Below are 109,678 nucleotides of genomic sequence, written 5' to 3' on the forward strand. Positions count from 1 at the left end.
ACGAACATGATTCATTTTATTGTAAATATATTAATAACAATGTTATTTCCTTTGTCTATTAATATAAATACTGTGAATAAGGAAAAGCTTATTTTTTGGTTTATATTGTAATGGATAGACTCTAAAACAACTAGATTGCTTTTAAGAAATTCATTTACCAGAATGCTACGTAATCACTCCAGTGACATTGGCTATATTTAACAGAATAAAAGGGAACAGCCAAAATCGTTTAACCCAAGCGGGTCAAACCACGGGTTTCTACCATAGAAATTCGTCTACTAGGTGGACATTTGCTAAAAATTGTAAAGGTTAAGTACTAACGATGTGTTAACCTGTAACTGCAAATAAGAGTATAATGGTAGGCGGTAGCCTAACGGTAGGCGGTTACCATAGCCTATAGACGCCTGCAACAGCTGAAGCATTGCTAGCGCATTGCCGACCCTGACCTCAACCCTCCCCACGAGCTCTCTTCCTTAATCCCACAGGAACACAACACTACTTGAAAGCAGTGATATTTGGCTGTGACCTTCTGTACGGTTTAGGTATGCTTTGTCCCACGTCATAATAAATACGTCTAATTTACTGTATTTGCGAATTTGTATGGAATTTTTATCGTATGTCATTGATCTCCCAAGCTGTCTTTTTATAACCATATTTTTTAATGCAAACTAAAATTTATAATCTGAGAACGTAAAACTAACGGTGGACCAGAACTTCAGAATTAGACAAGAAATTTCAACTCGAGATTTGAATCAATAACAGTATTTCATTTTTTAAGATCAATAAATCGCATCTTCTGTAAATTCTTTTTGCTGGCAAATGAAAAAATACGCATTAGTTGAGCTAACACAAAAAGTACTTTTGAGATCACGATTTAATTGGACCACATGACAAGCGCCAACTTTCGATTAAAAAAAAAGGAATCACCAAAATCGGTCCATCCAGTCAAAAGTTCTGAGTTAACACGCGTATAAAAATACAGTCGAATTGAGAACCTCTTCCTTTCTTGAAGGCACTTAAAATCACAATACAGGACCTAAAACCAACGAACTATGATGTTATTTATTTTGATATATTGAGTCACACAAAGATGACGTAAAACTATGACGCACCAAATTCGATATCGTATGACAAAATAAAAACGCATTTTCTTTATAATCTACAAGCTATACCCGTGCGAATAATTAGCACTAAATCTAATATATAAAATTCTCGTGTCGCGGTGTTTGTAGTTAAACTCCTCCGAAACGGCTTGACCGATTCTCATGAAATTTTGTGTGCATATTGGGTAGATCTGAGAATCGAACAAAATGTATTTTTCACCGCCCTAAATGTTAAGGGTAGTCCACCCCTATTTTTTTTTAATTTTTAGATAAAGCATTTTTTTTATGATACAACATTAAATAATACATACAACCCTAAATTTTCAAACCTCTACGATCCACCCCTATATTTTATTTGTTAACTATAAACTTTAATTTTTTGGCAAGATTTTTATTTTTATTTTGTCACGATTTAGGATTAAAAAAAATATATTACTCTTAATTTTCCACGTCTCTACGATCAACCCCTATTTTTCCATCGCAATTTTTATTTTTTATTATTTTTAATAATTTCCTTTAATTATGAATCCTTAATTATGATTCCTTAAATTATGCCGGAGCTGGTCGATTACTGGTCAACTATCAATCGATCAGTTATCCCCGCTAGATGTCTACCGTTGTCACCTGTCATCCAGCAAACATCACGGAGTAGAGATGAGAATGATACTTTCATTGTCTACAACGCTTTCGATTATAAGTAAATCCCCGCACACTTATAGTAAATAGTTTATTGGCAAAACAACGTTTGCCGGGTCAGCTAGTTAATACAATAATTATCACTTTACAATCTTACAAAAAGCTATGCAAAAAAATTACCGACCGTCAATCATGTTGACGTTGTTTCATAATTAAAATCGTCATATATATAATTTTAATAATTAATTAATTTACAAAAACAAAAGCAATAACCGGTAGAGCAAGCAATTATCTATAGAATGATATATAATTTATGTGGATTAATTGTGAGGTTTTTTCTAAAAAGGGAGGCAAACATCTTAACCTTAGCGTATTAATATATATGATGATAGTTATTATAAAACTATAACAGGCTTGATTTTGTGTATTTCCTCAATAAGTTTCGTACATATTTATTAAATCTGGGCTTTATGAGGATTGCGGAAAACCGAGACGTCTGGCGCGAACTTGGGGAGGCCTATATCCAGCAGTGGACTGCAATAGGCTGAACTGACTGACTGACTATGAAATCTCATTGGTACTAACAGAACACACTTAAATCCATATATTCTTCTTTTTTTTTAAACAACATATGTAGCATGATGTCGTCCAAGACGTATCCGTCTACGGCGACCCTCTGTTAGCGCCTGGCGTGCGCTCTGAGATGACTAGCGAAGCCAAACTTTGTTTTAAACGTTCGGCAGCAAGAGAAACAGTACAATTGCCCGTCTTTATTGTATGTGTAGTCGTAGGAGGGCTTAGGACGAGATTTCCGTTGTTCGCGCTTAGCATCTAGGCTTGCCAAGCGACTGGATTCAAAGATTGATATACTTATGTAGCAAACAAGCATACGATCCGCTGATGGTAAGCAGTTATCGTATTCTGTAGACACTGCAATACCAGAATCATTGCAAGCGCATTGCCAACCCTACTTCCGACCCCTCGAGAGACACAGCACTCGAGAAACACATCAGAGCAGTTTTGTTTAGCTGTGATCTTCTGTAAGATCGAGGTACTTCCCCAGTCGGGCTGCACCAGATTTCGAGAAGGATATACCCTACCTCCATAAAATTAATTTTGTAAACTAAAAAATAAAACATCTATAATTATTTATTATTATATTAGTATTTAACTGAAGTAGGGCACAGCAGAAAATGTCCTGCTCAAAATCTGGAGCAGCCCGACTCGGGCCCGGCAGTAATTCGACCTTACAGAAGATCACAGCTAAATAATACTATTTTCAAGCAGTGTTGTGTTCCTGTTGGGGAAATTGGGGATAGAGTCGGCAACGCGCTTGCGATGCTTTTGGTGTTGTAGACGGTAATTGCTTACCATCAGGTGAGCCGTAAGCTTGTTTGCCGACCTAATTGTATGAAAAAAAGTATCTAATAAACTTTTTAACTTTACCAAATCAATATTACTTGGCTTATATAATTTAACAATCTTCAAAGTACTAAAAATCTACAATGACATGCAAGCAAGAGCCGGCTATCAAGAAAACAATGCTGTCGAAACCTTGGGAAGCGAAATGCAGCTCTGTCAACTTTCTGATAACGTATCTCACGGCACAATTAAACCTACTATAATTACAATTAATTGTAGATAAGCCTTGTTACTCGTAGCACTTTCGTTTCGAATCATATTATTCTTAGTTTATTTTAACCGACGTGTATAAATTGTATTAAAGATGTGTTTGACTGTTTAGAAATATCCTGCTCAAAATATGAAGCAGCCCGACCGGGGAAGTACCTCGACCTTACAGAGGATCACAGCTAAATGACACTACTCTCAAGAAGCCTTGTGCTTCTGTGTAAATGTGCTTGCGATGTGATGCGACGGTGTTTCAGCGTGTATAGGCTATGGTAAGCGCTTATCATCTGATGAGCTTACCATACGCTTTTTTGACTCTCGAGTCGTACACAGGAAATCAAAACTAAATAATACTGCTTTCAAGCAGTGTTGTGTTACTGTGTGGTAAGGTGACCAGAGGTCCTTGGGGAGGAGGACAGGATCACAACGCGCTTGGGATGCTTTTGGTGTTGCAGGCATCTAGAAGCTACGGTAACCGCTTACCATCAGATGAGCCGTAGGCTCATTTGCCGACATAGTTGGATAAAAAAATTAAGAGGCCATGAAATCAATTGACAATTGTCCAATATAATGCTATCATAATTCGATTAATCTGTAAGTATTAGAGGGTAGGTTTCCAGCGTCGGCCACTGCGTCATTCCATTACGCAATACAGCCATGCAGTGGCGACAATTCATAGCATACGTGGAATCCACTTAAAACTGGACATTCGCCAAGAGATGCTACATAATATGACAGAATTGGGTTAAGCTATGGTGAATTATTTGCGGAATATGTAACTAAGTATTTGTACCTGCAACCCTGATAAATTGGACAACGCTTTCCAGATTCTTTTGTAGACTGGCCAAAATATATCTATACTAATATTAGAGAGGAAACGGAGGAAATTCTTAAGCACACATAGAACTACTTCGTAACTTGTCTTTGTACTGCAGGGTGGACCGAATTCGATTATTCCTTTTTTGTTATCGAAAACTGGTGCTTGTCACGTTGTCCCATTTAAATTTGATCAGATCTGACGAGCACTTGTCAAGTTATCTCTCATAATGCGTATTTACTTGACTATTTTTTCGTCTACCTACGTTCTATTACTGGTCGATATAATTTAAGTCGGTTTTTTTTATGTATGTGACTTCAGAACTTTTGACTGGGTGGACCGATTTTGACAAAGATTTTTTTTTAATCGAAAGGAGATGTGTGTCATTTGATCCCACTTAAATTTATTTAAGATCTAACAACCATTTTTTGAGTTATATCTAATAATGCGTTTTTACCTTTTCGTCGGCCTACGTTGTATTATACCGCATAACTTTTTACTGGGTGTACCGACTTTGATGATTTTCGACTTCGATCGACGACTTCAAAAAAGGAGAAGGTTACTCAATTCGACCGTATCGACCGTAGTAAATACGCGTTATCAAAGATTACTCAAAAAGTTGTAATCAGATCTCGATGAAATATAAATGTGACCACATGATAAACATAAGCTTTCGATTAAATGAAAAATCATCAAAATCGGTACACCCTTGCGTATACCCAAAATGCGGTATAATACAACGTAGGTCGACAAAAAATGTTCAAGTAAATACGCAATATTAGATATAACTCGAAAAGTACTTGTCTCAAATCAATAATCGACCGATATATAAAAAAATACAATAATCGATCGATACATAAAAAAATACAATCGAATTGAAAACCTCCTCTCTTGAGAACTCTCCTCCTCTTTGAGAACTCTCCTCCTTTTTTGGAAGTCGGTTAAAAAGAACTGCGTTCGAGGCAGCGTTGCTAGGAACCTGACAAGCCATCACACGCGTGATATTTTGCCGGTAAAACTACTTTTTTTACACCGGCCTTGTATACAGTTTATATTAATACTTGACTGGATCGACTTTTATAAACCAAATATGGTGACCGAAAATAGCTTTTATGCCTACTATTCATTGGCCTTAGTCCGTCTATTGCAGACGATTTAGACAGTGTCAGACAGACACTGTGTCGCCTAGGACACCCTTCAGAAAAACGCAGAGTTGCCTAAGCTCTGCGCCACCCTCTCGACCTTACTGGCTAGGCCCACAGGAACGACGAGTCGATACGTGTGGAGCCAGTTCGGCTGCAGGAGTCTTTCGCATTTTAGAGCTATGCCACTAATGCTTGACGGAGACCCCATTCCGGGTTTCGAATGAAGTTTTCCTTCTTCAGGACCCTGATGATTTTGAGCCAGGTTTATCCCTCGGTCGCCTTTTACGACACTGAAGTTTCCTCCTTCAGATCGACTGTCTAATACCTCTCTCTGATCTGTATTAATACTATATCAAATGGTAAATAAACAAATCAAGTCTGTCCGCCTGTTTGTTCCGGCTAATCTTCGAAACGGCTAGACCGATTTTAACGGGACTTTCACTGGCAGATAGCTGATGTACGCTTCAGCCTGTAATATCCCACTACTGGGCATAGGCCTCTTTCCCCATGTAGAAGGATCAGAGCTTAATCCACCACGTTGCTCCAATGCGTGTTGGCGGATAGCTGATGTAGTAAGAAGTAACTTAGACTGTTTTTATTTTAGAAATTTATTTATTATATAACTCTGCAAACTGAACAATAACTTTTTTGTTCCACGTTTCCACGCGGACGAAGTCGCGGGAACAGCTAGTACATGACTTACTACGCACTTACTTCTTGACATACAGTACCTACAAGGGTACTCAACAAGTACTCACACAGTTCATATCTTTGTAGATAATATTTAACGCAGAAAGAATTTATAAAAAATATCACGTAGACATCGACAATATTCAAACTACGTGTACATGAGTTCGACAAAATACTATAAACTTTATATAGGAGGTAATTCTTAAAAGTAATCTTCAAATTTGAAAGTTTTGATAAGAATTTCCATATGTAGCAAACAAGCGTATGACCCGCCTGATGGTTACAGATTCCCGTAGGTTATAGAGGCTTGCAATACCAGGAGCATCGCAAGCGCTTTGCTAACCATAAACCCGATCCTATCCAAGAGCTCTAACTACCTTACTCACCAACAGGAACACAACACTGCTTGAAAACAGTGCTATTTAGCTGTGATCTTCTGTAAATTCGGAGTACTACCCCAGTCGGGCTGCTCTATATATATATATATATATATATATATATATATATATATATATATATATACACATATATATTTATTTATTTCTTATTTATTAAAGCCATACAGCCTTAAAGACTAAGTCGGCTCATAAGTCTTAAATATTCGATCTGTCTACAATTATTTAATGTAATTTCTTGCTTTGTAAAACTTTATATAGCCTTTCTCGGTAAATAGACTATCCAACACAAAAATATTATTTCAATTCGAACCCTACTCCTTGATATAACCGCGTTCAAACAAACTATTTAGCTATATAATATTAGTATAGATTGCGTGAAAATACGACTAAAACATACCTGTTTACAAATTTTCCCAGGCACGAGAACTAGCTGGATTGATTTTAGACACGCCCCCGTCAACCACTATAATCTATAATATATATAAAAGCGAAAGGTCACTCATTCATCACGAAATCTCCGAAACTATAACACCTACAAACTTGAAATTTGGCAGGTAGGCTCCTTATAAGACGTAGGCATCCGCTAAGAACGGATTTTACGAAACTCGACCCCTAAGGGGGTGAAACGGGGGTTGGAAGTTTGTATGAAAGTTCTATGTTTTTGAAGTAAGAGACTTAAAATTTAAAATGTAAGCTCTATAGATGGTGAAAAGGTGACCAAATAATAAATATTTAGAAATCAACCCCTTTTTGGGGTTAAAACGGGGGATCGTAGGTTGACTCACTGATCACGAAATCTCCGAAACTATAACACCTACAAACTTAAAATTTAGCAGAGAGGTTCCTTATACAGCGTAAACTACCGCTAAGAATGAATTTTACGAAACTCGATCCCTCAGGGGGTAAAACGGGGGTTGGAAGTTTGTATGAAAGTCCTATGTTTTAGAAGTAAGAGACTTGAAATTTAAAAGGTATGCTCTATAGATGACAAAAAGATATCCAAATAATCTATCTTTAGAAACCAACTCCCTTTCTGGGTTAAAACGGGTGATGGTAGGCTGACTAACTCATCACGAAATCTCAGAAACTATAACACCTAAAAACTTGAAATTTGGCAAGTAGGCTCCTTATAGGTCGTAGACATTTGTTAAGAACGGATTTAACGAAACTCAACCCCTAACGGGGGGTGAAACGGAGGTTGGAAGTTTGTATGAAAGTCCTACGTTTTTGAAGTAAGAGACTTGAAATTTAAAATGTATGCTCTATAGATAGTGAAAAGGTGTCCAAATAATGCATCTTAAGAAATCAACACCCTTTTGGGGTTAAAATGGAGGATGGTAGGTTGACTCACTTATTTCGAAATCTCCGAAACTATAACAGATACAAACTTGAAATTTGACAGGTAGGTTTCTTATAGGACGTAGACATTTGCTAAGAACCGATTTTACGAAACTCGACCCCTAAGGGGGTGAAACGGGGGTTGGTAGTTTGAATGAAAGTCCTATGTTTTTGAAGTAAGAGACTTGAAATTTAAAATGTAAACTCTATAGATGGTGAAAAGGTGTTCAAATAATGTATTTTTAGAAATCAACTCTCTTTTGGAGTTAAAACGGGGGATGGTAGGTAGACTCACTCATCACGAAACCTCCGAAACTATAACATCTACAAACTTGAAATTTGGCAAGTAGGCTCCTTATAGGACGTAGACATCCGCTAAGAACGAATTTTATGAAACTCGACCCCTAAGGGGGTAAAACGGGGGTTGGAAGTTTGTGTGAAAGTCCCATGTTTTTGAAGTAAGACACTTGAAATTTAAAATGTATGCCTTATAGATGATGAGAAGGTGTCCAAACAATGTATTTTTAGAAATCAACCACCTTCTGGGGTTAAAACGGCGGATGGTAGGTTTACTCACTCATCACGAAATCTCCGAAACTATAACAGCTACAAACTTGAAATTTGGCAGGTAGGTTCCTTATAGGGCGTAAACACCCGCTAAGAACGGATTTTACGAAATTCGACCCCTAAGGGGATAAAACGGGGGGTGGAAATTTGTATGCAAGTCCTATGTTTTTGAAGGAAGAGACTTGAAATTTAAAATGTACGTTCTTTAGATGGTGAGAAGGTGTCGAAATAATGCATTTTTAGAAATCAACTCCTTTTTGGGGTTAAAACGGGGAATGGTAGGTTGACTACCTCATCACAAAATCTCCGAAACTATAACAGCTATAAACTTGAAATTTGGCAAGTAGGTTTCTTATAGGGCGTAAACATCCGCTAAGAACGGATTTTACGAAACTCGACCCTTAAGGGGATAAAACGGGGGTTGAAAGTTTGTATGAAAGTCCTATGTTTTTGAAGAACGAGACTTGAAATTTAAAATGTATGCTCTATAGATGGTAGAAAGGTGACCAAATAATGTATTTTTAGAAATCAACTCTCTTTTGGGGTTAAAACGTGGGATGGTTGGTTGACTCACTCATCACGAAATCTCCGAAACTATAACAGCCACAAACTTGAAGTTTGGCTGGTAGGTTCCTTATAGGGCGTAGACATCTGCTAAGAATGGATTTTACGAAACTCGACCCCGAAGGGGATTAAACGGGGGTTGGAAGTTTGAATGAAAATCCTATATTTTTGAAGTAAGAGGCTTGAAATTTAAAATGTATGCTCTATAGATGGTGAGGAGTTGTCTAAATAATGCATAGCAATGTATATATATAAAAAAGAAACGTCACTGACTCACTCATCGCGAGAACTCAAAAATAGCTGGATGGTCCCATCCATCCAGGATGGACAAAGATGAAATTTGGCAGGGAGGTAGATTATAGTTAGTAGACGTCCGCTAAGACTGGATTTTGCGATATTCCACCGCTTAGGGGGTGTAATTGGGGTTGATAGTTTGTATGAAACATTTACAACAGCTATAAGTTTGCCCGATATGTTTTTTATACTGCAGCCTGAAAATAAAACTAAAAATGTGGTGTATAGAGAGGTTTTATAAATATAACTATTAAATTTTACTAAATTGAGGCTTTTGAAAAGTTTCCCAGTGTAATGAGCATTTCAAGTGACTGAAATAAAAAAATAATTGCGTTAAACATCTTAATAGTAATGCATATCTTCATAACCATGCGAGCGTAGTCGCGGGTAACAGTTAGTATATTATAAAACAGAGTCCCTAAAAGTGTATGTGATCGATTCTCTTAAAATCTATTGAACGGATTTTCATGCGGTTTCACCAATGGAGAGAGGGCTTCAAGAGAAAGGTTTACGGAACGGCTAAGCCGATTTTGATAATAGTTTCACTGAAAGTTTGCTGGGAAAACTTTGTGACACACTGATATCAACGCGGGCGAAGCCGCGGGCACAGCTAGTATCATATAAACCACCTTACTTCACACAGGTTCATAACGCTACTTGAAATCTTATTTAGCTTTGATCTTCTGTAAGGTCGAGGTACTACCCCAGTCGGGCTGCTCCAATTTTGATCAGGCATATTTCGTGCCGTGTAACTATTGTTCATATATATGTAAAGAAAATGAGTCTGTCTCTACGTCCACGCTTCAACGGTTCAACTAATGAACGTGAAAAATAGCACGCGCATTAACAAACGGAGATAAATTCTTTAATAATTATATGAATGCCCCACAAATATTGCGAAATCTAAGCGAGCGAAACCGCGTGAAAAACTATACTCTTTCATTATATTGTATTTTTCATGTGGCACCTGATAAATTTTTGCTGGGTGTACCGATTTTGATAATTCCTCTTTAATCGAAAGCTGGTGCTTGCCATGTGGTCCCATTCAAATTCCATTGTGATATAGCGAGTAGTTTTTAAGTTATCTATAATAGGGGGTATTTACTTGACTATTATTTCGTCTATCTACGTTGTATTACTTGTCGATGTAATTGAAGTCGTTTGCGAGCAAACACAATTAATAAATGTATAGTTGAGTAAACAAAAAACATAATTAATATCAAACATTTGTATTTATATCTATATTATGTTGCGATGTACCCAACATGTAATATTTTTGTTAAATTTTAGTGTTTGTAATTTCTCATGTAAGTGAATTGTATTCTTTTGAAAAATAAACGATTTTTAACCTTATATTATTCTTATATATAAAATTCTCGTGTCACAATGTTAGATACAATGCTCCTCCGAAACGGCTGGACCGATTTTTATGAAATTTGTGTGCATATCGGGTAGGTCTGAGAATCGGCCAACATCTATTTTTATACCACATAATAAAAGGGGGGGATTAAGGGGGGTTAATAACATATATGGCAAAACAACCTTTGCGGGGTCAGCTAGTATATATTAATATTTGTAATAATTCACACAGCAGAGATATTTTGATCTTGAAAACAACCAGTATTTAATTTAATTTAAATAATGTAAAAAACACGCAAGAAAACGAATTTCAATACGTAATTGATATATAAAACGAATTTTATTACTAAAACGAAGTACCTAGTGACGAGATAAAGCACGCACTGCCTTTAAAATCTACAGAAAATTTATTATTATAACATTGCACGCTATGTTGTAAACTTTTTATACAAATTTATTAACACTGTATATCTAAATACTTGAAAAATTTCTCCTATTATAATAATTAAATAAATAAATATTTATATCATACACACACGCACGGTCATCTGTTCCTAAAGTAAGCAACAGCCGTCCGGTATAGCTACATTTTTTTTCGATAAACATACATATAAATAAGACATATATAAATAGACATACATATTATGACTCGGGGTGGGATAAAAAAATAAATCTATATAAATAAAAATGACTCGCCGATAAATAGGTATGTACGCGCATGACTATCGAAAAACGGTACCGAATTTCGAAGGATAGGATATTTCGAACATTGTATATGTATATATAAAAAATATTTTACGAGATTTTCTACAGTAACCATAAAGTTAAAATCATGCTTTTCTTGTGAAAGTAAACACTAATAAACTAACATTCGGATATTTTTTCGAAATATTAAAGGAAAATCATCATAAACAGTAAAATTATGCAAACTTCTTAGTGTTAATTCGTCAATTATATATGCAAACGTAATTATATAGATAATTATATCTTAATTATTCACTTGAAACTGTAGTTAAATGTCAGTGGAACGTGTAATACGAAAAAGTAATAAAACACATTATTAGCAGTGAAAATATTAAAAAATCGCGTGAAATTAGACTATATTTTATATCTATGGAATTATGTATTATAAAGAAAATAACAAATACCTACCACATTATAGAGACAATAAGAAAAAAAAATTAAATTAATTGTTAATGCCCAATCCGATTCAGTACCATAGTAAATAATATCAAGTAAATAGTCATTTCATCATTTTTAAAAGTCACGCACTTATATTTGGTCCTTTTAAACTTTAAAAAAAAAAAAAAATAGAAATAAAATTATGAACTCTTAAAAAAATTATGAAGAAAATCTTTTTTTTTAATTTTTGTCAACGATTTTATTATAAAAATCTTTACGTATTTTGTTTTTAAAAAAAGCCGAAATGCATTTGTTTATATAATAAATATTCATAAGACTGAATTTATCATTTTTTTTTACATACATTTTAATACAATAATATACGAAAATAAATTACTATAACTATCGAAAATGTAAAGAATTAAATTATGTTTCCTTCGAGAAACGAGACCAAACACGTATGTTGAGACAGTGTATGTTTATCAGTTTTCTTTTTATTGTTTCAAGTACTTAATGTCAAGGAGGATAAAATATACCCACTTAATTTTTATTTCCGATAAATTGAAACAATTTTATTACATATTTACCACTTCTTTCTTCATCAAATATATATTTATAATAAACGATTTTATAGTCAAAATTACTAGCGCTATGTTTGTAAATTTTCATGAATCAGTTTTCTTTGTCAGCGACAACATACAGAATCGTAGTGAAATAATATAAATGCGAAGCATGGTGCACTAAATTAAAAAACAAAAGCTTTAGCAAACCTGTTTGCAAAAATCTCACGATTTCGCGGGGTCGGCTCCGGCGAAACAACTTTTTTTGTAATTTTATTTTTCACACAACACTTAAAACGACACAAGTATTGTAACAAAAGACCTAAAATTTTATTACATTAACATAATTTAATCGTGCACTCACCTGGTTGGTATTCAATGGCACAATTTATCCGTAATTTAATTCACAGAGGTTTAAAATGCAATTCTATAGAGCACTCGTGACCCAGCGGGCATTAACACTCGCAATGCAACCAACGTGACGTAATGACGTGACCAATTACGTTTATTGTATTGGTAAAACGATATCAGTGTTGCTAAAAGCAAAATACTAATTTTGAATAATTTTCTAATTATATAAATAAAAGTATTACAAAATACCTCTTAATAAATCTTAATATTCATATTTATATAACGATATCTTTTTCAAGTTTTGTTCTGTAACATTAATTAAGCATTCGGTTCTTGTATTATGAACGCGTCCATTTAGCTATCAATAAAACAAATAAAATCTCTTTGGCATTTACAAACAAATGTTTTGAATTTAAACAGTTTTCAACCGTCAACCGTTCTAATGGGAAAAATAAAGGCGAGCGTCTTGAACGATTGATTTTGTTTAAAAAAATAACATTTAGTGACTTAGTTATTACAATAATTAGTGTTTGTTCTTACATTACTTGATTTATGTGAGTATTTATTAAGTAGATATACTTATATTTCTTATTATAAATGTTATTACATCTAATAAGATTGTTACTTTGTATGTAACTTAGGTTTTAGGAGTATCATTATAATGAAAGTCAATCAATTTCTTTAAATTATCGTTATACTTAAAATACTCTTTCTAGTTATATACTTGTTCAAAATACATAAATATAGATTTTATATTTATTTCATCATTTTTAGTAATATCCCCTTATTAATTAGTTTACAATAAATAAACATTCTTTAATTAATCAAACAGTAACTTATTGTAGAAAATATACATACATAGGTGTATTAACATATATACGTGAATTTTTTACCAGTATGTTTGCAAATGCAATTTTTTTTTATCTCTAATATATTTGACCTCAAACTTAATCTAAATTTATTAATGACTGTTACATATTAAGGTAAATAATTGAATTATATGTGTGACTCTTTTTAGTAAATTCTGAGTTTAGTAGTTTTATTCCTAAATAACTTTATGACGAATGTGCGTAAAAGAGGGTTTAATTAAAAAATAGACAATACAAATATAATAATAGACAATCTATGTACAATTTTCTTAAATAATTACATTGTAATTATATTCTTATCTTTTGCCTTTTAATATCCAAACTCTTAATACAAGCTAATTAAAGTTGTTACTTTCAGATTTCTGTAAATTTAAGTACATTTGACGGTACAGACATGGCATCTGTAGAGGAACGGCTCAATAAGCTCAGGGAGGAACGTATAGCTAGAGAGAAAGCTAGGATTGAAAAGGTATACATCATAAATTCTTAGTTTTTCATCAATTTAGTGTACAATTTTTATTTTAATATTTTAAAGCTGAAAACTTTGTTTGTTTGAAGATTCTATTCTCAGGAACTACTGTTTTGTTTTTACATTTGAGATCCAGTTTACGGCATAAGTTAATTTTTTCTCAAATTATCACAGTATAGATATAAGTAACATAAGTTACTAAGCTTGAGAGTGGATGGACCAGATTGACAAAATTTTTGTTTTTAATACTTAGTCTTTGTAGTACTTGGTTCCATTCTAGAGAAAGACATAATATGGGAACTTTATTTTAAAATAAATTGTGTGTTGTAGTATTTCTTCAAACAATTAACCTTTCAGCTTTTGACAAGCCGGAAGTTGTGGGTTTGATTTCCGGTGTGATATTTGTATTTATTTAACAAAAAAAAAAAGGTTTAACAGTCGGATGTTAACTATAACAAAAGTATTAAGTTGCTTACCGTTGGAACAGACGATTATGTGAATGTTATAAAATATTTAATCATTTTTTACCTCTTGTGTAATAGCATTGCATGGTAGGGCTTTACCCTTGTTATTGGTCACTCTTTTAATTTACTAATTTATCTGTTTTACAGTTACGGGAGTTAAATTTAAAAAAATATGGAAAAACCGATATCCATCAACCGAAATCAGCTTCAACTGTATCTCTACCAGCTAAATCTAAATCTGACCCAAGTGGTATTGTTAAAGGTACTGCTAATCCTGCCAAAAATAACTTACAAGGAACACTCAACACTACAAAAAGGCAGAGTATACCAGTATTAAAGAAGACAACGTCTAAAGTTAGTAACAATGCTAAGAATGTTACCGGTCACATTCATAAAGTAAGTAATGTCAATAATATAAAGAAAGACAAGCCAGCTGTGTCTAAGTTTGATAGCAAACTTCCTAAAGCTAAAAATGAACCAAATAATGCTGGAAATAATAAGCCGTTGAAAGAGATCACTTCAGAAGTTAACATTAAAAGTATCAACAGAGATATTATTAATAATCCTCAGATAACAATCACGGAACCAGCTAAAGATGCTAAGAAAGCTATAAACAATAAATTCAATAATAAACCTGATTTAAAATCACGTAGAAGTATAGCTGTTATGTCGAAAACTGAGAATAGGCCAAAGAGTTTCAATAGCAGGAAAAGTATACAGCCTCAGAAGTCAGCTGACAAGGAATCTGTTTTTGATCGACTCTACAAACCAAAAGTTGTTCAAAAAGAGAGTATCGACAACGTCCTGAAGCTCAAAACTGATCCCAGTTATTTGAAGAAGGTTATAAATGAGTCTCGGTTGATCATGAACAAGAGAAACACAGTGTTCGAGAGTAGACCAAATATACCGGTACGTCGATCTATCTCAGCGGTACATTTTAAAAGAATAAGTAAAAAGGAACTCGGTAATTGCTTTCACAAATGGGCTTCTATCGGTGAGAAGATTGACAAGGTACATCTGAAAGATGTCAATGAAGATGACTGTGTTAGAGAAGAAAAAGTGGTTTCTGCTGTGAAGAGTGAACGGAAAAAGGTTAAGTTTCAAACGCCGGTTCCTTTCAACTTTAATACGCCCAAACCAGAGGAATTACAGGCTAGATTACTCAGTTGGTTGAAGAAACGGGGAAAGTCGGTAGATTCATACCACCATTTACAGTGTTTCGGGTTACACAACTTCTCTAGAGATATCAGACCATTGAACATAGACACACAAGAGTTTGACGATGAAAATAAAGAAAATATAGCCTTAGAACACGACAGTGACAATGATTCCTACTTGGAAAACATGAATAATAAAGTCGGTGATTTAAACGATGTGAATAAATTAGAATTTCCAAAAGATAAATGGCGTCGAGTTAGCTCTATAAGTGATAGTGTTGATTACAATGACAGCTATGAGACTACGTTGACGTCTGGAGAAGGGGTGCATCATGTCGATGATCTGTTGCTTGGAGCTTTGAACGATTTGACTGAGTTATTGCGAGAGGTAGGTTAATGTATACACAAAGTATTTATTATAGTACAATAAAAGGAGTCTACTAGACCTCACGACTGAAGTAAAACTTTCTATCTTCACTAACTTATCTCTCCCTCTCAACTTCTGTTCGTCTTGTCCGATCTCTTTTCGACACTCTCGTCAGGGATTCACCACCTTAATCCTCTAGTCAAGCGTGCGTGAAGAAGTTTGGGCTTCAATAAAGTCAAAGCATGTAAAGGCAATCTCATTCCTGATGACCAAAAAATTGAACTTAACTGAAATTTAGACCAAATTCTCATAGATCTCATAGCCTCTTTAAATACAGTATGAGAATTTTGGCTTCATCACTATCCCTCTAGACCTTATTCACCACAGGAACATTAATAAATTTTTTCAAAGGGACATTTTAAGCAATCTCTTACAGACAACCGCAGGGGAAAAATTATTATTGATAAACTTTAGGATATTGTAAAAGTAGGCATCTAGTTTTAAATGTAATTTAATTTTTTACGTTTTAGTATTTATATTATACATAAACCTAATAGTCAGAGCAACGGGCTGATGTCTTATGTACAGGTTTGAGTGATTGTAAAATTTGATTTGATTGTTTTGGGCATAAAAATGTCTGTCGTTGTCTGGATGTTTGTGATTATGTTGTGATATGGACATCTACAGGATTTAAATTTCATGGGATTCAAGAATCAAAAAATCGCGCTTTCGCTTGTGCCTGTAATATCCCACTACTGGGCATAGGCCTCTTTCCCCATGTAGGAGAAACATCAGAGCTTAATATATTCCCTACTACTAGCAACAATCACTATCAGGTATACATGATAACAACCGGGACCGACGGCTTAACGTGCTCTCCGAGGCACGGTGGGGAGACCCACAAGGACTGCACAAACACCCAGACCACGGCAAATATCTGTATGGCCAATACAAATGTTTGTCATGTGCAGGGATCGAAATCAAAATAGCTTTATTCAAATAGGCTTCAAACGCTGCTTTTAATGGTCATCTTACAAATTAAAATTTTAATTTATTTAAGTAAGCGAAACTAATGACCAAAAATAACAAAATATTGTCTTTTTTCCAGGGTTTCGATTGGGAGCAATGTGCTCGTTGGCTACGAGCTATCCGAGACCGTTTTCCCTCGGCCCCGGACAGCGCCCCCTACTGGGAGTGTCGAGCTGCCTTAGAGGAGCGCCGCGGCGATCTGCCTGCCTCTGTCCAGTGTTGGGAGCAGGCCATCGCTAAGGGGACCGAGGTTAGTTGGGATAACCACCTGTAGCCAACTACATTATCCGGCGTAAGACCATGTAACAAGACCAAGAGAAGATGCCTTAAATTAAATTAATAAAAAGAAAAAAATAATTGTGTTTACTCGCAAACGAAAAAAAAACCGACTTCAATTACATCGACAAGTAATACAACGTAGATCGACGACGAAAAAATAGTCAAGCAACTACGCGTTATCAAAGATTACTCAAAAAGTAGTTATCAGATCTCGATAAAATTTATATGTGACCACATGATAAACATCAGCTTTCGATTAAATTAAAAATTATCAAAATCGGTACACCCAGTAAAAAGTTATTACGGATTTTCAAGAGTTTCCCTCGATTTCGCTGGGATCTCATCATCAGATCCTGGTTTCCTTATCACGGTACCAAACTAGGGATATCTCCTTTCCAACAAAAAAAGAATTATCAAAATCGGTACATCCAGTAGAAAGTTATGCGGTATAATACAACGTAAGTCGACAAAAAAAGCGTCAAGTAAAAACGCATTATTAGATATAACTCGAAAAGTAGTTGTTAGATTTCAAATAAATTTAAATGGGACCAATTGGCACACACTACCTTTCGATTAAAACAAAATTTGTCGAAATCGGTCTACCCGGTCAAAAGTTCTGATGTAACATACATAAAAAAAAAAAAAATACAGTCGAATTGAGAACCTCCTCCTTTTTTGGAAGTTGGTTAAAAATACGCAATCTGTTTTTGGCAGCTCAAAGGCGAGATATTGGATCCAAGTTTACGAAATAAAACTATTATTGTATGTATGGATGACTGATTTAGTTACGTAGTAACATAATCCTGTCTCTGTAGAAATCTTTTGGATTTTATATACAAAAATTGTAATTTTTCCCAGTGCTCTTTTGGTATTAACCTAACATTTTCCAAAATGTTTTGGAAATGTGGATAAATAAATTGTGAGGGTGCAGGACTACAACCCAAAGAAAAAAAAAATCTAAAAACATGGACCAATGCAGATCAAATTCTCATACCGATGTATGACAGTTGTATGAGATCTCACGAATGCTGAATGCACTTGCACATGAATCAACACTCTCAATTGCTTGGGTGGGCAGAAAATGTGTGTTATCTGGCGTTATCGTAATCAAAAACCAATTCTTTTCTGATGATCTATTTAAAATTTTTGAAGTAGAACTTCTTTACGTACGCTCGACTTTGAGAGTAAGTTGAGAGCGATATATAAGTTAGTGAAGATAGAAAGAGAGGGAGTTACGTTTCGTAAGTTTTACTTTAGTCGTGTGGTCTAAAGCACACTCGTTTTTTTGTAAAGTACAATTGTTAAACTATATCTTTTCTCTTTACAGAAATCAGTAGTGGAAGCAAACTTAGACCAACTTTTGGATAAATTCATGCAGCTCAAAATCAGTCCGAGCTCTGGTAAACATCAAGTCGACCCCAAGTTGGTGGACGTTAAGAATGTCTTCAAGAGCACCATTATACGCTTCGCCGTCCAGCAAGCTAAGTTGTAAGTGTCATATTATATTGTATGTTACAGATCCAAGGCACGTATTATACTAAGCAATATATAGGATTCTGCCCATTGTCGCTACTCTGGGCGAGCAGGATGGTGACTTCAGGGCTTGCTTTGTGGGTTGGTTATTCTCGGCTTCCTCAGTATCCTTATCCCTTATCTACCACTTAATAATCTCACATCATCTTTCCTGCACAGCAACATATACTACATACAGTGACGTAACGAGCTTAACTCGCGCCCGGGGCACAGTACTTTTAAGTGCTTAGGAGTGGGGGGGGATCATTCGAAAATCATATATGTCCAGCAATTTTTTGTTTTGCGGACCATTTGGCACACCTTTGTGAGTAGCGCCCAGGGCATGATGCCCTCCCTTGCCCACCCTTCGCAAAGCTACTGACTACATACCATTTCTAAGCTTAAGACTAACTGCTAAGCTTAAGCTAACTTGTGCCAAAAGTCGTATTAACCAAGTTTATGTCAGATCATAATCACTACAACATAGTATATGTATAGTGTCCCTATGTCCCTATGTATGCTTAAATCTTTAAAACTACGCAACGAATTTTGATGCAGGTTTTTTTAATAGATAGAGTGATTGAAGAGGAAGGTTTATATGTCTAATAACATCCATTAAATAGTGGAGAAATACTGTTATTTTTGAGGTTTCTAATGTGATGTCGTAAATAATTACATTTTTTCCGCTTAAATTGCAAACGTAGCCTGAATCCTACGAGATTTATCAAAATAATGTACTAAGTATTGTACACATTGAAAAGGTCTACAGGAAACTCCGCTATGGTATATGTCTATCTCTTATGGATATCCCACAATAACATTTTTTGCCATTTACTTTTTACGACAAATAATGGTTAATTTCTTAGTTTTTCAAAGCGATTTTAACCAATACAGCATTAATCCTTATCTAATTAAATACCTTAAATACATTATTGATTTAATATAGATCTATATGGCCCTCTACAGCATATGATTTAAATGAATATTTTCGAAGATATTACAGATTTAAAAATTGCGATACGTAGCGTTTGCGGCGGTTCCGGCCGGCTTTTACTCTAAGTTAACGCGTGCGGGCCACGGTCAGTAATGAATAAATCAAAACTACTGGATCGATTTTAATCAATTTTTCAGTGAATGACATAGGCTATAATTATATTTTATACCCGTGCGAAGCCGGAGCGGGTCGCTAGTATATTATTAAAAAGTAAAAATAATTTCGGAAAATAAAAATTTTTCATCCTTATAACACTAGTTAATTATTTCAGCTTCTCCGAGAGAGTTTCAAGCTAATTAAAACAAACGTAAGAACAGTGTTACAGTATTTACGTAGAGGATATTAATAGAAACCTACATTTTAATCATGCCATTTAATTATTGATTTCATCTTTAAGGGGGCACGACGTGAAAATTGTGGGAGCTTGTTTGTAGGCTATTTAAAAGCAATAATGGATGATTCTATATGCCAACTGTGCCCCGCGGTTCCACGCGTTATTTCGAGGAAAAAATAGGCAATAGAATTCTGTGGCAATTGGGCTATCCAAGAAAAAAAAATCAATTAAATCCAATTTAGACAGTAACTCCTAAAATTAGTGCCTTTAAACATTCTAACAAACGTTTTAGCTTCCGCCTGTAATATCCCACTATTGGGCATAGACCTCTTTCCCCATGTAGGAGAAGGATCAGAGCTTAATCCACCACGCTGCTCCAATGCGGGTTGACGGATATATTCCCTACTACGAGAAACGATCGCTATCAATCGTTACCGACGACTTAACGTGCTCTCCGAAGCACGGTGGTAAGACCCACAAGGACTGCACAAACTCCCAGACCACGGGAAACACCTGTATGGCCAATAGAAATGTTTGTTATGTGCGGGGATCGAACCCGCAACCGTCAACGCAACAGGCACAATCCATGGCTGTAACCGCTGCGCCAACGCGGCGGGGTTTTCAGCTTAAATAGTTTCTATAGAAATAACTAAATATTAAATATACACAGGGCGATTTCAAAGTTAAATTCCCACGTCATGCCATCCCTTTGTTAGTTTAGTTTTTAACATGGTTTATTTTCATTCATTAAGTAAGATTAATTTATTACAGCTCTGACTCTTCTTCTCGTTTATGAACTAACGTTCTGTAGAAAAAAATCATTCTTAAATATTAAAATATTGCTTAGAATTCAATTGAACGGGGCTGATTTGGGACATGACAAATCTTTATACTGGTCTGGGCATAAATGCTTGATTTTTGTGTTGTTTCTAAGCCCCAGACACAGTATTTACAGCCCACTACGGGACTAATATCCCTTCAGCCTATCGCAGTCCACTGCTCGACATAGGCCTCCACAAGTTCACGCTACAAACGGCGTGAACTCATGTGTTTTGCCCATAGTCAACACGCTGGGCAGGTGGGTTGGTGACCGCAGGGCTGACTTTGTTGACTAGACGCTGCTGCCACAGCACCAGTTGGATGGTTATCCCTCCATCTGTCAGCTTTATAAGTTCTAAGGCGGTAGTGGAACTGTGTTATCCCTTAGTCGCCTCTTACCTCTTACCTCTGACCCACGGGAAGAGAGAGGGTGGCTATATTCTTACTGCCGTAACCACACAGCAGGGGACTAATATAGGCTTTATTTATCACATGTATAAGTAAAGAAACTTGTATCTTTCACAGACGTCAAGCAACCGATGCACCAAAATACACAGTAACTCCAGTGAGACGTTCTTCAAGATTAAGTTCCCACTTCCGTACTCAGACACCGTTGAAATTATGTTCAAGTATACAGCAAGCGTCCGAGCTAGGAGCTGAGTTTAAACCTAATAAAGCCTTGGTAAATAGCCCTTAGTAATTACTAACTTAGGGCCTGCTTCACCGTTTGGTGAAGCAATCATCGATAAAGTATCCTGCACATAAGTTGGCCATCCATAAATTAAGTCACACGAATTTCACGATTTTTTGACCCGTCCCCCATCCTTTTCACAGCTATTTTTATTATCAATTATTATCATGTTTGAATACTAACACTTAGATATATTATGGGTATTTGAAATGTGATGTCACAAAATTTTGGACTCCTCTAGCCCATGTCACACTATGTCACACTACGTCGATAACGTGTTTGTGACCTAATTTATGGATGTCTCTTAACTAATCGACTTTTATATCATTAAAATATGCCATAAAGGCCTGTTTCTACTCAATAAATTACAGATTAACAATTGCGAATACATATATCCAATAAATATAGTAGAATTCAATGATGAACTAGAAAAATATATCATAATCATATACGTTGGATACCGTTATATGTCACCTTTAATGGTTACCAGTGAAGCAGGCCCTTAGTGTAAAGCTGTAAATATTTGTTTTATTGTTAGTGTAATGTGTGTCCCAGTGCAATTTCTAAAACTGCCCCAGGGGCTTTTAGTGTTAATGTTCTTTTATGATTTTTTTATTTGGACCGCGTTTGATATAAGCAAACGAATATATAATTAATTAATTGGTTAAATTTGTAAGTAAAATTTGTTGCAAAAATTTTAAAATTCCTTTTGTTTCAAAATAGATAAGAATTCCTTGACTATCTTAACTGTATCTAAGTTATAAAGTTTAAAATATTTAGATCACTATCGGCCATCTCTGGTTTTGTGAACTAGCGTTAGATTTTTGCCACAATATGTACAGAGCTACGTCAAAATTCTATCTCTAGTAAGCAAATTCAGCAATTCAGAGATATATATAGAATATTAGAACTGGCCGTAAATGGTTTATATGCAAAATAGGTCAAATACTATATTATTGTTGATCATTTTGTGTTTCCGTTATTTTGGTATTGCGAACACCCGTCTCACGTTGTTTTTTTGTGGGTGAAATGTCCTGTTTTACATAAAAATCATACTTTTTAGGCTTTCTCAGTCCTCAAGTCTCAGTGCTCAGCTAGTGTCTATGTTTCTTTTCAATATATTTTTTTTATAAATTTTATTACTGTTCAAAAGCTCGTATAACTTTATTCATACTAAAATTATTTTGTCACATAATTATTATTTTCTTTAAAGGTATTTATTCAATTAAATCATGTTTTCCAGTCTATAAAATCACGTTTTTATACCAAAAATTTAAACGGCTTTAAAGTTCGTTTTTACCTTTTTCAATATGCTAAAAGTATCATAATGTCTAATATATTCTTGTATAATATGCCTTACTCTTAATTTCTATATACTATGTAAGTTGTACATCACGTTCAATTAACGTAAAATGTGTGTGTTGCATTTACACACGGCAGAAGCGAAACTTCTGAAAAGTAGCCTACGATAGATTGTTTTCACCGAGAATATAAAATACTGTGTAATGTATTCTATCTCATTCTATCCTAAACATTTATGTGTCTGTTTCTTTATCGTGACGAATTTTCGTTTCAACGAGTGTCAACAACTCTAAAAACGTTTCCCTTCAAATAATTACTGCTACCTAAACTTGTATATCTAGCTGTTAAAGAGTTTGTATACTGTATAGGCTATATTCTGTAATATATTGTAATTTTAACACATACTCCAGTCATTTATTAAAAAAGTAGTGCTAAAAAATTACCAATGTACATTTCGCCATTCAACCTGTAATATTAAAGCTGGGCTTAGGCCTCTTTTTTTCATGTAGGAGACTAAACTTAATCCACCACCCTGCTCCACTGCGGGTTGGTGGATAGTTTCCCTACTACAAATAAGTATCCCTATCTAGGTGTATAATACACATTTTATCAAAACGATTATGCCAATTTAAGTGTTAAAAGTTATATTAATCTCAAAGTATAGTAAAAAGATTCTTGACAAAGTTATCAGCACGGACATTGAGCGCTGACCTTCAACTCGCAGTAACGAACGATGGATCTCATTGTTGATAGAAATGTAACTTTGTACAATGACTATGAATACGATTCAGCCTGTAACATTCCACTGCGGGGATATGACTCTATCTATTTATCTTCTCCACTTTGGGTTAGATTTTCTCTACTATGAATAATGACCGCACTCAGGTGTATTATCGCTATAGGCTATATGATTGGTCAGTCACATTTCGCTCCAAAACTGTCACTAGTGCTACTTTCGTGATTGGTTCCTTTCCCTCGCTCCAGAGGTGCTAAACCTTTGGCACTGATTAGTAATTCTATTAAAAATCCATTTTTTTTACTAACTTTTTACTGAATCCCTGAATCATCCGCGTTAATTTGAATAATAAACGTAAATATTATAAAACCTTAGCTTTACTCGGTTAATGGACAATCCAACAAAATATTTCGATTCGAATCAGGAGTTAAGAGATTAGTGCGTTCAAACAAATAAACAAACACCGGGTTTGTAAGTATAGATGTGACTACTCAACTAAATGGCAACCAATACTAACGCTAAATTAGTGATCTTTCAGTCATACTGTGCTAAAACTAACATTCGGTTAGTTTCTTTCTCTGCTCTAGGGGTGCTAAACCCTCGGTACTAATTAATAGCTTATTAAAAAACCGTTATTTTGTTGACTTTATTTCTTTACTTATCACGATGGCTACTTGTAATGCTGACGTTTTAGTAATGTTATGGATATAGCTATTTAATTAGTTCAAAATACTTCATTTTGCTTAATTTTGTACAGAACAATACATTTTTCTGTTTGCAACCTGCACGGTGTGCTAAGCTACCGCTCTGTCGTCGAGCGCTCAATATCCGTCCCGATATGTATTCTAAACAGAATGCTCACAGATGCAAATCATTCAAATCAACAATATTTCTTTAAACATGATTCCATTTAGGTATAACATGGAATGACAAATTCAAATGCCATGTTGTTCTTTTTGACGACTATTCAAAAACTATTAATCCTACTATTTATTTACCTGTTAAACTATTGTGATTTGAGCATTTTGTAAATTATATTGATACTTTGTATGATTTATGATGTATTTGAATCGCAATTAATGTACTTTTTTAATTATTTCAATGCTGAAATGCTTGTGTATAAATTAATATATGAAAATAAATTTGCGGGACTTACCGCAGGCGGACTTAGTCACGGGTGACTGAACGAAATAAGTGTTATGAAAAAAATCGCGATGAATAATCGTTTACTAGACTACCCCGCACATCTATTCTTAAACAGGGGTAAAAAAAATAATTATTACTTTTCCCACTTAGAAAGGGGCAAGAAATGGCGCCATATGGCAATTACAAAACCGAATGGACTTTGTTATACTTAATCATATTTTTGTCTATGTAACTAAAATTATGACTAAGGGACGTACTGTTAATTTTTTATGGAATAAAATATTCTTGTATATGTATATTTCTGTGTTTTATTGTACCTTGATGAATTAATAATTTAACATCACCTTCTAGTGATATAATGAAAAGATTTAAATGTTAATCAATTACTACTTCGTCAACAGAAAACTTATTTTAAATTTTATTAATCTATACATTAAATACGCGAAGCAAAAACTTTGTACCCCTTTTACGGTGGACGGAGGAGGAGTACGAAATTTCGCACTCTTATAGTTTATGCAGAGAAGGAGTGCAGAATGCTATTATTTTTTTTTAAATTATGCGTAAAAATATATTAAATAAGAAAAAAAAAAACATTACACACTACCATTATTTCACAGTATTTCACACACACGTATATTATACTTTAAAGAAACAAAAGAAAAAAATACTACTAATTTTCGCGGTATTTTGTCTTCGTAACACTGTAATGTAATAAAGTTCTTGTGCTCAGTTCCTTTTTTTTGATCATATAAAATTTAAAAAAAAGTCATTCAAATTAAGTCTAAGTTTGTATAATTTTATTTTTGTACTTCTGTTTTTTCTTTCCTTTTTTTACTATATAAAAGTGTTTAACTATATTTATGCAAGAAAGTAATAAACAAATAAATAAGTAAAGCATTAGCTTTACTTATTTTTTTTTATTTACTTATTTTTATTTTTAAAAGGAGCTTAGTGATACGTCCTTGTAAATTACTATATTAGTAGTACTTGTTCTTTCTTGGCAACACTGACACCAATTCATGGACAACCATTCATTAGAAGTGACGGCTATCAATTGGCGATTCAGTTGGAAAAATTGTCAGTTGACGTATGTGGTGTCAGTAATAAAATTAATAGAGATTTTTTTACGAATATTTCGTAGAAAAATAACAAAAGGATTCTCTGTTACTTTTATAAAATAAAGCTTGTGGTCGAGTGCTAGTTTTTGTACCGTTTTTATATTTATCATCAACAAAACAGCTGATTTTATAACATACTTTCGGTAAGTTGCAATTTACTTTGATTTTATTATAACTTTCTCTTTAAATTTCATTTTTATATATAAAAAAAATATGTTTCGGGTATTAAAATAATAGCAAAAAATTAAAATATTTCCCGTTCTCTTAAGATACCTTTGAAAGTGATTAAAGTTTAATTATTTTCATTTCGAGGTCATTTTTTATTCAATTTGTCATTTAATTTATATAAAGGTTTTAAAGTTGTGTGTACCTTTAAGAATTCTTACATACCATTGTGCAACTATTGTTGTATGTGAAAAAATAATAATTGGCGCGCGATACTTCTTTGTTCTAACTTTTGTAACATTGTAAATTATTTTTAAATTTAATTACTTTATGTTGTTTTGTCATTGGTGTTTTGTGAGTCACGGCGTTTTGTTTCCATGTAAGCGGAAATTGTGTAGATCTTTGCTTAAATGTATCTATAATCTATACATATATCGTATATATTAATACGCTAAGGTTTATGTGTTTGCCTCCCTTTTTAGAAAAAAAATTCACAATTACTCCTCATAAATTATTTTATATCATTTTATAGATGCTTGCTCTACCGGCATCCAACTTAAAATGTAGGCTATATTTTATTTCGATATGTATAATTATTATATTCACGAAAAAAATAAATAAATAAGGCGGTACGAGGCTTGCCAGGTCAGCTAGTACCTAAATATCACACACACACATATTCCTACATACCTAACTACTACTACTTAACCTAATACAGTCCACTGCTGGACATACGCCTCCACAAGTTCGCGCCAAAAATGTCGTGAACTCATGTGTTTTGCCCATAGTCTCCACGCTGGGCAGGCGGGTTGGTGACCGCAGTACTGGCTTTGTCGCACAGAAGACGCTGCTGCCCGTCTTCGGCCTGTGTATTTCAAAGCCAGCAGTTGGATGGTTATCCCGCCATCGGTCGGCTTCTTAAGTTCCAAGGTGGTTGTGGAACCTTGTTATCCCTTAGTCGCCTCTTACGACACCCACGGGAAGAGAGGGGGTGGCTAAATTCTTTAGTGCCGTAGCCACACAGCACGTAGGAGAAGTATCAGAGCTTAATCCACCACACGGCTCCAATGCGGGTTGGCGGATATGTTCTCGTATGAGTAACGATCGCTATCAGGTGTACATGATAACAACCGGGACCGACGGCTTAACGTGCTCTCCGAGGCACGGTGGGGAGATCCATAAGGACTGCACAATCACCCAGACCACGGGAAACATCTGTATAGCCAATACAAATGTTTGTCATGTGCGGGGATCGAACTCGGAACCGCCAGCGCAAGAGTCACAAACCAGTGCTGTGACCGTTGCGCCGACACGGCGTCATTTTGGTATAATTATAATCTATAAATAAATAAAAAAACTAAATCATATAGATATGACATTATCTCACTCTCGTTTATAAGGAAAACAATTCTGGAAAGTACCCGATGGTAAACACTCTATTAAGGAAAATGCCGATGTTGTCATTCTATTTAAGAAACTGGTCAAGTGTGAGTCGAACCATCCGTTCGTCTCGTACACGAATGTCTTTTAGATGTACAATATGAATAAAAAAAGTGATAAATCGTGAGACCCCAGATAGGAACCAAGTTCCTTATTATAAAATATTAATTTCAAGTTCCTTTCGAGGTATAAAGAAAATATTTATTCGGGTATACATTTTGGATTACGATTTGTTTTAATCAATAAAAAATATTACTATGTACGATTACTAGCGGGTACATCGTTCCATAGCTTAATTGGTTAGAGCGCCGACACGGTCAGTCGGAGACGCGGGTTCGAACCCCGCTGGAGCGGTCAATTTTGATATGATATTCAAAAATGTTTAAAAAATATTACTTTTTAAAATTATCTTAAAACCTTTATTTTATTTACAATGATTTATAAAAATATAATAACAAATATCGAATGATATATTAATAATAGAAATTTTCAATAATAATGTCATCACATAGACTATACATTAGACACTGTACAGCCATCAAACATGGCTAAACATAAAAATCGTACCTCGCAACGCCCCATAAGGAACTTCGTTCCAAAACACATCAGAAATTCAGCTTTATTCACCTTAAAAACACCTTAAAATCGTATAGTAATTTTTAATTAATTCATTACGATTTATATGAACAGACTTACCCCTTTTGTTATAGAAGAAAACCTTTTTTTATCGCTGGCAAATGCATTTACGAACTAACCCCGTCACCCGTAGGCGACGGGAGTGAAGGGCTCCTGGTGGTAGGTGCAATGCCGGACTACCCACATAATCAGCGGCCAAGACAGCCAAGACAACCTGTGAAGACTTAAACCCAAAAAAAAAAAAATTCATTATGTCTTTATAATTTTACTCCATTTTTCCCGTAAGTTCTGTAGTCTCTGTCTGTACTAGTGACATTGACATCGGACAAAAGACGAGATCGTTGAACTGCACGTTATGGCGAAAACAATGGAAAATTTTCTCGATTATATTGTATTACTTAAATGTAATAGGAAATTGGAACTCGTTTCCTCTTAATTAATCTCATTGTACTTGAATCAACGATTTTTTATTCGTATCGCACACGAATATTTACAAAATAATAATTATGTATGATCTCAAACACAAAAAACCGATTTCAATTACATCGACCGTAGTGATCAGCAAAGCAAGACCAAGACTGGACAGTCTAGGTCTCGGTCTTCCTAGTCTAAGGATAGTATTGGCCTTAGTTTTGATCTTGCGAAAAATCAACTGCAATACCTAAGCCAATTTTGCTCATCACTAATCGACCAGTAATACAACGTAAATTTAATTTTGACATTACTCAAGATAACTCAATCCTCTCGTCAGATCTCGCTTGTATTTGAATGTGACCACAGACAACATCTTTCGAGTATAACAATTAAAAATAAAATCGTCAAAATCGGTACACGCAGTAAAAAGATATGAGGTAATACACATAATAATTGTGTTTGCAGGCAAACGAAGAAAAACCGACTTCAATTATATCGACAAGTAATACAACGTAGGTAGACGAAAAAATAGTCAAGTAAATACGCATTATCAAAGATTACAAAGATTTAAATCGGTACACCCAGTAAAAACTTATGCGGATTTTCGAGAGTATCCCACGATTTCTCTGGGGTCCCATCATCAGATCCTGGTTTCCTTATCATGATACTAAACTAGGGATATCTCCTTTCCAACAAAAAAAAGGATTATCAAAATCGGTTCATAAACGACGGAGTTATCCCCGAACATACATAAAAAAATATATATACGGTCGAATTGAGTAATCTCCTCCTTTTTTTGAAGTCGGTAAAAAATGTACGCTTTTTTTATGCAACCAGGTTGGCAAACACGCGTACTGCTCACCTGGTGGTAAGAGATTACCGTAGCTTAAAGACGCCTGCATTACCAAAAGCATTGCAAGCGCTTTGCCGACCTAATTGCCCCCAGAAGCTCTGATCCTACTCAACACAGGAACACAACACTGCTTGATAACAGTATCATTTAGCTGTGATCTTCTGTAAGGTCGAGGCCTCGAACTGAAAGCTAAGGGCCACGACGTCCTGAAATTGCACTTACTCAGAAATGTAATATACAAACTAAATCTTTTAGGAGTGATTTTTAATCTCAACAGTATTTCAAAACACCTTGATTGCATGGATTTGAAGAAAGGAATAATCTAGTTTGCTTGCCGTGTCTGGTGTTTGGAGCTAGCGCCGGCAGTGGTGGTGAATCTGCATGGACGGAATGAATTTGACTAGCCCGTTGGCGCAGTTTGTAGTAGCTCCGCTTTTGTCGAACTTCCGTTCGCCTTGCACGATCACACTTTTCATAACGCTCTCGTCACGCACTCTCCCCAAGTCAAGCGTGCGTAAAGACATGTTACTTAAACATATTATATACTTTTTTATCTGTTAGATACCGTCTTACGTCAGATAGCTTTGCTAACAGCTATCGGTTAAACAGGGCCTCAATTAGCTAAACAGTCACATAATATTTAATATAGAATTAAACTCCGAAAATCTCTATTTACAAGCTCCAGCTATATAAGTAATATTTATTTACCTTATCTGCTTATATATAGTACACAGGTGCTGTCGAGGTAGTGCAAATAAGAGATTAAGAGATTTGATCCAAGACGACTGGAAAATAACAAACGATCTTGTGTAGTGGTTCGTGTAGCCGCTTAAAACACCGACGGTTCGCGGGTTCGATAGTCAAGTGTATTTGTATTGGTACAAATGTTTCTTTCCCGTTTGGGTGTGTATCCTCCCCACCGTGTCTCGGAGAGCACGTTAAGCTGTCGGGCCCAGTTGTTATCCAAAACGATTGTTACTCATAGAAGGGATATATTTGCCAAGTGCTAACCTGCATTGGAGCAGCATGGTGGATTAAACTACAATCTTTCTCCTACAATTCCCTTCTCTTACATGTAGAAAGAGGCCTATGCCCAGCAGTGGGATGATACAGGTTGAATCGAGTTAGAAAATAGTGGGATTTAAAAACATTGAGATAATATTCATTGCGGGCATAAAATTGAATTTGCGTCTTAGGAAAAATATTTAATGTGAAGACAAATTAAGGGAAACTTAATACTTATTTGCTTTGAAGATAGTTGCAGATTCTGTACTATTCAATGGGTGAACTTATGGATGATTAGGTCAGATATCTATCTTATATGTTGTGTGGCTACGACATCAAAGAATATAGCCACCCCCTCTCTTCCCGTGGGTGTCGTAAGAGGCGACGAAGGAATAGCATAGTTCCACTACCACCTTGGAACTTATAAAGCCGACCGATGGCGGGATAACCATCTAACTGCTAGCTTTGAAATATACAGGCCGAAGACGGGCAGCAGCGTCTTAGGTGCGACAAAGCCAGCCCTGCGGTCACCAACCCGCCTGCCCAGCGTGGTGACTATGGGCAACACACATGTGTTTGCGCCATATTTGGCGCGAACTTGTGGAGGCCTATGTAGCAGCAGTGGACTGCAATAGGCTGAAATAATGATGATGATGATGATCTTTATTGCGGTATGGCGGTATCTTGCTCAAAATCTAAAGCAGCGCGCCTGGGGTAATACCTTGATCTTGCAGAAGATCACAGCTAAATAATACTGCTTTCAAACAGTGTTGTGTTCCTGTGTGACTAGGGAGCTGCTGAATAGGGTCGGGGATGCTCCTGGTTTCGTTGCTTACCACCAGGTGAACCATACGCTCGTTTGCCGAACTAGTTGTAGGAAAATAAATATTTATTTGAATGTGACTGGTTTTGTCTGCCGAAGTTTCGGCTAAAACTCAAGAGGAACACTTTTTGAGTAAATAAGTAGTTTTGAGTCTATCAAGAGTGTATGTTACGGATGACTCATACATATGCGCATAGTTGCTTGTTAGCCGACCAAGTAGGATAAAAGAAATAAATAAAAAACGTTATTAATCCTTCTCAATTTAAATGCATTAGTTAATGTATTTTATTCACATTATGATAACCATTTAATTTAAATGAATATCTTGGGAATCGACGCGAAATAAATTTAAAATGCACGAAATAATTTTAACGTAACGTGACGGCTGACAGATGTGAAACATTTAATAAGCATTTATTTTCTTTATACATACATACATATAATCACACCTCTTTCCCATAGGGGTAGGCAGAGACCACTTCTTTCCACTTGCTATGACCCTTACATACTTCTTACGCTTCGTCCACCTTCATTATTCCCTTCATACATGCTCTTCGGTTTAGGGTACTCTTGACCTGGCCTTTTTTCAAGACGTCCCTTATTTGGTCTCGAAACTTCCGCCTAAGTCTATACAATTTTAATAATTTCTACCCCTTCATCGCGAAAATCGCGACAACTCAATTATTATATAGTATAGTACATACATTGCATCATATATCGCGGCGATGTGTTGCCACGGCCTGTATCCACCTACAATCAGGTTTACCCTATACATGTTTAACATCGAAAATCTCTCGTCGCGGATTGAAACAAAAACTTGAACATTGCCTTTTTTGTAGCTAGATTATATAAACACAAAAAACCGACTATAAAAAATCCCCTTACAACATATTATTAAACAAAGTTAACGGTCGCGTCTCTGTGAGTGTTAGCGATTAGGTCTTAATCTGTTGAATTGATTTTCATGCGGTTTTTACCAGTAGGCAGAGTTATTTCTGAGAAAGGATAAAGTGTAAAATCTTTGGAGGTTGAAATGTGATAATTGTGAAAAAAGGTTGGAATAAATAAATAAATAAATATCTACACAATACACACACGGTCGTCTGCTCCTAAAGTAAGCAACTTAATGCTTATGTTATAGGTAACAGCCGACTGGTATATAGCTACATATTTTTTTCGATAAACATTATAAATAATACGTATATAAATATATAAATAAATATTTATATTACACCCAGACTCGGGGTGGGAATAGAACCCGCAACCCTCTGAGCAGAAAGCAGGGTCACTACAAACTGCGCCAACGGGCTAGTCACCTAGCCAAAAAAACACAATAAATAAAACCTTCTTGGAGTTTTCATCGCAATTGCTTTCTTAATCCTTACAGATATAAAAGAGTGTGTACTTAAGTACGCACGTAAGAAGTTATACTTCATTGGCTAGCTAACTTCACGTTGCTAACTTCTTCGTTGACTAGCTGACTTCAGGGTGTCGGTTTTTTTCGTGATGGTGTGCGCGCGCATCGTAAAAAATTACCCTCATCATATTTCCCTAACACCTCAAAAGAAGTGTAGGTAACTTCAAAAAATAGTATTATGATGGAACTATTCTTCTTTTGTAGGTCTTTTAAGGACAGCTAACGACATTGAAAGTTCTAAACAATTGTGTTTTCCCGCAATTAAATAACCACTATTTGATATAACTCTGTATCTAATACTATTAAACGAGCAATTCTTGTATATATATATATATATATATATATATATATATATATATATATATATATATATATAATCTGAATCTCGGAAACGGCTCCAACGATTTTCATGAAATTTAGTATGCAGGGGATTTCGGGGGCGATAAATCGATAGAGCTATAATACGTTTTTAGAAAATGTCGTTTTATCCGCGGTTTTTTCGCAATTGTCAATAAAGTTGTAATAGCTCAGGCGGTAAATCGGCCGGTCGAAATCGGCCGAGAAGACCACGGTTCAAATCCCCATATCGCCTCAATCTCTATCGATCATATCTATTATTTTTTTCCTTTTTTTTCTAATTGCAATCATGTCTTTTTTTATTTAAATAAGCAGCTCATATTTTTTATTATTATTATGTCGGTAGAATCGGAAAATATTATTCACATTTTATCAATATGTAATTCGAATTTAAATACTAACTGACCCAGCAAACGTTGTTTTGCCATATATTTTTATTAACCTTCTCAACCCCCTTATAACTTAGGAGAATGAAATATAGATGTTGGCCGATCCTCAGACCTACCCGATATGCACACAAAATTTCATGAGAATCGGTCAAGCTGTTTCGGAGGAGTTTAACTACAAACACCGTGACACGAGAATTTTATATATTAGATGATTTCCAAAAAAACACGATTTACTAAACATACCGAGCTAAGCTCGGTCATCCAGGTACTGCATATTATATAAGCACTAGCTGACCCCGCAAACGTTTTTTTTGCCATATATGTTATTAACCCGCTTAATTCCCCCCCCCCCTTATAACTTAGGGGTATGAAAAATAGATGTTGGCCGATTCTCAGACCTACCCAATATGCCCACAAAATTTTATTAAAATCGGTCGAGCCGTTTCGGAGGAGTTCAATGTTTAACACCATGACACGAGAATTTTATATATTAGATACAGAGTTATCATATATCTTGAAACTAACATTATTATGTATGTATGCGCTTATATATTGTATAATTATGTATTTATTATATATTATATTTTTATTCTCAACATGTTTAGATTGTGCATGCTAATTTTGCGACTGTTTTATAATTTTCCTGTGGCAGGACTACTGGAAGAGTTTCCATTATGGAATAACTAGCGTCTTTGTACCAGCATTGTTTATAAGAGCTATTTCCTATTGCTATCCTAGGGTATATAAATTGTTAAATAATTTAAAAAAAAATAAAAAAATTACACAAGTAAAATATAAATAAAGCAGTCTCACTAAAGCATTCGACATGCTTTGATTTCAATCTCCACTTACAACCTTATAACTTAAAAAGGACTCATCAGGTTTCGTTTAAATTTAAATGGGATCACATGACAAGAATCAGAAAATAGGTACAGTCGTAATGAGAACATCTTCAATTTTTTTGAAGTCACTTAACATATACAATACAATTGAAATAATAGTTTTCATTTTGAGTAACTTAATGTTTTGACTAAGTTAAGGTTGCTTATATCACTGGGTACGTTACCTAAGTTTGTAACGTACCTAATGTAAGTTTTTATTTTATTGCTTGATATTTTGCTTTTTTTTGGTATCGCAGGGGAACCCATTTACGGGTGGTATCCAGGATGCCAGGGTAGGCAGTCCTCGTTGATATTTCGCTACCTTAACTTTCATCTATTATTGTTGTGTTTTTTTTTTGTTGTAAGTGATATTAGTTTTGACTTTCGCTAAGTGTGTGTATCACCGTATGGCGAAATAAATGTTTTCATTTCATTTCGTTATTTAAACATTTAAAGCACCTTATGTCAATAAATCGTAGTCAACTCTATACCACGTTTCACGCTTCAGCCTGTAATATCCCACTGCTGGGCATAGGCCTCTTTCCCCATGTAGGAAAAGGATCAGAGCTTAATCCACCACGCTGCTTCAATGCGGGTCGGATATATTCCCTACTATGAGTAACGATCGCTATCAGGTGAGTCTGTATGGCCGATACAAATGATTTTCATGTGCCGGGATAGAACACGCAACTGGCAGCGCAACAGCCACAAACCAGTGCTGTGACCGTTGCGCCAACGCATGTCGCATAGATAATATATATCGAGAATAACACATGGGCTACTTTTTTTACAGCTGTAGCATTTAGCAATATTTATATATATCCTAGCTGCGCCTCGCGGCTTTACCCGCCTAACTTTCAATCACATAGCAACATCGGGATAGAAAATAGCCTATATTTTATAACAATCAGTTGCGTGAATCCCTGCTCGTGGATAAAAAAACCCGAGTTCAATTTACATCGACAAGTAATACAACATACAACTTTGTTTAAGTCGGTTAAAGAGCAATAAACCAACCTCACCAACTTTTCATGTAATAATATGAGTAGGACGTGAGATTCTTTGTTTGTTTGTATATTCGTATATCGTATCAAACGGCACGTCAGCCGCTAGACCAATTACTCTTAATCAATATTCATTTACTATCAAAGTACTTTAATGACTTGAAATGTTAACATACTACACTAATACTAACTAACAACTATACTAATACTATACTAATACTATACTAATAGTATTATAAGGAAATAATAATAATTAAAAAAAAAACCCAAATTATACCGTACATTAGATCAAGAACCGGTCGGTGGACTCACGTCTCTTTTGGAGACATTAAAAATATAGTCTAACTTGAATAGCGATGTTGCTGAGTAACGCCTACCTTGAAATGGAAAAAAAATAAAAATAAAAATTGCATGTTTTTAGAATAAAAAAGGACATGGGGTCATAAGCCCGTGGATGTATATCACTTGTAAAAAAAAAAATACTATACTAATACAATATTACTACAGCTACGAATGCTGAAAATTTTCTTCGTCTTGTCACGAAACGAGGTACAACTTCGAATGTCCTTGGCACGAAATAAAACGCAGGTAGAAACGCGTCGATCGATTAGCTAAATATAGATCCACTAAGAGGGTATCTAAATATAGACTTGCATTAGATGTGTATAAACTGTAGGAAAGAAAGTGGAATGTTTACTGTGTCAATTTTAATTGTTTGTTTGTAATGAAACCGTTTTGGTGAAGCGGTGCTGAAAGTTAGGGTTCGATGCGGGTATCTGTGCTTTGACACACTCTTCAGCTTGTTTTGGATGCTGTTAAATTTTTCAGACTTCGTTAACACTTGATCCTCATCACTTCAGCCTATCGCAGTTCACTGCCGGACAGGTTGGTGACCGCAGGGCTTGCTTTGTTGCACCGAAGACGCTGCTGCCCGTCTTGGTCCTGTGTATTTCAAAGCCAGCAGTTGGATGGTTATCCCGCCATCGGTCGGCTTTTCAAGTTCAAAGGTGGTAGTGGAACTGTGCTATCCCTTAGTCGCCTCTTACGAAACCCACGGGAAGAAATGGGGTGGCTATATTCCTTATTGCCGTAGCCACACAGCTCGACTTGATCATATGATTACATATTTGCGTTTGTCTTGGAAGAAATGGCTAAAATTTTAGTCAAGAGTACGAAAATTAATTAATGACCAATTGATTAAAAATGATAAATAAACCGGTATGCATTTTAGCATTAGTGGACAATCTACCGTGATGAAACAGGGATTGAAAGTTGGAGAAAATCGCCATTTTTAAGCTATGTTTAAGTTTGTGTTCTTGTTGATTAAGTTGCACAGAGTTCCTGCGGGAGATTGGGGGGTGGGGTGTACTAATAATGAACTATTTAGCTACTATTAAACAATAAACTAATTAATGGTTTTAGATCACAGCTAAATAATACTGCTTCAAGCAGTGTTGCTTCTAAGGTCGAGGTACTTCCCCGGTCGGGCGATATTTCCTGCTATGCCCCACCTCGGTTACTATCGTTACGGTTACCGCTTAGTACCGTTTTTACTATAAGTTAAGCTCCAATAGAAGACCGCATTAGTCTGCACCTCTACGTGGTTGAAATCCCACGATCTCGCACTAAGCGTTTTGCCCTTCCGGCTTCCGTTTTTCCAAATAATTATAACTTGGGTATCTTCGAATCGAGAGTGAATATCCATCTTTTTTTTATGTCACTAGGTCGGCAAACAAGCGTACGGCTCACCTGGTGGTAAGAGATTACCGTAGCTTATAGACGCCTGCAACACCAAAAGCATCGCAAGCGCGTTGCCAACCCAATCCCCAATGGAGCTCTGGTCACCTTAGTCACCAATAGGAACACAATACTGCTTGAAAACAGTATTATTTTACTGTGATCTTCTGTAAGGTCGAGGTACTACCCCAGTCGGGCTGCTCCATATTTTGAGCAGGAAATTCCTGCTGTGCCCTACCTCAGTGAAAAGGCTTTTAAGCAAGCGCGCAATATCTTAGGCTGCATCTTCACTTACCATCAAGTGAGATCGCAGTCAAGCGCTAGTCTATATATTAAAAAAAAAAACCATCATCTGACTCATGCATTTGCACTTAATTGAGAGATGGCTGCGTGTAATAACTGTGAGTTTTTTTGGTGTTCTATTAAAAATGAACAAATTTCTATTATGCAATAGTGTTTGTAAATAACAAATCAATCCCGTCTATCACGCGACCTTGAGTCGGAACAGACGCCACGTGGTAGATGACGTCAGCGACTCAACGTAGCGCAATGAACGAGTTTTTCTTCAGTTACTAATCTTATATATAAAATTCTCGTGTCACAATATTAGTTACAATACTCCACCGAAACGGCTGGACCGATTTTTATGAAACTTGTGTGCATATCGGGTAGGTCTGAGAATCGGGCAACATCTATTTTTCACACCCCTAAGTTATAAGGGGGGTTAATAACATATATGGCAAAACAACGTTTGCGGGGTCAGGTGGTAATAATATAATTTTTATTAAAAATCATTAACAATTCGATACAGATATAGTATAACTAGGTAAACAATGTTTTGAATTTTTCCTTTCCAAACTAGGATTAAGCCCGTATCTTGGCAACGGTTTCTCAATTTTTCCTAATTTTAGAAAACTTGTTTTGTTTCGACGGTAGCACTAAATGTTTACACCATATCCAGTATACAAGTCTCAAATATATTAATACGCTTCAGCCTGTAATATTCCACTACTGGGCATAGGCCTCTTTCCCTATGTAGGAGAAGGATCAGAGCTTAATCCACCACGCTGCTCCAATGCTGGTTGGCGGATCTATTCCCTACTATGAGTAACGATCGCTATCAGGTGTACATAAAAACCGGGACCGACGGCTTAACGTGCTCTCCGAGGCACGGTGGGGAGGCCCCCAAGGACTGCACAAACACCCAGACCACGGCAAACACCTGTATGGCCAAAAGAAATGTTTTTCATGTGCGGGGATCGAACTCGCAACCGCCCGCGCAACAGGTACAATCCATGGCTGTAACCGTTGCGCCAACGCGGCGTCAAATATATTAATATGATAAAGCAATTGATTGTGTTTGTGTGTGCGTGTTTTTGTGTGTGTGTGTGATACATACTTAATTGCAAATAGTGCGTACTTAAAAACCATTAAACTTTATATAGATTAGCTAGATAATCCACTCGGTTCCACCCTTTTTGACGCTTACACCCCAAACCCAATGGATTACCATGATGTATCATGACTTCAAAATTGTTCTTTTCAATCAAACAAAAATTGACTTCAATTACATCGACGAGCAATACAACGTAGATCGACGAAAAAATAGTCAAGTAACTACGCGCTATCAAAGATTACTCAAAAAGTAGTATAATTAAGTTCTGAAGTAACATACATTAAAAAAAAACAGTCGAATTGAGAACCTCCTCCTTTTTTGAAAGTCGGTTAAAAACACTACGATGTTGCAATGTATATAGAAACAATATACATATGTAGTAATCTTATGTACATATATGGGTCTACGTCTGTGTATACCATATCCCCTCTATCCCAAGATAGCCTGGAAGTGTTCCCTCTTCAATAAGACCGCCCTTTGTGCTTATTCCTTTTTTCCTCTTGTTACCTTATAGTATAGTAATTGTGTTTGCTCGCAAATGAAAAAAAAACGACTTCAATTACATCGACAATTAATAAAACGTGGGTAGACGAAAAGATAGTCAAGTAAATACGCGTTATCAAAGATTACTCAAAAATTAGTCATCTTACCTCGATCTACTTCAAATAGGACTACATAGCACATCAACTTCGATAAAAAAATTATCAAAATCGTTTCACCCAGTCAAAAGTTCTGATATATCAAACATAAAAAATACAAGCGAAATGAGAATCGCCTCCTTTTTTGGAAATCAGTTACTAGAGTTATTATTATATGTCGATGCTATCTCATCATTAGTTACAAGAAAATACTACCTATGTGATAAATTATGAATCAACTAGCCGACCCGTGCCCACTTCGTTGGGCGTTAATTATTATTATACTAACCAAATAACATACTTTAAAGAACAAATTTTATAGCACTTAAATAAATAATATGTCGCTCCCGTGTATTTATAATTTTAAATTACAGAACCAAATAACATACTTTAAAGAACAAATTTTATAGCACTTGAATAAATATTATGTTGCTCCAACACCATCTATCAAAAATCGAGAAAACGTCGTTAATAGACTAAATTAATAACGTCTAACTATAAGGCTAAATTAATAACGTCGAAAGACTAATAAATTGTTTTCTAATAGCGATAGATGGCGCTAGTTTATTTACCATTTTGATATTATATTTTAATCTTTTTCTTATTTGTTAAATAATAATTACTAATTAATTCTTAATTTTTACTAGCTGTGCCCGCGACTTCGTCCGCGTGGAATTTAATAAAAAGTTATGGTTCAGAGAAGAGCTATAAAATAAATAAATTTCTAAAATAAAAGTAGCCTTAGTTACTACTTATTACATCAGCTATCTACCAGTGAAAGTCTCGTCAAAATCGGCTCAGCTGTTTCAAAGATTTGTCGGAACAAACAGACAGACAAAAATTGTAAAAAATGTTATTTTGGTATATGTACCGTGTATACATCCATGTGCATTTAGTAAAAAACGTTTATTTTAATGTTACAAACGGACATTCCAATTTTATTTATTTGTATAGATTATGTAGTTGTTCTGGAGGTCACATACGTAAAAAATACTATCGAATTGAGAACCTCCTCCTTTTTTGGAAGTTAGTTAAAAATTAATTAAAAAGGTTTATTTAAAGAAAGCTACATATCGGCAAAAAAAAAGCCGTTTGACCCTCATTTGTTTGTAACAAAAAATGTAATACGTACAATCCAGAACAAACTTTCATCCAAAGCTGCACCTTTCACCTTCAAACATCACAAGTGATCTCAATTGAAGTCGTGTCAATAACACACGGGTGTCTGGCCTTTCGACCGAAGAGTGTGTGTTATTATGATCGATGTATCAGCGAAACAATAATAAATTTGAAATGCATGTATGCAAATATAAAAGTGTAGGGTAACATAAATTTTTGGTGTTTCTATTTATATGCTGCACAAATTCTGGAGCAGCTTGACGAGGGAAGAACGACAACTTTATAGAGGATGGTAGCTAAATAGCACTGCTTTCACACAGTGTTGTGTTCCTGTGGTGAGTAAGATGACCAGGGCTCCTGGAGGGGAGGGTATCGGGGTAGGCTCGGCAAAGCACTTGCGATGCTTCTGGTGTTGCAGGCGTCTATAAGCTACGGTAATCGTTTATAATCAGGTGATCCGTACGCCTATTTGCCGACTGAATTGTAAATAAAAAAATGTAGTATTCAATCCCATAGTAATATAATTATGTAGTCTTTACAGACTGCATGGTCTGACATTATCAAATTTTTAAATTTCATTTCTCATACTTGCCTGTCACACTAGAAGCATCGCAAGCGCTTTGCCGACCCTACTCCCAAAGCCCCCAGGAACTCTGGTCACCTTACTCACCAACAGGAACACAACACTGCTTGAAAGCAGTATTATTTAGCTGTGATCTTCTGTAAGGTCGAGGTACTAGCCCAGTCGGGCTGCTCCACATTTTGAGCAGGATATTTCCTGCTGCGCCCTGACACAGTAAAAATATGGATATGTTATGTACATAAATCTAACTGTATTTGTGAAAATCGATCGAATGAAGGAAGCAGGTTCATAACATCATTGTCATAACATAATATCAAAGAACACAATACGACAGAATAATGTTCTGAGGACAAAAGACGAAACGGTTGAACTCAGCTTTGTCATCAAACAAAAGAAACTGGAAAAATACATACAAATAGCATATATCATCTGAATATTAATTACGTGAAGCGAAATCTTTGTACCCATTTGTACGAAAATTGCGCGGACGGAGGAGTATGAAATTTCGTACACTCATAGTTTATATAGAGAAGGAGTGCAGAATGTGCTAATATATTTTTTAAATTATGCATAAAAATATATTAAATCAATAAAAAAAAAAGCATTACACACACTATCATTTATTTTACACACACACACACGCATGTTATACTCTTTTGTTGATTGTCAAAGTCTGTAGTCAAATTGAATTTTTTTTAAAGGTTCTTTGTTTTCATTATTTTTTTTTTATTTAAAATTTTAATTATGGTCGAATTTCGACCACCGGGCGACCACTAATATATTAATACGCTAAGGCTTAAGATGTTTGCCTCCCTTTTTAGAAAAAACCTCACAATTATTTCACACACATAAATTAAATTATATATCATTTTATAGATAATTGCTTGCTCTACCGGTAACAACAACTAAAAAAATTGTTATTGCTTTTTTAAGTAAATTAATTATAAAATTATATATATATGACGACTTTAATTTTTAAATAACGTTACCATGATTGATGGTCGGTTTTTTGTCCAATTTTAAATGAACTCACGTACTAACTAACTAATACTTATTTGTAATTTTGTTAAGTGATAATTATATACTTATTTAGCGCGAAGTATTCGCACGGGTACAGCTAGTACCTACATAATTACATATATATTTCTCAAACTCATATGACAAGTGTTTGCATAACCTTACAAAAAAAAAGTGTTCAAATACCTATTCGAGCGAGAAGTCTGTATATAATAATAGGTAAGTAATATATACAGTAATAAAATAATTGTATTTGCTCGTAAACGAAAAAAAAACCGACTTCAATTACATCGACAAGTAATACAAATAATCGTACGATCGACGAAAAAATATTCAAGTAACTACGCGTTATCAAGGATTACTCAAAAAGTAGTTATCAGATCTCGATAAAATTTAAATGTGACCACATGATAAATACCAGCTTTCGATTAAATTAAAAATTATCAAAATTGATACACCCAGTAAAAAGTTATGCGGATTTCGAGAGTTTTCATCGATTTCTCTGGGATCCCATCATCAAATCCTAGTTTCCTTATCAGGCTACCAAACTACTAATATCTCCTTTCCAACAAAAAACGAATTATCAAAATCGGTACATCCAGTAAAAAGTTATGTGTTATAATACAACGTAGGTAGACGAAAAAAGCGTCAAGTAAAAACGCATTATTAGATATAACTCGAAAAGTAGTTGTTAGATCTCAAATAAATTTAAATGGGACCAAATGACACGCACCACCTTTCAATTAAATTTTTTTTTGTCGAAATCGGTCTACCCGGTCAAAAGTTCTGAAGTCACATACATTAAAAAAAATACAGCCGAATTGAGAACCTCCTCCTTTTTTTGATGTCGGTTAAAAAATTAAAATAAAATTTACTTACAAATCATTGTATTTCATTTGGATCGTATTTTTTTACTCTAAATAAATCGATGAATGTACGAATGAAATTGTGTGTGATAAAATTTGACACAAATATGACTTAATATTCATACATATAAAATTCTTGTGTCACAATGTTAGTTACCATACTCCACCGAAACGGTTGGAACAATTTGTATGAAATTTTGTGTGCATATCGGGTAGGTCTGAGAATCGGCCGACACCTATTTTTCATACCCCAAGTGTTAAGGGGGTTAATAACATATATGGCAAAACGACGTTTGCGAGGTCAGCTAATTATACAATAAATACGGCTTACTCTCATTCATGTGCAGTTGTGAGTCTTATCGCGAAATTGTATCGATCTACGCACACCGGGCTTGGAAAATAATTTACAAGAATAGAATTAATTCATAGTACATAATTCGTATTATATGATATGAGTGTTTTATTAGTTTTGACCGACTTTAAAAAAGGAGGAGGTTACTCAATTCAACCGTATGTATTTTTTTTAATGTATGTTCGGGGATAACTTCGTCGTTTATGAACCGATTTTGATAATTCTTTTTTAGTCGGAAAGGATATATCCCAAGGGTCCTTGATAAGGAAACCAGGATCTGATAATGGAATCCCAGAGATATCGATGGGAACCCTCGAAAATCGTATTAATAACTAGTGCGTTTTTTAATTAGTTTCGTCTACTTACGTTGTATTACTTGTCGATGTAATTGAAGTCAGTTTTTTTTCGTTTGCAAGCAAACACAATTATTTAATGTATGTTATGTTATATTCTTATTTTGTTAGAAAGGAGGTATCCCAAGGGTGGTACCATGATAAGGAAACCAGGATCTGATGATGGAATCTCAGAGAAATCGAGGGCAATTGCTTTTTTTTACGTCAGCTTACGTTATATTACTTGTCCATGTAATTGAAGTCGTTTTGTTTTCGTTTGCGACTAAACACAAATTTGTGTCAATTTTTTTTTTTTTTTGTAATGTTTCTTGTGATTTGAATATTCGCATATATCTGTTTAAGGGAGAATAATTTTTCTACATTGGTCCTACTAAAGGGAATGCTATTAGGTCAAGGTTGTCAAGAAATATGATAAGGAATCGTTGGGCATACCTGCTGTAGTGAACTGAAAAGAAGCCTACCGTGGATAAACTTTTGCAAATGATATCACGTCTTAAAGTCAACGTCGCTTCAGCCTGTAATATCCCACTACTGGGCATAGGCCTCTTTCCCCATGTTGCGGAAGGATCAGAGCTTAATCCACCACGCTGCTCCAATGCGGGTTGGCGGATATATTCCCTACTATGAGTAACGATCGCTATCAGGTGTACATGATAACAACCAGGACCGACGGCTTAACGTGCTCTCCGAGGCACGGTGGGGAGACCCACAAGGACTGCACAAACACCCAGACCACGGCAAACACCTGTATGGCCAATACAAATGTTTGTCATGAGCGGGGATCGAACCCGCAACCGCCAGCGCAACGAGTACAATCCATGGCTGTAACCGTTGCGCCAACGCGGCGGCCAAAGTCAACGTCGGATGAAAGATATTTGCTGCATTTGTTTATTTCGAGTTCCCGATATTTTGGTGACATTGCAAGCACCATTATGATCATGTTACTTTACTTTCTGATGCTGTTGGAAGCAACCTTATCCCGAATTGTGTTTGTAATAATTCATTACTAATAAAAAATATAACTTTACGTACTTTTAACTTGGGGATTAAGCTGGTGAATGCGTGACGAGAGCGTTACGAAAACTGTGATCGGACGAGGTGAACGGAAGTTGAGAAGGAGATATGAGTTAGTGAAGATAGAAAGAGGTCTGCTTTTGTCTATGTTTTTATGAGGTTTATAAGATACTAGCGACTCGCCCCGGCTTCGCACGGTTGCAAAAATTATCAGTGTTCGTCTACAATATTATGCATTTATTATATATTAAAAATCTTTCTCTGAAATTACTCTATGTACTAAAGAAAACCGCATGAAAATCCGTTGCGTAGTTTTAAAGATCTAAGAATACAGACAGCGGGAAGCGACTTTGTTTTATATTACACTAGCTGACCCGGCGAACTTCGTATCGCCTAACACAAACTTTATCGTATGGTATTAAAGTTCAAATTGACTTTTAAGTATTATCACAAATCTTTTGTATGGGAGTATAGAAAAGTGTTGTTTTTAGACTTTTTCAGGAAATTAAAATTTTTTTTTTTAGAATTTTTCTCTCCGTAAGAACCATCCTCGTACTTCAAGGAATATTTTAAAAAAAGAATTAGCGAAATCGGTCCAACCGTTCTCGAGTTTTGCACTTAGCAACACATTCAGCGACTCATTTTTATATTATAGAATAATTATTTTCCATAGGGACTTTTTATCCTGACATTAGACACGGGATCGGTATTTACGCACGTAAAACCATAAACTGAAGCTAGTGTTAGTATAAATGCGTGTATGATCTAATTATAAAGTAAATACATATGAAGATGTTTATTTTTAAAGATGAAAAACTTGTGTATCTCTATCAGTTGTTATCATCGACAAATATTTGATAGTTAATATTAAATCGCAAACAGGTACTTGTCTGAAAGATCTTATCTCGAAATAAAGGTTAAACAATTACTGTGTTGATAAATTTAAGTAAATATTGGGAAATTAATAATTAACACTCCACAACAATGAACCCACTTTTTATAACACTGTTGCGGCAAGAAAGCCTACGGACCACCTGATAGTGGATACCGTAGCCCATAAACGCCTGCAACATCAAGAGAACCTCCTCTTTTTTAGGGTTCCGTACCAAAAATATATGTGTGGCTACGGTACTAAAGAATATAGCCACCCTCTCTTTTCCCGTGGGTGTCGTAAGAGGCGACTAAGGGATAACACAGTTCCGCTACCACCTTGGAACTTAATAAGCCGACCGGTGGCGGGATAACCATCCAACTGCTGGCTTTGAAATACATAGGCCGAAGACGAGCAGCAGCGTCTTCAGTGCGACAAAGCCAGTACTGCGGTCACCAACCCGCCTGCCCAGCGTGATGACTATGGGCAAAACACATGAGTTCACGTTATTTTTGTCGTAAACTTATGGAGGCCTATGTCCAGCAGTGGACTGTATAGGCTGTAATTATGATACCAAAAATATAAAACCCAAAAGGGTATTACAAAGACTCCGATATTCGTCTGTCACCAGGCTGTATCTCATGAACCGTGATAGTTAGAGAGTTGAAATTCTGAGATTACAGATTACAGATTACATTACAGATGATGTATTTCTGTTGTTGCGATAACAACAAATACTAAAAAACAGAATAAAATAAATATTTAAGGGGGATCACATACAACAAATGATGTTTTTGCCTGTTTTTGAACGATATTGACAACGGCGACAGGTAGATGCTTGAAATATTCACAAAATATGTAGTTAATAATGTTAACTTAGTTACATATTTACTTTAAAAATTCTCGCTATCTCTCAGCTCATTTCTTCTCAGCGTATTGCTGACCCTATCCCCGACTTTCCCCCAGAAGCTCTGACTACCTTACCCACTACAGGAATACGACACAGTTCAAGAGCCATATTTGACTATGATCTTCTGTAGCGTTGCTGAATTTTGTCATTTTGTTTTTTCTTATTTCAAATGTTTAAAAGCTTAAAGTCTTTATTTCACCAAATACATCGTTGTTTGTAATTAGATTGTAGCACCATTAGTCACAAAACAAGTGTAACACACTTTGAATTGGATAATTGTTTTAATGTCTGATCTAATAACAAACTATTTAAATAATATAAATATAATTGTAGGTACGTCAGTTAATTTACTACAACGGAAAACCCGAGACCTATTTAGTTTACTAATACATAATAATAAACTGAGATATGTAATAACTGATAGATATAACAAACTTGAGATGTGTCTGTCGTTGTATAAATTGATCCCACCAAAAACATTTTCATGTAAAATGTTGCCAAGACGAGATCATATGGCTCGCACTGTCAAAAAGTGATCAGATCTCATGTAGAGCCAAGCTTCTAACTCTACACGCCCTAACTCTACAAGCCCTAACTTCACAAACTCTACACCTTAGTCAAAATATGTGGCTTGGCCGTTTCGCTACCGTCACGTGGATATAGGTGAAAAATTTATTCACTGTTTATTATTCTTATTTTTATTTTTTCTTTAATAGAACTATTGTATAACAGAAAAGTAATAAACAGTGCATAAATTTTTCACCTTAAGCCCACGTGACGGTAGCGAAACGGCCAAGCCACATATTTTGACTAAGGTGTAGAGTTTGTGAAGTTAGGGCTTGTAGAGTTAGGGCGTGTAGAGTTAGAAGCTTGGCTCTACATGAGATCTGATCACTTTTTGACAGTGCGAGCCATATGATCTCGTCTTGGCAACATTTTACATGAAAATGTTTTTGGTGGGATTTCACTTCTTTTTGCAAGTTGCTTATGACAATATTATAGTTGCATTTCACCTCCTACACATTTTATACCATAAATATCATCCAATCTTCACCATATTCGGTTTAAGCACGCTGTTTTTGATTTTATGTTGAACTGATATGCAAACGGTGACCTCCACCAAAACTTAAATACCAAAATTACAAAATGTAAATTTTCGACATAAACTAATAACCCATTTTTTTAATGTATTTTTTTATTATTATTTATAACAAGCAGTAACAAGGAGTTTCTATATCAATTTTCAGACCTCTAGCATCAAAATTTGCGGAAGTCTCATACAAACTTCCACCCCCTAGTTTAAGGGGTTGGGTGGTAAAAGTTCCAAGTTTTATAATTTTTTTGTTGTTTGTGTACTAATACTAGCTTACATACCAAATTTCAGCTTTCTGGGACTTCAGGAAGTACTCTAAGAATTTTGATGATCATCAGTGAGTGACGAAATCGGGGTTTTTTAGACATCAATAAAATCTAAAGTATAAGAGCTATGCAATTGAAACTTTATATGTTTAATAAGTTTACTATTGACATCATATCCTGAGAATTTTGTTTATCTGGTGTAATCCAAACCCAAGTTATGATGGTTCAAAAAAACGACGAAGCACTTCGAGAAAAGATAGGTAGTGCTTTTCCTTTTTTTTTTTTTTTTTTGGCTCGTCTTGGCGGGGGCACTACCGTGCCCCCAGATACCGCTTGAACATTAAAGAATCACATTATTTGTGGCTGTTGCACTGGCGGTTGCGGGTACGATACCCGCACGTTACAACATTTGTACTGGCCATACAGATGTTTGCCGTGGTCTGGGTGTTGAGAGCACGTTAAGCTGTCGGTCCCGATTGTTGTCATGTACACCTGATAGCGATCGTTACTCATAGTAGGAAATATATCCGCCAATCCGCATTGGAGCAGCGTGGTAAATTAAGCTCTGATCCTTGTCCTACATGATTGGAGCGTGGTAGATTAAGCTCGGATCCTTCTCCTACATAAGGAAAGAGGCCTATGTCCAGCAGTGGAATATAACAGGCTGAAGCTTAAAAGTTTTATCACACAGAAACAGCAGTCATAAAGTTTACAATTGGTGATACTAAGAGTGTTTTTTACATAAATATAGTGGCCAGAGCCTTTTTTTTCGACTATCGGCCGGCGACCCTACTATTACGAGGGGGGGAGGAGGTGGGCAAACCGTCTCCTTCTTGCCCCCGTACGTCTGCGCCGGAGTGGGTCAGTGGAGACGGTATTCTCCCTAGCCCGCTCCACGACCTCCTTCTGCGTCATTACCTCTTCGCAGAAGGAGACCGCCGCCTGCCACGATCTCTCACTGTCGAGCATGGCTTTTACGACGTTCGGCAGTGAGAGATTCCGTCCGAGGACCGGCGAAAGCGCGCGCTGCTGCGAGTCCCACGCGGCGCACATCTCAAGCGTGTGGAGCGCCGTATCTTCTGGGAGTGGCAAAAAGCCTAGGGTAGGGTGACTGTAGCGAAGGTGGCGAATGCTAGCGCGACCCCATCTCACCCCACCCAGGCGGACGACTGCTCACACGTGGTGGTTTTTAGTCAGTAGGAGTCTGACATAACCTCTGGCGCCCTCGCGCTGGAGGGTATCCATGATGGATTTTCCCCACTTTAAAAAAAACGACGCCTAGGACCAAAATCAAAATCAAAAACAGCTTTATTCAAATAGGCTCCAAGCATTGCAAACACTTTGCCAACCCTACCCTCTGTAGCATATATTTTTAATAGCGCCTGGTTTCGTTCCTGCTGATGTATAATAGCACAGTTATGCATTAGCGTTGCTATTTACTTTTTCTAGGCGACTGATTTAATTTTGGAATACCCTCGTATTGTATTACGTCGCGGTTCACCTTAGGGGGTAGTAGTGTCGCGACGCGCTGGTTACTTTCCCAGTTGGAGCGCTCCAGATATTTTCGCAGAATTATTACTACAATTATTTATCTAGTTTATTAGAAAGTTGGTTAACTAACCTTAAATATACCTCTACGCAGTGATATGTTATCAAAGACTATGAGAAATGATAACATTTAGCAGAGATACTGAATCATTCGAGACGAAGTGCCGATCAGCTTTACTTAATCGACATATCGTTGCAGATAAACTGAACCATGCCCACTGGAAAACGCTTGAACTAAATAACGTTTTTTTAATCAAAGATGACAAATACACACATGCGCTCACACACACACAAATCAAGCAAGTTTGGTCCAAAATCAATTCTTGGAATGTATGTATGTATGTCAGTATACAATTGTACGGCAACCGGGGAGCATACCGCGTCACACGCGCCTAGCATCACAGGGAGAAGTGATGGCTGAAGAACATAGCACAGGACTTTGGTTCTGTGTCATCTGAAGCTGGACCACTTCTTTTTACCCGTTTACATTACTGTTAAAGTTATATTTTGTAAATCTTAATACGTTTAATATATTTTAATAACTTTGTTCTTCTATATACATAAAAATGAATGTTTGTCTGTATGTTCCTTATAGAATCGTAAACTATCCATTTGATTATATCATGATCTTCAAGCAAAGTATTGTGCATGAGCCCACAAAGGTTTCTGAGTTGGTGCGACCAAAAAAAAAGCGTAGCAACGCGCAGGGTACAGCTAAATGTGTCCTAAACGGGTTACTTTAACCTGTATGTGTACATGATAATAAATTTATTTTATTATTATTATTATTATTATCACTATTAATATCGTCTCGATACATCTATGGAATACAAATGCAAGGTCACACGCAATAAACCTTTCATAATTATTAATTTTGTTGTGACTGACTCGCTAACAAATTGATAACATATAGGTACATCTTCTAAAACGTTTCTCACTGCAGATTAACAGTTTATCTTGACTCAGAATTTCTTTTGAAATATGATGGACCAACGTTGACGTTTAATCAAATATGGAAGTTACAGTTGGATGGAAACTCAGGTCAGATTTGTACCGGCACGGTCGCCTATTGTCTCCATTCACGTCAGTACCCATCTATATCTATACAAGTAAATAAAATTGGAGTGTCTGTTTGTAATATTAAAATAACCGCTATTTACTAAATGCATATAGATGTATACACGGTACATATATCAAAATAACATTTTCGGACTGTCTGTTTATCTGTTTGTTCCGACTTATCTTAAATGGTTGGACCGATTTTAACGGGAATTTCAATGGCATAATGGAGTAACTAAGGATATTTTTATTTTAGGAATTTATTTATTTTATAACTCTGCGAACAGAACAATAACTTTTTTTTTAAATTCCACGTGGACGAAGTCGCAGGTAAATCTAGACTTTAATATAATCAATCAAATTAATACTCTCTAAAAGTCGATTAATTAGTTCTTTTATTAAAGTCAGCTGCAAGAACCATAACAAAAACTGTACCTAATTGTATTTTAGTTTTAGCGAATTGACAATCAGCAGCTATAATTGCAAAGTCCTAGACCGTTGCGATTCATGTAATTGCCATTTGGAAATCAGAAAATAGTTCTATGAAATGTAATAGGATGTAAGAATGTTTTGAATTAGTACGAGATCAATTCGTCGTGTATTTGTATATAATTATACTAGCGACGTCTGTCTGTCCATATTTTTTTACACGATAATTAATCACCAACATATCATATACTAAAACCTTCTCCGAAACACGCTGCATCTTATGGTATAAGTATTATTCCGATCGGTTCAGTAGTTTTCGCAGTATAATCGAACAAAAAAATGGCTCTCCATTTATTAGTATAGATTTTTTTTTTTATACGGACGGCAAACAAGTGTACGGCTCATCTGATGGTGAGCGATGACGTGCGAAACGCCTGCAACACCAGAAGCATCGCTACCGCTTTGCCGATCCTACCTTCAATCCTCCCAGGAGCTCTGGTAACCTAACTCATACAGGAACACAGCACTGCTTGAAAGCAGTATTATTTAGCTGTGATCCTCTGTAAGGTCGAGGTACTTACCCAGTCGGTCTGGTCTAGATTCTGAGCAGGATATTTCCTGCCCTGCCTTACCTCAGTGAGAATTAAATAAAAGATAATATATATACTAAAAGTTGTACGGGGAATGATGAGTTAATAATATTTTTCACGAAGAAATAATAAATAATTATATACTATATAAACTAGTTAGTACTTATCAACCCCCTTTATAACTTAGGGGTATGAAAAATAGATGCCCGATTCTCAGAGCTACCCGATATGGACAAAAAATTTCATAAAAATTGGTTCAACCGTTTCTAAAAAAGTATGGTATTAATATTGTGACACGAGAAATTTATATAAATGATATCTTAGATAGCCTTCCTTAGTTCAATCAATAATGTTAATGAGCAAATAAAATAAGGTTTTAAACTAGTATTACACTAATATATAAATTATAAAAACTATAATATATAATTATAAAACATGATATTCATAGATAGTGTCGAAATATCGAGCTCTACAAAAATAAAATAAAAAAAAAACATGGTTAATATCCAAAATATCCCGTTTTAAATAATTTTAGCAAGACATAACTTTTCCCGATTTTAATTTTTTTTTTTGCGCAATATAGAAAAAATTAACAACAATAAGATAATATTATTAAAAAAAATTAACATTCATTAACCCTATTCGTTCTCACCCCTTTCACCCGTAGCATCGCCCCTAATTTACTTGAACTTAATCCATCCCTGTTTACGCAAGCTAAATTAATCTCAGGTAACCCTCAAACAGTCGCCAGCCTTCACAGAAGCAACGGTCGATCGTCGGCCATTAAATCGCTTAGTTCCACATTACATGGTGAACGGTATTAAAACAAACAATATTAAAGTGTAGTCCCTTGAAATAAAAGTTATTTTTGTACACCCGAAAAAACAATTTAAGGTCACTTGGACAGTCTGTGACTTTTTGGTCTTTGTAAAGTTTTAATCGAAATGGAGGTTATATAGGTTAAAATTTCACGCGATTTTATCTATTTATTATTATTATTTATAACCTGTAAGCTCTACTGACTTCATTTGCAATGCGTTACGTGCTTTGGCTTTCTTCGAAAGGCCTTATTGAATTTTGGAATTAGAAGTAGCCTAGTGTCCTAGCCTTTAGACTCAAATAAGACCAAGTTTCATTAATATCTATTTGGTAGTTTAGGCGTGATAGGTCAAGATACAGAGAGACAAAAATAAAAAAATAGTGTTGTCTTCACTTTCTAGAACCTTACAAGAGAGTTATCAAAATTTCACAAATAAAAAAAGTAATTTTGACGATTTCATGAAGGCACGTGGCTATTTTAGGTGCTGCTAAACAAACAAACGAACATTTGATCTTTCCTATGTATATATTTAATCAGACGGTACTAATAGTTATTCACGCTACGTCAGGCATGGGGGCGAAAGAGTATGGGGTCACAGAGTTCATGACCCAAAATCGTAAGCGGCCGATGTAAAAATATCAGTAGAAAGTTTTGAGGACATTTAATAAATTAATTTTCTGAATGAAACATTGTAGAGCTGAGACATGTTACAATAACAGACATTTTTGTATTTCTCCAAATGTTTGTCAAAAATCAATAACAAATTAACTTTATTCAAATAGGCTTCAAAATCACCTTCGAATCGTTATCTGTGTGAAATGGGTTTCTGGATTGTGTGTATATCCACATTAGTTCTCTCTCGTACCTTGGCGATGCCATGTGTTGGTAAGTCTTCAGATTAAGACCAGTTGAAAAAAAAAATTAACCTAACCTATCTAAGCTCAAAATTTGACCGTTTATCAGCATAATTTCGTTTTAAAACTAATTTGACGGTTCTTAATCTAACTGAGGTAGGTCACAGCAGGAATTTCCTGCTCAAAATATGGAGCAGCCCGACTGGGGTAGTACCTCGACTTTACAGAAGATCACAGCTAAATAATACTGTTTTCAAGCAGTATTGTGTTCCTGTTGGTAAGTAAGGTGACCAGAGCTCCTGGGGGGATTGGGGATTGGGTCGGCAACGCGCTTGCGATGCTTCTGGTGTTGCAGGCGTCTAAAAGCTACGGTAATCGCTTACCATCAGATCAGCCGTACGCTTGTTTGCCGACCTAGTGACATAAAAAAAAGACTAGCCCACATGTTTTGATCATAGAAGACAATCTTAGGAACTTATTACAACAATAGCCATGTTTAGAATGAACTTCTTCTTAAGAAGCAGCCTTAATAAGCAGCATCCGGAATTCACGTTTGGTTATGCACAAAAGATTATACAAGAGCACCCAATCTTCTCTCATTAGGTTCAAAGAATATTTATTTTCTCCTTGAAAACACACAGTCATGAGAAACTATCAACATAATATGTGGGTATAAATACAAAAATTGTCCAGCAGTTCACAGATACATTACGATTGATTTTATGTATAACACTTTACTTACAACAGAATTCCCATCACCAAACATTTTACATACTAAATTAGACCATTCCTCAATTGATATCAATTATCCATCTTGCATTTAAAAATAAGTGGTGCCGACGAGCGCGCACAGATCGCGCGGCCGGCAAAGTACTATGATGGTACTGTCACAGTCGCCGATCGCACACCGGTCGGCCGGTCGAGGCTACGTCCGTGTTTTCTACATGTTTTCTATGTCCATTCTTAAATATATTAATATAACTTTTTTTGTAATTGTAATTTATTATATAATTGTGCTCCTTCAAAGGCCAAGATCCTTTGTCCGTAATTATAGTTTTTGAAATTGGAAAAGTTTTTTCAGGTCTTCGTTGACTAAATTGTGGTAATTCATTATTTAGAGTTATATATTGTTTATTTTTTAAATTAATTTTATTATGTAGAATGTTATAAATAAGTAATAGCGTATAAATATATAATAAATAAATGCTTCACACTCAACGACCCCAAGTAGGATTTTCTCCTGTGTCGGGGTCCGGAAACACACACAATACACAAGCACAATCGCCCAGACCACGACAAACATCTGTATGGTTAATACAAATGACTGTCATGTGCGGGATCGAACCCGCGACCGCTAGCGCAGCAACCAGCGATGAGACCGCTGCACGCTGCGCCAACGCGTCGTCGTCGTATGAAAGTGATATAATAGAAACTCATAATTTTCGTTTCCCTATAATTTTTTTCAGTATTAGTTGTATAGTTATAATTAAATAACTAGCACTACCCGTGCGAATAATTCGCACTGAGTAAGTAAAAAAAATACCGGCCGTCAATCATGTTGACGTTGTTTCAAAATTAAAGCTGTCGTATATATAATTTTAATAATTAATTTACAAAAACAAAAGCAATAATACTTTTTTTAGTAGTTGATGCCGGTAGAGCAAGCAATTATCTATAAAATGATATATAATTTATGTAGAGTAATTGTAAGGTTTTTTCTAAAAAGGGAGGCAAACATTTTAACCTTAGCGTATTAATATATATGATGTTTTTATAATTTTATTTTGTAAGGTTTGTAGTTCATTTAATTTTGTTTTTGATGCTGTTCCCCATAATTCGATAAGAAAAAGAAGAAGAAGAAATATACTTTATTGTGCATAAAAGTTATAGTACATAGGTATCTTAAAGAAATAAAAACTTACAAAATAATAATATGCACAAAGGCGGTCTTATCGCTAGGTAAGCGATTTCTTCCAGACATCCTTGGGGTAGAGGAGATTTTAAAACAATACAGAGTAGGGTCATCAAAAAGGCAAAACAAAGTGAATCCTACAATTTTATAATAATAATAATATAAATCAATAATAAATAATAAACACATAAATCTATACATATAATAAAATGGTAGGAAGTCAAAACTGTACATTGTGTATATTTTTTTAAAAGAATACTTGGGATGTGATCTACAATCGATACCGAAGCCAAAAATATAGTTTTTAGAATTTTTGTCTGTTTGTCTGTATGTATGTCTGGGATAAACTCAAAAAGTACCGCACGGATTTACTGCAAATTTGGCACGAATATTATTAAGAAGTCGGGTCAACATATAGGCTACATATTATCACGCTATCACCTACGGGGAACGAGCAGTGAACCTTTATTTCTTCAACGCATTCTGTAACAACGTGTAATCTAACGACGCATGTTTGAATGTTGTTGTTATTATATTAATAACCATGTCATAAGCTAGCTTCATACTTTAAATTAATTGCACCCGTGCGAAGCCGGGGCGGGTCGCTAGTAAATAAATAAATACACTAACAAATACATACCCAAACAATTTTTTTTACATATTACATTATTTATTAAGTAGGTAATGGTTTATCATAAATATAAAAGGTGTAAAAGATATTTCAAATGCGATTTAATGTATGAGTTGTATAGAATGAACTGAACTTTGCGGGGAAAACAACCAATATTATGTCGAATGGCACCGAGAATCGCAGTAAGCTGTGTCTTAATATAGTTAATTTGAGGTCTACATTAGATTGTGGTCAATTCTTAAGCCGAAATATTTTTCTTTTTTTTCTAATTATAATTTGTAATTATAATTTGTAGAATGATGATTCAAAAGGGTTTTTGAAGCCTGTTCGAATAAAATAAATTTTGGTTTTTTATTTCGATGTACTTGAGAAAGCATCCATGGTTTCCACATCAGAATCAAGATGGTCCGTCTGCATATTGTCATGCTGTCCATCCGTCATGTAGTTAAAAAAAAGTGCGTGCGTACAAAGTACACATGTCAGAAGTGAAACTTCTTTGGCAAACTAATTTTTAAGTCTCGTTTATATTTATAAAAATCTAAAGCTTTAGATTTCCGTTCCAGTGCCATCGACAATAACGTTGCCGTTTCATCCGTAGAAATTTTACCCTCATGCGCTTAAAGATGTTTCACTTCAAAAGTACTTTAAGTATGCGTATATCAGTGCTTTTATAGCACTTTTAAATCGTCGTTTAAATAAAATATATTCGGATTGAAGTCGTCCATGATGGCGTCTGCAAAGATGTCGATATACCAATTTCGAAAATGAAAATCTACCACAATTTTCCACGAGTTTCGTATGAGTAAAATATTAAAAGTGGTACATTTACCACGTTTTTTTATTTTAATTTTTCGGAGCTCGATATTTCGACATCTACTAATGTCTCGTTCACGATACTGAAATTTGCGGGTAGACGTTGACGGGATTAGAATTGTCCATACCGGACTACCCTCTTTTTCGCACGGTTATGGCAGTATTGATCAGTGTTTACGCAGCAAGTTAGTAATAAAAATAATCATGTTAATTTAAAATCTTATATTAAAAGTTACCATGAATGATTAAAAACTTAAATATAGTTAATATAAAGCTAACAGATTAGACATGTATAGAATTAATATTTACTCTTTTAGTCTTTGGTATCATTACTGATTGTTTGAACGAGTTAATCTCAACGAAACTACTAAAATCAAGTACTTAGGCAATGGAGGCCCACTTTCACCACTTGCTGATAAAGCTATCTGACGTATAACTGTGTATGACAAACAAAAGATAATTATAAATTTTTCTTTTTCATTATAGAACTTTACTTCTCCATATATTTCGATTCATAATCTGTGAATCCAAAATTTGTAGTGACAACAGAACCTTAACTTATAATTTAAATTATGGTCCAAGGGCGACCACTAGTATATATTTATTACGTGTTAAAAATACCTTATATGTTATCTATTATGTATGACTGTAAAGTTATTTCTCCGTAACAAAAGAATACTTTAATACATTATTTATTTTTACATGTCCGTATTTTGATTCACGTCTACAATAGACTATGAACGTTGAAAGATAAAATCAATGTGTATGACATTGTAACAATAACATAATTGTGTTTGCAGGCAAACGAAGAAAAACCGACTTCAATTATATCGACAAGTAATACAACGTAGGTAGACGAAAAAATAGTCAAGTTAATACGCATTATCAAAGATTACTCAAAAAATTGTAATCAGATCTCGATGAAATTTAAATGTGACTACATGATAAACATCGGCTTTCAATAAATTAAAAATTATCAAATATATATATGGTCGAATTTAGTAACCTATTCCTTTTTTTGAAGTCGGTTAAAAAGGACGATTGAAGGCTTTTGAAGCTTACTTGAGTAAATAAAAAATTAATTTCGCTTAAACCGAAAATAAAATCATCATATCAAAAATTTCGATCTAGCGGGTACATCGTTCTAAAGCTTAATTGGCTAGAGCACCGACACGGTCAGTCGGAGACGCAGGTTCGATCCCCGCTGGAACGGTTAATTTTTGATATGATAGTCAAAAATGTTTAAAAAAAATCAACTCACAAGACAAACACTGCAAACACAAACTAGCGACGAAGCAGTTTGTCTATAAAGTACTCCCATTAAAGGAAATTTAGGTAATTTCACTTGTCTAGAACTAACTTCAAGTGGTCAATGTGAGCACGGTCTTCTAATATTTAAGAGAATTTTACTCATTATAATATTCTTTAGAAATATTCTTTATTGCACATTTTTGTACAGTTATTTGTATGCAAATTTAGTTAGCAATGGTGGACTTATCTCTAGAAGAGATATCTTCCAGCCAACCTGTGATAGTGAGAACTAATGTTACATAGCAGGCTAAGAGAGTTTAGGAATATAGACAATATAGGAATGTTGACAATATAAAGATTCTTGAAAATAAAAAGCTAATTAAATAATATTCATAATATCATACAATATACATATACATACTAACAATCAATTCTAGTCCTCTGCCCAAAGGTTGCCTGGAGAAATCGCTGCTTTAGCGATAAGGCCGCCCGTTGCAACTAATGCAACTTTATTATTTTTGTTTGCTTAATTAAATTTATGTTACTTTTGTGTTGTTTGCAAAAAGTGTAAATAAAATAAATAAAATATACATACTAATATATGATTATACACATTTCATTATAATGGACACGGTCTTCAAATTTACTTTGAATTAATTGATCAAGGGGCGTGAATAATTGACAGCAATGAGTCACGATTTTCTCTGATACGGTTTCATAATTAATGTCTGGCTCTAAATCTAGACCAGCCCGACCAGGGCCGGGTTTAGGGAGTTCACTACCACTTTACTAACAATCCAACTGCTGGCTTTGAAATTCACAGGCCGAAGACGGGCAGCAGCGTCTTCGGTGCGACAAAGCCAGCCCTGTGGTCACCAACCCGCCTGCGCAGCGTGGTGACTATGGGCAAAACACATGAGTTCACGCCATTTTTGTTGTGAACTTGTGGAGGTGTATGTCCAGCAGTGGACTGTATTAGGCTAAAATGATGAACCAAGACTACAGGCCTGGGGCTTCTATAAAAGAGGGGCTCCCAAAAAAAATTAAATTCAGACTAATAAACAACTTTTCCTTTAACTTTTTTCCCGTTTTACCTTTTAAAAAATTGTCCATTTTATTTTGAAAATAATTTGGGGCCAAGGGGCCTCCACTCCTTTGTTGCCCCAATGCCTCCCTCTAAATCCGGCCCTGAGTCCGACTGAGGAAGTATGTCATCCTTACAGAAGATCGCATCTAAATAACACCGATTTCATGTAGTGTTGTATTCTTGTGACGTTTGAAACATCATGCGTTAAGTTCTAATTATATTCGTTTTCAACAAATTAATAAAATTAAAGCGAAGCTACCGCCGATTCGGAATATAGATTCTGCAAATGAAGCACCTTTTTTAAAGTTGGGTTAAATATGAAAAACGTGAGACATCTCGATCGATATCATTTATGAGTCACGAAGATATTGATAGCTAACTTTGTTAAGTGGAACATAATGCTAACGATACAAGTATGTAATAGATTGTATCTGCCTTGTCAACGAACTGTTATGTAAACACGTGGTTTTCTATAAATATCATCTTCTAATATATAAAATTCTCGTGTCGCGGTGTTTGTAGTTAAACTCCCCCGAAACGGCTTGACCGATTCTCATGAAATTTTGTGTGCATATCGGGTAAGTCTGAGAATCGAACAACATCTATTTTTCATCCCCCTAAATGTTAAGGGTAGTCCACCTCTAAACTTTTTTTTTAATTTGTAGATAAATTATTTTTTATTTTATTATGATTTGTCGTTGAAAAATACATTCAACTCTAAGTTTTCACCCTTCTACCACCAACCTCTATTTTCAAATAGCGTTTAGCGGCAAGAAAACGTTTGCTGAGTCAGCTAGTCTAATAGGTATATAAAATTCTCGTGTCACAATGTTGGTTAAAATACTCCTCCGAAACGCGTGGACAGATTTTTATGAAATTTTGTGTGTATATCGGGTAGGTCTGAGTATCGTCGTCGGTATCGGGTATGAGTATATTCGCGGAAGTGCAACTGCGTCCCTGTGATTCCGCCCAGGCGTGTCGTAGGAACACCCCAGAGGTTTTATTCCGTGCGACTCGGACATACCCTCCAGCTCCCCCGGGCTGTAGACGACCGTTAGGGATTTCCTCTGGGTGAAAAATGAAAGCTTTGAGTATCGGCCAACGTCTATTTTTCATACTCCAAAGCTATACAAGGGGGGGGGGGATTAAGGGGGTTAATAAGAAACTATCATATACAGCGTCCGAATCCTAACTACGTACCTTCAAATGGGCAGTTTTAAACGTGTAATAGATTATGATCCACGTATAAAAAATCCTAGCCCTTTATTAAATTTAACAGAAGTCAATGGTAATTACTAATTATGTACATTTTCCTTATTTATATTTTTCATTGTAGTGTTGCAATGAAAACAGGAAAACTGTTTGAGATCGAGCATCTCGACGTCACGCTGTTAGCTCAGAGATTGTCTTGTTTAAACACGTTTCTTATGTTTGATTAAATATTTTGTTTATCATTTTTATGGTAGCGTAAATGCTGGTTAACTAATATACCTATGTATGTATATTTTACAGCTTAAAATATCTGTAAACGAAAACTGCTTGAATCGGGGAGTGAGCTTGTGAATGCGTAACAAAGGCGTTATGAAAAGTGTGATTGGGTGAGGCGAACGGAGCAAGAGGGAGAGGTGCGGGCACACATTTTCTCTCTCTCTTTCTCTCATAGCCAGCTACGTTTCGTATATCTAAGACACAGCGCAGGTCTATTGTGTAGAAGTCTTACTTCAGTCGTGTGATCTAATCATTTCATTACAGCCTATACAGTCCACTGCTGGACATAGGCCTCCACAAGTTTACGCCAAAAATAACGTGAACTCATGTGTTTTGCCCATAGTCACCACGCTAGGCAGGCGGGTTGGTGACCGCAGTATTGGCTTTGTCGCACCGAAGACGCTGCTGCCCGTCTTCGGCCTGTGTATTTCAAAGCCAGCAGTTGGATGGTTATCCCGCCATCGGTCGGCTTCTTAAGTTCCGAGATGGTTGTGGAACCTTGTTATCCCTTAGTCGCCTCTTACGACACCCACGGGAAGAGAGGGGGTGGCTAAATTCTTTAGTGCCGTAGCCACACAGCACAGTGTGATCTAAAGCACGCGTTTTTTTTTTTTTTTTTTTTTTGTATAAATCATTACAGTCAGCAGAGCGTCAGTTTTACTTGTTTCAACTTTTCACTTCCTATAATATTTCAATACTTACACTATTTCTTAAAGAGTAAACATCAATAAAACGCCATCGCCAACTTTGTATATTTCGCTCCCTTTGATAACCGACTTCAAAAAGTAGGTTCCGAATTCGATGGGTTATTAATGTGTTTAACCTCCTAAATTTTCACTGTGTGTACGGATTTTGATGATTTTTGTAATCGGATGCTAGCGCTTGTCATGTACTCCTGTTTGCTTTTTATAATGTCTCTTATAATGCGTATTTGAAGATTGAATCCTTCTGTTGTACCATGTAATACTGTTTTCAAGCAGTATTGTGTTCCTTTTGGTGAGTAAGGTGACCAGAGCTCCTGGGGCGATTAGGGATTGGGTCGGCAACGCGCTTGCGATGCTTCTGGTATTGCAGTCGTCTATAAGCTACGGTAATCGCTTACCATCAGGTGAGCCGTACGCTTGTTTGCCGACCTAGTGACATAAAAAAAAAATGTCATTCTGAGATACAGTTATCTAACTAGTTCAGATAACAGGTGCACCTTAATTGTCTAATTATGAACTTGGTAACAAATAGAGGTACTATTGTACCTCTATTTGTTACCAATAAAATACTTTATTTCTCTTAAATAGAGAATGAGGCCTATGCCCAACAGTGGGATATAAAAGGCTGAATGCGAAAGCGAAAAGCGTAACTACTTGACCATTTTTTCGTCTACCTACGTTGTATTTCTTGTCGATGATATTGAAGTCGGTTTTTCACCTTTCTGAGCAAACGAAATTATTTACATAACTAACAGCTATTTTTATTTGTTCCAGGTATTGAAAATTATGTATAAATAAGATAATACTCGTAAGTGTAACCAAACAATGGATCCCGGCTACTTCGATATCGAGAGGAAGCAGAACCCGCGGGAGACTGCCAACATATTCTCAAAGATATGCTTCTGGTGAGTAACATTAAAATTTAAGGTCTTCTTCTCATTCGGATACTCTTGGCAGAGTGGTCGTGGTTGCGCTGACGAGGTACATGGTGGGGTGGTTGGTGGGTCGATAACATTGCCGGTGGTAGCTCTCTTGGTGATTAAATTTAAGGTATCCCAATATTTTTTGTATCGCTGTGTTGATAAACAAGCGTGTTATTCACCTGATGGTAAGCGAATACCGTAGCCTATAGACGCCTGCAACACCAGAAGCATTACAAGCGTCGCCGATCCTACACCAGACCCTGTCCTGCTCTTTCTCTACACAGGAACACAAAATTAATTTAGAACAGTATTATTTAGCTGTGATCTTCAATCTTTTAATCAAGATATTTGATGTTGGGCACTGCACTAAATATCTAATACTATTAAACTAGCAATTCTTGTATATATATATATATATAATCTGAATTTCGGAAACGGCTCCAACGATTTTCATGAAAATTTTTATGCAGGTGATTTCGGGGGCGATAAATCGATATAGCTAGGATTCAGTTTTAGAAAATGTTGTTTTTTCCCTGTTTTTAGACAGTGAAAAAATGACTAAAATATCGTTAGAATACGAAGGTAAATTTCGCAATTGTCAATAAAGTTGTAATAGCTCAGGTGGAAAATCGGCCGGTTGGGATCGACCGAGAAGACCACGGAGCAAATCTCCTCCAGATCGATTAAATTGTTTTTTTTTTCTTTTTTTTTAATTTTTTTTTTTTTTATATTTAAATAATCAGTTCATATTTTTTATTAATATGTTGGTAAAATCGAAAAATATCATTCATATTTTATCAATATATAATTCGTATTTAAATATGATTTCCAAAAAATACGATTTAATTAAAATAAAAGGTCCAGTTCGACTCGCACTTGATAATTTTTTTCATGAATTATTTTTATAATGACCTTTTGTTATGTTCCAGGTACACACGGCCGATATTCTTGAAGGGGAGGAAGGGTCAGCTCAGCATATCCGACATGTACAGGCGAGTCTAGAGAGTTCGTGCTGGCGTATGTCAGTTTTTACGTGCTGAAGTCTAAAATTCACTTAAAAGGGATCGCGAGCATTTGGAAATTTTTTGAATTGTTCCTTTAAAAATTACACATCTCCCGATATCCAGTTTACCATACCATTACATCACCGTCCATAATCTTTTGCAAATTAATAATGACAGACTAAAGAGGCGCCAAATGGCCGCAAAACGAATAATTGCTGGACATAACTTTAACTGAGGTAGGGCACAGCAGGAATTTCCTGCTCAAAATATGGAGCAGCCCGACTGGGGTAGTACCTCGACCTTACAGAAGATCACAGCAAAATAATACTGTTTTCAAGCAGTATTGTGTTCCTGTTGGTGAGTAAGGTGACCAGAGCTCCTGGATTGGGGATTGGGTCGGCAACGTGCTTGCGATGCTTCTGGTGTTGCAGGCGTCTATAAGCTACGGTAGTCTCTTACCATCAGGTGAGCCGAACGCTTGTTTGCTGAACTAGTGAAATAAAAAAGAAAAAAAACATTATATTGTTTTCAAAGGGGGTGGGATGCTGAAAAGGTATTGTGCCCCGGGCGCGAGTTAAGCTCGATACGTCACTGCCTTGTATATAGAATATCGGTCAAATATAGCAGTAGTTTAGGCACAATATACATGTTTAATTTTGTATTAATAAAACAATTCCATATTTATATTATGTATTTTATTGTGACGCGTCCTCTACTTGAAGATTGTCTGAATAAGATCGGCTATTCTAGCGATAAGACCGCCTTCGTACATCTCTGTTTGTTACGAGTACTACTTTATTTGTAGTTTGCAACAAAGATTATTAATATATCTGGGGGGTGTGTCGTAAATAGTGGATAATCCGTTAACCGGGGGTAGCCCTGATGTCGAGCTTCAAGAAAATGTACTTTTATGACAGGGTTGCCAACACTGAAAATTGTGAATATTTTTGTGTTTTTTCAAAAAAATGCTACCTCGACTAGTTGATAGTGATAGATTTTTTTATAATTTTAATAGTTGCGCACACGTGTGTCAAAAATGCTTTTTTACTTGAAATTAAAGTGATTTGTGATTTTGATTTTACAGTGGTATACTTGATTTCTTCACAGATGTACCCCGGGACATCGAGCAGCGCCACGCGGTGACGTTTTGGGTGAAAAATGGAGAAATGAATTAGGAAAACAGGGTGCGTTATATTAAGACTAACAATAAATATGTCTTTATGTTGTTCGAAGTCGAAACCGCAAGGCTGCCCAGCGTGGCGACATGGGCAACACACACGAGTCCGCGCCATTTTTGGTACGAACTTGTGGAGGCCTATGTCCAGCAGTGGACTGCGATAGGCTGAAGTGATGATGATGAATTGACTTCAACAACGTTATATAAGCTCTCATTTTATAGTTTGTCGAGAACAAATTATTATTATTATTTACATAGATTAATTTTTTTGCAGACATAGAGAAAGGTCCATCGCTCCTGAAAGCCATAATTAACGTGTACGGCCTTAAGTTCATGGTGTTCAATTTAGTATTTGCAATTTTCGACAGTGCCATTAGGTGAGTTGCTAAATTATTTTTACCCGACTTCCAAAAAAGGATGAGATTCTCAATTAAATTGTATTTTTTAAATGTAGTTTTCGTCAGAACTTTTGACTGGATGGACCGATTTTGATGGTTTTTGTAATCGAAAGCTGGTACTTGACTTGTGGTCCTATTTAAATTTCATCGAGATCTGATGACTACTTTATGAGTAATCTTTGATAACGCGTATTTACTTGACTATATTGTTAAGGACACACAAAGAAACTAGCGCCATCTAGCGGCAACCATTAAAACCACGCAAAGACAGAGACCGCATGAAACTCTCTACTCAATACTAGATGGCGTTAGAGGAACTACTGTGGAACTTTATAGAAGTATAGTCTCGAAAACCGGGCACATGCGCGAACTTTCCAGAATGGTCTGGGCCTCGTGTCGGCCGATATAAATAGCCGCAGGTAGGCGAGCGAGTTCAGTTCAGTTTGAGCGATCTTCGAGGCGACTTCAAGAGTGAAAACTAGTGATCAAGAGTGGTACCAGTGAAACCTACGACATTGGCTACGACTGAGGACATCGTGAGTGCTTAGTGTTTGAACTTAGTGCTTAGTGTTTGAACCTAGTGCTTTGTGTTGGACCTAGTGCTAGTGAATAAAGTCTTGAAAAGAGTCAGCAGGTCTTTCTCTCCAAATCATTCGAACCCTAACACGTAACAACTGGTGTCAGAAGTGGGATTTGGAGATGCCATTGACTCCGAGAGAAGACTTTAAGAACGTCAAGGGCGTTAGGACAAGGGCACAACGAGCTGCGGAGGCCAGACCCACAGGGGACCAAGCTCCGCCCACCGTGGACCAAGCCCCGCCCACTGACCCCGCCTATCATGCCCCGCCCACTGACCACGCCCACCAGGCCCCGCCCACTCGGGCTCAGGCCCCGCCCACTCAGAGGCAGGCCCCGCCCACTCAGAGTCAGGCTCCGCCCACTCGGGCACAGGCCCCGCCCACTCGGACGCAGGCCTCGCCTGCTCTGGTTCAAGCCCCGCCCACTGGATCCGCCCACCTTACCACGCCCACCAGCGACACCGTAGCTTCTACAGACTCTCAAGTGGCTCTTCAATTAGGAAGTTTAATTAAATTAATGGAGCTGCAAAGGACTGAAATTCGTGCTTTGCAAGAATCACAAGAGCAAACAAGTTTCAAATTGCAAGAATCACAAGAGCAACAAAAGGCTGAAATTCGTGCTTTGTAAGAATCACAAGAGCAACAAAAAGAGCTCCAAGAAAAAACGCTTTGGGCTGTAAAAGATGTTAGTGACGCGGTGACTAAGCTTCGAAAAGATGTTGACGTAGTGGAAGAACGAGTTACTGGGTTAGGATTAGATCTTGAAAATGTGAAAACCGGCCTCACTGAACTACAGAAGAGAGTAGTACGCCTTGAAACCATGGGAATTGCGATGTCTAGTGTAACTACCGGAGTGGCACAAGGACCAAAAGTGAAAATGCCTCCATACGACGGCACTACTTCGTGGAATGCTTATCGTCGACAATTCCAGGCTGTTGCTACTGCCAACGGATGGACGGAAGAACAGTGCCTGACCGCTCTCACTGTTGCGCTCAGAGGGCAAGCTTTGTCGGTTCTGGAAGCACTACCACATACAGAAAATGGGTTCCAAGACTTGATAGAGGCACTTGAATCCCGATACGGGGATCGACATCTGGAGCACGTGTTCCGTGCCCAACTGCGTGACAGAGTTCAACACCCAGGAGAAGGACTACAACAATGGGCGTTGGAAATCGAAGAACTCGTCAGGAAGTCATACCCAGGAGCCGACACCAAGATGGTAAACACGAATATTGTTCAAGCATTTGTCGACGGAATCAAAGACCTGGAGGTCAGAGCTGCAGTGAAGCTTCGTCACCATACCTCGATAAAGGAAGCTTTGGCGCATGCTTTGGAGGTCGAGGCTGTTCGCCATGACATACGGCAGACCCATAAGATCCGCGTGGTCTCTGAGGAAGTCAAGGAGGTTAAGGCTCCTACGAAAAAAAGTGCTGGAGTTATGTGCGGCGAGAGGGGCCATCTTGAGCTCAACTGTCCGCAGACGAAGACCCAGATAGCAAGGATGAAGAGGATTGAGGAACAAATAGAGGAGCTGAAGAAGCAAGGGGCTTCGCCCCCTGCCCGGGATCAGGAGTATGACTTCAAGACGAAACACCGCAGCGGAAAGATGCATGGGAATGCCGAGGCACTCTCACGAAGGCCGTGTCCGGAAGACTGCAAACATTGTGTTAAGCAAGAATCTAATGAAGTAACATTAAAGCTCACAAGAACAAGTCCTTTGGGTATCTGAGAGAGTGATGCTATGAGGGAAGCTCAAAAAAAGAGATGACGACCTTCGGCACATCATCACATGGAAGAAACGGAGTGACGTAAAACCAATCTGGAGTGAGGTTGCACCCACTGGCGCTGTCACTAAGGCGTACTGGGCTCAATGGGACAGTCTGATACTTCAAAACGGAATACTCTACCGGAAATGGGAGAAGACTAACGGCAGAGAGTTCCACCTTCAGATAATTGTCCCGAGAACGAGAGTACCAGATATTCTCCGTGAAATACATGATGGCGTATCAGGAGGTCATCTGGGTGTCAAGAGGACGTTAACAAAAGTGCGAGAACGATTCTACTGGTTGCATTGTCGAGATGATGTACAGGATTGGTGCCGCAAATGTACTACTTGCGCTGCTGTAAAAGGACCACAGACCAGGAGCCGTGGGAATCTGCGGTTGTATAACGTCGGTGCACCGTGGGAACGAATTGCAGTTGACGTAGCGGGGCCATTTCCTGTAACGGAATTGGGAAACAAGTATTTTATGGTCGTCATGGACTACTTCACCAAATGGCCCGAAGTGTTCGCCATACCAAACCAAGAAGCTACAACAGTCGCTTCTAAGTTAGTCGAAGAAGTGATATGTCGCTTTGGCGTGCCTCTAGAAATCCATTCCGATCAGGGCAGGAACTTCGAATCGCAAGTATTCCACGAAGTGTGCAGAATTTTGGGCATGCATAAGACAAGGACCACCGCGTACCATCCACAGTCTGATGGAATGGTTGAGAGATTTAACCAGACCCTTGAGAGGCATTTGGCGAAATTGGTAGACGACAAACAAAAAGATTGGGACAAGTATATACCGCTCTTCCTTCTGTCGTACCGAACCGCCGAGCATGAGAGCATAAAAGCTACCCCGGCGTATGTCAATTACGGTAGAGAATTACGAATACCAGTAGACCTATTGACTGGATAGGCACCGGAGGGACCAAATACCGTACAAGACTATGTCAGCGATTTAAGGGAAAAAATACGCTATATACACGCCTTGGTTCGGGAAAATGGGTTACATTCAAGCGAGAACATGAAAACCAGATACGACCGGAAATCGAACACGAGCGGCTTCAAGGAAGGGTCACTGGTGTGGCTGCATAACCCAACCCGCCGGAAAGGGAAATCGCCAAAGTTGCAGACCAAGTGGGACGGTCCATACAAAGTGGTTAACCGACTGAATGATGTGACTTACAGGATTCAAAAGCAACCAAGAGGGACATTCAAAGTGGTACACATAGACCGTCTGGCGCGATACCATGGCAGTAACAACGATGCTCGGGACGAGCATCTATAAGAGGGGAGTAGTGTTAAGGACACACAAAGAAACTAGCGCCATCTAGCGGCAACCATTAAAACCACGCAAAGACAGAGACCGCATGAAACTCTCTACTCAATACTAGATGGCGTTAGAGGAACTACTGTGGAACTTTATAGAAGTATAGTCTCGAAAACCGGGCACATGCGCGAACTTTCCAGAATGGTCTGGGCCTCGTGTCGGCCGATATAAATAGCCGCAGGTAGGCGAGCGAGTTCAGTTCAATTTGAGCGATCTTCGAGGCGACTTCAAGAGTGAAAACTAGTGATCAAGAGTGGTACCAGTGAAACCTACGACATTGGCTACGACTGAGGACATCGTGAGTGCTTAGTGTTTGAACTTAGTGCTTAGTGTTTGAACCTAGTGCTTTGTGTTGGACCTAGTGCTAGTGAATAAAGTCTTGAAAAGAGTCAGCAGGTCTTTCTCTCCAAATCATTCGAACCCTAACACGTAACAATATTTTCGTCTACCTACGTTGTATTACTTGTCGATGTAATTGAAGTCGGTTTTTTTTTTGCGAGCAAACACAATTATTTTATTAATAACTAGCTAGTTATAATATAGTCGATATCACTCGGTGATAGCGTAGTATTCTGGTAAGAGAATTTTAAAAATCGTTCTAATAGGTTTTTAAGTTTATTTATTACTATCAAATATAAAAAAGTGTGTGTGTACTTATGTACGTAAAAAGTTGTACTTTATCGGCTAGGTAACTGAGAAACACCCTCCTTTTTTGAAGCTAGTTAAAAAATTACTACGTTTTTTTCCAGATTATCAATACCTATGTGCCTCGAGGGACTCATCAATTATTTTTCCCCCTCGCACGCCGGTGTGAAGGATTACGAAGCATACATATATGCGGTAGGGCTAGTTGGGTAAGTAATTTTTAATTTTTTATTATACACACAAGCGTACGGCTCACTTTTGACTAATAAAATGGTAATAAATTCGCTTATCTGAAGCGCTGACTTAAGCTGGTCAATTAGAAATACGGAACTCACATTCACTCTTGATAATTGATCAATTCACCCACTACTGGACATTTTTTTTATACAACTAGGTCGGCAAACAAGCGTCCGGCTCACCTGATGGTAAGAGAATACCGTAGCTTATAGACACCTGCAACACCAGAAGCATCGCAAGCGCGTTGCCGCCCCTACCCCCTAATCCCCCCAGGAGCTCTGGTCACCTTACTCACCAACAGGAACACAATACTGCTTGAAAATAGTATTATTTAGAACTGATCTTCTGTAAGGTTGAGGTACTACCCCTGTTGGGCTGGTCCATATATTGAGCAGGAAATTTTCTGTTGTGACCTACTTCAGTTAAAGGGCATAGCACACTTTGTCCATATAGGAGAAGACTTGGAGCGCTATCACTTAGACACACCTTTCGATTCAAATCGAGTTACTAAGAATTAAATCGTAGTCAATTACAACATCAACCCGCATTGGAGTAGCGTGGTGGATTAAGCTCTGATCCTTCTCCTACATGGGGAAGAGGTCTTTGTCCAGCAGTGGGATATTACAGACTGGAGCGAGTGTACTTCAAAAATCTAGCAGTGATTTAATTTAATAATTTTTTTATAATCATACATTTTATTCTTAATTTGTCAAAGAGATATAAATAAATATAGTATAATAATATATAATTATTATATATATATTTATTTGGGTGAACTCATGTGTGTTGCCCATAGTCACCACGCTGGGCAGGCGGGTTGGTGACCGCAGTACTGGCTTTGTCGCGCCGAAGACGCTGCTGCCCGTCTTCGGCCTGTGTATTTCAAAGCCAGCAGTTGGATGGTTATCACATGAGTTCACGCATTTTTGGCGCGAACTTATGGAGGCCTATGTCCAGCAGTGGACTGCGATAGGTTGAAATGATGATGATGATGATGATGATGATGATGATGATGATGATAATATTTTTATTTATTTAATTTTATTTCCAGATTTATGATAATAAGCGCGTCTATGATGCATCCTATGTTACTGTATCTCTTGGATATGGCCATGAAAATAAGAGTGGCGTGTTGTTCTCTTATATATAGAAAGGTATGTACTAATTATATTTGTTACTAGACTGGACTGACTAGGACCTCAAGTCCCACCTTGGGCTAGGATCTCTTATAATAACATTTTCAAAATATAGAACTTCAACTCAACTCTGGCTTAAATATTGTCTGTGCTTGCTTATTTTCACTGTATGTGCCTCTATTGCCTATATATTTATATATGTAAGCTTCCTTCTGGAGGGTAGTCTGGAAGAGATCACTGCTTAGTTATAAGACTGCCCGTTGCACTTTATGTACTTAATATTAAGGTTTAGTATCTAAATTAATTTTAGGTGAACTAAAGTTCTTTATTATTATTATTATTATCATTTTCAAGAGAAATAAAAAAAGGAAATAAATCCAAAAAAGGCTTAGAAGAAATGTAGTTGTTTTTTTTTTATAACCAACTAGGTCGGTAAAGAAGAGTACGGCTCACCTGATGGTAAGCGATTACCGTAGCTTATAGACGCCTGCAGCACCAGAAGCATCGCAAGCGCGTTGCCGACCCTACCCCCATTTCCCCCAGGAGCTCTGGTCACCTTACTCACCAACAGGAACACAACCCTACTTGAAAGCAGTATTATTTAGCTGTGATCTTCTGTGGATCTTCCACTTGTCTAGTAGGCAACGCCAAATTTCGAGCCCCGGCCGTCGGTCCTGGTTGTTATCATGTACACCTGATAGCGATCGTTACTCATAGTAGGGAATATATCCGCCAACCCGCATTGGATCAGCGTGGTGGACTAAACTCCGATCCTTCGTCTACACGGAGAAAACGCCTATGCCCAGCAGTGGGAACTTGCAGGTGGAAGCGTAGAAATGTTAACCTATATAACAATAATACCTTAAGCAAATTATTTATGTCCAAAATGATAATTACCTTCCTAGCTCCTACGTCTAGACCTAACATGCGGCGGTAAAGCGACCGAAGGTCTAGCCGGTCACGTGATCAACCTCCTGACCACCGACGCTCAGAGGTTCGACATGGCCAGCCTGTTCATGGTCGACCTGATCAGGACTCCGATAGAGAGCGTGATCATCGTCTACCTGATGTACAGGCAGATAGGGGTGGCCACCCTCATCGGGGTTGCTTTTCTCCTGATGTTTATACCTTTGCAAGGTGAGCTTGATGATTGCTGTTCTGACCTTTTTAACCTGCTAGAAATAACTTAACCTCGAACATTTATTAGATTTTCTTATAAGTAAATTTTTTGTGTTAAATTTCCTTGAAATAGTTTACAGATAGCAATTTTTGGAGTTTATTGGTGTTTACTCCTTAATAATCGATTGCCATAATATTGAAAAATGACCCCCCCCCTCCCCGATATGAAAAAAAATATAATGAGTAAAATTTACTGAACGTATGACTTCGTTACGTTTTTGTGCGCCATATAACCCCATTGGGTTCCGATAGATGGCGTTATTTGATTCGTTTATTTACCATTTGATATGGTATTAATATACCGCGGTCACCAACCCGCCTGCCCAGCGTGGTGACTATGGGCAAAACACATGAGTTCACGTTATTTTTGGCGTCAACTTGTGGAGGCCTATGTCCAGCAGTGGACTATATAGGCTGTAATGATAATGATGATGGTATTAATCTTTTTCTTAGACTTGTAAGCCTTTTTCGTGCCTATTTAGACAGTCGATCTGAAGGAGAAAACTACTATTTATCCGATAGATGGCGTTATTTGATTCGTTTATTTACCATTTGATATGATATTAATCTCTTTCTTAGACTAGTAAGCCTTTTTCGTGCCTATTTAGACAGTTGATCTGAAGGAGAAAACTAAAGTCGTGCGTCGCAAATAACACACACTTTTTTTTCAGGTTATCTTGGCAAGGTATCCTCAAGATTTCGCCGCCAAACCGCTATACGGACAGACAACAGAATAAGACTCATGAACGAAGTCATACAAAGCATAGAGGCTATCAAAATGTATGCTTGGGAGAACGCATTCGCTGGTATCATTGGGGAAGCCAGGAGGTAAGAAAGATGAATATTTATTATACCACTTCGGGGGTTAGGGAGTCGACTAAGTGTGACATTGTTTGATAAAGGGGATATAGCTCGAAAACTACTTGTAAGATCTTAATTAATTTTAAATGGGACGATTGGACACGCACCACCACCTTTCAATTTATAAGAATCATCGAAATCGGTTCACCCAGTCAAAAGCTCTGGGTAACCTAAAAAATATAAAAAAAATCATAATCGAATTGTGAACCCCCTTTTTTGGAAGTCGGTGAAAACGAATTGTAAACTATAAAACTATATATATAAAAATATCGTGTCACAATGTTTGTCCGGGCTAGTCTTCGAAATTACTAGACCGATTTTAATGAAATTTTGCACAAATGTAACTTAAAATATAGCCTACGCTTTATTTCCATTATCATTACAGCCTATACAGTCCACTGCTGGACATAGGCCTCCACAAGTTTACGCCAAAAATAACGTGAACTCATGTGTTTTGCCCATAAGTCACCACGCTTTATTTCGATTAATGATCGCGATAATTTTATTGCAATATTAAAAAAAAAATATGGCGTTACGAAGTTCCCCAGGTCAGCTAGAAATATTTTAATTTTTCTGGTTCCAGAAAAGAAATGAACGTGATAAAGAAGATGTCTTGGCTCCGAGCCGTCATGATCTCCTGTGTCAAGCTCAACACCAAAGTGGCTATCTTTCTCAGCATCATATCATTTTTATCTTTCGATAACGACCTGACAGCGGCAAAGGTTTTCGTAATTTTCTCCTATTACGACATCCTCAAGTATTCCCTGGTTGATTTTCTCCCCCTCGCCATAACTTTTACCCTAGAAGCGTATGTCAGCGTCAAGAGGATCCAGGAGTTCTTGATGTTACCGGAAGTCGATAACCAAGATGGCATCGACCTGGTCAAAATTGATAAAGAACCTTTAAGTAATGGTGTTTTCGAGAAGATTGGCAATGGGTAAGGAATTTTTTGGAAACTAACTGCGTGCTTGAAATGTATTTTAGATTTATAATGTTTACTATAATCTTTATCAATCCAGCCCTGCGGTCACCAACCCGCTTACCCAGCGTGGTGACTATGGGCAACGCACATGAGTTCACACCATTTTTGGCGTGAACTTGTGGAGGCCTGTGTCCAGCAGTGGCCTGCGATAGGCTGAACTGATGATGATGATGATGACTATAATCTTTTCATACCTAAAGTGATCCATAATAATTGGCTGGTTTAGCTATAAACGTTTTTATGGGTATATGAAATTGATAGTAATTTTTATAATGGTTTTAATGTGTTATGGTAAACCCAAAGTGTAATCAAAATCGATAATTCAACTCAACGAAAATTCAAACAGGCATCAGTCATTTTTAACAAAAAAATATGCATGCTTTAGACCACACAAGTGAAGTAAACCTTCTTTAGCTCCATCTAACTTATATCTCCCTCTCAACTGCCGTTCGCCTCGCCCGATCACACTTTTCGTAACATCTCGTAACGCAATCACCAGCTTGCGAGCGTAAAGAAGTTTACTTCAAATATAATCATCATTCTAATATTATTTTTAATTAATTAATTATAGTTGATATGAAGTAGGTTCCGCTGAAATCAAATCGAAGCTTTTGAACAATTCGAGAACAAAACTATTTTAATTTCAGTCAACAAGCGTATATAAAGTCGGAATCGAATCTAGAGCAGACAAAACCAGCCGTTCTAGTCAGCTTAAAGAATTTCACAGCGCATTGGAAGAACATAGAAAAAGTCGGGGACATGGTTTCCGCTTTGACCGACATTAATCTAAATGTGAGTAATGTTATACAAGCTCTGAATATTCCATAGCTTTCAGTGGGATGCTAATCCTCTACGGAGTTCTTAACTGAGGTAGGGCACAGCAGGAATTTCCTGCTCAAAATATGGAGCAGCCTGACTGGGGTAGTACCTCGACCTTACAGAAGAGCACAGCTAAATAATACTGTTTTCAAGCAGTATTGTGTTCCTGTTGGTGAGTAAGGTGACCAGAGCTCCTGGGGTATTGGGGATTGGGTCGGCAACGCGCTTGCGATGCTTCTGGTGTTGCAGGCGTCTATAAGCTACGGTAATCGCTTACCATCAGGTGAGCCGGACGCTTGTTTGTCGACCTAGTGACATAAAAAAAAAAGTTCTGGAAGCTCATATTACCAGGTGTATCTACAACATTACAAACATCTGATTTTGATGGGACCTACACTGGCAGACAGCTGATGTAATAAGGAGTAACTTAGGCTACTTTCATTTTAGAATTTATTTATTTTATAACTTTGAGAACTGAGTAATAACTTTTTTGTTAAGCGTTTCCAATTGTTATTGTTATTTTTGTATTAAAACGCGTAAAAATAACAATTTCCCATTACTTAATAACACAATTATAAGTGTATGTTCGCTTAATGCTATTATGTCATCCATCGCTTGTGATTTTTTCTTGGTTTAAAACTAGTGTGAGGAATGTATTTAAATGTTGAAAATTGCATTCTGCGATGACCTGTAATTGGAAATGCATTTACACATATAACCATTTGATTTATTTTCTCTGTCTGACGATATTAATGTAACTTGTTAACTTTGTCCATAATTTATTTATTTATTTATTTATTTATTTATTTATTTAATAACGTACAGAACAGGTTACAGCCATTAAAAGATACAGAAATAGTTCATACATAACATAATATCTAGGTTGAAACCCTTAATGTGTACGACATACAGTAACATAATACACTAAGCAGAACAGAAGTGGAAGGAATGCAATATACATATATAAATTTAAACTTAAAAACTAAGATAATAAATAAATAAATTAATTACTTTTTCTCACAGATAAAACCAGAAACGCTTACAGTGATAGTGGGGACAGTGGGGTCTGGGAAGAGCACGCTGCTATCCGCTATCCTCCGTGAAATAGTTCCCACCAGTGGGCATCTAACCATACGTGGGGTGGTGGCGTATGCCGCTCAGGATCCTTGGCTTTTTGAGGCTTCGGTAAGTAAAATATAAATATTAATTTTATATTGTGTGTGTGTGTGTGTGTGTTTTTGTGTGTGCGTGTACGTGCGCGTATGTGCATGGGTGTGTGTGTGCGTGTGTGTGTGATAAAGACTTCCTAGACTACTGCCTGTAGATCTGCCTGTAACACAAAAATATAAAAATTACATTTCGCTAACAACAGGTACGTCAAAATATACTCTTCGGTCAGGAGTTAGATTTGAGGCGGTACAAGCAAGTGATCAAGTGCTGTCAGCTCAAGAGCGATTTGGACATATTGCCTCACGGGGACAAGACTGTTGTCGGGGAGAGGGGTGAGTTGTCGAAATAATCATTTAACAGTGTATGGACGTATTAAGCGATGTTTACGACAAGCAGCACAAACGAAGTACAATGTATTACGTACCTGGGTCTGCAACTGCACGATGATACAGCCTTCGTTGTGGGCAGCAATTCTAATAAGCTTGAAGCACCTTTGTTAACTATTAGTTAGAGATTTATTTTGGTAACGGAACAAACAGGCTAGGGTTCTTAAAGAAGTTTCAGGCCAATATTTACTGATTTAGTTATTTTTGAAGCCACAACCGACTCGGAATGTAGACTGCTCTCAGTTCCGGGTAAAGGGGACAACTCGGTTGATACTCAATTGACCTGAGTTTCGGCTAAAAAGAAATAATTAATTCGTCATCGGACATTTTTAAGTACCTATACATTTTTTTGGGTTGTTTTATAGTGATTCCCGTCCGCTGTTATCCGGCGTTATCATAGATGATAGCGATCGTTACTCATAGTTGGTACTTTCTCAATATGGAGAGAAGATCCAGCTGTCGTGTCCAACTCAGTTAAATAACCTGAAAAAATATCCTTTGAGGAAAATTGTCCGTCTACCCTCAGATTAGTACGTGAACAAATCAAGCTGTAACTACGCGTATATTGTAAATTGTACAATACGTTCTACGTATAATTCCACATTTGAAGCTATCATAGTATTTCATTACATCATCATCATCATTACAGCCTATACAGTCCACTGCTGGACATAGGCCTCAACAAGTTTACGCCAAAAATAACGTGAACTCATGTGTGTGTATTGTGCCCATAGTCACCAGGCTGGGCAGGCGGGTTGGTGACCGCAGTACCGGCTTTGTATCATAGTACACGAAGAACAAAGGTTAATAAGAAAAATGTACATGTGATTTCAGGAGCGTCGCTGTCTGGTGGTCAGAGGGCCAGGATATCTCTGGCCCGCTGCGTTTACCAACATGCTGATCTATATCTACTGGACGACCCTCTGGCCGCTGTCGATGCCAAGGTAACTGACAAAATACGCTACGTTACATTCTGTAATATCCCACTACTGGGTATAGATCTCTTTCCCCATGTAGGAGAAGTATCAGAGCTTAATCCACCACGCTGCTCCAATGCGGGTAGGCGGATATATTCCATTCTATGAGTAATGATCGCTATCAGGTACATGATAATAACCGGGATCGATAGCTTAACGTGCTCTCTGAGGCACGATGGGGAGACCCACAAGGACTAAAAACCAGACATGAAATAAATATTTGTATAAACTCAAATATATACTCCGAGCAGGAATTGAAGCCGCGCCCGTCGGTGTTTAGGCGCCGCTGAGTCGGCACACGCACCATTAAACCAGAACGGTTGTATTCAATTTTAGATTAAGAATTTGGTTGAATGTGGTGTTTATCTCACACGTAACATATTAAGAAATACATACTAAAATATTTAATTCTCAACAAAATTATCTGAAATTCGATGGAACTCCTCAGTATTTTAAAATTTGACTCACCATTAACTTGTCACAACTATTAAATTAACTTTTAATATGTACGATTTTATTTTTGTGTTACCCACACATTTGGAATTCTAAACATTTTTTGAATATCATATCAAAAATTAATCGCTCCAGCGGGGATCGAACCCGCGTCTCCGACTAACCGTGTCCTTAACATTTTTCATAAAATAAAATTTATTTTTTTCAACCATTCCATCAACTTCTTTCAACCACCCAATTAACTTCTTTCAACCGCTCAATTAACTCCTAAAATACCATTCCAGGTAGCACAAGCGATCTATGAGGACTGTATCCGTGGTTTCCTACGCGACAAAGCGACAGTACTCGTCACTCATCACGTACAGTTCGCGCAGAGGGCCGACTGCGTCTGTGTTATGAGGGAAGGGCAGGTGAGTGGGCTGGTTGGGGGGCTAATTCGCTGGGAGGGTAATTGTACGAACCAAGTCGTACATTTGCGAATCAGCGAATTTATTAAATAAATTGGCTATTAATATAATAATTATTCAGTACGTTTTCGATCCATCAAGGCGATCGCGCGTGCTCGCACACCGGGTCATTTGATCATTATCAAGGATCAATAAATTAATTTATTTAATTAATTGTGATTCGGGTTTATTTCATATTAACAAGAAAAAGTGTGTAGAGTCGATCAAGGACGCTACAGTAATTGTCTGGGAGACTAATTTTTTGGGAGTTTTCAGACAGACAGTTTCCTCTAGATGCTATTATCATTAGTATTATTAGGTATTTAGGTACGACGCCGCGTTGGCGCAACGGTTACAGCCATGGATTGTACCTGTTGCGCTGGCGGTTGCGGGTTCGATCCCCGCACATGACAAACATTTTTATTGGCCATACAGATCTCCTCCCCGCCGTGCCTCGGAGAGCACGTTAAGCCGTCGGTCCCGGTTGTTATCATGTACACCTGATAGCGATCGTTATTCATAGTAAGGAATATATCCGCCAACCCGCATTGGAGCAGCGTGATGGATTAAGCTCTGATCCTTCTCCTACATATGAAAGAGGCCTATGTAGTGGTATAGTAGTGGGATATTACAGGCTGAAGCGTAATTATTAGGTATTCTGAGAAGCACATTGGTAATTACGCTGTCAGCTTGTTCCTTCCTAAAAGAAAGAGGTATTTGCATAACACTTTACTAATTCGAAGGCAGTTTCCGTTACTCTATTTCAAAGAAATCGCTAATAGTATTCTTATTTCAGATTGTAGCTCAAGGAACGTACCACGAGCTAAAGAACGGAGTTCCGGAGTTCGAGAAGCTGATAGAGATGAGGGAGAAGGTGGAAGAAGAGATACAGAAGAAGAAGATAGAGTATGAGATGCAGGAGAATGCGGTAATTGTTGATCTTTTACAATACTTTTTAGTTGGTAGGGCACAGAAGGAAATTTCCTGCTCAAAATCTTACTCGACTCGGGCCCGGTAGTACCTCGACCTTACAGAAGATCACAGCTAAATAATACTGCTTTCAAGCAGTGTTGTGTTCTTGTGGTGAGTAAGGTGACCAGAGCTATTTGGGAGGATTGGGTTCTTCTAATATACTAGCTGACCCCGCAAACGTTGTTTTGCCATAACACAAAATTTCAAATATTTTACTCAATTTGATCGCAGCACCAACTGTCGGGACAAACTGAAATTAAAATAGAATAATATTTAATATTTGATGCTGCGATGGTAGCGCAGTCTACCGGATCCAATGTAAAATGTTCCAAAATTAACAACTACTTATAAATGAAAAATTAGTTAAATAAACATTTTCCAGTGGATCAAATTGTGAATCTAAAACACCCTCGAATCCCCTTGAACTCACACAAAAAATTTCATCAAAATCCGTCTAGCCCTCTAGGAGGAGTTCAATGACATACACACGCACACAGGCAATCTAATATATAAAATTCTCGTGTCATGGTGTTAAACATTGATCTTCTCCGAAACGGCTCGACCGATTTTAATAAAATTTTGTGGGCATATCGGGTAGGTCTAATAATCGGCCAACATCTATTTTTCATACCCCTAAGTTATAAGGGGGGGGGGGATTAAGCGGGTTAATAACAAAGCAACGTTTGCGGGGTCAGCTAGTATATATATAAAGAAGATTGGGTTTTTTTGAACCTTATGATTCAGCAGACGTCTATAAGCTACGTTAATCGCTTACCATCAAGTGAGCCGTACGTTTGTTTGCCGACCTAGTTAGGTATATTAAAAAAAATACTGTACACAGAATCTCATACTTCAGAGATTTATACTTCGGTTACTTCATGTAATACTTTACAGGTAAACATTTATATTTTAAGGTGTACAATACTACAGTCATAGCAGACGCTTTGAAAGCTGCTGAGAAACGAAGCGTTAGTGTATTTGTCATAACATAATACTAGCCTAAAACTAAACTTACATTTGGTAGATTTGAATTTGTAATCATTGTAATTATCTGTTAGAAATAATAAATAGTTTTCAGTATTTAGTTACAAGATTGCATCTGAAAAATGTAGTTTTCATCTTGTTTGAAATAGATATATTAAATTTTATGATGATAATAATAATATTCTTTATTGTACACCATTAAAAGATGCAAACAGTAGTACAGTTAGAGGGAGATGTACAAAGGCGGTCTTATCGCTAAAAGAGCGATTTCTTCCAGACAACCGTTGGGTATAGGACAGGGCAAAAGCGGTTAGGTAGTGTACAAATAATTGTTATATAAATCTGATATATATATATACATACATGCATACATACATAAATACATAGATATATACATGATATTATTTTGAAGTTGAATATTTTTGAAGAAGTAACTTTCTTGTGTTTAGTGCTTAGTTTAGACTTTTGTGAGATGGCTTAATTAGTGAAATGTGAACTTTAAATTCATAATTGTAATCAAAACATCTAGATTTTGTTAAGATCGCGAAACATAGATTATACACTTATATACTGGTAATCGCAAAATGCTTTGCACTATTTCAAGATTTAATTCAAAGTAGATTTTACAAAATGTATTATAACAATATATCTAGAAATGTTTCAATAATACCTGTTAGGTCAAAACTACTAGCGGTTTCGCTGGCTTAAGACAAATGTTTGTATAGACTAAATAAACTTTGTGATCATACCCCCCCCCCCATTGTAGGGGTCCCCTTTTTAATGTTACGTGATGTTTTTCCTACCTTACTATCCTTGTCACAGCTGATAACATTCACGAGACCTCTTTACCTACCCACCTTACCTCTCTCTAGTGTGCCGTCACATATTTTGCACTTTATACATTTTCGAGATTATTTTTATTTCAATTATAACTATTTTTCAAAAAAATCAACATCAATATTAAACATAAGTATGAAAATTTATTTTAAAAAATTCCAAACAATTAAAATTTTAATTTTTTTAAGTTAATCCGTTCAAATATCGTGTTTTAATAATTTTTTATTAGATATAATATTATGAAATGTGATTTCACAAAGTTTTGGACCCCCCACATTTGTCACACAGTGCCACTTCGTCGACGTCCCTTAATCTGTGACATAATTTATGGATGGCCCCTTATCTGACTTACGTAGCTAATTTGGCATATATTGCTAATTTATGTGTTTATGTGTAGTTGGTGGTCCGCCATTTTATTGGTCAAGTTTTTTTATGTTGTTATAATATCATTACAGGAACACCTCCCAATACTGCGCTCTCAAAGGTCCATGTCAGAAGTATCTCAGTTGTCGTTCAATATGGATTTGGACAATAATAAGAATCCCAAATATGAAGGTACTGTATACATACACATATATATATATTTAATATTCGAGAAAAAACTCAACAACAATTAACTGAAAGATACGTGAAAATTATAAATACGTGAATTAAAAATCTATTCAGAATGATACTTGCTTTATGTCAAAAATATAAAAAAAAATTGTGTAACTCCGACACGCGACCGGAGTTGACTCCCTACGAGAAATTTTCGTAATATTTAAAAATATACATAGCTCTTTCTCGCAAGAGACGTTACGCGGTAACAGGGTCACTCTCTCTCCCTTTCTATATTTCTCTATCGCTATCTCGCTCAGGTCTCAGTGTTACTATTTTGACACAATTTCACGCCCCATATGTTTTTCAAACCACGACCTTCACATCGTTTCTTGATGAGTATAAAATAAAATGTGTGCTGAACGAGATTGTGAACGACTGACTTTTTTAAAAATATCTTGTCCAAAGTCTGTCAAGAGATGGCGTGGTGGGGCGTGGAATTAAAATGTTAGAAAGATGAGAGACTTCAATAAGATCGTCTCGGAGCGTACCTTTGTCTTTCGGGGAAGATGAGTTTTTCAAAACCGGCGGAAGATATTCCTGCCAGCAGTTCTCACTCGCGATTTTTCTTGATTTTTCATTTTTTTAGGCCGTTTATTACACAATTAAGCAAAGCATTGAGTCTTCTTTCATATTTATCTCAACACACACACACACACACACACACACACACACACACACACACACACACACACACACACACACTAAATAGTTCGCGACGTCGACGCGAGCGACGTCGACGTATCGCTATGTGTTATCCTTTTCTTCCCTCAGGCAAAGGTACAGGAGAGAAGAGGAAAGGGGAGTAGGATAGGTATGTGTGTTGTGGCGCTAAGATGGCGCTAGTAGTATACTATCTATATATTTATATATTTTTGATATTTACAACGGAGTCAACTTCAAAAATATTCTGTACAGATAAGTTTTTCAACTTTCATCGTCTTAAAGCGATTGTCATTTTGAAATTTCCGATAATTTCGGCAAAAAAAAAACAAATATTGAAAATTGTGTGACAATACTAACAAAAATTGAATCCACGATGCGATGTTACGTGTTATGTGCTAGTTAATTATTTTTTGTATCTAAGTGTCTTCGAATAAATAGTTTTAAGTTACACAAATCTAAAAAGCTTGTCCTCAACTCCAGGTGAGAACCAGAAGAAGGGCTCAGTAGACCTGGGAGTGTACCTGGCGTATATAAAGAGCGGCCACGGCTCCCTGACGCTCGTCTTGCTGTGTGCTCTGTTCGTACTGGCCCAGCTGTTCTACTCCTCCACCGACGTCTGGCTCAAGGAGTGGTGGGTGATTCACTGATATTATTAATTTTATATACACATCCACGCACTGTCACACTTATGCACTCACACACACAGGGTTTCAAGTACTTTACTTTCTATAAGTTTTTGCGTTTTAACCGACTTAAAAAAGGAGGAGGTTATTAATTCGACTGTACTGGGTGAACTGATTTCGAAGATTCTTTTTTGAATCGAAAGTTGTTGCTTGTTATGTGGTACCATTTAATCGAAATCTGTTGAGTACTTTTTGTGTTATCGCTACTAACGCGTATTTAGTTGACTAATTTTGTCCACCTACGCTGTATTTCTGGTCAATGTAACCGAAGTCGTTTTTTTTTTTTCATTTGCGAGGAAACACAATTATTTAATTAATATTTCCTTTTGAAAACTTAAGAAAAATGTGTCAAAACGAACCCAAGACACAGTGCGATAAGCGCAAATAATAGTGAACCAGTAGTTCCTGTGATTAGCGTGTTTAAACAAACAAACAAACTCTTCAACTTTATAAAACATTATCAATAAAAAAGTAAAAAACGAGTGATTTAGATCACACGACTGAGTAAAACTTCTTTCCCGATTTGGGCGGATCGCCTCACTGCGAGGAATAAGGCCGCGCTGCGGTCGGCGCAGAGGATCATCGCGGTGATCCGGGGATGGTACGGTATCGTGGGCTGCCGCTACTGCTCTATCCGGTGACCCCCCGTGGGGACTCGTGGTGGAGGTCCTTGCCCAGACCTACTCATACGTCTCGGGTAGGAGGGCTCTCGGTGAGAACCCCGCGTTGGACGGGATCCTACGGGTGCGCCGGATGGGGCAAGAAGCGCTAATATGGAGGGGGGGGGGGGAGAACCTGGTGGAGCAGCCGTATGGCACACGCGTAACGGCTGCCTTGCGCCCGGTCCTTGAGCGGTGGATGCGCCGTAAGCGCAAGCTTCTTCCGCCGTAAGCAGCTTTCGACAAAGTGCCGAAGCCGACGGTTTAGGAATGCCTACCCGGGCATCCTGGATATCACCCGTAAATGGGTTACCCAACGATACCAAAAAAAAGAGTAAAACTTCTTTAACAATAAGTGTGCTCTGTGTCTTAGATATACGAAAACGTAATTGGCTATGAGAGAAAGAGAGAAAGAAAATGGGTGATCGCACCTCTTTCTCTTACTCCGTTCGCCTCGCCCGATCACACTTTTCGTAACGCTCTCGTCACGCATTCACTAGCTTACTCCCCAAGTCAAACGTGAGTAAAATATAATTCAAAGCATTTCCATCGTTACAGGGTTAACATGGAAGAATCAAACAGTGCTTACAACATCGCGCAACGCAACTCATCATCGAACGACACGAAGCCAAGTAAGTTGTCGTACAAATACATACGGAACCCGGTAATCGATATTACGCATCGGACTTTAAACTGAAACAGTAATTTGAACTTGATAATATTTTGCTGTTTTTTTTTTTTTAAATTGGCGTTTTATAGTTATACAGAGTTGTTACAACACCCAATTTAGCTTTAATTTTGTCGAGTGCTGTTACAAGATTCGTGTGTAATACTTTGTCCTACATATGTATGTAGATCTGATCAACATATATCTTAATATATATAAATCTCGTGTCACAATGTTTGTCCTCAATGGACTCCTAAACCACTTAACCGATTATAATAAAATTCGCACACCATGTGCAGTTCGATCCAACTTGAAAGATAGGCTATATTTTATTTTGATATATTAATTATTATATTTAAGAAAAAAATAAAGAAGGCGGTACAAAGTTCGCCAGGTCAGCTAGTTGTTTTATAGAGCGTTATCAATGTTCTTGATAATATTATGTATAACGCGGCTACAACGCCCAATGTAGATAGTTTGTAAACTCATTTTTGTCTATCACTTATCGAGGTAGGTTACAGCTGGAATCGCCTCACTGCGAAGAATAAGGCCGCACTGCGGTCGGCGCAGAAGATCATCGCGGTGAGGGTGATTCGGGGGTATCGTACGGTATCGTGGGCTGCAGCTACTGCTCTAGCTGGCGACCCCCCGTGGGAGCTCGTGGCGGAGGTCCTTGCCGAGACCTACTCATACGTCTCGGGTAGGAGGACTCTCGGTGAGAACCCCACGTCGGACGGGATCCTACGGGTGCGCCGGATGGGGCAAGAAGCATTAATGCGGAGGTGGGGGGAGGACCTGGTGGAGCAGCCGTATGGCACACGCGTAACGGCTGCCTTGCGCCCGGTCCTTGAGCGGTGGATGCGCCGTAAGCGCAAACCCCTCACCTTCCGTCTGACGCAGGTTCTCACCGGGCACGGCTGCTTTGGTGAATACTTGTGTCGGACGGCCCAAAGGGAGCCGACGACTGAATGTCACGATTGTGGCGCGGCGGTGGACTCTGCCCAGCACACCCTCGAGGTGTGCCCGAGATGGGCGGCGCTACGTCGCGATCTGACGACAGTCCTCGGAAGGGACTTGTCACTGCCGAGCGTTATCACCGCGATGCTCGGTGACGACGAGTCCTGGAAGGCGATGGTCTCCTTCTGCGAAACAGTAATGTCCCAGAAGGAGAACGACGAGCGGATGAGAGAGGGGGCCGCCGACGAGGCCTCCGTCCGCAGGCGACGAACGGGGGTGCGTAGGAGGCGCTACTTAATGCGTCTCCAGTAACGCCCCTGTGCCCATGTCGGGCCGGGATGGGAACCCGGTCCTGCTAGACATGGCGTCGTCGGGATTGTTCAGAGGTGAGCCGGACAGTCCCATGGAGGAGAAGTCTGGTCTTTTCGCCGAGGCCAGCCTGTCGCTGGAGGGATCCTGTTGCCTGCAGTTCCGGGACCCTCCAATTAAAGCGGCTGAAGGCTCCCGCAGGGGTTTTGGTCGGTAGTGTACCCCCAAGTGCTAAGCCGACATACGGTCTAGGAATACCTACCCGGGCATCCTGGATATCACCCGTAAATGGGTTACCCTGCGATATCAAAAAAAAAAAAAAAAGGTTACAGCTGGAAATATCCTGCCCAAAATCTGGAGCAACCTGACTAGGGAAGTAAACCTACACCTGTAGTAAGTAGTATACCTTGCAGAAGATCACAGCTAAATAACACTGCTTTCAAGCAATGCTGTGTTCCAATCTAAGGTGACCAGAGCTTCAGGATAAGCTACGGTAATCGCTTACCATCAGGTGCGCCGTACGCTCGTTTGCCGACCTAGTCGTACAAACATTAAATTCTTGCAGTAAAATTCGAAGACCTGCCATCGAACACATTCCACCTGACCCGCGCCCAGTGCGTCTACATCTACGCGGCGCTGATCGGCGTCTGCATGTTCTTCACCTGGAACAAGCTGCTCGTCTTCTATAACACCTGCATCAGATCCTCCGTAGTTCTCCATGACACTATGTTCAGGTAACATTCGCTCAAATCTTTCAAAGATAAAACTAAGAATAAAACGCATCTCTTATGCTTTACGATGCTATGTTTAGATGATATTGAATCGTTCATTATCATTCGCTCGGTCAGTATGGTTTTACAACCATTTCTTTTCAAATTGCTAAAAAAATGAGTGGGTTCTTCTGTTGTGTTCCAAGACGTTATGGGTATGTAGCGTTCATTCGTTCACTCATTCATTGTCATTCACATTGAAAATCCAAGAATAATACTCTTTCGTGCTTTACAACACATTTTATGATAACATTCACTCTTTCATTCACTAGTTTTTACATTATCATCACTTGTAACTTAATTTCTGTTCACCCTCAAGTTAAAAAAGAACTAGGAATAACGATTCTCTATCTTGTTCTACGACATTATGTATAGGTGACATTCAGTTGTTCAATCATTCACTCGCTAATTTATATATTATTCGTCGTTTCATTTTTGATTAATTCTAAAACAAAAAAAAAATGAAGAATAATAATCCTCGATTCATCTCTACACCACGTTTAGGTATTTTTCATTCGTTCATTGTCATTGACTTCGTATTTTATGTTTTCATTTTCGATTAAGTCACTCAGTTTTAAGTTAAAAACCAGGAACTAAGAATATCGAAATTCTCTTTCGTGTTATACGGCACCATTCTCAGGTTCATTCGTTCCTTGTCTTTAATGTTTTAGAGTCATTCGTTTTCAAATTGTTAAAAAAATATTTAATATTGTCTACAATAATATTTCTCGTCACACAGGGGTGTGTCGAACGCGCCAATGTGGTTCTTCCACCACAACCCATCAGGTCGGATCCTCAACCGTTTCTCAAAGGACATGGGGCAGGTGGACACGCTGCTTCCCGTGGCTCTGGTTGATTGCCTTGGGGTGAGTACTAATATACATAGCCAATAATTTGTATGTTTTTATTTTTATACTACCTAAATTGTACTCACCACTTGGTGATGAACTAAAATTTGAAAGAAATGACCGATAGTCCGCTTATAGGATCTTCTTTTGACGAAAAAAACCGACACCCTAAAAATAGCTAGTCAACGAAGAAGAAGTTAGCAACGTGAAGTTAGCTAGCCAATGAAGTATAACATCTTACGTGCGGACATAAGGACACACACACTTTTTTATGTAGTTTTATTTCATATTTTTAAGCAACTTCCAAAAAAGGAGGAGGTTCTCAATTCGACTGTATTTTTTTATGTATGTTACTTCAGAACTTTTGACTGAAAGGACCAATTTCGACAAAAAAAATTTTTAATTGAAAGGTGGTGCGTGTCATTTGGTCTCATCTCATTTGAGATCTAAAACTACTTTTCGAGTTATATAAAGTAATGCGTTTTTACTTGACAATTTTTTCGTCGACCTACGTTGTATTATACCGCATAACTTTTTACTAGGTGTACCGATTTTGATGATTTTTAATTTAATCGATAGCTGATATTTATCATGTAATCACTTTTCAATTTCATCGAGATCTGATAACAAGTTTCTGAGTAATCTTCGATAACGCGTATTTACTTGACTATTTTTTCGTCTACTTACGTTATGTTACTGGTCGATGTAATTGAAGTCGGTTTTTTTTTTTCGTTTGCGAGCAAATATAATTATTGTAATGTCAGAACCGTAAAGTAATAATAAAAAATGAGTAATTTTAAACGGATACTCCTAATTTCTTATCTTGAATATTGTCTTCTAGTTTTTCCTAGAAGTAATCGCGATCCTAGTAGTCGTGTGCCTGGTGAACTGGTGGCTACTTCTACCTACCGCTGTGGTGGCGCTGCTCTTACATCTCCTGAGGATACTCTTCTTGAACACCAGCAGAGAACTGAAGAGGATCGAGGCGATTGGTGAGTTTTAGAAGGATTGGGTAATAGTTTCAAATTTATTTATAGACTGTTAGCATCGCCCCTTGATCACGTTCATTTTGATCAGTCGAAGTGAGCCATTCAGGCAGAGCTTCTAATTATACTGTATAGAAACCGTAGACTATTCAACTTGTTTAGGTAATTTTATCTTCGCTTCAGCCTGTAATATCCCACTTCTGGGCATATGTATCAGAAGGGTCAGAGCTTAATCCACCACGCTGCTTCAATGCAGGTTGGCGGATATATTTCCTACTATGAGTAACGATCGCTATCAGGTGTACATGATAACAACCGGGACCGACGGCTTGACGTGCTCTCCGAGGCACGGTGGGGAAACCCCCAAGGACTGTACAAACCACACAACACCACCACTACAAGACCACAAGGACTGTTCTGTAAGGTTGAGGCTCTTCAATCGGGCTGCACCAGATTTTGAGCAGGTCATTTCTAGCCGTGCCCACAGTGATATATTTTATCCTCACCAGCTCGAAGCCAGAGCCTGAACCATGCAGCGGCCACGGTGACCGGGCTGACCACCATCCGCTCCACCAGGGAACAACAACGGACCCTGGCCCGCGAGTTCGATAAGCTCCAGGACCTCCACAGCTCCTCCTGGACCCTGGTCCTCAATACCAATAGGGCATTCGGCTTCTGGATGGACATGGTCTGCTGTCTTTACCTCGCCGTCGTCACCTTTAGCTTCTTCCTGTTTGTCGGACAAGGTGAGTAGCAGAACTATCTTTATAAAAGAGTTCTTTAGGCTTTGATGACGAAGCTATTACAAAACAATGGTTCGAAGGTGTTTTAAACTGACAAAAATTGATAAAGCTTCTTGTCCAAATTACTTTTAATTATAACATTTAAGTATCCTTATTATAAATGTAATTATGTATGGATGAAGTTCTATAACCGTTTATTTAAGTCATTTTAGAAGTAAAACTCTTTACGCACGCTTGTACGCGAGTACGCTGGTGAATGCGTGACGAGATCGTTACGAAAAGTGTGATCGGGTGAGGCGAACGGAGCAAGAGAGAGAAGTTCTCTTTCTCTCATAGCCAGTTACGTTTCGTGTATCTAAAATACAGTGCAAGCCTATTGTGCAGAAGTTTTACTTCATCGTGTGGTCTAAAGCGCACTCGTTTTGATAGTATTAACATTTTGGTACTATCCGTTATATAATTTATTAGATGCCTGATTTCAGCAGATCAGAAACAAGCGTGGTCCAAAACCAACTTTATAATGAAAAGACAAAGTAATAAATAGTCATTATGAAAGTATAAATATTTTTCGCTATCCTGAAAATTTAGTAATTTATGTGTAATTTAATTGTGTATGTATGTTTGTATCAGACACGATGGGCGGTAACGTCGGTCTGGCCATCACGCAAGTTATAGGTCTGGTGGGCATGTGTCAGTACGGGATGAGGCAGACTGCTGAAGTGGAGAACCAGATGACATCCGTAAGTTGAAAATACCATAACTTATATATATGCTGCTCAGAATCTGGAGCAGGGGAAGAACCTCAACCTTGCAGATCACAGCTAAATAGCACTGCTCTCAAGCTGTATTGTGTTCCTATGATGAGTAAGGTGACCAGAGCTCCTGGGGGGAGTTGGGGGTAAGGCAACGCGCTTGCGATGCTTCTGGTGTTGCAGGAGTCCGTACGGTTCTATACAACCTTTACAGTAAATAATGCTCTGTGTAGGGTTCCTTAGGCTAATAAAAATCTAATATTGCCAAGGCATTGGCGTAATAGTCTCAGCAACTGTCTGATACGCTACCGGTTACTGGTTGGACCCTGACATGACAAATATTTTTATAGATCATAGAGTATTTAGTGTGGTCGGGACACTTCTGGACATTTATGTTGTGATTTGTATGTTTCCGGGTCCCAGACACAGGAGTTTTTATTTGAACTTAGCTTTAACAAGGCATCCAAAGACCTCTCCAGACTAGACCAGGTCTTTGAGTGTTTGGCGTTACATTTTTGGAGTAAAGCTGAATTAATTAGCCTTTTCCAAGCTATTTCATTACAAAAATAACAAAATCAGAAACAATGTTAATCGAAATTATTTTTAAGGTGGAGAGAATCTTGGAATACACAAATTTACCAGCCGAAAAGCCAGTGGAGCCTGATATGAAAGCTTTGAAGATGGAGCATCCAAGTTTAGATTTTGAAACATGGCCTAACCAAGGTAAGGAATCTGGACGTAACTGTTGTATTTTGGCCTACTGCAGGGCAAATCTTTCCAAGTTTCCCATTTTGTGTTCTAATAATTGATATGTTGGTCCTTTGGAGGCGGATATACGAGTTATAATGTAATTACAACGTAGTTAAAATCCAGTTCAAAGCTGCTGTGATTAATGTATTTATAAACTATCGCGCGAACGAAAATGCTATAAAACATCACGCTATGACGCAATCGAATATTGAATGTAAACTTGAAAGAAAATGTGTCAATTGTTTAATAAAGAAGATTTCACTACCATGCGTTGACTGGTAGATATCTCTTAGAGATAAGTTCGGAAAAAATCGGAGAAAGCCAGGTACTTGGTCTTAGTTGCATTTAAAGTCAGGATGTTATTTTTTAACCATGCCGATACACTGTCAAATCCACGCTGTGCAGCATCATTTACGTCCTCCCACGTACTGCCGTCAAACAGTAAAGCAGTATCATCTGCGAAGGAAATAATTTTTTTCTTGTGGGATCTTCATGCGACAAAGTTCGTTTATGTACACTAGAAACAACGTGGGACCAAGAACGCTACCCTGAGGCACCCCATATGAAATGGGTACAATGTCACTTGTTGTTTGACCGATCCTAACTCTTTGCCTTCGGTTTTGCAGGTAGTTTTTAAAAAGCAGAAGAGATAAGCCTCTCACACCAACCTCCTCCAACCTATCAATTAGTATAGAGACATATATAATTAAATATTTTCATTTAACAGGAGAAATAGTCTTCGACAATGTATCGTTGGAGTACGAGAGGCCACCAGCTAAGGAACCGCCCCAAGAAGGCATAAAGCTAGATGAGCCGGCTTACGCTATCCGGGGGGTGAGCTTCAAGATCAACCCCGGGGAGAAGGTGGCCGTGGTGGGGAGGACAGGGGCTGGTAAAAGCTCGCTAATCGCTGCTCTGTTCAGGTAAGAAATTTTAATTTTACGTTTGTCAGAATTTACCCCCTTCTAAGAAGCGATTTACGACCCATGTTACAAAAAAAAAAAATAGGTTGAGGGATTATCGTGTGAAACAGTAACGGAAATGCCCTGAGAGTGACGTTTTACCTCGCAACGACCACTACGAGACAGATCAATATATTTTAAATATCGCGTTAATCGCTCTTAAGGAGTAAGAGTTAAGGAGTAAACTTCAGTTGCATGTAGGAGTTTAAACACAAAACTTTTTGAGTAGGCTTCAATAGCACTTTTGAATCATTACTCTACAAGTTATATTAGATTAGTTTTTAATAAATTAATTATTATGGTTAATGTGAAGACACCGCCGCTTCGGAATGTAGATTCTGCAGAGTAAAATCAGTAAGAAACTCCGCAGTTAATCTTTTAAAAACTGTCAATTATATTTGGTTGGTTGGTGCTAATTATATTATGATCACAATACTCGTAGTTAGGGTCGGATTGAAAGGAATATGATTCTACGGCCCCAACCAAAAAATAAAAATTAAAAAAAAATACCAGAGGTTCGCAACATTTTTAAAAACCTGTTATCTTTATTATTGTTTTTTTTTTTTTCTTAAAAGCCCCATTATGGCCCGAACAATAGCGATGAATAATTAAATGAAGAAAAAATGAGCCACATTATATTTGTATTAAAAAAAGAAGCTTGTATATTACACAGGGATAAGTAACTTGTCTCTACGAGTGCTACTTTTCTCTATAAGACTGGCTCATAATAGCTCATTTATATAAAATCGTGACATAACTAGTAACTTATAGAATACAATAAACTCAACCACACCGGCTCACATTATGCTGGTTTACACTATTCCGGCTCATACTTATCCGGCTCATTATCTCTTGTTTACATTACTCCGACTCAAACTGTTCTGGCTCACGATATTCTGGCTCACAATACTCTGGTTAACACTATTCCGGCTTACAATGTTACGGCCAACGTTACCTACCCACACTTCCTACGTACACTAATATGACTAACAATACTGGAGCTAATACTTTTCCGACTCCCACTTATCCGGCTTCTAATACTAAGGCTTACATTATTTCGATTTACATTATTCTGGCTCATCAATTGACTTTTACATAATATAGGTCGGGGAAAAAGCTTTTTCGTGTTTTCGAGAAAAAAGTTGCAATAAAATCTTGTTGGTTGTTTTGTTTGTAATTGGCTGGTCTTGATACCGTGAAAAGTGACAGTTTAAAAATGAAATTAAAAAGTAAAAAACAATTTCCCGCCATTTTTAATTTGTTTTTCTGGCCGCCAAAGTGGGTGAATCTAACGAAAAAATTTGGCATCAATCATTATGAGTTTTTACCGCCGGGTCAAACCATCTATTTGGATTTCTACTGCCAACATTTGATGAGACTTAAGCCATAAATTGAGAGGATAAATAGTATAAATATATAAATAGTATAAATATTTATTTATATATTTATATATGTATTATTTTTAAGTATGTTTATTGAAAAAAATATGTAGGTATACCAGTCGGCTGTTACCTATAACACAAGCATTAAGTTGCTTACTTTAGAAACAGGCGACCATGTGTGTATTGTGTAGATATTTATTTATTTATTTATTTAATTTAATTAATAAAGAGTAAGCGCCCAGAATTGTCCCACAGAAAAGGTATGGTCTTTCATCGCGACAACGCATGACCATATACGTCTTTAGCCACTCAATGAAAATTGAGAGAGATTGACTTGGAAGTCTTAATGCATCCACCATATAGCGCCGATTTTACATCCTCAGATTTTTATTCGTTTAGGTCTCTTTATAATTCTGTTGGTAGTGTGAAGTCAACATAAAAAAGAACTCTCAAAAGTACTTGTCGCGGTTTTTTACCGCTAAGTCCCAAAAATTTCTACAGCAACGAAACCCTGTCACTACCTACAAGTTTGCGACAAGTTATGGAATAAAATGGGACATATTTATCACTAACTTCTGCAACAATTTCATTGGGCTAACTGAGGAAGCTCTCAAAAAGAAAAAAACTCGATTTTGAACTCCGCTCCTATTGGTCTTAGGGTGATAATATATAGCTTTTCCCGATAAATGGGCTATCTAACACTGAAAGAAATTTTCAAATCGGACCAGTAGTTCCTGAGATTAGTGCGTTCATACAAATAAACAAACTCTTCAGCTTTATAATATTAGTATAGATAATTAACGTAAGTAAATGTTGTAAAATCTTACCTTGAATTTCTATATAAAATACGAAGTAACTTTCCCCGACGTAATACTATTTCGATGTTCACGCTGACTCACACACTTTCGGCTCACTATATACCGGCTCACCGTGCCCCGTGTCCGCAGATTGAGCAAGATCTCGGGCTCGGTCCGCGTAGACGGCGTCAGTGCGGAGACGGCGGGGCTGAGGCGCTGGCGCTCGCGCCTGTGCGCGCTGCCGCAGCGCCCCGCCCTGTTCGCCGCCTCGCTGCGGGACAACCTCGACCCGCAGCGCGTGTATAGTGACGCGCAGATACACGCCGCGCTCGAGGAGGTGCGTGCACTACACCGTACACTGTACACCGTACACTGTACACCGTACACTGTAAACCGTACACTGTACACCGTATACCGTACACTGTATACCGTACACTGTACACCGTACACTGTACACCGTACACTGTACACCGTACACTGTAAACCGTACACCGTACACCGTATACCGTACACTGTACACCGTACACTGTACACCGTACACTGTACACCGTACACTGTACACCGTACACTGTACACCGTACACTGTACACCGTACACTGTACACCGTACACTGTACACCGTACACTGTACACCGTACACTGTAAACCGTACACTGTACACCGTATACCGTACACCGTATACCGTACACTGTACACCGTACACTGTACACCGTACACTGTACACCGTACACTGTACACCGTACACTGTACACCGTACACTGTACACCGTACACTGTACACCGTACACTGTACACCGTACACTGTACACCGTACACTGTACACCGTACACTGTACACCGTACACTGTACACCGTACACTGTACACCGGACACTGTACACCGTACACTGTACACCGGACACTGTACACCGTACACCGTCCACCATACGCCGTAAATTGACCGCTCGCCGCCCAGGTGGAGCTGCGCGGCTGGGCGGGCGCGCAGGCGGGCGGGCTGGGCGCGCGCCTGGGCGACGGCGGCGGCGCGCTGTCGGCCGGCCAGCGCCAGCTGCTGTGCCTGGCGCGCGCCGTGCTGGCGCGCCGCGCCGTGCTGGTGCTGGACGAGGCCACCGCCAACGTCGACACCGAGTGAGCGCCGCTCGTCGTTATCATCATTACAGCCTATACAGTCCACTGCTGGACGTAGGCCTCCACAAGTTTACGCCAAAAATGGCGTGAACTCACGTGTGTTGCCCATAGTCACCACGCTGGGCAGGCGGGTTGGTGACCACTCTGTTCCTTATAACTAGCTCGGCTACTACGGCGGCGCACCTGATGGTGAGCGATTACCGTAGCTTATAGACGTCTGCAACACCATAAGTGTCGCATGTGCGTTGCCGACCCTACCCCCTAACCCCCCCAATAAGCTCTGGTCACATAACTCACCAACAGGAACACAACACTGCTTGAAAACAGTGTTATTTAGGTATGATCTTCTGTGAGGTAGAGTTACTTTACCAGTCGGGCTGCTTCAGATATCGAGCCGAATATTTCCTGCTGTGCCCTCCACAGTTAATCTTTTCTAATCATTTTTTGTCCCCCTTAGTTTCCCCTAGATTCGACTCTTAACCGTACTATGAGTAAAATGTCCCTTAGTATCCTCTAAACTTGACTAGAGCGTAAAATAGCATGTGTCAAATCTACCTTAATCTCCTTAGGTTTAACGCGTGCTATGTGGATTACTATGGATCAAGTCTCCCTTAGTTATTCCATATTCAATCATATCCGTGTACCGTGTAAAATAAAACGAACACTAAAAGGGCCATAGTAAGATGTTGAGTCGTTGTTTCAGAAGCCCATTCTTCTTCTCCTTCTCCTTCTTCTCCTTCTCCTCCTTCTTCTTCTCCTTCTCCTTCTTCTCCTCCTTCTCCGTCTTCTCCTCCTTCTCCTTCTTCTCCTTCTTCTCCTTCTCCTTCTCATTATCATTCTCCTTCTCTTTCTCCCTCTCCTTCTCCTTCTCCTTCTTCTTCTCCTTCTTCTCCTTCTTCTCCTTCTCCTTCTTCTCCTTCTCCTTCCTCTTCTTCTTCTCTCTCTTCTCCCTATTCTTCTTCTCCACCTCCTCCTTCTTCTTCTCCTTCTTCTTCTCCTTCTTCTTCTCCTTCTTCTTCTCCTTCTTCTCCTTCTCTTTCTTCCCCTTCTTCACCTTCTCTTTCTTCCCCTTGTTCACCTTCTCCTTCTTTACCTTCTTCTCCTTTACTTTCTTCTCCTTCTTTACCTTCTTCTCCTTTACTTTCTTCTCCTTCTTTACCTTCTTCTCCTCCTTCCCCTTCTTCTTCTCCTTCTTCTCCCTCTTCTCCTTCTTCTCCTTCTTCTTCTTTTTTCCTTTTCCTCCTTCTCCTTCTTCACCTTCTTCTCCTTCTCCTTCCTCTCCTTCTTTACCTTCCTCTCCTTCTCCTTCTTCTCCTTCTTCTCCTTCTTCTCCTTCTTCCCCTTCTTCCCCTTCTTCACATTCTTCTCCTTCTCCTTCTTCTCCTTCTTCCTCTTCTTCACCTTCTTCTCCTTCTCCTTCTTCTTTATATCCTTCTTCTTCTTCTCCTTCTCCTCCTTCTTCTCCTTCTTCTCCTTCTTCTCCTTCTCCTTCTTCTTCTTACTTCATAAAGCTAAAGTACTTCATAAAGTTAAAGTACTTCATAAAGCTAAAGTACTTTTGAAGATAATTAAGATTTTCTAACCGTCACTATTTCTTCGCGCTTCAGTATTATCAAGTACGATAGGCGGACTTATGGCTAATTAGCCATTCCTTACAAACAACCCAAACATAAAATAAAAGAAAACTTAACATCGAAATTGTGTAGGTGGTTTAGTTGTATAATAAGATTAAATACAAATGTCTACATTCTAAGTGTTAGAGTTATATTTGTGTGTAAGTTTATTGAATGTTTGTAATTATTCTTGATTCTACATTTAATTAGTAATATTATAACAGGACAGACAAACACATCCAGACGACAATCAGAACTAAGTTCGCTGACTCCACTGTGCTCACCATCGCTCACAGACTGAACACCGTCATGGACTACGACAGAGTCATCGTTATGGATAAGTAAATATGTTTTTCTATCTATCCTTCATTTTTGTACAACTAGGTCGGCAAACAAGCGTACAGCTCACCTGATAGTAAGCGCTTGCCGTAGCTTATAGACGCCTGCAACACCAGAAGCATCGCAAGCGCGTTGCCGACCCTATTCCCTATTCCTTCAAGGTGCTCTGGTCACCTTACTTACCATAGGAACACAATACTGCTTGAAAACAGTATAATTTAGCTGTGATCTTCTGTAAGGTCGAGGTACTACCCCAGTCGGGCTGCTCCATATTTTGAGCAGGTTATTTCCTGCTGTGAAGTAAGGACATCAGTCCTGCTATTCACTACATGGAAGTTGAATATTTTCATTGTGATCTGTAGATCTTGATCCAGCTATTAGACGCTAAGAGTCCACTTTGAATGGAGTGATAGATGACGCTGTTCCCCCAGGGGTCGCGTGGTGGAGTCGGGCCACCCGTTCGAGCTGCTCACTCAGAGCAGTCAAACGCCACGCCTCGACGCGCCGCCTCGGCGGGCTCTGCTCGCTAAGACGCAGGTACTACACACGTACTGTTACTACAGGTTTTACAGAATTTCGCTCGCTCGCAAACGAAAAAAAAACCGACTTCAATTACATCGACAAGTAATGCAACGTAGGTCGACGAGAAAATAGTCAAGTAAATACGCGTTATAAGATATAACTCGAAAAGTACTTGTCAAATCTTGATTATATTTAAATGGGATCACATGACAAGCTCACTTTAGCCTATCGCAATCCACTGCTGGACATAGGCCTCCACAAGTTCGTGCCAAAAATAACGTGAACTCATGTGCTTTACCCATAGTCACCACGCTGGGCAGGCGGGTTGGTGACCGCAGGGCTGGCTTTTTCGCACCGAAGACGCTATATTACAAGCATCAGCTTTCACTTAAAAAAGAATAATCAAAATCGGTCCACCCAGTAAGAAAGTTCTGAAGTAACATACCTTAAACACATAAAACAGCCAAATTGACAATCGCCTCCTTTTTTGAAATCGGTTAAAAATCAAAATTAAAAATTACTGAATTCAAATACGCTTCAAAGGTACTGCTGAATCGTCATTTTACAAATTAAAATTATATAAGTTTCAATTGATTACATAGCCATGTGTTCACCGTTCTGAGGCGCTTAGATAAAAAGGGAAAAAACCGCTTTTGATTCACACACGGTCGTTTGTTCCTAAGATAAGTTAACGCGTGTGTTACTAAGGCATATATTTATCAATTCGAATCAATGGTTCCCGAGCATTAGTGCGTTTAAATAAAAAAACGAACATAAACTTTTTAACTCTAATATTTTAGTATGGATGGTACCATGCCTCCCAGTAATGTACTGTTCTACAGCGTTACGGTACACTGTATCATCTATACATATAATAAAATGGTAGGAAAGTCAAAACTGTACATTGAATATTTTTTTTTAAAAGAATATTTGGGGTGTGATTTACAATCGATATCGAAGCCAAAAATATAGTTAGTTTAGATAAACTCAAAAAGTACCGCATGGATTTACTTCAAATTTGGCACGAATATTATTAAGAAGGCAAGTCAATATATAGGCTACAAATTATCACGCTATCACCTACGGGGATCGAGCAGTGAACCTCAACGCATTATTTCCTCAACGCATTCTGTAACAACGTGTAATCTAACGACGCAGATTTGAATGTTGTTGTTATTATGTTACTAACCATGCTATAACCTAGCTTCACACTATAAATAAAGACAGTCTGTAGTATATTTAGTATCAGCATTGCACCCGTGCGAAGCCGGGGCGGGTCGCTAGTACTGTAATATATTGTTCCGGTTTTCAAAGTATATTAAACCATATATTCTGAAATTCCAACAATTTTTTTGCCTTATTACAAATTACATTAACATCATAGCCTAATGCTTTATAGTCTAAAATCCACCTCGATCTACCCTATCTGACTTGACAAAACATGTTTTGATTCGATTTACACGTAATATTAACTGTGCTCTCCGCCAGGCACCGCTCGCTATCCCGGAGAACTTCCGTCAAGATGACAGCGAGTCGCTAACACTCGTTAAGGACCGAGTAAGGACATACTCCAACAGGTAATATTTCAATTAAAAATATTAACATTACCAAGTACATATACAAATAGCCTGTCTAACCGACTTAACAGAAGATCACAGCAAAATGATACTGCTTTCAAGCAGTGTTGTGGTCCTGTTGGCGAGTAAGGTGGTAGAGTTCTTAGGGTCACTATGTGGGCAGCAGGGGTGAGGTCCTAGGAGGTGTTCGTAGGCTACGGTAACCGCTTATCTCCCCAGTTGGGTGTGGATGGTTCCCCAGGGGGAACTTTTCCGCAGTTTACCCGTAATTCCCAAACCCATAGCACACCAAATTTCCATGAATAGTAACCCATATATACGCTTTAGATTCACTAACATTAATAACTTCCGTTATTTTATTTGGTTCACTCTCCAACTACCCACATGTCCGAATTGATCTCAAGTAATTCGGGTAGCTTTAGACGTATAAATTTATTTGAACGCTCTGCAAAATATTTACACCAATAAAATGTTAAACAGGTCAGAGATGACGGACCAAGAAGGCGGTATATTCAAATCTCTCGTCGAGCAAACCGGACAGGAAACGGCCGCCATGTTGTACAAGATGGCGGAAGAGGTAAATAAACGCTTCACACCCAACGAACCCTAGCAGGATTTCCTTCTGTGTCGGGGGTCCGGAAACACACACAAACACAAACTCCTAGACTACGACAAACATCTATATGGACAATACAAAGACAAAATCAAAAATAATTTCATACAAATAGGCCCCAAGAGCACTTTCGAATCGTCATTTTACAAACTAAAACTTTGAAATAACTTTAAAAATAAATTATTATTATATTTGTAGAAGTAAAGCTACCGGCGATGCAGAATGTAGATTCAGCAGAGAAGAATCGGCAAGAAACTCCGCAGTTACTCTTTTGAAAATAATATATAAACTGTTTTTAGTACAAAATTAGTAACATGTTGCATGAAATACAGTCACTAAGTCCACACATCTTTATCAACTATGTAATCCTGCGCCGAGTAATAAATAAGCTTTATCTATTACTATTCTTCTAATAACCTATGCCACTTAGCAATAACGTTACATTTTCCCAGTTTTATCACCGGTCCAGTTGTTGAGTGTACAACGAACAAACAAATCTAATCTTTATTCGTTATAATATTAGTATAAAACATATTTTAAACATAAAATAATGTTATGTTTTCCTATTATTTTCCAGAGTTATAACAAGATGCTTCAGAAGAAACAGGCGTAAATACTAGAAAACTGTATCAAAATCTGTTCAGACTTCTTGTACTTGTTACTTTATATATATAAGTACTTAAATAATGTAATTGGCTACTTAATAACTTTGAAAAAAGTTGTCTGTTTGTCCGTAGACGCACAAAAGTGACTTAAACCTGTATTGGTCAGTAGTGACGACATGACTCACGGCCAGCGGTTGTAAACATTTTTTTAGATGCCATATTTAAGATAATTGTAAAAACTTGTGACGTAAGAACAAGAGAACGTTATATGACGTCGCTATTGTTATAATGGCGTAAATATTGTATTTCGTAACATATGGTTAGCTAAGCTAGCTTGTAATGTTCCGCCATATTGAAATTATTTCCAACAAAATGTTTTTGTTGAATTTTTGACACGTGTACGTTAAACACATAACTCTTTTATTGACTACCCGTTGGGTTAAAAGTGACTTAAAACATACCAGTTGTTTTTTTAATTATAGTATTTAAAATATAATGAAAGGGTTGCAGGTTCAATCCGTCGTGATGAAAACGCCTTAGAATAGTAATAAAGATTTTTGTCAATTTTTTTTGCATCTCTTTTTTCCTAATATTTAGTCAATTGACCACGTCTATTATACTATATATAAGGAATTATTATATATATATATAATAATTCCTTATATATATATATATATATATATATATATATATATATATATATATATATATATATATAGTATGACACGTATGTACGTTTGAGTGAAACAAGGGAAGGACTTTTTGGACGCTTTCCGAGTTTGTCTCACAGTAGAGAGGTGCTTAGTTCAAGTTCAATTATAATCCTATCTTTATCCTGCCTGTATGTTAATATCTATAAACAAAAATGGTGCTTTCGCTAAATATCTTAGTATCTGTTGTTTTTCTAATATAGGCTTATTATAGAAGTATATATATATACAAAATAATTTCGAGAATGTTACTAACGCTATATGTTTTACATATAAATATCTACTATAAGAATTATAAAAATTAAAAATTATATAAATTTCTATTATAATTCGCCGAGAATTCAATGTTAGAAATTCGTATTAAGATTGGTTATATTGTTTAAAAAGTCAATTTTGTGTATTATTATCTGAATTGTAAACATTTTCGACTTGTACTTACTACATTTTGACAAATAAAGTAATAAAAAGCAAAAAATAATAATAATTGAAAACACTACAATTTGATGCCTTTATTATTAAAGACTGTGTAAACGTTGCCTTAATATTAATAATTTAATAATTATTATTAATAAAAATATCTGCCTACAATTTTTTCGTATTAAAATAGTGTAATTAAACTCCCACTGCTGGGATCAGGTTAATTTTTCCTCAATGATACAGCTGGCAACACTAAAATAATTTTGATTTATTCGTAAAACGGTACATATACCATGTTTTTTGTTTTCTTGAGTTTCTGACAGAGTTCCAATGACCATGTGGTTCATAATAGTGTCAAAATATCGGAAACTCAAAATGATAAACAAGATACAGGATAAATACATTTTACTTAAAAACCATCGTCGGTTACTTGGGATTGTGCAGTAAAAAAGTTATAATTGAATTTCGTTTTATTTAATTAGTAAAATAAAAGATTTTTAATTTACCATTTCAAAGCGTGATCTGTGATTTTTTGACAGTTTTAATTTCTAAAAGCTTGTTTGTCTGGTGGTCGATAACATTTATTCTGCATTATTACATTTAATACAGTATTATACTTTAACAGCGGGGGGGGGGGGGTAGAATAGACTAATTAGAGCCCGTTTCATATTAACTAATGAACTACGACATTGAATCTCACAATTGCAAATATAAGGCACCATAAATGAAGTGGAATTCGATGGTAAAAAAGAAACATTGTCATTGACTTTTTTTTTATCTGTTGAATACCATCGTACATCAGATAGCTTTGACGGTAACAAGTGAAACGGGGCCTTAGTAATACAATTTTACAGAGTATTATATTTAACAGTTTTAAATATTAAATGAAACTATGATTACATTAAGATACTTATCATTGTACTGTAAGCATTTTTTGTTCATTTACCAGAAAATAGTTATTAGGCTTGTTAGATCTGTTGTATAAACTGTCGTGATTGGGTAAAAGATAGTACCTAAAGAATAAAAATCGAAATTTAAGAAAATAATATGGTTTAATGATATATTTTACACTTCTAATCATAAAACGAAATGTAATGAGGTTAAAATTATACAAAAGCACTAAAGTAAGGTTACTGCCCTTTACCTAAGCACGTCAGTAAGGAATTAAGGATAAGTAGCCAACTTTTTAATGACGTTTCAATGAAATTAAAATGATCAATAAAACGTGAATGATTGACAACAGAGTGCCTAGTGCGAGTTTTGTTGAATCCGTCTCGCAATAACGGGTGTAAATTTTGACTTCATTTTGTATGGGAAATTCGGGATTTCAACCTAGTTCTCGCGTTTGCCGCTAGATGGCTCTGTATCGATTGTATCGTATATTATTCTTTATCGTCTAGGCTGTACTGTTTAAATTCCCATGCAAAGTAATCTTCACGTATAAACGCGTTTCCCTCATGTTTCTGTGAATAAAACTCGCACTAGGCACTCCGGGATATGATTCAAATAGCAGAATAGAGACCAATCTTGCCTCGTAACTATACTGTAATAGTCAATATAAAGCCTTTGTTTATGAATAATATTTGTAAACTTATACAGAAATAATTTTTTAATTATAAAAAAAGTGAGTGTGTAACTCCGACACGCCCCTGGAGTTAACTCCTTAAAAACGATTGCGTCACATGTAAAAATAAAGTTATCACTTTCTCGCGAGAAACGTCGAGCTGTAAAACGTCACTCAGGGCAGTGTCTCGTTACTGTTTCACGCGATTACACTTATACCGTTTCTTAAAGAGTGAACTCCGAAGCGTGCTATGTTCATTAGAATTTTAGTATTATTATTATTGATTATAGAAAATGTTACTGTGGGTCTGTTTCGACGGTTGATGTTAAAGTTTATCTCGCACATAAGTTATAGATAGGTTTATCAGTAGAAAGATTTCAACTTAAATAATGATTTACAACTTATGAATTAAGTTTCCGAATAAAAACTCTTGAAAATGAAAGTAGAGTTCGATTATGAAACAGAAAAATATGTTATAACTCGACTTTCATCTGTTGGATATCGTTATACGTCAGATAGCTTTATCAAGAACCGGCGAAACAAGCGTTGTATTAAATATTATAATTAGTAAATGCTTAGAATATGAATTTGATTTATTTCTGTGGCATTTCTACGTTCAAATGGTACTTATTAAGACTTGTTGCAACTTTTTAACAGCACATGTGGTACGTTACAGGTGATTATAGTAGAGAATAATAAATAATAATGTTTTGATATATTTCTTTTATTGAACCTAATACTCTTTTATATTACTTATGACTAGTCAGTCAGTCTGTGTGTTCACCTATTGGTCCACTTCTGGACATAGGCCTCCCCAAGTTCGCGCCAGACAATATGACTAGACGTCCATATAATAAGTTTATATTATCCCATGTGGTATGCTATCTGAAGGAATAAATTTATTGAAAAAGGGCAAAGTAGAATTTATCCTACTCAAAGTCTGGAGCAGTCGGTGAGGACCTCTAAATCTAGAGCAGCCCTTCTGAGGAAGCACTTCAACGTTTCAGAAGACCACAGCTAAATAATACTGCTTCCAAGTAGCGCTGTGTTCCTGTGTAAGTTGGAGAGCTCCTGGGTCGAAGGGGAGAAGGTCGGTAACGCTCTTGCAATGATCTCGGTGTTGCAGGAGTTCATATGTTACGGAATCCTGACTACTCGGACAGTACGCTTGTTTGCCACTCTAGTGGGATCAGTATGTAGGTATATGACGTTCTTAAGTGTAAACTTATTACAAATCAAGGATGACTTGTGATTTTTTTTGTGATAATTTGTGTAGGAGCTCAGTAATTCTCAGAAGTACATAAGTATTAGAAGCAGTCATCGTATATCAAGTATTTGGAAATGAGGCTTTTTTTAAATATATAGACTAGCGCTCGACTGCGATCTCACCTGATGGTAAGTGAAGATACAGCCTAAGATAGTGCGCGCTTGCCTAGAAGATGCCTATTCACTCTTGATTTAAAGATACCCAAGTTATTGTTAGTTGGAAATACTGAAGAAGAAGCCACTTCTAGGTCTCACGTAGCTGCCCTGCTGAAAAATCCGAATAAAAAACGATGATTTGTATGGGAAGTTATTTTAAACTATTGTGTGTTTGAGACCAGGATTCCAAAATTTTCATACAATTTTTATCTGTTTTTATCTGGATCATTTTTTATATGGAATTTTCAGCAGGGTGGACATTGTAGCGAATTCGATTAGTAAAGGGACACTACAAAACTTTGTTGAAAATTTAAATAATTCTGTGTGAAAATAAAAGATTGGATATCATTAAAATAAAAATTAAGTGATGTTGAAAGAGGTTTTGCAAGACTATTTTTCAGATTAAAAAAAAGTATTCGACCGGAAATTGAAGTGAAAATAGACGAATCTTATTTTATTCATTGTTAATCACGGCACTTTGTTGATAAATAGATATGTGTTCGGCGATTCATTTATTTACAGAATTATGAGAAAGATCAATAAAGAATGGATTCTATCACTTACAATCAAGTAAACGCTTTACACTCATCGTAAAATAATATTTTAATACTGTTAAGGGATCAGAAACATTGCTACAGCTTGCAAAGTGCCACTGTTGAGCAAGGGCCTCATTCCCACATAGCAAAGGAGTTGGGGCCTGGTCGGTCACGCTGCTTTACTATGAGTTGGCGGATAATGTCCTCGTGAGTAACGATTGCTATCAGGTATCTACCATAACCGGGACCGACAGATTTACGTGCTTTCTGAGGCACGGTGGAGACCTAGAGAGTACTCGTACACCCGATTTTAAAAAAGGAAATATTTATAAAAATACAAATATTTACACCGAGCGGTATCAAAGCCTCGAACCTTCGTTGTTTTAGGCGACTACATACACCACTATACCGTAATAACTTTTCTTTGTAACCGACTTCAAAAAAGGAGGAGGTTACTCAATTCGACCGTATACATAATATATATTTAAATATATATATTTTTTAATATATATATATATATATATTTTTTTATGTATGTTCGGGGATAACTTCGTTGTTTATGAACCGATTTTGATAATTCTTTTTTTGTTTGATATCCCCGGTGTTGTACCATGATAAGGAAACCAGGATCTGATGAAGGGATCCCAGAGAAATCGAGGGAAACTTTTGAAAATAGTCGATTTAAATTTCATCGATATGTGATTACAGTGATTGGAGTAATTTTTGATAATGCGTATTTACTTGACTATTTTTTCATCTAGCTACGTTGTATTACTTGTCGATATAATTGAAGTCGGTTTTTTTTTCGTTTGCCTGCAAACACAATTATTCATTCCAACATCAGTAGATCGTTGATGAAGTGTAAATAGCCATACGTTTGCTCGTAAACGAAAGTAACCGACTCTAGTGGATAATATAGCTCAATATTTATTTTCGGTCTAGTTATTAGTCCTTGTGGGTCACCCCACCGTGCCCCGAAGAGTACGGTAAGCCGTCGATCCCGGATATCATGGACAGCTGATAGCGATCGTTATTTATAATAAATCAATATCTACACAATACACACACGGTCATCTGTTCCTAAAATAAGCAGCTTAACGCTTGTGTTTTAGGTAACAGCCAACTATTATTGCTAAGTACATTTTATTTCCTCGATAAACATACTTATAAATAATACATAAATAAATATATATATTACACCCAGACTCCGGGTGGGAATCGAACCCGCAACCCCCGGAGCGCAGAAAGCAGGGTCACTACAAACTGTACCAACGGACTAGTTAAAATAGGGAATATATCCGGCAACCTGCATTAGAGCAGCGTAGCGAATTAAGCTCCAATCCTCCTCCTACATGGGGAAAGAGGCCTGTGCCCAGTAGTGGGATATTACAGGATGAAGCGCGATACAATACCAGCTTGGAACATCTTTATGGCCTACAAAAACTTGTCAAGCGTAGGGATTCAACTTCAGTGTTGTTACATGATGTATCAAGATTAGGATTAATCTCATTTTATTATCAACAAATAAGATGGTAATGAGAGGTAAATAAAATGAAACACGAAAATCATTTTATTGTTTGAAATCTTCAGCTTGTCTTCAAGATTCTTCTTTGTATTGTCTATAAATTACACTGTATCATCTTTCACAAGGACCGTTCACAAAATACGTCATTTGTAATTCCTTCTCGTCCGTCTACGTCTCGTCACGCTAACCTCACAATTATTAATAACACGTAAATGTGTTAAATTACAGACAAGGTCCATACAATGAAAAGCAGTATACAAAATAGTTGTAGAAGAAAGGTGTAAGTGCTGAAGTGACGAATAATAGAGGAATGGAAGAGGAAAACATGTTGTGCCGACGCTACATAAGTGGGATAAGAGCAGGGATGATGAGCGTAGAAAAAAATAGACAGATATCACGACACAGCAGCTAAACGGACCCCATAAATGATTAACTGATTAAAAAAAAAAAAAAGATATGTATGCTTCTAAGAATTCTCTGAAATCTTTTTTTTTGGAACTGTCAACTTATAAATAAAAAACAATGAAGTGCGAATTTCTATCCCCTAGAACTCCCCTACCGATTTGAGTGGGGTCGATTGGCGTTAGCTGTGGTTAACACACGTGTTAGAGAGATTTAATTGTTTATTTTGTATTTTCAATTCGGTTTTATTTGTTAGTCAGTGGAAATAGTTGGTATTTTGTTTTTTTTAATAGCTGTTACTAATATTTATAAGGTTTGGTAAGTTTTTTATTTTTATTTTTCATTATTATATATATTAGGTTATAATTATTTTGTAAACTAAGTTTTTTTATATTTTATATTTCTTTATTATTCATTCTTGAGATGGATTTAGATCGCCCTCCGGATCCCCCGGATCCTGATGGACCACATCCCTCGCGTAAGCGTCTGGCAGTTGATGACCCATCCATAACTAATCCCTCACCCAAAATCACCGTGAATGATCCATCTACCGCTATCCCGTCTATTCAAACTATTTATGTGCATCCCTCTTTCTCCGAAGCTCCTAAGAGCTACTCAGATGACGACAAAGGCCCCTTTTTAGTCCACGTCTCGAGAGAAGCCTCAGACCCGGCTGCAGGAACTACCATCCGAGCCATTAAATTTGGACAATTCCTACATACGCACAAAATTAAATCCATCATCAACGATGGAGCTAAGAACATTGGGCGAAATAAAATATCTGTCGAGTTTTCATCAGCTCAGGCAGCAAACTCTTTTATGTCAAATCCGATATTAGAAATGTGCAAGTATAAAACTACTGTACCGACGTACAATATCACAAGAATGGGCTTGGTTAAAGGCGTACCAGTAGACTGGTCTATGGAGGAACTAGTCGAATCTCTGGAGCTTCCTTCTGGTTGTGGTCAGGTCATGAAGGCCAGACGCCTAAATAGAAAAGTTAATAATGAAGGTTTGATAACCTGGGTTGCAACTCAATCTGTAGTCTTGACTTTCAGGGGGCAAATACTCGCGGAAAAAGTTTTTTCCTACCACACCTCCCTTCCTGTAGAAACCTACAAGTTCCCTACAATCCGATGCCTGAACTGCTGTAGGTATGGCCATATCAAAACACAGTGTAGGTCGAAGCCTAGATGTTACAAATGTGCACAACCCCACACAGGTGAGTCATGTGATGTTGCTGAAGACAATGCCACATGTCTTCATTGCTTAGGTAAACACTTCACAACATACAAATCATGTCCTGAGTTCTCTCGCCAGCAGTCCATCAAAATTATTATGTCTCAGGAAAGCATCTCTTACCTAGAAGCATCTTCCCGCATCCCCGCTGCCAACAGATCCTACGCAGAGGTAGCAAAAGACATGTTTACTCCTATTATATACTCCTCTAATATTCCCCCTAAAACTATATCATCCTCTCCTATCTCTTCACCATATAGGTCCTATCGAAAAACAACGGTCCGAACTCATCGTCCCCAAGCTTCTTTAAGCAAAGGGTATGATATCCAGGCCCATAAAGCCATCATTGGTAACTGCCCCTCTTCTCAACCTAATGGCTGTATCCTCAACATCAACAATAATCCCATCCCTTTATCTAATAACCCCAGTCTCTTTCAAAATTTAATCCAATCCCTTGTTACTTTCTTTAGCACACATACTGATTCTACTTTACCGACCAACGTTGCCTCCCCTATATGTCAACTTTTAAATGCCCTCAATAATGTCTCAAATCAATCTCCTTCAATGGAATTGTCAGAGCCTACGTCCCAAGAAACATGAACTCCTCTCATTAATTAATCTCCATAATCCCGTTATTATTGCCATTTCTGAAACATGGTTGATCCCGGGCTCTCGTTTTCGGTTCCCGGGTTTTGCCTGTTTCAGGGATGACAGAAGTGACGGCTATGCTGGCAGTGCCATTCTTGTTCGGTACTCCATTCCCTTTTCCCATATTCCTCTTCCCTCCTTGAGTTCTAGTATCAACGCTGTTGCTATTAGAGCTTTTAACATTTCTTTTCTTTCTCTCTATATCCCTCACCCACGTACCTGCCTCGGTCCCGAACTGCGGTCCATTATTTCTTCCCTTCCCAGTTCTATCGTTGTTATGGGAGATTTCAACACTCACCATACAGTGTGGGGTAGCCATTTTTGTGATGGCTTTGCTCCTGTTTTGGTGGACATCATTGATGATGTTAACCTATGCATCCTCAATGATGGCTCGCCGACGCGGAGAGTTCTCCCTCACCAGAATCCCAAATCGGTAGTTGATCTCTCTCTTTCCTCTGCTTCTCTCTCTTCTCTAATATAATGGAAAGTCCTATCATCTTCCTGTGGCAGTGACCACTTTCCTATCCTCTTGTCCATAACCCAAAGCTCCATCCCACGTATTATCCCTAACCCTTCTCTTAAACAATACAAGCTCTGTGACCCAGATTGGCATGCCTATGCTACATTTGTTGACAACATATTAGATCACCTCCCTGGTTTTGTAGATGATGGAAATGTTCTTATTTACTACAACAAATTTTATAACGCGATCATTTCTTCTGCAAAAAAATATTTCAAAAAAATTAAATTGCAAAAAAAATTATTCATTTATAATCCTTGGTGGGACGAGGAATGCAGTTCCCTTATAAAAGAGAGAAAGAAAGCTGAGCAAACTTACACACTATCTATGACAAGTGAAAATTTTATCAAATATCGACATATTGAAGCAAAAATAAATAAATTCTGTGAATCCCTTAGTCCCAACTCTCCTGCATATCTAGTCTGGTCGAATCTTAAGAAATTTCGTCGGTCCCTCCATTGTGAAAATCCTACATCCAATGATCCAGCTGTATGGCTTAACGATTTTGCCGATAAACTTGCTCCTCCTTATGCTCCTTCCCAGGATAGCTTTATAACTTCAACGCCATCATCTAGTTCTGATGAGATAGATTCCTTTTCTTTTTCAGAATAACTTTGTGCCCTAAATGGCCTTAAGGACTCATCTCCCGAGGAAGATGGCGTCCCCTATTCTTTCATTGTTAACCTAAATGATAAAGCAAAATTTTTTTTTTTTAATATTATAAATGCCTGTTTCACATCAGGAATCGTCCCACAACCATGGAAGCGTCAAATAGTTATCCTAATACTGAAACCAGGCAAAGATCCCTTAGACTCAAATTCTTACAGACCTATTGTTTTGTCATCTACGTTAGCCAAAATTGCTGAACACCTTATTAAAAACCGCCTGGAATGGATAGTGGAAAGCAGAAATATCCTCTCGCCCTCTCAGTTTGGGTTTCGAAAGGGTTTGAGCACCATGGATAGCTTGGGTATTCTGTCCACAGACATTCGTATAGCTTTTGCTAAGGGCGAGTTCCTGGTGGGGGTATTTCTCGATATCAGATCCGCTTATGACAATGTCCTTCTTCCGTTACTCAGGCAGAAAATGCTCCATCTGAGTATACCTACGAGGTTGGTTCATTTCATTTGCAATCTGTTATTTTGTAGATCCATAGTGGTTAAACACCTACATCACTCTCTCCCTCCAAGACTTGTTTGGAAAGGTCTCCCCCAAGGCTCAATTCTTAGCCCTCTTCTCTACAGTGTTTACACACATGATCTCGAATTGTCTGTCGTCAGTTTTTGTAATGTCCTACAGTATGCGAACGATATCGTTCTGTACTGTAAATCAAATTCTCCGTATATTATTAGTACTCAACTAAATTCTGCTTTGCACTATCTTGACCAGTGGCTTTCTAACCATGGCCTATCCTTATCAGTCCCTAAAAGCCAAGCGGTTGTGTTCACAAGAAAGAGATGTGCTCCTCCTTTTGATTTGTTATTGGGGGATCAACGCATTCACCTCACTGATAAGGCAAAATTCTTAGGCATTTTCCTCGATAACAAACTGAGCGGATTTTCTCATATAGATTACATTTCCAAAAAATGCGAAAAAAATATAAATGCTCTCAGAGCCGTTACAGGTGTTTGGTGGGGAGCACACCCTTACACACTAAAATTAATATACAATGCCATCGTACGGAGCCATTTCGACTATGGTTTATTCATATTAGAACCCCTCATTAAGAAATTTTCAGAGAAATTAAATAAAATCCAATATAAATGCCTTAGAATTATTCTTGGTGCTATGAGGTCCACGCCCACAAATGCCTTACAGGTAGAGTGCGTTGACCCTCCTTTACATCTCAAAGAAGAATGTTATGCGATCGT

At 37.4% G+C, this 109,678-nt stretch overlaps 2 protein-coding genes across 2 annotated transcripts; both read left to right on the plus strand.

The window, feature by feature from the left end:
* The first annotated feature begins 13,836 nt into the window (after positions 1-13,836).
* LOC123668057 lies at positions 13,837-21,563 on the plus strand. Its single transcript, XM_045601849.1, has 5 exons — positions 13,837-13,911; positions 14,523-15,920; positions 17,008-17,178; positions 18,535-18,695; positions 21,392-21,563. The coding sequence occupies exons 1-5, from the start codon at positions 13,837-13,839 to the stop codon at positions 21,561-21,563; spliced, it is 1,977 nt and encodes a 658-aa protein (XP_045457805.1).
* Positions 21,564-61,469: 39,906 nt separating this feature from the next.
* On the plus strand, positions 61,470-98,854 carry LOC123668281 (probable multidrug resistance-associated protein lethal(2)03659). Its single transcript, XM_045602045.1, has 32 exons — positions 61,470-61,549; positions 62,497-62,559; positions 63,679-63,755; positions 64,029-64,125; positions 68,569-68,673; positions 69,753-69,855; positions 70,743-70,974; positions 71,688-71,844; positions 72,461-72,814; positions 73,507-73,651; positions 74,702-74,863; positions 75,051-75,180; positions 76,069-76,178; positions 76,949-77,074; positions 77,907-78,038; positions 80,359-80,458; positions 81,647-81,797; positions 83,067-83,140; positions 85,007-85,175; positions 85,951-86,077; positions 86,901-87,051; positions 87,555-87,791; positions 88,419-88,528; positions 89,149-89,263; positions 90,018-90,213; positions 92,582-92,768; positions 93,383-93,555; positions 95,393-95,509; positions 95,939-96,044; positions 97,518-97,606; positions 98,087-98,183; positions 98,797-98,854. The coding sequence occupies exons 1-32, from the start codon at positions 61,470-61,472 to the stop codon at positions 98,830-98,832; spliced, it is 4,308 nt and encodes a 1,435-aa protein (XP_045458001.1). The 3' UTR covers positions 98,833-98,854.
* Positions 98,855-109,678: the final 10,824 nt, after the last annotated feature.

Source organism: Melitaea cinxia, chromosome 30 (assembly GCF_905220565.1).
Source record: "Melitaea cinxia chromosome 30, ilMelCinx1.1, whole genome shotgun sequence".
Taxonomy (NCBI): Eukaryota; Metazoa; Arthropoda; class Insecta; order Lepidoptera; family Nymphalidae; genus Melitaea; species Melitaea cinxia.

What these genes read in the sequence shown, in the direction of transcription:
- LOC123668281 (XM_045602045.1), top strand. Translation starts at nt 61,470, where the DNA reads ATGGATCCCGGCTACTTCGATATCGAGAGGAAGCAGAACCCGCGGGAG. An exon ending in GTTCTCTTATATATAGAAAG is followed by an intron (nt 69,856 to 70,742) that starts GTATGTACTAAT and finishes TTACCTTCCTAG; the next exon opens with CTCCTACGTCTAGACCTAAC. An exon ending in GTGTTATGAGGGAAGGGCAG is followed by an intron (nt 77,075 to 77,906) that starts GTGAGTGGGCTG and finishes TTCTTATTTCAG; the next exon opens with ATTGTAGCTCAAGGAACGTA.
- LOC123668057 (XM_045601849.1), top strand. Translation starts at nt 13,837, where the DNA reads ATGGCATCTGTAGAGGAACGGCTCAATAAGCTCAGGGAGGAACGTATA. An exon ending in AGAAAGCTAGGATTGAAAAG is followed by an intron (nt 13,912 to 14,522) that starts GTATACATCATA and finishes TCTGTTTTACAG; the next exon opens with TTACGGGAGTTAAATTTAAA. An exon ending in GCCGTCCAGCAAGCTAAGTT is followed by an intron (nt 18,696 to 21,391) that starts GTAAGTGTCATA and finishes TATCTTTCACAG; the next exon opens with ACGTCAAGCAACCGATGCAC.